General features: G+C 39.5%; 1 protein-coding gene across 4 annotated transcripts; it reads right to left on the bottom strand.

The window, feature by feature from the left end:
- Positions 1-48,477: 48,477 nt before the first annotated feature.
- Positions 48,478-125,223, bottom strand: exoc6 (exocyst complex component 6). Of its 4 annotated transcripts, none has more exons than XM_061967135.2 (24): positions 125,023-125,223; positions 110,806-110,977; positions 102,284-102,331; positions 100,432-100,522; positions 99,936-99,981; positions 98,170-98,223; positions 95,759-95,909; positions 95,520-95,675; positions 95,248-95,316; positions 95,082-95,165; positions 91,562-91,608; positions 91,320-91,440; positions 90,155-90,226; positions 89,976-90,073; positions 87,861-87,966; positions 87,233-87,342; positions 86,968-87,079; positions 86,747-86,881; positions 84,535-84,714; positions 83,923-83,952; positions 77,288-77,429; positions 71,564-71,637; positions 63,007-63,119; positions 48,478-48,903 (listed from the first exon to the last, which is right to left on the bottom strand). In XM_061967135.2, the coding sequence occupies exons 1-24, from the start codon at positions 125,118-125,120 to the stop codon at positions 48,663-48,665; spliced, it is 2,550 nt and encodes an 849-aa protein (XP_061823119.1). In that variant the 5' UTR covers positions 125,121-125,223; the 3' UTR covers positions 48,478-48,662. The 4 variants fall into 4 exon arrangements, with proteins under 4 accessions (XP_061823119.1, XP_061823120.1, XP_061823122.1 ...); XM_061967138.1 differs by lacking the exon at positions 48,478-48,903 and adding an exon at positions 60,295-61,022 and having other exon boundaries at positions 125,023-125,183; XM_061967136.2 differs by lacking the exon at positions 83,923-83,952 and having other exon boundaries at positions 48,479-48,903; positions 125,023-125,219.
- Positions 125,224-144,179: the final 18,956 nt, after the last annotated feature.

The raw sequence follows: 144,179 nt of genomic DNA, 5'->3' as shown, positions 1-144,179 counted from the left end.
CGATTAATTTGATGATCGATTAATCTGTCGATTATTACTTCGATTAATTGATTAATAATTGGATAAAAGAGACAAACTACATTTCTATCCTTTCCAGTATTTTATTGAAAAAAAACCCCAGCATACTGGCACCATACTCATTTTGATTGTTTCTCAGCTGTTTGTACATGTTGCAGTTTATAAATAAAGGTTTACAAAAAAAAATAAAAAAATTGCCCATGTGCATAGCATAGATCCAACGAATTGATGACTAAATTAATCGCCAACTATTTTTATAATCGATTTTAATCGATTTAATCGATTAGTTGTTGCAGCCCTAATATATATATATATATATATATATATATATATATATATATATATATATATATATATATATATATATATATATATATATATATATATATTAGTGTGTGTGTGTGTGTGTGTGTGTGTGTGTATATATATATATATATACACACATATATACATATATACACACACACACACACACACGCACACACACACACTAATATATATAAAGATAATATATATATATAAATATATATATATATATATATATACTAGAGATGCGCGGTTTGCGGACACAACCGCGGAGTCCGCGGATTATCCGCGGATCGGGCGGATGAAATTAAAAAAAATAAGATTTTATCCGCGCGCGGGTCAGGTCGGGCGGATTAATTAGATTTTTATTTTTTATTTTTTTTATTTTATTTTTTTTGCGGGTGGCAGTTAAACCAATTCGGAAATATATATACATAGTTAAATGTTGTTACCCACATACGAAAAACGAGCAGGCACCTGCTGCATATGCCACAACAGAAGAAAAAAAAAGAAAAGAGATGGACACTTTTACGGAGCGGAGAAGGGACGCCTCGCCGGGGTCCGGGACCGAGGCCCCTTCCCCCGAGAGGGCCCAACCGGGAGCCGTAGCTGAGGTGATCCGCGAGAAGGGCCCGACGCACGTCCAGGGTCACTACCGCGCCCACCGCACCGACACCCCGCCTCGTCCGCCTTCGCCGCGGCCGGCGTCACGCGCAGCAGGTAAGCAGCTTACCTGCCCGCCACCCCCGTGGCCGGGGGCTCGTAACATGGGTCACTCCGCGCGCTCCGCCCGCGCAGCTTACCTGCCCGCCACCCCTGTTGCCGGGGGCGCGTAACAGGGGTCACTCCGCTCGCTGTGCGCTCACGAAAGGGGTGGGGCTCACCCTGGTTGATATAGATGAAAAATCTTGTCTGCACAAGGTGCAATTCGCGTAGTTTTCACCAAAATGATTCCCGGGCGCAGCCACCGCTGCTCCCCACTGCTCCCCTCACCTCCCAGGGGGTGATCAAGGGTGATGGGTCAAATGCAGAGAATAATTTCGCCACACCTAGTGTGTGTGTGACAATCATTGGTACTTTAACTTTAACTTTAACTTTAACTTTATAGAGAGCAGGACGGTGGCCATGGAAGTCGGAACCCGCTAAGGAGTGTGTAACAACTCACCTGCCGAATCAACTAGCCCTGAAAATGGATGGCGCTGGAGCGTGGGCCCATACCTGGCCGTCGCCGGCAGCGAGACGCACTTGGAGGTGCGCTCAGCGCGGCTCCCATATGATTGCGTACTGGTGTGCGTCTGGGTCGTGACAGCGTGGCACGCGCAAGTCTGTACTGCATTGGATCAGTCTCCTTTCTTTAACAGGCAAAAGCTTTATAACCTCACCATACCTGCCAACTTTTAAATCAGAAAAACCTAGTAGCCAGGGTCCAAGGGCCGCAGGCCCCGGTAGGTCCAGGACAAAGTCCTGGTGGAGGGTTCAGGGCTTCGCCCCCGACGCAAAATGATTATTAGCATTCAGACAGGTTAAAATGTTGCTAAAACCATCACTTTTCTATCAGTCACAGTGACTTTTCAAAACAAAAATATTACAGCAAAAATCATATGGGTTGATTGACATGTTTATTCTGTAAGCTAACTTCAATAGTTTGAAATTATTTTGACAGTTAATGCCAGTTATCCTGTCAACCTTTCACAAGACTTCAATTTGTTAATTGAAAGTATAAACAGCATAAACACTTTTTACAGTAAACAAATGGTAAAACAGTACTAAACAATTCCATAAAAAAAAAAATTGGTGTCATTATTAACTTTCTGTCCAAGCTTGTATAATCTACTGCCTTGTTCAATTGTAAAAAATATTCTGTGCCTAAAATTGACATTTCTATCACAATTATCATACTGTAAACATGGTAAGCTTGTAACATGGGTCGGGACGGCGTGGGGCAGTGGAAGAATGGCCGTGCGCGACCCGAGGGTCCCTGGTTCAAGCCCCACCTAGTACCAACCTTGTCCTGTCCGTTGTGTCCTGAGCAAGACACTTCACCCTTGCTCCTGATGGGTGCTGGTTAGCGCCTTGCATGGCAGCTCCCTCCGTGAATGTGTGTGTGAATGAGTAAATGTGGAAGTAGTGTCAAAGCGCTTTGAGTACCTTGAAGGTAGAAAAGCGCTATACAAGTACAACCCATTTATCATTTATAAGCTAACTTCATTAAAATTAATAGTCCTGTCAATAGCATGGAATTACAATTCAAATGTAGTTTTTTTGTAAGCCTTTCAAAATAATTCAAAATATGAAAAATTAATGAAAATTAATTTAATCCATCAGACACTTGAAAAGTGGCACATCACATCTCTAATGTAATCATTTGAACTTTTCAACAGAAATAGCACTGCAAAAATATTAAGGACATACTTCTGTATTTTGGTAGTTATGCTGTCAACATTTAACAAGATTTCTTCAACTTGGACTTGAAAGCATAAATAGTATAAACACTTTTAACAGTATGTCGTGCTGTGAAATACAGCCGACAGGATTGCGCACCAAACACGAAGCAAGGCCATGGTGCAGGAGAACAAAGGACTTCTTTCATTTAAGGTTTGTGATAAACCATCAAACTCATTTGTTAAAAGGACTCTATAGTAATATAAAGCAAATTTTTCTGGACATTATCATGCAAGAAAAGTTTATTTTTGGGATCGCGATCACCGCGTAATGATTTTTAAAGGTTGCATTACATTATTAACTGTCCCATGTGATCAGCCAGTGCGATTGGAAGTCCATGCTCAATTATTGCCTCCGTAAATAAAACTTCGGCATTTATCACATCCAAAGAATCTTTTTGGGCGACGAAAAACGTTGAAAGTTTTCCACTTGTATCGCTAGCAACGGCATTAGACTTGTGTTTTTTTGTCCCAACGTGGTCTTTTACATCGCTAATTCCTCCGTGTCCGATCGAAAAATCTTGTCTGCACAAGGTGCAATTCGCGTAGTTTTCACCCTTTTTTTTTTTTTTAATTAATATTAGATATTTAACAACGGGCGGATGGCGGGCGGGTGCAGTTCTGATCAAACGTTACATCGGGTGGATGGCGGATGGTTGACGACTTTCTGACGCGGTTGCGGATGAAATAAATTGCCTATCCGCGCATCTCTAATATATACACACACTTGTGGTCAAAAGTTGACATACACTTGTAAAGAACATAATGTCGTGGCTGTCTTGAGTTTCCAATAATTTCTACAACTCTTATTTGTTTGTGATAGAGTGATTGGAGCACATACTTGTTGGTCACAAAAAACATACAGCAATGTTAATATTTGGTTACATGTCCCTTAGCAAGTTTCGCTGCAATAAGGTGCTTTTGGTAGCCATCCACAAGCTTCTGGCAAGCTTCTGGTTGAATTTTTGAACACTCCTCTTGACAAAATTGGTGCAGTTCAGCTAAATTTGTTGGTTTTCTGACTTGGACTTGTTTCTTCAGCATTGTCCACATGTTTAAGTCAGGACTTTGGGAATGCCTTTCTAAAAACCTTAATTGTAGCCTGATTTAGCCATTCCTTTACCACTTTTGACTTGTGTTTGGGGTCATTATCCTGTTGGAACACCCAACTGCGCCCAAGACCCAACCTACAGGCTGGTGATTTTAGGTTGTCCTGAAGAATTTGGAGGTCATTTTCATTTTTCATTGTCCTATTTACTCTCTGTAAAGCATCAGTTCCATTGGCAGCAAAACAGGCCCAGAGCATAATACTACCACTATCATGCTTGACGGTAGGCATGGTGTTTCTGGGATTAAAGGCCTCACCTTTTCTCCTCCAAACATCCATCCATCCATTTTCTACCGCTTGTCCCTTATTGGGGGCGGTATAGCTCGGTTGGTAGAGTGGCCGTGCCAGCAACTTGAGGGTTCCAGGTTCGATCCCAGCTTCTGCCATCCTAGTCACTGCCGTTGTGTCCTTGGGCAAGACACTTTACCCACCTGCTCCCAGTGCCACCCACATTGGTTTAAATGTAACTTAGATATTGGGTTTCACTATATAAAGCGCTTTGAGTCACTAGAGAAAAGCGCTATATAAATATAATTCACTTCACTTATTGCTGGGTATTGTGGCCAAACAGCTCAATTTTTGTTTCTTCTGACCACAGAAATTTCTTCCAGAAGGTCTTATCTTTGTCCATGTCATGTCAGATGTAACAAAAAATGAGCTGTTTGGCCACAATACCCAGCAATATGTTTGGAGGAGAAAAGGTGAGGCCTTTAATCTCAGGAACACCATATCTACCGTCAAGCATGGTGTGTATATATATATGCTGATGTAGATGAATGTAGTTAATCATGGAACTGGCACTCAATGTTATTTTAAAAAAAAGTATTCATTTTGAATTGAGAATCATTTTGAATCGAGAATCATTTTGAATCGAAAATCGATTCCGAATCAAATCATTAGATCCCAAAATTCGAATTGAATCGAATCGTGTGGTGCCTAAAGATTTACAAACCCTAATGTTTTGTACTACAATGGGAAAAATAGCTAAAACATTTATGTTTTAGTGGAAAATATTAAATTGTAAATAATGTTCCTGGCACAAACCTGAGCAGGATTGCATCCCTTTACGTTCAGCACTTACAACCCTCTGAACAGCCCGTGTTTTGCCTACAGGGAGGGGGGGCCCTATGTGTTGCAATTAGAGGTTGGTAGTAAAGCACTGCATTTACTCTGTTACATCCATTTAACTTTTGGGATACATTGTACTTGTCAGGGGTAGTTTTTATACAACATACTGTTGACTTTTACTTGAGTATTTTTGTGAGGAAAAAATGCTACTTTTACTCTGTTGCATTGAGTTTTATTACAATCGCTCAGTTCATTTCTATCATTATTATATTTATTCATAATCTATAGATTACTGCTTGCAAAGACCTACTTTTGGCCCATTAGAGAGACTTCGTATAGTCACATTTCTGTTCCGTAAGCAGGAGTGACGTTCGATTCCATTTCACCAATCAAATGGAGCCTGGAAGTCACATGACTGCACTCACACTGCAAAAAAGTGACATGACATTTGATGAGGCAGCACAACTCTTTGTTTACTTACAAAGTCGGAAAAAAAACATTTCTATAATGTTTTGTGTCCGTAGAAATATTCACATTTCAGCCTACCAGAATTCCACTTCCAACTCCTGTAGTTAAAAAAAAAAAGAAAAAGTTTTAGCTAATGTTATGCAAACATTAGTCCAGTTTTAATGTCATTAGTGAGTGGAAAATGTGCAACTTTTGTGGTACAGCAGATGCTGTAGCAGTGTATCCCTCGCTCTCACATGCACACACACACACACACACACACACGCCTAAACACTCACCGGATACGGTTGTAGCAAGTTAAAAAATAGTTACTCAATAATTCAGAAGTTAGTCACTAGTTACGCAGTACTTGAGTACTTTTTTTCCCATTAAATACTTACTCTTACTCAAGGAATTATTTGGATGACTACTTTTTAGTCATATTATTCTAAAGTAACAGTATATTATTCCTAAGTAATGGTACTCTTACTTATGTACACATTTTGGCTACTATAGCCTACCCACCTCTGGATGCAATAGAAGTCAACATCCTGTCGTTTTGCACGTTGAATTACATTTCAGATGGGATTGCAATTGAAATAAATGACCTGTTGATATATTATGTTGATATTCGAGGGAGGAGTGGGGTAGCTCGCTACCAATATCGATCATATCGATACCAAGGGTATTATCAATATCGGATCAATTCTGGCATGATAACATCAATATTTATTTGTATTTTATGTCCATTTTCACAATTATCTCTTTTTTTGTTGTGTTGTTCATTTTGTCACATGATTGATATTATACTATATAATATTATACATGTTATGCAATAAGTCATTGGACACAGGATGGCTTGGAGGGCAAAAAGTCAAAGGATTTAAAGCAGACACAGTAGTAGTTTTTTATTTTTATTTTTTTTGCTTCTGATGACTTATATTGCATTATTGACTTTGCTTTGCTCAAAATGTTGTATTTATTAAAATCATATGAATTGTATTATATTGCTAATATTTTAAAACAGTATTTATATACTGTATTAAAGTACTGTATTCATAGGGGGTGTCAAAAAATAGTTTTTTGAATGGATTGCAATTCTTATTTGTAACGATTCTTAATCAATTAAAAATATATTTATTTATTTGTAATTTTTTTTAAATTATATTTATTTATTTTATTTTAATCTCTCCAGTGCCGACACATAGACACATCATATTGTTGATGTGGCTGATCATATCTACAGATTCAGTTTACAAAAGAGTGGGATACTTGTTGCTTTATTTGTATTTGACTTTATTAAATGTCTGTGTAGAATTTCATTAAACAAAACAAGTTGTCTTTACCAGAGCTGTTTATCTGTTTTATGGAAGAATGTAGTTAATCACAAAACGGGAACCCAATGTTATTTAAAAAAAAGTACAGATTTTGAATCGAAAATTGTTTTGAATCAAGATTTGATTCTGAATCGAATCGTTACCCCCAAGAATTGAATCGAATCGGGTGGTGCCCAAAGATTCACAGCCCTTGTATCCATGAATCAGTTTGTTGATTTGTTGTTGAAAAATATCTGTTTTGTTTTCCTACTACTACTCTACTGCTCGCTAGTGTTACCATATCTGAGTTGTTGTGCAGAAATACGGGGAAACAACAACAAATATGTGCTTCATTCACTAACTGTGTTGCAAAAGAGGTCAGTTAGAATAATGCATAACATTGGATATAGAGAACATTCAAACTATTTATTTATTGAATCTAAAATATGGGAATTCAACGACTTAGTGCATTTACAAACAGCTAAAATTATGTACAAAGCAAAGTATAATCTGCTACCCAAGAACGTACAACAATTCTTCTCAACATAAGAGGAGAAATATAACCTAAGAGAAACATTTAATTTAAAACATTTGTACGCACGTACAACACTTAAAACCTTTAGTATATCAGTATGTGGAATTAAATTATGGAATGGATAAAGTAAATACATCAAACAAAGTTCTAATATGATTCAGTGAAAAGACTGTTCAAACTTAAAGTGTTCACAAAGTACGAAGAAGAAGAATTGTAATAAACGTCAAGAATATATTGACAATTAAATGTTATCCATCTGATCAAGCGAATCATAACTGATTTACCTACTTATGAGAAGAGCTGGTGTATTTAGAACACAATGTAAATTGAGAACAGGAAGTATGTGTTAGTAATTGCTATGAAGATAAAAAGGGGGAGGATTAAATAAGCCTTGCTTCTTCCTACTCTTTTTTTGGTCATGTTGTAAAGAAAATATGTAAAATATGTGATATTGGTTCAAAATACATTTCAACCAACCAACCAAAATCATTGTCTTGTGTTTTGATCAAAATCACAAAGTCATTGAATAACCCTGAAAAGTAAATATCACAAAGTACATTAAAAGGTATCGGCGACCTGTATTTACTTGGTTTGCGATGGACACCATAATTTGCCGTATCGCCCACTCCTAAAGACAAGTGTTCTTCAAATGCCTGAGCTCCCTCGAGGATAAATACTATTTGAACCACAGGAGGGTGCTGAAATAGCATCTTTATCAAAGAGTTTTAACAACCTGATTGCGAGCGCACTAACTCCCAGAGTCAGATATCCATCCAACACCAACGTCTTGCAGATGCCTGGCGGGTCAATGTGGCCCACATGCCTTGCTTTGCCCACCACTATCGTAATCCTTTTATCGGAAGTGGCGCCCACAGTTAAAATGACTTTGCTCTGCAGCTGGTGGCTGATGCACACTGCTCAAGGTGGCATTGAAGAGGATGGGGTAGATTCAGAAATTAATGTCACTCTACTTTGTATTGTACATAAATCATCTTAAAAACATGCATTTGTAATGTTTAAACTCCACTTTGCCCTTTCTCTTTTGAAAATAAAATGTGTGCAAAGTGTGACGCTTGAACTTCTACTTCCTCCTTATCTGCAAGAAGACTTTAACCCGCTCTCTCTCTCTGTCTGCGTGCGTACTCGCTGTAAAAATGTGTGGGTTCAACAGTGGGTCACCGGCGGCAGGCACATGCCGGCGCACGCGTGCAGAGGAGGGCTTTAACACCACCGGCAAACAAGGGCGCAGAAAACCAGCACTTCCTCAAACTGTATGTGGAGTCACTTTGTATGATAACTTGTGTGTCAAGTGCGTGTGTGTGTGTGTGTGTGTGTGTGCAGAGGTCAATTTGTGTCTTTGAAATGTAGGCCTTGGATTGGTTGAACATTGGCATTTTATGAATATTCATTTTTACATTTGGTGAGAGTCAGCGCTCACATTTATATGTCGATTGAACATTTAGGTTTAGATTCAAAGGGGAACTGCACATAACGACAAATGGAATTTTTTTCATGCATTCTGACTTGTAAATAAATGTAAAAAAAAGGCTCGCTTACAACAGAGCCAATGGTAGCTCCACTATCCCGCCCATAAAATCCAATAAATAACCATTCAAAAAGCGGCAACAACACTACATTTACATTTCGTGACTTGAATATTGACCAAGTATTAGTGATATTATTATTATAAACGCTAACACAGAGGAACTATTTATAGCGGCGACGTGATCACTTCCTGTGTGCCTATGTTTACATCATCGAGTGGTCTGCTGCTTCCTCGCTCCCTGTAAGTTTATTATAGATCATAAATCATGCCTCTCACCTGGACAGAAGAAGTGTGAGTAGGTATTCCGACATGTTGGTACACTTTGACAGGCATTTAGAACCCGAAACTGGCGAGGACGACACGAAGATGCTTGCATTTAAGATTTAGATTCAGATTTAACGTTAATATTTAGATTTCACATTAGGTTTAGATTGATCATTTAGCCCTCACATTTTGATGTAACATCTAGGTTAAGATTTAACATTTCGATGTAGATTTAAGATTCAGATTTAACATTTATATTTAACAATGAACTTTAGATTTAAATGTATTATTTATATTTGAATATAACATTTAAAGTTAACATTTAATTTAAACTCAAATGTGATGAAAATGAGATAAATGTTAGATAAGTGTGTTAAATGTGAGAAATAAAGGCATCCGGAAAGTATTCACTGCTTTTATTCACTTTTTCTACATTTTGTTTTGTTACAGCCTTATTTCAAAATAGAATAAATTCATTTTGTCCTCGTAATTCCACACACAATTCCCCATAATGACAAAGTGAACACGTTTTTTTTGTGATTTTATTTAAAGTAAAAAACTAAAAAAATCACATGTACATAAGTATTCATAGCTTCAAGTCTTTTTGAATACGATGCCACAAGCTTGGCACACTTATCTTTGCGCAATTTTCCCCATTCCTTTTTGCAGCACCTGTCAAGCTCCATCAGGTTGGATGGGAAGCGTCTCTGTAAATTGCTGCCCATATATTATTATTTCCAAGTAGTAGACGTACCAAAACACAGGCACATCAATGTAGATAGTAGTGTGTGTGTGTGCTTAATCAAATGTAGTGTGTGTGTGCGCTTAATCAAATAAAGTTCAAGACAAATGTATGAATTTAAGTGAATTTAAGTGTACATATGCTCTAATATTCTAACACATGTTTGGAATGTGACCACTTTGATACCCTTTGCATTTTAATTCATTAAACACGGGAAAAGCGGTAGAAAATGGATGGATGGATGTTCTAGACTCAATTAGATCAGTGTGGTATGACAGGAGATCTTAATAGCTTGGAAAACTTTCCATGCTGGCAAAAAACACAAGACATTGTTGACTGCATGGAAATGTACATATATCTACATAAAACAATAACAACAATCCAATCTTAACATTAACATTGATTTGAAAATGTGTATTCTTCCTATTTTGTTTAAATCATCAGAACATGTTGCCTGCTAATTGATGACAATGACTGAATTATGAGTAGTACTGTATTAGTTAATACAAGCATAGATATATAATGGTTTCTGTATTTATATACTCTATATTGTTTGGAGAATATTTGTGTATATTCAACATTTTACTGCATATTGCATAATATGGCTAATCAGCTCCTCTTAATTAGCTACAGTCACAAGTGCAGTACAAGTCGTCTAGTTAACCAGAGAATTTAAACAATATTCAGTTAAACGCTCCATAATGTTAGCCTGCAGCAATTTTCCGAACACTTAAATAAACAACAAATTTGTTCCGTGGAATATTACAATGAAGTATACGTCAAACTCAAACTCTGAGCTGATCTGCCACAGAATTGCAATTGTATGTCTTTGATATTTTAACAAAATAAAGGTAAATGCACTTGTATACCCGACAAATGCTTACATGCAAAGTTTTACTTTAAAATGCTTACCTCAAATAGTTAAATATAATAGTACCCATGTAGTCGCTTCAAGCCAGGTACTGCACACAAGTGACTTAAACCGTTCAGTTCAAAAGTTTTCCCAAGTCGTGCATTGACAAGGTAATACTGCTACTTGCTTTTGAGAATACTTGTTAGTTTTACAGGAGATTTATGATTCTTTCTCTAAAATATGTACTTAATTAGATTTTTTGCTCAAAAGACATAATTTTTTTCATGATTATTTTTCAAATTTTGTTTCAGTTGTGTGTTAGCATTGTTGGTCTGGACCCCAGGAAGCAGAGCCAGCGGGTAAAAACCTTTTTACTGGAGGAAAACACAGGAAAAACATTGTGGTAGGGAAGTGCACAAAAAACAAAAACAAGGCACAGGAAACATAGGGGAAGCTTTGCGGCGCGTCGAGGTACAAAGCAAAATGATCCAGCCCCGTTCAGCCAAATGGGCTGACTAAAAAACATCCTGATTGCCAATCAGGGACAGACGAGGGAGCCAGCGCTCAGACTAAAGAAGTGGTGGAGGCAAACCGGAAGTAGAAACACTAATAAGAGTGCTAGACAGGAAATAATCAGGGCGGTGTGGCTCGGATGGTAGAGTGGCTGTGCCTGCAACTTGAGGATTCCAGGTTCGATTCCAACATTCTCTATTCTAATCACAGGGCAAGACACTTCATCGACCTTGCTCCTAATGCACGACTCCCTTGAGGAAGAGAGGGACTTTCCTGGAAATATTTTTTTTTTTAAATATGGAAACTAAGGGAACTAATAATGAAGTCCAAACTTTAATGTGAGATCATGACACATTTGTTAAAAATAATAAAAATAGGAAACCACATATAGCTTAAATAGAGTCAAAGAAATTGTCTGTAGACTTGTGAAACTGGATTGTTTGTCCACATACGTGTCCTGTGATGTGCTGCGTTTACACCACATAGGCCCCAGCTCACCCGGGACCTTCATGAGTACGAGCTGCATAGAAAATGCATGGATATATATATATATTTTATTTTACAATAAATGACTCACAAACAGTTTAACTGAAATTTACAGTCAAGCCCACGGCCTGCTTCTACTTGTTGACAATCCGACTGTGGAAACTTTCCTTACTCACATTCTGTACGGGAAGAATTCCGTTCAACACCTGTAACATTCCCATCCTTCTTGTCTCACACTTTGGCTTCTCTCCAGGAGAGTGTGAAACACAGCGAACACAAATCATCCCTGGAGGGTGATCTGTCTTTAAAATACCTTGTTGTTTTCCCCTTTATTGACTCTTTTCATTGGTACTCTGGCACACTGTCAAGATATCATTGTAAATGTAACAACCCCAATCTGATGCAGAAAAAGGTGTCAGTGCCATAAAAACTTGTATCAAGGACTACATCATGAAAGTGACTGACCATTGAAGGTGAAACCTGCTTTGGACCTTCTTTAGTTCGCCCACCAGTTCCATCCTTATTTTATTCTCATTACCTCCAAAAGTAAACATTTTACAAATGTGAATAATTCACAGTTGTCCCTGACTTGTCCACTCTTACAGGATTCTAAGGCCCACTGCATACCAAATATGATGTTTTTGCCCTCAAGTGACACAGATCGGATAGTTTTTTTTTTTAGTCTAAACCACGGATGTGAAACATGCGGAGATGAGTTTGCTGAGTGTAAAATAGAGCTGCTGTTCTAAATATGTCCACTTGATGTCGCAATAGCAATTCTGTTAGGCAAGTAAATAATTTATACCGGGGTGAGCAAGTAATCCAAGGTAGAGGTACACGATAAAGCGGGGCTGCGACTCCTCACCCTCAACCCAACATAAAACAAACAGGAGTAAAATAAACAGTTGGTACCCCCACTTAAAATGCTGCATGAGACACTGCACATTGATATAGTTCTGTGGAAATGATTGTCTTATTTGCAAATTTTAAGAAAGTGAACAGTGTAAATGACAAATGAGGTAATTGATACGTCGAAGCGTTTTTATTTATACTTTATTTTGTTTTGTGTTCAATCCTAGATGGGCTGTGACTTAAAGTTTAATTGCTTTGTAGATACACTGAGATTAGGTCTAAATTCATTGTGTTCTTCATTATGTTTTTGAAGCTGCACCCTTTTTTCCCTCAAATTTTCAACTAACTTGAAGTGTTTTGTCAAGAGGATTATTTGTAATATGTACATTTTCAGAATGTGCTTGTTCTACTATTGGCCGGAGTAAAACATAGAAAACAATCTGAAGTAGTCGTAGTTGTATTTTTAAGTTACCATGCCATGATTTTATCTGTCCGGCCCACGTGGGAATAGATTTTCCTCCAAGGGGCCCCTGACCTAAAATTAATTTGACACCCCTGATCTAAATGCTTCAAAGGGTTTCAAACCTGATCTTTTCGCATCAGATTTGGGCCACTACAGGAGGTCGTTTAAATCCGATTGGAATGTGATCTTTTCAACTGTGACTTCAGTCGGACATGCGACCTGAATGCGACTTCTATGTCATCATTCGCATACGCAGCACGATCACTTTCCTTTCTGCAATTCTCTTCATCCTCCCCCTGCAGTTGTTTTCTATCATCTGCATACTTCCTCTACACCAGGGGTCCCCAACCTTTTTTGCACCACGGACCGGTTTGATGTAGTCATTATTTTAAGGGACCGGCTTTCCACTTGTGCCAGATAAATACAGCAAAAATAAGTGCATGAAAAATACAACTCAGTATAACGCTGAATTAATGGGAGCCCTGGGCTTGTTTCTTTGCAATGAGATATTTACTACCATCAACCTGCTGGGGACTGAAGATGGAAATCAGCCTTTGGCTACAATCTGTCACATTTATATTTGATATGTTCATTAATGTAGACTGTATCATGTCACAAAGTTATAACAAATATAACAAATGGCGACTTCCTATGAGGAGTTTTATTGTACATCTATTTAAAAATGTTTTGATGTTTCTCTGCGGCCTGGTAGCAAATGCGTCACGGACCGGTAGTTGGGGACCACTGCTTACACAACAGCCACGACACAAACCCACAACACACTAATCTGTGGCGTCCATGTCTTCTCCCACAGTAGCAACTTTTGTGTTCCGTTACAAAATCCGGATTTCTGTCAAAATGAGCTGACTTACGCTGCTGCCGCATAAAAACAAACGATACCGCCAATTTAGATATCAAGTCATATATATGGTAAAATAATTTCTTACTTGTAGCGTTAGTGTCAAGTCAACTCTTCATCTACAAGAACATTTCGACTGATCAACTTCTGGTCAACTTTGATTGTTTACACTTTAGCGAACTGCACATGCAAGTGACGTCTGGGCCACATTGGGGTCTGTGCACCCTTGTACTGGAGTCTGTTAAAGATCACCTTTTAAGTATGTAAACCAGTGATTCTCAAACTGCGGTACATGAAATACTAGTGCTACACAGGCGCCATCTTGTGGTACACCAAGTAATCACTTGATTCAAGGACAGTGTTTTATATTCTTATATTCAAACACATTACACCACACTGTGTGTAACCTTATAGTGGCCAAATATACATGTTAAGCAAAACCTCTGCCTTGTTTTTAATGATTAATTAGGCCTACTACGTTACATTATCTGACTGTTCGTTATTATGGTGGTAATTGGAGAGCCAAGTCTTTTCTGAGGTGGTACTTGGTGAAAAAAGTTTGAGAACCACTGATCTAAACATCCAGCTGGAAAAGATAACATTTTGTAAATATCTGATTCGGGCCACTTTGTCCTCCAGTGTAAACGTAGCGTAAGTCTAACATGGTGCCCTGGAGTCAACCACCGGTCTATGTTCGTACTTGATGTGAACATTGAGTTTTCAGGAAAAAGGATGTACTTATCTTCTCCCCTAATTGCCCACCGGTGGGCATCAAACAGCTACAATGTGCAGTAGCATAGGGGGTTTTCAGAATTAAGGCAAAAAAAAAAAAAAAGTTTTTCTGTCAAATTGTATTAACCAAAAGACCATCTTGCGCCTTACCCTGAAGTGCTCTGGCATCCCTAAGGGAGACTCAAAAACAGGAGTGTCCGAACTTTCTGGCCGAAATGTAAATAATAAAGTTCCTTTTAATTAGTGCAAATAACAATGATAGCTGGCAACTAGTTACCCTTGCTGAATCATCAAAAATTATTGCGTGAGCTTTAGGAGTGTCCTTCTTCACTTTAGATACGATCAATAGGGTCTTGAGTATAGGCCGTATGAAGCAGAGATGCTAACAGTCCATTTCACAGACAATATATTGTTGTGCTTTCCTTTACCACTGCTGACGTTCTGGTGTTGTCACATGAAAACATACATATTCTATATAACGTGATTGTGTTATGGACCCCCAATTTTTCAGTGTGGTCCCCAGTAGACTGGGATGTAAGACGAGCTAACAAGCTAAATCTGTATGCGTCTTAGCCGGTTCACAGTAGCTTGTAGACGGTTCAGGGCTGCTACAAACTGGGCAAGTTAGCTCAATACGGCTAACGCTAGCAAGCGTGTCCACGGCATCTTAAGTTAGGAAGTTACTCTGCTACTGGCAGACACGTGCCTTGAGCAGGGACAACCTCTCCATGAGAAGTGTGCAAGAAAAACATTACATTCTTTCCTTCACTGAGTCGAGTTATTCGACGGTGGGCATTGGACTGGGTGGGGCTAGCTTAGCTACGCTAGCTTAGCAGCTAGCTAGCTGAAGGTGAAGCGGTGAAACAAAATGAGCAAGTGTTTTGTAAATTCGATAAGACTATAAAATGTGTTGAAGAAGGGTTAAAGAAGGCTATCAAAGATTTTGAAGCGCACAAAATAGAAAACTGTGACAACAACGAAGGAGCACGGTCGAACCAACAGCAACAATTTGTTTTTCTTTCTCAGAAAAAAATAAGGATTTAAAGCAGCACTAAGTAATTTTTCAACCTTCACAAAATATTTTCATAACTTTTGGGAGGTTACATGGACTTACAACTAGTTGAATGACACCTCTGTCGTAGCCTGAGGTGGTCTGTATCGCTTTCACTGGCACTTAGCAATTTTGAGGAGGGTGGTTACACAAACAAGCTCAAGTTGATGGGAACACCGACATGCCGCCAGAAAACTAAAAGAAGAAGAAAGAATAAACATTACCGCTTTGGTCCACTGGCGCTGCCAAAATCAACCAAAACTGAGAGTTCTTAAGTAAGGCGTTAAAGCTATCTCGGGAATAACGTGATCAGTATTTTATGGACCCCAATGACCACGTAATATCAAACTTTGAGTGTGTTATTTAGTAGTGTGCAATGATAGAAAAGGTTTCAAGTCAAATTAGTCAAATAGAGAACAATGCTACGCATGAAAAACACTAAGCTATTTATTATTAACATTCAGGAATGGACTTATGCTTTATTTAAATTGGAGTGGTGCATAGTAGGGATGTCCCGATCCGATATTGATATCGGAAATCAGTCCGATATTAGCCAAAAAAGTGAATATCGGATTTTATCGGACTGAATCTAAAAACTCCGATATAAGCGCTCCGATATAAGCTGTCCATTTACCGCTGCAGCACGTCTATAATAGGTGACTCTGGTTTGATCACACTCCAACACAGTAGATGGCGGCAATGCCCCTTAATTAACGTTGGTGCCGGCCGCGGAAGAAGAGCGTCTCTGATCCAGCATGCACAGCCCACGTGATCACAACAACGACAGCGCGTGTGCTTGCAGCAAAGTGTAGTGATGTCGGCTGTGTGGAAGTATTTTAACCTAAACTCGGACAAAGACGTTGCCGCTAAATGCAACATTTGTCAGGCGCAAGTGTCCCGTGGAGGGACAGAACCGGGAAGGTTCAATACAAGCAACCTCATTGCACATTTGAAAAAACACCACAAAAAAAGAACATGAGGATTTTCGTGAGAGCAGCAAGGCGAAGCAACAAACCTCTGGCTCGCTTCAGCAACCCACGCTGGCCGAAAGCTTTGCAAGACGAGACAAACTACCACGGGCCAGCAAAAAGGCAATGGCCATAACAGAAAAGATAGCCCAGTTTATTGTGCTTGATGACCAGCCCCTGTCGGTGGTGAGTAATGTCGGGTTTAAACGCTTAATGGAGCACCTCGAACCTCTGACTGATTATTATTTGTTTTATGCTCTTGTTATTAGAGTGATATGTTTTTTGTGTTTACACTATTCTTCAGTGAAGACTAAGAGTAATTACTACATTGTTTTGGGCACAGTTAGTCAGTGAAACTGGAGCTGTGAACTCTTAACTTAGAGCAGTTGGACGGTGGACAATATTGTGTTGTTTTTGTTGTTTTTGTCCCTGCCCACAGTTGTTTCCAACATATTCTGACAGTAAAAAAATAACTGAAGTGAACTTGAATTGTTTGCACTTTAAAACGTTTTTTTTTTTTTTTAATAGGATTTATTTAGGTTATTTTTCAGGGTCTTCTAATTTATTTTTAATTTATTCTATTCAATTGTATAATTATGTTGGTATTAGTGGTTATTTTGCACTTTAAATATAACATTTTGTTTTTATTGGATTTGTTGAGGTAATACTCTTATGTTGAAGGTTAAAATTTATGTAACCAATTGGTTAATAATAAATGGGTCAGTTTTTCCTATACCTACTCTTGCCGACTATTGTTTTCTGTTTTAACACTACAACATCAGTAACAGTAACATCACTTTATCAAGCCTTTTCTAACATTCCACACAAAAAAATAAGGAATAAATATATGTATGATTCGTGCCTATATCGTATCGTATTGATATCGGTATCGGCCAATACTCAAGGCTACAATATCGGTATCGTATCGGAAGTGAAAAAGTTGTATCGGGACATCCCTAGTGCATAGTGGTCACAATAATTGCTGAAGTGAAAGTTATGAGTTTTGACGCCATAAGTTGAATAATGCTGACACATTTGTTACTGAATAATTTCGAAGACTTTATCTGTAATATGCAACTATAATTATTTAATAATTGTTTGTATTTCAAAATGTGCTGTTTTAGACTGCAACATAGTTCAATGAAGGACACTTATTACGTATCTATGTCTTGTGTGCTATTGTGTGCTTAGCTGTTGTGTCGCTGCTAGCTCCTAGTGGCCTATAGCCTACCATGTTTACCTTTTGAAAATAACGACTAAAATACAGGAAAAGAGCAACCTTGTGTGCTTATTGGAGGACATTTGGATGTTAACTATCTGTCCAACTTTGCACAAGACAACACGCTGCAAGATTGCTTGTATCGGACATTTTACATGCAAGCCAATGTAATTCAATGCCGATATCGGACTGATATCCGATCGGTGTGCCCCTAGTGAGCTTGAAAGAGGTCAGTGTGAATGTGTATCATATTTGGGAAGCCACTCTTTGGCAGGCCAAACCAAACAACTTCAACCCCCGGGCTCCACTTTGGGCACTCCTGTTCTAAAATAAAGACTTTAAACACCTGTAGTAGCCATTTTGTCCCCTGACATTATTCAATGGCATTGTTGAAAGTAGACCAAACATCAGCAACAACTTGCTTAGTGGGTTTCCAGCGAGTTATGTTGCTGCCGCGGTCTTTTTCTCATTACAATGTGAACATGTAAAACAGGATTCTGCAGTTCAGGTGTGATAAAGCAGAAGAGCGGGAGGGATGAACTGGAGTTCAAGTGTAGAGGATAAATTCTGGTGTTTACAACACCATAATTCAACATAGCACTTTGCAGACTCACGCTAACCCAGAGGAGACCCGCTGTGACACCTGCGGAAATCATTTACTGTCGTTATGGCCATAAAAGCAACATTTTACTGCATGCGAAAAGTCACGATTCACCTTGTTTTTGAAAATATTTATAACCTACTCTGCCTGTTAGTCACTGGTGTCATGGTCTGGCAGCTCGGCTGTTGCCTGTCTGCTTTTTGTTGCAGTGCCAGGTTTTTGGACTACGGCGCAGAGCCACCTGTGCGCATACCTGAGACCTAGTTCCTCCTGACTATTAAAGGTCTCCAGTCCATTCACTCGGCGCCTGTAAATTCCTGATGGTTCACCCTTCCAGTCGTGTACACCTCCTCTGCCCTGGCTCCAGTCACGCTTCTGTTCTGCTTCCGGCGCTGCCGTGTAATGTTAACTGTTTCCTCGCCACACCTTTTGTGTGCATCCTTAGGTTTTTTTTCCCTCACTTCGCTTTTTGTTTATATTCACATTATTTCTTCTCTGCGTTGGGGTCCTACTCCGACGTAAGCCGATCGTGACAATTTGTACTGTATTTTTCGGACTTTAAGTCACATTGTTTTTCAAAGTTTGGCGACTTATACTTCAGTGCGACTTATATATGTTTTTTTCCTTCTTTATTATGCATTTTCGGCCGGTGCGACTTATACTCCGGATCGACTTATAGTCCGAAAAATACGGTAGATGAAATCTCACCAGCCAGTTTTGAATAATAATGGAGGATAATGATGTGAAAGCATGACATATTAGTGTAGTAGCAAAAACAAGTTACACGAATAAACTCAACCCAAGTTCAAATCAGAACAGTATTTAGTAAATTTAATTGATTTAATCTTAAGGAGCCACATGGGGTCTATTCACATTCTCGAGGACAGGTGTGCTCAGATACCCCGCCTTCCCTTGGTCGTCATGGTAACTAAACAGAAACAATGATCAGAAAACAGGAAACAACTACTAGGAGAAACACAATGTGGAAAAGAAAAACTGATATATAACACAAGTGCAAACCTTCACAAAGAATAATGACATGTTCATATTTTTTGTAATGAATATACAAATATTCAACAACAAAAACATACAAAATTATCTTACCAACATCCATCCATCTTCTTCTGTTTATCCGAAGTTGGGTTGCGGGGGCAGCAGCCTAAGCAGAGAAGCCCAGACTTCTCTCTCCCCAGACTTCTCTCTCCCCAGACACTTCGTCCAGCTCTTCGCGGCGGATCCTGAGGCATTCCCAGGCCAGCATAGTCTCTCCACCGTGTCCTGGGTCTTTCCCATGGTCTCCTGCCGGTCGGACACATCCTAAACACCTCCCCAAGGAGGCGTTCGGGGGGCATCCTGACCAGATGCCCGAACCACCTCATCTGGCTCTTCTCGATGTGGAGGTGGCTTTACTTTGAGCTCCTCCCGCATGGCAGAGCTTCTCACCCTATCTCTAAGGGAGAGCCCCGCCACCCGACGGAAGAAACTCATTTCGGCAGCTTGTACCCGTGATCTTGTCCTTTCGGTCATAACCCAAAGCTCATGACCATAGGTGGGGATAGGAATGTAGATCGACCAGTAAATTGAGAGCTTTCTTTCTTACCAACATTACAAACAAAAACACTTTGACTAGAAAACATTTTGAAAATAGGCTTTATTGAGCCACAATTACCACCTGTATTCCTAAAGGAAAATAATGGCGACTAACACCATTATTTTAGCCTTCACATGAGAAAAACGTCATCACTCAATACACCAACACTAAAACTCCCAGTTGCATACCCAAAACCTCACCAATTATAACTTTGTTAAAAATTACTAAATCATCATACTATAGAAATTACAATTTTATCAAAGCTATTGAGTGACTGCTCTAAAGAAAACAATCCTAGAGGGTTAGTGGGTTAGGTTTACTGACAAGTACTCGCTTTCAAAAGAGAACTACTGTAATTGTAGAGCGCACCAGTTTTTAAGCCACACCGACCTTATTTTTGTGGATTTACATTCTGTGCTGTGGCCCTTTCCTTTTTCGATGGCCGGGGCGATCCCTTTGGGTGTGTTGTGAGCATTTCGTCGCATCTTTTCCAAGATGAGGGCGAGTGCATCGTTGCCCATTGGGCAATTTCATTGGTCTGATGTGACAAGGCAAAATTTCTTGGTGGCATGTGACGGGAGGCTCCTTAACCTGGACAAATCTATAAATTAGGTGCAGCATTACATAAAGCGCAGAGTTCAAAGGCTGGGGAAAAAGTAGCAGCAGCTTATAGACCGGACATTACGGTAGTTCTATGCACACAGCGGAAGGATATGTCTGATTTTATTAAGATTGAAATACCATGTGCTAAACCGTGTGTGCAAAAATAAAAAAAAGCGTGTATTATGAGTCGTGTGCTGCGTGTGATCTACTAACACTGCATGTGCAATTGAAAAGTGGTGCAGACCGCCTTATTTAAATTAGAATTTAGCGTGCATAAAGTGCTTTGACAGTGGAGACACTTGATCCTTTTTCTGCACATTCATGTTATAATGCTCCTACCTGTGTGTGATGTGTTGAATCCAGCAGCACACATCTATAAACTGTAACACCTTTTCTGAATCACAATCTAGACAACAGAAACATGCACACTGACACTTAGTTCTGTGTGGAAGGTTGTGTATTGCATCACCAGCGCATTTGTGCGGAATGACTCCATTTCAACAAAATGCACATTGAAAGATGCCTTTTTATGTAGGAAATATATTACAATACTATATTTCCTAACTGACATAAATAAAAAATGCCAGCAGACACCAAAATGCATCAATTGAATTGGTTTTAATCAGCCATATGCAATACTTTCATGTTACGTCATCATTAAATGGCCCTGATATGTCAAAAAGTATTAATAAATCATATTCTTTTTGAATACCTCTATAACTGAAAACAGTAGTTCAGCCAGGATATGCTCATTTCAAAATTAGATTTGCAGCCCCAAAATCTTGTTATTGTTTTCATTTCGATGTCCCGCCCTCCACCGTTTGACCAATGAGAAAGTCCATGAGTGTGTCACATCCAGGTTGCCAGTTACGCACCGCTTGGTCAAGCTACTACCACTGGTAAAGTTACTAAACATGTCAGACCTTAGTAAATGTAAAAGGCTTCGTTACGATTCTCAACTTATTCATGACAAAGCCAGTAACAAAATGAGGATTTGTATTGGGGATGCCTTTGAAAGATGGTGACGATTGAAGGCGGAGAAGATTTTTTTATCTGACGCCAAACTTGCTAATTTCCTCCTTGATAAGGCATTTACGTTTTCTTATTACTTTTAATAAATGGAAATGGACATTTCGTATGTAAACTATATTGTCTAATACAGTCTATGATCTAACAAAGCTAGTATGTTCGTGCTACGGTACGCTTAGCGTGATGGTAATTAGCTCCCAGTGTAATGCTTAGCATGCTAGCCCGTTCAATGACACCTCAACATATAGGCTAACGGGGGAAATATATGCCCGTTAGCCTGTATGTCGATGTGTATTCCAACTGACAGGGCAAAATCTATTTTCGACAAATAAAACCTATGTGCATATGGGTAGTGTCAGTGCCTATTTCATTCTCAATATGCTGAGGAATTGTGTTCCAACATTAGCACGGCTGTGATAGCAATGTAAAACGTATGGAGACAGCCAAATCACATGATGAAATAATTCCTCATTCGTGTAGCCTATAAGCATACCTTGGTAAAATGTCTCCTTTTTAGTTTTGGGCCTACATTAGGCTGCTCAGCATGCTCTACTTATTTTCACCAGTACAACCATTACTAGCGTTGGTTGTAGTTCGTTTTAGTCTTTGTTTTCTAATAGTACTGACAATCATACTTGCCTAACCCTCCCGGATTTTCCGGGAGACTCCCGAAATTCAGCGCCACTCCCGGAAACCTCCCCGGACAAATTTTCTCCCGAAAATCTCCCGAAATTCAGGCGGAGTTGGAGGCCACGCCCCCTTCAGCTCCATGCGGACCTGAGTGAGGACAGCCTGTTTTCACGGTCGCTTTCCCACAATATAAACAGCGTGCCTGCCCAATCACGTTATAACTGTAGAATGATCGAGGGCGAGTTCTTGGTTTCTTATGTGGGTTTATTGTTAGGCAGTTTCATTAACGTCCTCCCAGCGTGGCAACAACGCACAACAGCAGTCACGTTTTCGTCTACCGTAAAGCAGTTTGTCTGCCGTAAACAGCAATGTTGTGACACTCTTAAACAGGACAATACTGCCATCTACTGTATATGCATATGTGACAATAACATCTACGGCTTTTAGAGAGTGTAGTGCACAACTGCGCACACAACAAGGAGACGAAGCAGAAGAACGAGGAAGATACAGCCGTGGCGACGCCGACAACGAGCAAGATGAAGAAATACCCTTGTAAGTTCCAAGCCGCAGCTGCGATTGGACCTGGATAGCCTCCGGGAAGAAGTAGTGGACTACCAAGTGCTTGGCAGTGAAGATCTTCCTCAGGAAGCAAAGATTGACCGGTTTTGGGCCATGCTAGGGAGAGATGGAAGATTCCAGACTCTAGTGCATTGGATGAAAGCACTTTTGTGGGTGCCACACAGCAATGCATCATCAGAGAGGGTGTTCAGCATGGTTAGAAAAATAGTGACAGAGAATAGAACAAGGATGGACAATTCAACCCTTAACTCAACAATGGGTAGATGAGTGTTTTATGTGTGTATATGTGTAAATAAATGAACACTGAAATTCAAGTATTTATTTTATTTATATATATATATATATATATATATATATATATATATATATATATATATATATATATATATATATATATATATATGTATAAGAAATACTTGACTTTCAGTGAATTTTAGCTATATATATATATTTATTTTAATATATATATTCTAGCTGTAAATATACTCCTCCCCTCTTAACCACGCCCCCGCCCCAACCACGCCAACCATGAAAAAGTATTGGACTGTTATTGTTTTGCATCCCCTGTCATCCGAGTACCCTCCCTCCCACCCAGAGAGGAGTTGTACAGTCTAATGACGTGTGGGCAAAGTAGTTTTTGAGTCTATTAGTCCTGCACTTGGGATGAAGCAGTCTAGCACTGAACAGGCTCCTCTGGCTACTGACAACGGTATGCAGAGGGTGACTGGCATCATCCAGGATGCTCACTAGTTTTTCCAGAGTCCTCTTCTCTGCCACCGTCACCAGTGAGTCCAGTTTTATTGGCAGCATCCTCGAGTACGTGTTTCCTTTTCAGATGCTATTTTAAACTTGATGTGCGTCGATAAGAACGTTTGTCGCTGCAATATCAACATGTTACCTCAGTTTTATCTAAAGTTCTGTTTTAAAGCGAAGCTGGCCGCCCTCTCATCGTGATCATAGACTGTGTAACAATGCGCACCTTTTCTGGGTTAAGTCTTAACTTCACTCAAATATGATAACGGAGTTTTTATTTTTATTAATCACAAACGTTTGAACTCTGGGACTATATGAACATTTAAAGACTGACTAATTTTGTATTTGTATTTTGCAGTGGCGGGCTGTGCGTTTCCCACCTAGGCCTTCAGTGATCTCTGACTTCAATGATTACCTCTTACAATACCGTAATTGATGTCACCACATGATCATTGCTGGAGAAATATTATACAGGAACACATTTACACCCTACTGCGCATTGAAGCACATCAACAGTATACAAAACGGGTTATTTTCTGGCGCATTTAAAAATCAATTAAAACGCTCCAGCAATTAAAACATATACCGTAAATTTCTCTGCTTGGCTTATGCAACTTCCGGTCAATGTGCCCTGACCACATGATGGCTACAAATACACATGTAACAATGTTCATTAAATTGCAAGAAACTTTAAAAACAAGAGTTTACAACTTCTAGTTGTAACAGAACAGCTACTGTCAACAACTTGTGATCTGATTGGTTATCGCAACTGTCTCTCAACTCTGTGTTCTCAAATTCATCCACTAACGGTCAAGATGAGTATCCAATCACAAGACGCGCAAATGTCACGTTCAACGTGAGGCCATCTAGAAGGCCTTACTGACAACAACTTGTGATCTGATTAGCTATCGCAACTGTCTATCACCTGTATGTGCCCGTTCACTTGCAGTGCACGGATGCCCGCATTGCTGAATCTGAAGGCATCTGGCAGATTTCTTACAGCATGGCAACATAAGCTAGCTGAATTCTGATTGGATACAAACTAAAAGCACTGGAACGAGCATAATATGACATGAAGAGAATATGAATACTTTTAAGATATTTAGGGAAAGTATATAAAAAATAATTGTATCTTTAATTATGATCATGATTTCTGGTTACGTTAGGCCAGCAGAGAAGGCCTTGCTGGCACATCACCTGTATTGTATTTATCTCAAAAGCCCTTTATTTGTTATATTGTTGTGCACAGCCCTAATTAAAATATATGAACAGGCCAACGTTCACAGTAAACAGGCTCCTGCTGCGGTTGTACAAGAACAGAAGGAGTTTTTACCAGCAATCTGCATGACACATAAGAAGTGAGTGGACTGGCCAGGTAATAATTCAACCAGAAAAACATCAAGGTCTGGATAGGTTCACAGGTTCATGCCTAATGAAGCCACTCACACAAGCAGGCACGCATCAACACACAGAGAAATGTTTAAAGTTTTTACTGACATCAGCAAACCAACAACCACTTACTCATGCACAAACTGTCAGTACAAGAATCAACGGCTGTGTGTGTGCATGCTTGTAGTTACCATCTCCGCCCTCCCAGCTCATGAGCTGCTGACCTGCTAGTGACCCTGACATTTAAATGAACTCTCAAACAAGTTCACTGTCTGTCTGTCTGTCTGTCTCCCTCCCTCCCTCACACACACACACACACACACACACACACACACACACACACGTCTTTTAATCTGTTTTTAATGTTTCTACTGTAGTTTGTAAATTTGTCAAATTTCTTTCAACACGCTTATTTTCAGCAAAAAAAAATCAGAAAGTTTAAAACTAACACACGTTGTTCATTGCCTTTTACTCAATAATACTTCCTACCACAGCATTTTACACAATTGACCATATCCAGGCTTTGTACACCTTTTCCATGGCCAAATTCAAGCACTTTTTAAGGACGTTCAAGATCAATTTTCCAGTTTTTCCAGTACCCTTCAAAAGGCGAAAACCAGTGTGAATCAATCCATAGCCTTGTTGTTTGAGGTCACCAAATGCTGTCTGTCGGAACAATACGGAATATCTGCTAAAACCTAAGCCTAACATTGAACCAGCAGTTATTGTATGGGGCATAGAAAATGAAGCAGAGTTTTTGTAGACTATTCAATGTCATTGGTGTTTGCAAACGTTGTTTACTTGTTTGTTTGTATTCATGTATTCATTCATGTATACATCATTCCGTACAAGAAATAACATTAATTATTATTGTTTACTTGTTTGTTTGTATCATAATTCATGCATACATCATGTTCATTAAAACGACAACCTGCCGACATGATAGACCGATGCATCACTGTCCTCTTGGGGGCGACACAGAGCCGTATGGCATGACAACAACCTAATGTAAGGGCTCGTGCAAAGCCAACAGATCAAGCGTGTAGCTTTCATTTTTAAGGAAACTTTTTTTTTTTTTTCTACTTTATAATTAGCCTATTGAGTCAGACTGCCGAGAAATATAATGAACATTTCCAAGCAGGCCCGGCCCTAACCAATCTGGCGCCCTAGGCAAGATTTTAGGTGGCGCCCCCCCACATCGGCAGTGAAGTGTATATACTCACAAGAACCCGAATAGCTTTGTCTTTGACCTTTTTTTTTTACTTACAACTATACCTAATATATAAAGGGGTGGAAAAGTGACTATTACCTGCAGGGCAAACATTAGCTAACCAGAAGGCAATAATGTAAACAAAAAACACCTGCTTAAAAGATCTAATACAAATGTCCCTGAGGAATGTAAGGTGGGAGTACTGTAATTACCTAACGTTACATTATTATTTTCCATAACAATTTAGCCCCCTCCACAATATTAACCCGACGTTAAAAGAGAACTAGCTATTTATTGATTAGCAATTGCCGAATCATGTAACATTAGCTTAATGCTAAAAAGCCAGGTTACTATCACATTCTGTAACAGACAAATAATTTAATGTAGGCTAACGTTACCTACCTGCTACCTCTGTCTTTTCTCGTTTCTCCTCTTCTTTTCTCTTTTTTCTTCCCTGGGCACCTGACAGTTTTGGCCGTTTTGACATCTTGTGTTGATTTTTTGATGTGGTGACGTCCAAAAAGAGTCATGATACGGGAAGGGAGGGGGCGCACCGTGCGGGGGGGGGGGGGGAGGGGGGGGCGTAATGTTGTAACAAATAATATTTCTATTAAATAGGCTTTACTTTGCATTTTAATTAAGGTGAGATTATTTTTTGTATTTAGAAATAATAGTAACAACTTTTTTTCTTCTTTTTTTTTGTCCAACATTTGTGGCACTGGCATGGCGCCCCCTGATGGACGGCGCCCTTAGCATTTGCCTATACGGCCTATGCCACGGGCCGGCCCTGTTTCCAAGCATTTCCAAGCACTTAACCCAAAATTCAAGCATTTTTTAAACCTTTAAAACACAACATTAAAATCCAAGCATTTTCAAGGTTTGTAAGCACCCGTACGAACCCTGCATATCATAATGCAGAGATCACAACATGGCCTTCCACAGAGAAGCGCGCTTAGACCAGTACTGTTCTGACTTTACAAAAAAGAAACTATTATTAACATTTATCATTGAAACCAGTTTAAACTAAGAGACCATCATGCTATTTAGTCATCATTGTCCATTTCGTAATACAAGATCCTTTCAAATATACAGAGACACCGTCGTCATCCTTGATGATGGTTCCAGCATTTGAGCAGCTGGGACAGGGCATGCAATTTTTTTTATTTTATCCAATCTTCCACTGAGCATTTTAGGATGTCAAATATCACCTGACTTTCAATTTCCCTTTGTTTGGGATGCTGCTGCTGTAAGAGTCAGCCTCACACGTAGGAAACATACTTATGTGCAGAAATGTAACTAATAAGTAACATTATCCCTCCTAAGTGTAGCAACATCGCAATTTGAGCCATATACTGTTTTCTTCTGCTGCGCACGCTTTATTAAGTTCTCAAGTGAACCCAGCGTTAACCGACCAAGTTTTCCAACCATTTATAGTGGCACATTCGCAACAAAGAAACGTTGCGGTACAAAACTTGTCGAATATGTAAAGTGGAGTTACCCCGCAGTGACACAGAGGCAGCAGGAGCAGGACATCTTTGCTATATACAAAAACTACCAAGCGATGTAAAGCACAATGATAACATCATATTTTACGATTTTGAGACGTTTGTTGGTGCCAACAGTACACACATTCCCTTTCTAGTCTGTACAAAGACGTTGCAAGGAGAAGAGTGGTGTGCTTTTGGTACGGACTGCGTTACAGTTTTCCTAACACATTTTAGGAAAGCTTGTTATCGTCAATCTACATTTATCGCCCACAATTCGAGAGGATTTGACGGTTACTTGATTCTGAGTGGTATGGTACATTTGGGCATAGCACCCACTATCATTATGCAGGGGAGTAAAGTTCTCTGTTTTGAAGACCATGATTTTAGGCTAAAATACATTGACTCGGTTTCCTTTCTTGCCATGCCACTCAGTGCCATGCCTAAAGCGTTGGGACTCAATGATTGCTGGTCCAAGGGGTATTTTCCTCACAAATTTAGTTCGGAGGAACATTTAAACTATGTAGGAAAATACCCCCCAATCAGCAATTACGGAGTAGAACGCATGACGGCCGACGAGCGGGACAAGTTTGAGACGTGGTATCGTAAAAAGAGCCGAGAGGTCTTTGATTTTCAAAAACAAGCGGTACATTACTGCAAAAACGACGTCGACGTTCTTCGTGCAGGATGCCTCAAATTTAGAGCTGAGTTTATGCATGAGACGCATGTTGATCCTTTTAGCCGTATCACCATAGCGTCAGCCTGCATGAAGGTGTTTGTGACTAATTTCCTCGAACCAGACTCTCTAGCCATACCTTCCCCGGATAACTACCAAGGGACGTGTAAAAAATACTCGCACGCCAGCATCCAATGGTTAGAATGGGAGGCGCATCGTCGTGGAATTTTTATACAGCATGCTTTAAACAAAGGAGAAAAACAGATGGGGTCATACTTTGTAGACGGATTTGCTGTAATCGGCGACAAACCGTTTGTCTGGGAATTTCAGGGATGTTTTTATCACGGATGCCCGACGTGTTTTGAACCCAGTGCCGTATGTCCTTTGACAAACACTCGTTATGAAGAGTTGCACAGGGTTGCCGAGGAAAAAATGGAGGCGTTAAAGCGCGACCACAAGGCCAACATCATTATCATCAGAGAGCACGAGTGGAATGAGATGAAAAAATCACAACCCAGGGTGATAAACTTTCTCAAAATTCACAATTTCCCCGAACCTCTCATCCCACGAGATGCTCTTTTTGGTGGTAGGACGAGTGCCTTCAGCTTGAGGCACACGGCAGGTGAGAAGCAGCGTGTATTGTATGAGGATGTCACCTCTCTCTTCCCGTACGTCAACAGCGCATTTCCTTACCCATTGGGTCATCCCGTCATCATCCACACGGATTTTGAGGACGTTCAAAACTATTTTGGTCTGGTCAGAGCTATCGTTCACCCTCCTCGAGGTCTCTATTTTCCAGTGCTACCCTACAGAACGGCCAAAGGCAAACTAGTGTTTACACTTTGTCGCACATGCGCCGAAAACAATAACCAACAGGGACCTTGTGAGCATAATGAGGAAGGTAGGGCGCTGACGGGAGTCTGGGTCACGGTTGAATTCAACAAAGCTCTGCAGTTGAGGTACAGAGTCGATAAGATTACGGAGGTATGGCACTTTGAAAAGCAGAGCGGTAGCGTCTTTACGGGTTACGTTCAAACTTTTCTAAAGGGGAAGCAAGAAGCTTCGGGGTATCCTAAAGAAGCCGTCGATGCAGAAAGCAGGGAAAAGTACATTCGCGAATATCGTGAAAATCAGGGAATACTGTTGGATGCTGCAAAAATCGAGGTCAACCCCGCCAAGAGACAAATGTCAAAACTCTTTTTAAACAGTCTTTGGGGAAAGTTTGCGGAGAGGCACAATAGAACTCAGACCACCTTGGTGAAAAAAAGTGAAGAATTTTACAACTTTGTACTTTCAGGAAAATATACGGTTGAATATTTCTCCTTTCTCAGCGATAAGATTGCTATGGTACAGTGGAGATACGGCAAAAACAGCGTGGTGCTTCCCGGTAACACAAACAATGTATTTATCGCCGCTTTTACCACCGCTTACGCACGCTTGAAAATGTATGGTTACCTAGAGAAGCTGCAAGAGAGAGTTCTTTACACAGACAACGATAGTTTAATCTACACGGTAAACGAGGGGGAAGCTTCTCTGGAGACGGGCTACTATCTAGGGGATTTGACGGATGAGTTGGGGGGCGACAGCATTCAAGAATTTGCCTCTGCCGGTCCAAAGAGTTATGCCTACCAAACCCTACGGGGTAAAAAAAACTGTGCTGCGTGCCAAGGGAATTACTCAAAACAGAGAGTGTTGCGAGAGGGTCAACTTTGACAGCGTCAAAGATTTGGTAGAGGGATATCTACAGGGAGAGAAAACGGGTGAGATATACACGCCTCATCATCAAATTGCTCGTGATAAAAGGGGCTTCCTTTTAAAAAACACTTCATTCGAAAAGAAGTTTAGAGTAGTGTATGACAAAAGACGTCTCTTTCCTCACGGGAAAACTTTACCATTTGGGTATTAGAGAAGGAAAAAAAAATGGACAAAATGGAACAAGTAGACTTTGATCCTAGATTGTATACACCTTTTTCATGCTTGGTTGTAGGGCTTAGCGGTTGTGGAAAGACTTTTTTTGTAAAATGTATATTGGAAAATTGTGAACACGTCATGAACTCTGTACCCGATAATATTGTGTGGATTTATACTTCTTTTCAACCCATCTATGCAGAAATAAAAAAGATGAATAAAAAAATAAAATTTGTGAAAGGACTGCCTGATTCTTTTGAAGATGAAAACTTGTTTCCGGACGATCAAACTCATCTGGTCATTTTGGATGATGTTATTTTCCAAGCCTCCAATCATCCAGAAGTGGTGAAAATTTTCACTCAGTATAGACATCATAGAAATATGAGCGTTATGATGCTGACCCAGAATGTTTTTCATCAAGGTAAATTTTCACGCACAATTAGCTTAAACTGTAATTATATGATACTGTTTAAGAACCCGAGGGACAGATTGCAGATTAACGTGTTGGCTCAACAAATGTTCCCCTCGCAAAAAAGTTTTTTCTTGGAAAGTTTTGCGGATGCAACTTTGGACGCTCATGGATATTTAGTGGTTGACCTGACACATTTTTGTCCAGAACAATACAGACTGAGGTCGGGTTTGCTTCCGCATCAGTGGCCCGTTGTGTACGTGCCTAAAACATAATTTGAAAATGTCAAAGCGTGTAAAAAGGAACGGACCTATGTTAAAAGCTCTGTACCATGCCTCGCCTCAAAAACGTCGAGACATTCTGAGTTATGGCTCTCCAGACTTTATCCAGACGCTGTGTGAAATTGCTTTAAACATTTTGAAGGGTAATGTGCCCTTATCTCAGTCTCAATTTGCTAAACTTAAAAAACAAAAGAAAATCATCAGACTGCTGGCCGATAAAAGGACCGGACTGAAACGCAAACGCCAGACGGATGAAACAGTCGGGCGGTTTTCTTTTACCTTTGCTCTCTACAATCGTAGTACCTTTTATAGGGAGTCTTATCGGAGGATTGACCGGAAAAGGTTGAAGATGAAAAAGGCTCAAAAAATGTTTCTCCTACCTCCCCAACAATTAAATCGTCTGAATCGATCTGAGCAGACCATCAGACACTCGGCGGAGGATGATCTGGACGCTAAAATGAGAGACGTCTTAAACGAACCGGGAATGAATCCTCATGAAAGAATAAAAATATACGACACCCTGATGCAGAGATACCTTAGTTTGGTGAAGCAGGGGCAACGTGAGGAAAAAAAGATGACTGTGACTTTACACAAGGATTCGACAGACGACCCGTGGAATGTCCCTGAAAAGATGGATAAACCAAGGAACACAGCCGGGGAGTCGGAGGATGTCACGATGATCCAAGTTATAAAAAACCTCCCCCAACGCGATCGTAACAACGCCGAGTACATTATGAAAAAATTATCCGAGAATGGCATGGGGTGGACCATCAAAGGAGAGTTTGTTCAAAACGGAATGCCGTTACTAGGAACTCATATGATCGATTTGCTAAAACATCTGATGCAGCGGATCAAAAGACCGCAGAACCGCCCGCCCGAGGGATGGAGAAATTTTTTAACAGTGCTGACGGAGCTAAACGTCCCCGCATCAACCATTCATAACCCCGTAGCACGAGATCAATACAGACGTCTAAAAGCAGGGGTAGAGTTTGAACCGGCATGGAATGAAGAGGAGAAACGGGTTGCTGTGAAAAAAGAAACATTTCTATCCCCTGAGAGGAAAAGAAGAAGTAAAAAAGTGACATTTTCCCCGCATTGGCTAAACCTTGAATGATGTGACAAAACTTTTGTTTCAATAAAATGTTTTTTATTCATCAAACGCATTGTGTACAGCATTTTCATTTCATTTCAACGATTCAAAAACGTTTCTAAACAACAGACAGCTTGTGCGTTGCAACTACTACTATTATTCTTATTCCAACTTGTACAACGTTGCAATTTTTTAACCAGGGTATATGCTTCTAGATCATTTTTTACTACATCATCGTCGTATAAAGACAAAACTTGTTCAAAAGACAGTCCGCAAAATCGATGGTACAGATAATAAACACAGTGTTGACCACACACTACGGACAAAGGGTGTTGAAGCTGAAGGTTGTGGTACAATATCCGCTCAGAACGATTTTCCAAAAAGCTCAAAATGCTCCGAGGATAGTAGTCAAAATCGGGAGAAAATCCATAAGAATCAAAAAAAGTAGCGGTCCCATCTTCCTCCAGAGTCATCAATAACCAGTGCTCCCCCGGCCAATGTGCTTCGTGGGTGTTGACGATAAAGTAGGAGGGTGGGGTGAAGGAGCGAGTCAGCGAGACGAGTTGATCAGAGGCCCATACACCGCAGAAAACATCCCCCAACACATGTTGCAGAAGCTTCTCCAATTGATGGTTATTCATTTCCGTCATCAATAATAATCCACCAGCACTTGTCGTTTGGAATCAATTTCCAAAATAGAGTCGTAGCACGCATAAACCACAAAAGTGACCGTGTTGGGTAAGGGCACTCTGAATCTCATTTCCAGTCTTAAAGTTCCGTTAGAAACCCTGGACAGTGCGTCGCTGTCCTCCCCCGGATTGAGATTGAACACAAACAACGAATACCCTCGTTCAAAATCTTGTCTGTTGATGCATAGAGGTAAATCCTTCAGATGCCTCCCTGTAGCGGTAAACATGTTATAAAACTCTCTGACCGAAGCCCCCTGGTTAAATTGAGGTTGGAAAGCTTTGGAGGGAATTTGTTTTCCCGCTTGACAGAGAGTCACGTATTCTGCATTAAAATGCTGGAAATTAAAGGGGCAGAGATCTCTTCTTCCGGTGAAAGCTTCGTGGTTCACCATGCCCAGAACAATGTATTTAGGCATCGTCCCCAAAAACAAATTTTCTTGGGTGCATACTCTGGAATTTTCGGGGATAGAGTACGTTTTCACGCTGACCCGTGACAAAGGGTAGAGGGCGTTTCCTTTGAGCAGGGCGGAGGCATGACCCAATCGTACGGCCGGAGAAACGGTGACCTTTTTTGTGAAGAGAGAGGTGCCCAGCACTTTCAGACGAAAAGTACCGTCCGCAGCCCCCATGAGACAAAAGGCGTCGCTGGCACGCGTGAGTTTGATTCTCACATCCACCGAGTTGAGAAGGAGTCTCTCACTGAAAAGAATGTCGGCGTGAAGCGGACCCAGTAGATGAACCTCATTAGATTCGGCCGTGAAAGCGCTTCTGATGTTAAGTCCTTTGTTGGGCCCATTCACGCCTACTATAGAGTCTATAGAGCCGGCGGTGTCTTTGTAAAATAACCCGGCTGAAAATTGACTTTTGAGGGTGGCTTCAGAATAGTTTAGTAGTGTTTCAATTATTGCTCTGTAGGGGTGAGTGGCACTGGATTGAGAAATCAGTCTATCCCAGGGGTGCTCAATACGTCGATCGCGATCTACCAGTCGATCGCAAAGGTAGTATTGGTAGATCGCATTACAGCAAAAAAAATAAATAAAAATAAAATTTTTTTTTTTTTTTTTAATGTAATGCAAATTTACGCCAGCCTATCATCCACCCCATCTTTTGATTGATAAACAGGGCAGCCAGTCAGATGACATCTTCGTTTTTCTGACACTTAGGTCACTGCGCATGCGCAAACAACGGCGCTCAGTGCAGCAAAGCTAACAAGCTTGTCAGCGAGTTACTGCCAATTTTCAGCCTTCGGTTTTTTCTCTTAAGTGTATAAAAATGAGTGGGGGAGCTGGACCAAGTAAGAAGACAAAAACGTATCACTTTCATACGGAATGGGAGGAGGACTTTTTTTTCACGATGACATTTTCGAAGTGCGTTTGCCTCATCTGCCAATCTGCCATCGCAATACCAAAGAAGGGAAATGTAGAGCGGCATTTTCGGACTATTCATGGAAAATACGACACTGACTTCCCGCTGAAAAGCGAGCTGAGAAAGAGAAAGGTGAAGGAACTGAAATCCCAGTTGTCCGGACAGCAGTCATTTTTCACACAACAAACTTCAAAAGCGAAAGTCGGCACCGAAGCATCATTCCGGGTGAGTCACATCATCGTTAATAACAAGAAGTCCTTCCAAGACGGAGAGATGGTAAAGGAGGCATTCGTTGACGCAGCTGACTCATTGTTCCGAGACTTTAAAAATAAGGCAGAAATATCATCTTCGATCAAAGCTCTCCAGCTGTCAAGATGTACAGTTACACGGCGCTGTGAAGCCATGGCTGAGGATTTAACCCAGCAACTTTGGACGGACATCGGAGATTGCGAGTGTTTCTCACTGCAGTTGGACGAATCTACGGACGTGAGTGACACAGCCCAGATGTGCATTTTCATCCGTATGGTGTTTAGTGATATCACTACAAAAGAAGAGCTATTAACATTACTGCCCATGAAAGAACAGACGCGAGGAGAGGACATATTTCAGTCGTTTAAAAACTTTGTGGAGAAAACTCAGCTCCCAGTGTACAAACTGATGTCTATCACCACGGATGGAGCTCCCGCAATGGTTGGCCGCTTGAATGGATTTATTGCCAAGTGCAGGCAGGACGATGATTTCCCGGACTTCCTAAATTACCATTTCATAATCCACCAACAAGCGTTATGCGCTAAAATGCTCAACATGGAGATCATGGATGTTGCAATGAAGATCGCCTGTTCTATTCGCACCAGATCTCTTCAAATACGGTTATTTCGTGCACATCTGGAGAAGGCTGACTGCGATCACTCTGAGATGGTTTAGTCGATGGAAATTCCTGCAAAGATTTCGAGAGCTCTGTCCAGAGATTAAGGAGTTTTTCCGTGTAGCAGCTGGACATGCAGAATACACGCAACTAAATGACGGTCAGTGACTGTTAGACTTGGCATTTTTAACCGATCTGACCAACATGTTGAATGATCTTAATCTAGAGCTGCAAGGAAAAGACAAAACAGTGATCAATATGATCAGCTCAGTTAATGCTTTCAAACAAAAGATGAAACATCTCTCCTCAAAGCTGCAGTGCCATGATTTGGCAAACTTCCAGAACCTGGCGTCAGAGCTGGAGATGCAAGGGAAGGCCTGTGTGCAACTTGACAGTGCACGCTACACAGAGCAGATTGACAATTGTCCGTCAGAGTTTGACAAACGCTTTCAAGACTTTTCTTTGCTCGAGCCAGTCGCTACATTCATGTGCTATCCTTTTCGGGAAGATGCTGAGGTTGATTCCCTCGCATCACAAATTGCAACACTATTTCACCTGAACTCTTCTGGAGTGGAAGATGAGATTTTGACACTGCAAGCCGACATTGAGCTGAAGTCCAGAGCTCATGGACAGTTCTGGAACTTACTCACAGAGGTAAAGTACCCCAACATTAGGAAATGAGCTACCTCCTTGACTGCATTATTCGGCTCCACTTATTTATGTGAGTCAGCCTTTTCCCACATGAAGATCATTAAGTCCAAGTACCGTTCCACCATGACTGATGAACATTTGGAAGTGTGCTTGAGGCTGGCTGTCAGCAGCTACTGTCCGGACTATGCATCCCTGACTGATTCAATTCAGTGCAAGTCATCAGAGTAAACTCGGGTAATGACAAAAAATGTACATAGTTAATTGTGTTGTGTTGTGCAATATTGGCTCATGCGGTTATGCATGTACATCAACATACATTGTTGATATAAAGAATCCTCAATATATTTAGAAATAAATATATGTTTTGCATTTTTGTAGTAGGTACATCATTTTGACTTGATCATTTTATAAGTAGCTTGAATGCTGAAAAAGTGTGAGCACCCCTGATTCTTGTATTATCATTAAACACCTTTAATTTATTAACAATATTAACTATATGTGTTAAACATGCTTGCATTATCATTAAACACCTTTAACTTGTTAACAAAAACATATATTTCATAAATAAGTAAATATAAATTATATATATGAATGAGGTAGATCACCACGACTTGATCAATTGAAAAGTAGCTCGCCTGCAGAAAAAGTGTGAGCACCCCTGGTCTATCCCCTAGCATAATATCGCATTGGCTAAAGATGGTGTTTAGAGGATAATTGATGAGACCCACGTTTGCATCGAGGGGGATATTTGTTCCATCGGCGCGGGTGATTTTAACCCGCAGGTAAAGTAATGTGTCGTTCAGATCCAAGTACTTTTCACCTTCTCCCGGGATGAAAAATTCAATAGGGCCCCCGTCGGTGATGGCGGACAGAGGCAGGACTTCTGTGTAGGTTTTATCGTCGATGGACATTTGAGTCATAGGAGCTGAAAATAAATCCAGCTCGGCCATCGTGCATTCGGACAAATTTTGATGTAAAAGAGCCATCTTTTTTTTAAATATATCGCTCGAGACGTCGTTGGTCCTTCTCTTTGTAAACCTTTTGCCGACTGATTTTTTTTCCCCTAGGCGTCTGCATTTTTTATCAATCCTGGAGACACGTCGCCCCGGCGGTCTCTTTCTGGGTTGTCTAGCCAGGACCATTATTCCTCCTGATCCGTCTTGTACTCCTCGACCCATTTTTCCAACGGTATGGCTGAACACGTCGGAAGCGATATTTTTCGCCGCTGTTTTAAGATGATGTTTGGCCAGGGCAAAACCTCTTTTCACAAGAGGGGATACAAAACGAAACAGCCTCGAAAATACGGAGCCTATCCCACGCCCGTACATCACAGGTGAACCTGCGAAACCGGGGAGGGAACCCCCCACTTGGCTTTCATAATATCCCACTAAACGTAGAGGGTTGTGCAGGGGTTGACTCATTCTCGATGTTGGTGGTTTTTTACTTTCTGACGGGTCTAAAGTGGAGCTTCACGATAGTCTTGCCAAAGGTGAAGTCGACGTATTTGTTTTGATCGGATTTAATCTCCACCCTGATGTTTTCAATGTGATTTTTGGAGACGGGTAAATAGTAGGCAGGGTTAAAATACTTGGTGACAATGTCCCCGTAAGCTCCTTGTACACTCACGATTCTCAAGAGAGGTGCATAAGCGTCGCCTACTATCTGAGGACGCACCACGTCACTGTAACAGTAAAGGTGGTAGAAACCGGCATTTATATCCAATGGATAGGGGGCCCATCCATGGTCAAACTTGATCCACTTTCCAGGTCGCACTCCCATGATGTAAGCCAGGGGAGGAGGAAAACGAAAATGAGTTTGACCCCCTGATAGATAGGAGATTCGCTTTTTAACGTCATCAAAGGCTATCCTCACACCAGGGTCAATTTTTTGTAAAGAATCATTCAGCTCATTTATGAATCGTGTAACATTCTCATAACATCCTCCTCTCATTTCTTGACGGAAAACTATCCCCTCTTGAGGGTTGCTTACAGGACCCTTGTTAGAACCCTCATCCGCTTCCGTGTTTAAGGTAGAAGAATGAAAAACTTGCGAGTTGTCCTGTGATGAGGCGTCAACTTGTCCAGGGTGTACCCCGGTTTCCGGCCGTTTGAAGGTGAGATAGGTTCCAGCGTTCCCGCGTTCCCGAGGGGGATAAAGCTTATCCCCTTCGTCAACTTGTCCAGGGTGTACCCCGCCTTCCGGCCGTTTGAAGGTGAGATAGGTTCCAGCGTTCCCACGTTCCCGAAGGGAATAAGCTTTCTCCTCTTGGGGATTGCTTACAGGACCCTTGTTAGAATCCTTATCCGTTTCCGTGTATAAGGTAAAAGAATGAAAAACTTGCGAGCTCACCGCAGGCTGGGGGTTCTTTTTCCATTCATAAAATACTCCGCTACAAACATTATACCATGAGCGAGGGTATGAAATCTCTGTTAAGGCCACCTCCCATGAGCCTGCTAAATCTATATGTTGAGTCAAATCTATCTGGTAATGGGAACTTTTGTTTTTTTAAACACGTTGAGGCTGGCGTTGGAGGGTAGGGTAAGGTAAAAACCCTCGTAGGAATGATCCATAATGCTCGTTGATCTTTTGTCCTCGAGACTGGGAGGCTCGTCACGGCATTAGATTGTTTTATACATTTGTAAGGAGGTCGTCGTCCACCCAACTGTTGAATTTTTCGGGCCAGTTTTTCCAGCGCACTAGAACTTGTTTTTTTCCGCCAACCGTCCGTCGTTTTAAAATTTCCTCCACGTGATAGAGCTTGTTCTCACTCTCTTTTACTTTTTGCAACTCAGCTTCGTAAAAAGAACCTTCTATTATTTCTCCGTCAAAATCTTTCAGTTTGTATGCGGGGGGAGAGCGAGGGAGACGTCGGGTTATTGTAAACACCTCGTTTGTAAAACTCTGTTCATATTTTTTATCAAACACTCCTCTCACTTTGGATATTCTCACCGTATCTCCCGCGGCAAATTTGTATTTGTGTTTGGACGCTGTGGTTGAGCCGTAGAGATTCTCAAACACTTGAGGGGTATTTTCCAAAGTCACATCATCCGGTTTCATTTTAATACTGCTGTGATATCCCTGGTTGTAGCTTTTTAACAAGTCTTGTAAGACGTCTAGGTAGCGCCTAGTATTGTTGGCTGTAAAATATCTCCACATTCGTCCTTTCAAAGTACGATTAAATCTTTCAACCACCGAGGCTTTGAGATCGCTGGCTGTAGAAAAATGTACAATATTGTGTTTCTTCATCAGAGCTTGAAAACTTTTGTTGAAAAATTATTTTCCCGCGTCAGTTTGTAGTTTACGAGGGATCTGGCTTTCCTCCAACACTGATTGAAACGCTTTAACCACGTCATCGGCGGTCTTTCTCTTCAAAACCCTCGCATAGGCCTTCTTGGAAAATACATCAATGACCGTTATTAAATAATGAAAAAACCGTCGTTATATTCAGCCAAGGCTTGCATGTCGCAGAGGTCGGCTTGAAATTGGTCTAAAGGTCGAGGTACAAAGACTCTGTTTCTTGGAAATTTGATGCGAGCCGGTTGATGGAGTGTATAGGCATCCTGCCCCATTAAATATTCTTGAACTTTTTCTCTTTTGACACATTGCCCCGTTTCATCCTGTACAGCTCTACGGAGTCGATCTACCCCTCCAAAACTACCCGGGTTTGCGGGTGTATAGTACGCTTTTTCTATAGCTTTCTTCATTGTGAAAAGACACAGAGAAATGACCCCGGTTTGCTTGGTACTCATTTCTTTTATTCATTCATGAGAAACAATACAGTGTATCTAAAACAATTTGTTTTTATTCATGAGAAACAATACAAAAAAACAACACAGTGTATCTAAAACATTTTGTTTTTATTCATGAAAAACAACACATAAAAACAACACAGTGTATCTAAAACATTTTGTTTTTATTCATGAAAAACAACACGATGTATCTAAAACATTTTTCTATAAACTATAAACTATAATCAAGGTTTGATGTAAAACAGGTATACCGTAGGTAAATTTAATCGCATTGTGTAGTTTTTGTAGTTCAAACAAAACGTGCCTAGTGGCCTAGTGGTTAGAGTGTCCGTCCTGAGATCGGTAGGTTGGGAGTTCAAATCCCGGCCGAGTCATACCAAAGACTATAAAAATGGGACCCATTACCTCCCTGCTTGGCACTCAGCATCAAGGGTTGGAATTGGGGGTTAAATCACCAAAATGATTCCCGGGCGCAGCCACCGCTGCTGCCCACTGCTCCCCTCACCTCCCAGGGGGTGATCAAGGGTGATGGGTCAAATGCAGAGAATAATTTCGCCACACCTAGTGTGTGTGTGACAATCATTGGTACTTTAACTTTAACTTTTAACTTTAACGGGGTTATCACATCGCAGACGATACATTGTCATATCAACAAACAGAGCATATAAAACAAACACATGACAAGGTGAGGGTTGAAAAGACTTTTCTTTAGACCATTCAGCCAAAATGATTTCAAAAATGTCAAAGTCCAAAGTATGAGAGACAACGGCTTTCCTGATAGTTTCCCATGCGGGCTGAGAGCGGGCATGGTCAAGAATGATTTGTAGTTTTTGAGGTCTGTCTCGTTTTAGAATAAATGCTTCTATCACATCCGTCAATGGGTAAATAACAGCGTGGTTCTCGACAAAGTATACAAGTTTTCCCCAATAATTACCCATCTTTTTTTTTTAATTCTTCCAACACTCTGTCACCATATCCAAATGTCCCAAAATCGTTTCATCATCCGTTACCATCTCGTTGTACATGTCATCTATGGACCCCCAGATATCTTTCTCGGATTCCAGTTGAGACAGCAGAGAGTCGGCGTAGGCTTCAACCCTTGAATCCTCGGCCTTAATACGACGAAGCATCAGCAAGCGTTGAATGGCCTGAATGAATTTAGGCGTACGCAGACTCTTGACGATTTCGGAGTAGTTGTACAGCAGAAAGTCCTGTTCGTAGGGTTCCAGGCATGGATGTTGTCTCTGGCTCGGATGGTTCACCCAGCAGCCGTAGCACTCGTTCTGCCTGAACCTGCAAATGGCCTGGCTGAGGAGATGAAACACGGCCGTTTTCACTGTGCTGGCGAAAAACAACAACAGACCCCCATCGGTTTCATCGCCGATGTGCAATGTGGGCTCCAAGAGTGACGGGGATGGTGGCTGGGATGTTGGCGGAGTTATGTTTACGAAACAATTCTCCTTTTCCTCCTCCTCCGCATCATTGTCTGGCAAAGACTGTGTAGCGTCGCTGGTTTTCATCCCCCGTTTGCCGAGGCATCTGCTGAAGCGACACGGCGGGACTGAAGGCGTCTCTTCGTCGTACGCATCCTCCGTCGTCTCAGGAGGGTTACAAATCTCAGCCATGGCTGCATCCATGGTTGCTTCATCAGTCTGTTTTAATTGGTCCTGTGGTATAAAACAGGTCTTTACGCGTATAATTGTCTTGTTTGCCATTTTCTTGTTTGAGAGGTCCTTGCGTTCAGAAAGGGAACCGATGTGTCTTAGTCAAAAATTGCAGGAATGGTTTGTTTTTAAAGGGTACAAAAAAAAAAGGAACCGATGTGGATTGGTCCAAAAAATTGTTGGGGTGGGTTGTTTTCAAAGGGGGTGGAGTCCGATAAAAAAAAAAAGTTTCGACCAATCAGACTATCGGAAGGGTTGTTTTCAAATGGTATTGGTTGAGGTTTCGGCGGGAGTATTCCCTTGAAGGTTATTGGTTGAAACTGAAGCGGGGGAGGTCCTTTCGTACTCCGTCGGGGGTGTGGTCTCAAAGCCCAACCTTCTTCTCGTTGTCACCATACATTTCCAATTCCGACTGCTTCGAAACAAGACGTCTATCTTCTCCTTCATTTCCCCCATACACTCTCGCCATGCCGCTATGGGCACGACCACCACCGGTGTAAACACCCCGCATTCGGAGTTGAAAGACTCCAGGGAAAAGACGTCTGGCTCGGTCAACTGGGGCGTATAGGAACCGCTGATTTTAGGAGCACGGAGACTGGCGCAGAAAAACCAACGACCTGAGGCCGAAGATTTCGCTAAACAGAATTCTTCTCTCACTCAACTCATCCATCGTCGGGTAAGTAAACAAGCTTCCTTTTACCCGTTTTTCCATCGGAGAAGGATCATGCCAAAGGACATCGGGCATTGTCAGACTTAATACATCCCAATCCATGGTTGATAGCGAAGAAGCAATCGAAAAAGGGCTTTCGTCTCTTCTCTCTTTCAGCTGAAACAAGCAAATATCTCCTGTCTGATATTTGAAAACATATCCAAAAGATCCAACCATTCCGTAAGCATCCAAGCACCATTTCTCACGCAAAGACTCTGTTGGAGGAATTTGAGTGCGTTTCAAAAAAACTCTACTTTTGCGAGGAGCGGCCAGGTAAGTTTTATTATTTTTATAAATGGAAACTGGCGTTTCACTAATCACGGCTGCTGAAACAAAGGGCTTCTCCATATTTTCCATTTCCTCTTGGCGCTCGTACTAACAAATACTTTGTTATAACCAAACCCATTCACATATATATGTGTGTGTGTGAAAATGAGAGCATCTGGTGTTTATTACGCGTGTGATTTTTGAACATTTTGAGGACTTTTGACCACTTTTACAACTTTTCTCCCCCACTCCTCCCATGACTTTGTCGGGGTTCACAAGGCAGGCTGCGGGACTCGTGGGACTCCTCATACCCCCCTCCCTCTGACCTTTCCATAACCCCACCTCCTCTTCTAGGGTCATCAATCATTTCTGACATAAGGTGTATCCCGGTCATTAATCATTTCTGACACAAGGTGTATACCCCCTCCCCCCCCTCCCTCTGACCTTTCCATAACCCCACCCCCCTTTGACCTTTGACCCCAAGGTCATTAATCATTTTTGACAGCTAGGTCATTAATCATTTTTGACAGCTAGGTCGTAAATCATTTTTGACATAAGGTAGGGACTTGTTCTCTCTCACCTACAATATAATTAGGAAATAATTACAAAATGTTGTTGTGACGTATACGTCATTTTGGACTTTAAACCTAAAATTGCTATAAGAAGCCTGACATGATGCATTTGTCACTCAAGCAAAAATGCTAATGCAACATTACATTTTACTGTTTAATAATTTGGAATTTTAATATATGTCATACTTGCCAACCTTGAGACCTTGGGGACATGGTCAGGGGTGGGGCGGGGGCGGGGGCGTGGTTGGGGGTGGGGGGCGTGGTTAAGAGGGGAGGAGTATATTTACAGCTAGAATTCACCAAGTCAAGTATATATATATATATATATATATATATATATATATATATATATATATATATATATATATATATATATATATAAAATAAATACTTGAATTTCAGTGTTCATTTATTTACACGTATACACACACATAACACTCATCTACTCATTTTTCTAACCGTGCTGAACACCCTCTCTGATGATGCATTGCTGTGTGGCACGCACAAAAGTGCTTTCATCAAATGCACTAGAGTCTGGAATCTTCCATCTCTCCCTAGCATGGCCCAAAACCGGTCAATCTTTGCTTCCTGAGGAAGATCTTCACTGCCAAGCACTTGGTAGTCCACTACTTCTTCCCGGAGGCTATCCAGGTCCAATCGCAGCTGCGGCTTGGAACTTAAAAGCGTATTTCTTCATCTTACTCGTCGTCGGCGTCGCCACGGCTGTATCTTCCTCGTTCTTCTGCTTCGTCTCCTTGTTGTGTGCGCAGTTGTGCACTGCACTCTCTAAAAGCCCTAGATGTTATTGTCACATATGCATGTACAGTAGATGGAAGTATTGTCCTGTTTAAGAGTGTCACAACATTGCTGTTTACGGCAGACAAACTGCTTTATGGTAGACGAAAACGTGACTGCTGTTGTGTGTTGTTGCCGCGCTGGGACGACGGTAATGAAACTGCCTAACAATAAACCCACATAAGAAACCAAAAACTCGCCCTCGATCATTCTACAGTTATAACGTGATTGGGCAGGCACGCTGTTTATATTGTGGGAAAGCGGACGTGAAAACAGGCTGTCCTCACTCAGGTCTGCATGGAGCTGGAGGGGGCGTGGCCTCCAGCTCCGGCTGAAAATCGGGAGATTTTCGGGAGAAGCTGGAGGGGGCGTGGCCTCCAGCTCAGGCTAAAAATCGGGAGATTTTCGGGAGAATATTTGACCCGGGAGGTTTTCGGGAGAGGCACTGAATTTCGGGAGTCTCCCGGAAAATTCGGGAGGGTTGGCAAGTATGATAAATGTTCTTTCTGTACATATGCACAAAAAACCCCTATTAAATGTACTTTTCTTCAAATAGGAATATATTTATCATGTACAGTTCAACAATATTAGTTCCAAGTTCCAAGACAGAAAGGTTATGACAGAAAAGCTAGAATTTAGGGACAGGTGTCAAACTCAGGGCCATTTTATGTGGCGTGCCAAAGCTTGGAAATAATGTGCGTCAATAAAGCCCTTCATCATTCTTACTAAAGGCGGTTGTGTAATAATATGATGCAATTAAACATAAATACTCATTTATACATTGCCAGTTACAAGCGGCCCACAAAGGGCAGCCATAACTGTGATGCGGCCCTCAATGAAAACAAGTTTGACACCCCTTTTAAGCTATGGTCTTCAACCTTTAAACGGCTGATAGACATTATGTTTTAGTTGAAATGCTTGTGTTAAAATGTGATTGAATATGGATGCCACTATGGTTAAACGTACCAATTTCTTGAGGGGAATACATATTGGTAAAAAGTATTTAAATAAGAGTTCATTAATATACTTTTAAATGAGAGTAATGATGTTGTACATTACGATACCTTTGACCCCGCCCCTTCCCCAACTCTTTTAAAAACATAATATATCATTGAGGAAGTAATTGTGTTGACCCACTGAGCAGCCAATGTTGTCATAACATTGGGATCAGTGTAAGCCAATAAGGTCAAGCGTCCTCTCCCATGTCTGGGTGTGGCCTGTGTATGTTGCTTCAGATCGTCAAAAGACGCAGGCAGACAGGGAAACTTGTGTCTGTGTTTATGGTGTCTTTGCAGTGGAAACATACACAGAGGTTGGTACTGCAATTCCAAAGGCTGTAAACCCACTCAAGCTGAGAGGCCCTGTGGTGCGTCTGGGCCTGCTGCATGGTCAGGTTTTTGTTTTGTGATTCGATTCGAGACAAGCAAGGCTTTACAGATCTGGATGAGTTTACACAAATAGCAGTCACTGAGACTAAGCGAACATTTAAAGACTGACTATGTTTGTGTGGTTTTATTTTATTTATTTCAAAAGCGCTCTATTTGTTGTATTGTTGTGCACAGTTCAACAATCGCATGATGCAAGTCAATGCAAATTGTTCTGCAAATTGTGTGTGCGTGTCCTATGTGGCTGTACACCCAAAGCTCCTAAAATCTGTCTGATATGGCCAAATTGTCCCTTCTGTCCAAGTATCGCAGTTGAAGGTAACCACACTGCTTTACATAAATACAAAACGGGTACAAGACAGCACTATAAGTGTTACACTTTGTTAATGTTTTCAATAGAATAGAATAAACTATATTTTTGTCTGTTGCACCTGTTTGTCTTTTGATGCTTTACTTACAATCTGGTTCAAATCTTCCAGTGCAAAATGCTGTTAGTTTAATTATTTCACACTATGCAGTCCATGGCTTCCTAGAGAGAAGTCTAGTTTGAAATGTTGATAATGTATCTGAAATAAAACAGTATAATGCTCAATCAGATGTGCTGGTTCATCATTTCTCATCAGTGATTAATTGAATAATGAAGGTGGTGCAAGAAATTGGGCCCTACGGTTTGTTTGGACTAACGTTAACAATCCTTCGCTTAATTAAGTGTGTTTGTTAAATTTTTAGTAGGGAGCAGTGATAATTGGCAAACCTGCCTGTTCGGTTTGTTTGATAAGCGTCAAAGCTTCATCATGCTTCTGATGGTTTTCATCTACATCCGCATTCAAGAAGCTACAAGACGTTTAGCTAGAACCCTGCTGAGAAAGAGACCACAGAGATTAAAAAATACAAGACAAGAAGCAATTGCCTTCGCTCCGGAGCTTTGTGCAAGATTTTGCCTCATGACGTGAGGATGATTCTGAGAATGGAGTGGGGATCATCCCAGAATTACCCAGGAGTTTGTTGATGATCTCAAGGCAGCTGGGCCCACCGTCACCAAGAACAATATTGGTAAGATTCCCTTAAGAGTGCATCAGTGTGTTGCCACTGCACCTCTATCATTACATTCACTCAAGCGTCAATATTTGAACCAGCTGAGGTACCTGTAATGGATAAGACCCAATCCAATCCTAATTAACCCAAGCCAAGTGAGTAGTTACAGACATCCCAGAGGTCCTCCAAGGATAACCCTCCAAACTCAAGCCCTCATTTATTTTGGGAGCTGCCGCAATGTCCTGTTTTGCAAAGAGGTGCCATATGTCAACAGTCAGAACCAAGGAAAGGTATGAGCTGTGAAAGTGAACCACACTGTGGTTTGGAGGCTGGGCAAGAAAATGTGGTGGCTTGTTACATTCCTTCCAAGAGGAGGACTATAGGTGAGACGATGCGGAGTCCCACCAGTTTTTGTTCAGAAACACACTTGTTTGTGTGAGTTCTAGTGAATGCTCAGTCTGTGCATCTTTAAACCTAGGAGTACGGCCGCAACCACGAAGAGGGAGACCATTGCGTGGGACCTCCAGCTTCCAGCCACCAATACTGTCACAGTTGGGCTGAAAGAGGCTATTGACCAGGGGTCCCCAAACTTTTTGACTCGGGGGCCGCATTGGGTTAAAACAATTTGGCCGGGGGTAGAATAAGGCGTGCAATTAATTTTGCGTCTCTGTCTTCATCAAAATGCAAAATATATGCTGATCCTCAAAACGCCCACAATACCGAGAGAGTTAAATGTTAATATAATTATTTAGCACGCGCATTGTGATTTATCAACACTAACGTTGGACATACCTTCTCATTTCAATGTGTTTTCTTTATTTTCATGACTATTTACATTGTAGATTGTCACTGAAGGCACCAAAACTATGACACCTGTGAAGTGAAAACCATTTCAGGTGACTACCTCTTGAAGCTAATCGAGAGAATGCCAAGAATGTGCCAAACAGTAATCCGAGCAAAGGGTGGCTATTTTGAAGAAACTAGAATATAATACATGTTTTCAGTTATTTCACCTTTTTTTGTTAAGTACATAACTCCACGTGTTCATTCATAGTGACAATCTACAATGTAAATAGACGTGAAAATAAAGAAAACGCATTGAATGAGGAGACGGTGTGTCCAAACTTTTGGCCTGTACTGTCTTCGCGCACTAATTGACTGAAAGAGTGCACACTTGCTGCTGATGATGTCACGTTATTGATGGATAAATGCATTTTTAGACAATATGATTTGCCTGAGTGGCTAGGAGACACCGAGAGTAACAAGCGGTAGAAAATGGACAAGAAAGGACATATTTAAAAAAATAATAATACATTTTTTATTTTTTATTGGGATTTGGGATTTTGGACGCTGGCACTGCCGCATCGCAGGTGCTATACCTATCATCTCGCATCCAAAACTTGCCTGCCAAGTGAATCAGCATACTTGACCTCGACTATGGATTGTGACAAGTTGATCCAACCACCACGGCACAAAAAATGGCAGCATACTGCACCATGAAGTTTATTTTTTGACCATGTCTGGAAAAAAACAAAAAAACTTTGTCTTCAAGATAGATATTTAACAGTGTACATTTTCAAAAGATAAATTATGATAATTTTGGAGATAGTGGGGCGTGGTTTCATTTATAATCCGGGACTGCCTCCACAAACATATGTAAAAAGTACGTAATAAACGTGACGGTGGAGCAAAATTTACACCAAAGCATAACTAATATATATTATCGAGACCACAAGGAAGTGTTTTGAATGTACAAACCCCGTTTCCATCTGAGTTGGGAAATTGTGTTAGATGTAAATATAAACAGAATACAATGATTTGCAAATCATTTTCAACCCATATTCAGTTGAATGTGCTACAAAGACAACATATTTGATGTTCAAACTGATAAACATTTTTTTTTTGCAAATAATCATTAACTTTAGAATTTGATGCCAGCAACACGTGACAAAGTAGTTGGGAAAGGGCATGTTCACCACTGGGTTACATGGCCTTTCCTTTTAACAACACTCAGTAGACGTTTGGGAACAGAGGAGACACATTTTTTAAGCTTCTCAGGTGGAATTCTTTCCCATTCTTGCTTGATGTACAGCTTAAGTTGTTCAACAGTCCGGGGTCTCTGTTGTGGTATTTTAGGCTTGATAATGCGCCACACATTTTCAATGGGAGACAGGTCTGCACTACAGGCAGGCCAGTCTAGTACCCGCACTCTTTTACTATGAAGCCACGTTGATGTAAAACGTGGCTTGGCATTGTCTTGCTGAAATAAGCAGGGGCGTCCATGGTTACGTTGCTTGGATGGCAACATATGTTGCTCCAAAACCTGTATGTACCTTTCAGCATTAATGTCGCCTTCACAGATGTGAAGTGCTTTAACTTCTTCTGGTTGGCTTTATAACTTGATGTTTTGCAGTCGGTGGTCCAGACGTTTTCCCTGGCTTCCTTGAGATGTATCCACTCTCAGATCCTATTACGTAGACGAAGGGTGTCCAAACTTTTTCTACTGAGGGTCGCAAGGTGAAAAATTACCGTATTTTCCACACCATAAGCCGCCCTGGGTTATAAGCCGCGCCTTCAATGAACGGCATATTTCAAAACTTTGTCCACCTATAAGCCGCCCCGTGTTATAAGCCGCATCTAACTGCGCTAAAGGGAATGTCAAAAAAACAGTCAGATAGGTCAGTCAAACTTTAATAATATATTAATAACCAGCGTTCTAACAACTCTGTTCACTCCCAAAATGTACGGTAATGTGCAAATGTGCAATCAATAAGCATCAATAACTTAATGTTGCTCGGACGTTAATGTCACAACACACAAAATAAACATAACGCTCACTTTCTGAAGTTATTCTTCATTCATAAATCCCTCTAATTCTTCTCTTTCGGTGTCCGAATTAAAAAGTTGGGCGAATACGGGATCCAAAATGGCCGGCTCCGTCTCGTCGCAGTTCTGTGAATCCTGCCTTCCGGAAAGCTCGGACCACAGTTGTGACCGAAATATCCGCCCAGGCATTTACGATCCACTGGCAGATGTTGGCGTATGTCGTCCGGCGCTGTCTCCCTGTCTTAGTGAAGGTGTGTTCGCCTTCGGTCATCCATTGTTCCCACGCCGTTCGCAGTCGTGCTTTAAATGCCCTGTTGACACCAATATCGAGCGGTTGGAGTTCTTTGGTTAAATATTGCCTTAAGTTTAAATTCTGCGTTATACGCGTGTCGCTTAGTAGGAGCCATTTTGTGGTCTTTACAGATGTAAACACACAAATGAAATGAAACGCAATATCCGGGGGCTTCTTCTTCTATGGGGGCGGGTGGTTGCTTACAGTAGAAGAAGGAGCGCTTCCTCTTCTATGGGGGCGGGTGCTTACCTTGGCGGTTGCTTACCATAGAAGAAGAAGCGCTTCCTCTTCTACGGGGAAAAAAGATGGCGGCTGTTTACCGTAGTTGCGAGACCGAAACTTTATGAAAATAAATATTTATATTAATCCATATATAAGGCGCACCGGGTTATAAGCCGCACTGTCAGCTTTTGTGAAAATTTGTGGTTTTTAGGTGCGGCTTATAGTGCGGAAAATACGGTAAGTAAAGGATGCGGGGGACAATTTTGAAAATACATTTTCAAAGCCATACAATATATAGATTTAGCAAAAGACAAAAAAAGCAGCCTGCGTATCAGCTTTGTGTTATTAGTAGGGGTGTATAATAAATATAAATGGATAATAATCATGCACATATAATGAAATGTGTGACATCACCCTAATTATTCCGATAACATTAAAAAAAATGTATCCAATAACTGATTAAAAAAAGCTCCAATTAGGTAAGATTACCTTTAATGTGTTGTAGGTGGGTTAAGGTGAGCAAATCCGGTGCTCCTTTTTTCCTACTCGTTTTGTAAACTTTATTGTAAACAAACATTGCCTTTATTGTTTCGGACATTTTGCATGCTGATCACACCAAATATTCTGCAATTATACCGCAAGAAGGAATACTCATTGCGCCTCAACACATCAAACCTAATTGGCCACCTGAAACATCCGCATCGTTTCGACAGTGTTTTGACTTTATTTTTAAAACAGGGACACTACATATTGATGTGTGCAAGACTTTAAGCACTGGCTAATTTCCATCTTCCGTCTCAGCGGCAATTAGAGCCTAACACTTTGGAACAGGACCGCACCAAACTACAGGACAACACGCCATGAACAACAATAAAACCACAATAAAAGAAAGTACAGTAGGACAAAAAGAAACAATAAACCAAAGAGCTGCTTAAAGCTAGCCACAAAGAAAGGTGTGCACAACTAAATCTACATGTAAAGAAGTCATAGATATAAATAAGTTAATTGGTTATCAGTATCAATCTTTAGAAGGAGGAAGTTATCTGAATTGGCTTAAAAAAAATACATTGCAAATCCTTGGCTTTTAGCGTCAACATTGCAACTGTTTCTTGTTACTTTACACCTATTTTTTTGTAGTAGTATTTTTAGAATGTGCAGCGTAGGGCTGGGCGATATATCGAATATACTCGATATATCTCGGGTGTGTCTCTGTGCAATATAGAAAATGACTATATGGTGATATTCGAGTATACGTCCTCAGGCAGTTGCTTTTAGCTGCGGGCATTACACTTCAGGCTCTTCTCACTCTTTCTTGTCTCTCCTTCTCACTGAGACGTAAAACAAGCGCACCTTCTTACATACGTCACATACTGTCACGTGTGCAACGTCACACGCCCTCGCGGAGCAGAGAGGTAGCAGAGAGGAATGTGGCAGATAACTTCTGTGGCAGGTGCTAGCGGAGTGGTGTGAGTGGTAATACGAGAGAAAGAAGGTGCAAATCTGGTAACGAATGAAGGAAGAATTCATTCCCAAGAAAAACAGCACAGGGTCCATCGTCTGGTGGTGGTTTGGCTTCAATCGGAAAGATGTCGAACAGACAACTGTATTATGTCAAGTATGCGGCAAAAGCGTTGCTACAAAAAGTAGCATTAGTGCTAATTTGTAGCCTAATTTGAAAAGTCACCCGCTAGAGAATGAAGAGTGCTTGAAACTCTGCATGTCAACATCTCCGGCCGGTGCCACACCCACAAAATGCCCAAGCAACCATTTCCACATCAACACCGTATGAAACAAATAGTCAACACCAGAAGGAGATAACGTTCGCAGTAACCTACCACATAGCGAAGGACATACACTATTTGATTTCCTATTATGCAGCTCATTTTTATTTGAGTTATTGAAATATCTTGTGTGACATCATGCACAAAAGTGCACTTTATTTGTTTTAAACTATTGTAGTGGCGTTCTGTACAAAAAGTGCACTTTAATTTAGTGTTGTTTTGATATGTCATCTTAGTGACATCATGCACAAAAGTGCACTAATAGCCTGTTTTAAAATGTCTCTGATAATCTTGCACTTTCTGTTTTGAAATGATATGAATGTTTGTGCCACTGCTTAATAACTGTTTAATAAATACAGTTTTGGTAAATTTACTTAGTTGTGGTTTCCCTCTCTGCATGAACGTTTAAAATGAGCATATATTAATGCAGTATGAACAAGAATGTTTTAATGTAGACACATAGAATCATCATACTGTTGTGATTATATGCATCAAGTGTTTATTCAAGGCTATGGCAAAATATTGAGATATATATCGTGTATCGTGACAAGGCCTAAAAATATTGAGATATTAATAAAAGGCCATATTGCCCAGCCCTTGTGCGGGGGTTAAAATATTAGCTATAATGTCCGCACTTTGGACACCTTTGTTGTAGAACTTTATTCCTTTCCACTTCCCTGCTTTACAAAGTTGTAATGTATTTCTTATTGACAAACTGCACCGTTATTTCTTCTGTAAAGAGGATAGTTTCGATGTTTCTCCATCCATTTCCACCTCCTGTGATTGCAGAAAGTTGTCCAGTTAAGCGGTTCTCCCCTTCTGTTCTTGGCATGACCTGGCGTAAAACCTGGGTTTATGGCTCGCAATATTGTTCTGCCTTAATCGTCTCAAGCGGCCATTATTCATGGGACTCTTCAGTGTCCTGGAACCCTTCCTCCTGGACGGGAGATTGTCTTCTCTTGTGAAGCATTCCATTGCTAGGTGATGCCTTTCATTCACCTGTTGCCTGGCTTGCTGGCGGTAGCCATGAATCTTTATCTTTTTAACGAAACAGTATCTCACTCTAGCCAGTTTTCAAGCTGAGTGTGTCAGCAAGGTAGCCTTTCAATATCCATCCATCCATTTTCTACCGCTTGTCCCTTTCGGGGTCGCGGGGGGTGCTGGAGCCTATCTCAGCTGCATTCGGGCGGAAGGCGGGGTACACCCTGAACAAGTCGCCACCTCATCACAGGGCCAACACAGACAGACAACATTCACGCTCGGTTTAAAACCAACACAAATGCAACTGGCATTTGCCGTTTAAAGACAGACATAATACTAAATATACGCAAAGTGAAAGGAAGTCCCTTCAACATTAGGGTGTCAAACTCTTAATTAATTGCAGGCCACATCGCAGTCACGGTGGCCTTCAGACGGCCAGTTCTAATAACTGTGAAAGATGAACGCCTCGCTACATTACTGTTATTACATTCACATTATTACAAGTGCTCCTGCATTCGGTAGGACATATACAGAAGTCATTTTGAAATCAGTCAAGTTTATGAGTTAATGAACATAGTGTTGAGCAGTAGGGGTGTGGGAACAAATCGATTCGAATTCAAATCGCGATTCTCACATTGTACGATTCAGTATCAATACTCATTTTTCAAAAATCGATTAAAAAAAAAAAAAAAATTAATTAATCAATCCAACAAAACAATACACAGCAATACCCTAACAATGCAATCCAATTCCAAAACCAAACCCGACCCAGCAACACTCAGAACTGCAATAAACAGAGCAATTGAGAGGAGACACAAACACGACACAGAACAAACCAAAAGTAGTGAAACAAAAATGAATATTATCAACAACAGTATCAATATTAGTAACAATTTCAACATAGCAGTGATTAAAAATCCCTCATTGACATTATTATTAGACATTTATAAAAAAATTAAAAAAAAGAACAATAGTGTCACAGTGGCTTACACTTGCATCGCATCTCATAAGCTTGACAACACACTGTGTCCAATATTTTCACAAAGATAAAATAAGTCATATTTTTGGTTCAATTAAAGGGGAACATTATCACAATTTCAGAAGGGTTAAAACCATTAAAAATCAGTTCCCAGTGGCTTATTTTATTTTTCGAAGTTGTTTTCAAAATTTTACCCATCACGCAATATCCCTAAAAAAAGCTTCAAAGTGCCTGATTTTAACCATCGTTATATACACCCGTCCATTTTCCTGTGACGTCACATAGTGATGCCAACACAAACAAACATGGCGCGTAGAACAGCAAGGGAAAGCAACATTAGCTCGGATTCAGACTCAGATTTCAGCGGCTTAAGCGATTCAACAGATTACACATGTATTAAAACGGATGGTTGTAGTGTGGAGGCTGGTAGCGAAAACGAAATTGAAGAAGAAACTGAAGCTATTGAGCCATATAGGTTTGAACCGTATGCAAGCGAAACCGACGAAAACGACACGACAGCCAGCGACACAGGAGAAAGCGAGGACGAATTCGGCGATTGCCTTCTAACCAACGATTGGTATGTGTTTGTTTGGCATTAAAGGAAACTAACAACTATGAACTAGGTTTACAGCATATGAAATACATTTGGCAACAACATGCACTTTGAGAGTGCAGACAGCCCAGTTTTCATCAATTAATATATTCTGTAGACATACCCTCATCCGCTCTCTTTTCCTGAAAGCTGTTCTGTCCAGTCCAGTTGGAAATGCATATGCTTTAAGTGTCGCAGGATATCCACACATTCTTGCCATCTCTGTCGTAGCATAGCTTTCGTCGGTAAAGTGTGCGGAACAAACGTCCAATTTCTTGCCACTTTCGCATCTTTGGGCCACTGGTGCAACTTGAATCCGTCCCTGTTCGTGTTGTTACACCCTCCGACAACACACCGACGAGGCATGATGTCTCCAAGGTACGGAAAACAGTCGAAAAAACGGAAAATAACAGAGCTGATTTGACTCGGTGTTTGAGAAAATGGCGGATTGCTTCCCGATGTGACGCCACGTTGTGACGTCATCGCTCCGAGAGCGAATAATAGAAAGGCGTTTAATTCGCCAAAATTCACCCATTTAGAGTTCGGAAATCGGTTAAAAAAATATATGGTCTTTTTTCTGCAACATCAAGGTGTATATTGACGCTTACATAGGTCTGGTGATAATGTTCCCCTTTAATAGTTAAAACAAATTTACATTATTGCAATCAGTTGATAAAACATTGTCCTTTACAGTTATAAAAGCTTTTTACAAAAATCTACTACTCTGCCTGCATGTCAGCAGACTGGAATAGATCCTGCTGAAATCCTATGTATTGAATGAATAGAGAATCGTTTTGAATCGGGAAAATATCGTTTTTGAATCGAGAATCGCGTTGAATCGAAAAAAATCGATTTATAATCGAATCGTGACCCCCAAGAATAGATATCGAATCGTGGGACACCCAAAGATTCGCAGCCCTATTGAGCAGATACAAATAAAGGTACATGTCTTTTCAAAAAGGGTAACAAACGTATTTAATTATGCTGTTGTGTTGCATGAATTAATCAAATTGAAAGTGCACATTCCCTGCTTGGCACTCAGCATCAAGGGTTGGAATTGGGGGTTGAATCACCAAAAATGATTCCCGGGCGCAGCCACCGCTGCTGCCCACTGCTCCCCTCACCTCCCAGGGGATGATAAAGGGTGATGGGTCAAATGCAGAGAATCATTTCGCCACACCTAGTGTGTGTGTGACTATCATGGGTACTTTAACTTTAATATTAGGACATTTAGCAAGAAAGATGAACAACCAACTGTTGTCATCCATGCATGGTTGGCATTAATAAGTCTGCTCATCGTTTCTAAACGTAGCAAGTTGTTAGTTACTGTCACTTCAGGTGGAGCTCAGTGTTTGTATGAGATTAAAAAGGCTGATTGCATCCTTTACACGGGTGTGTTCCAAGGATTATACCCCGCCCTTTTCTGGGTATTTTGAAAAGGCTACATCAAAATTAAATAATAGTTCAAAAATAGAAGTAGAATTTTTTTTAAATTTTTTTTTATAAATGTCTAATGATAATGTCAATGAGGGATTTTTAATCACTGCTATGTTGAAATTGTTACTAATATTGATACTGTTGTTGATAATCATCATTTTTGTTTCACTACTTTTAGTTTGTTCTGTGTCGTGTTTGTGTCTCCTCTCAATTGCTCTGTTTATTGCAGTTCTGAGTGTTGCTGGTTTTGGAATTGGATTGCATTATTATGGTATTGCTGTGTATTGTTTTGTTGGATTGATTAATAAAAAAAAGAAGTAGAATCATTTAAGTCCCATCTTAAAACTCATTTGTATACTCGAGCCTTTAAATAGACCCCCCTTTTAGACCATTTGATCTGCCGTTTCTTTTCTGCTCTACCCCCCTCTCCACGAAGGAGAGGGGGTGCACAGATTAGGTGACCACAGATCATATGCTAGCTGTCCAAAGTCGGGACCCAGGGTGGACCACTCATCTGTGCATCAGTTAGGGACGTCTCTGCGCTGCTGACCTGTCTCCACTCAAGATGGTCTCCTGCTGGCCCCACTATGGACTGGACTCTCACTATTATGTTGGATCTACTATGGACTGGACTCTCACTATTATGTTAGATCCACTATGGACTGGACTCTCACTATTATGTTGGATCCACTATGGACTGGACTCTCACAATTTTATGCTAGATGCACTCGACGTCCATCCCACATCTGCGGCCCCCTCCATGGTTTCTCATTGTAGCCCATTGGGTTGAGTTTTTTCTTGCCTCGATGTGGGATCTGAGCCGAGGATGTCATTGTGGTTTGTGCAGCCCTTTCAGACACTCGTGATTTAGGGTTGTATAAATAAACTTTGATTGAAAAATTGTGCCCACTCGGCATCCATTGCAGCTGGTCACAGGACACGTTGGGAAGACTATATCTCTCGGCTGGCTTGGGAACGCCTCAGGATCCCCCGGGAAGAGCTGGACGAAGTGGCTGGGGAGAGGGAAGTCTGGGCTTCCCTGCTTAGGCTGCTGCCCCCGTGACCCGACCATGGAGAAGCGGAAGAAGATAGATGGATGGAGGGATTCTTTAAAAAATATTTGGCTTTATGCAGACGGACTCAACGAGTTTTTGTCTCGATCATGCTCCAAAACTCAAGAAATACCTGATAAAAAACGAGTGTTATAATGTAATGTAATCATAAAATATAATAATAATGGAAGTTAATATTTAAAAAACATCTACTTTTATATCTCATTACTGTAGAATTGTACTGTAATTGGAAGATAAAAAATACTTTTATCCATCATAAATAAATAAACAAACAAAAAAAAGAATACATGGACTCATCTCTTTAAGCAAAAATTTTACTTAAGTAAATATTGAACGTCTTTAAGTGCATTTTTTTCCTAGCTGGACAATCTAGGTCGGGTTGTCTTTTTTTTTCATGACGACATTCTCGCTCGTTTGTCCGTGTTGATGGGCTCATTTTGCCCATTCGGGTTGAAGCTGAAACATTGCCACAGGGGGACATTTGGCTTTGTAATCATATTGTTTTCCTCGTCATTTTTGTTACTTTGCGGAACTTCCAAATAGCAAGTCGCATGAATCTTGTGTGTGTAAAGTAGCGGACCCACTCTCCGTCCACTGAGACAAAGATTGTGAAGGATTGAAAAAGACAGCTCACTGCGTTCAGTTAATTCTACTGTTAAGTTTAAAAATGTATCTTTTGATTGATTGACCTATTAACTATCGGCCCAGGCCTAGTCACCATTAAAACTTTTTCCAAAAGGCAAGTATAGTCTTTGTTATTAGTGTGCACAGTGCCTCCACTGCAGCGCACACAAACATGCTGTTTCCTTAAACACTTTTGATTGGTCAGTAGGCAAAGAACGTGAGGCTCAACAATTGGCGAAGATGTCTGTAACTCAAATGCCGGTGACAGCGGAGAAAAAAAAAAATACAATTTGCCACTTGAGGTTTCGTAATTGCACAATTTAAAACCCTCTATGTCGATTAATCTAAGCCCTACTGTGGAGACTAGGGGTGTAATGGTACACGAAAATTTCAGTTCGGTACGTACCTCGGTTTAGAGGTCACGGTTCGGTTCATTTTCGGTACAGTAAGAAAACAACAAAATATACATTTTTTGGTTATTTATTTACCAAATTTGCAAAATCTTCCACCAAAAATATTTTTCTTAGTGGAATATTTGATGTGAAGTAATCAGATCCTTGGATAGGTCAATAATTCATACTAACATTGATTTTGATTCAATATTATGTTTTGAGCAATGACAGTTTGAAAGAAAAAAAACTGCTTTGTTTTATTAGTCAACATTGCAACTTTTTCTAAATTACATTTAACCTTTAAGTTTTTTTATTTCACTTTTGTTATGTTTTTGTTTATTTTAATAGTATTTTTAGAATGTGCCGTGGGCCTTTAAAACATTAGCTGTGGGCCGCAAATGGCACACTTTTGACACCCCTGCTATAGATAATAAAAAATTAAATCTGATAAATCTATGGATAAAAAGCAGAGCCTGGCGACACATGCGCGTTTATCATAACTCTCTCGCTCTCTCTGTCTCTGCCCCTCCCTCACCAATGCTGCTGCACACCTTCACAATTTGTTTTGTTTTTAACCTTCTTAACACTGAACGTACATTGTTAATACACGCAACCATAACTCGAGGTGCCGGACATTTGAGGCGTTTGGGGGGCCCCGCGGTAGAGGACATGTGGTCAGGACCTGGCCCGGTTTCACCGGACATGTCCTCTTTTGCGGGCATGCTAGCTGCTAACGGGCTACAATAGACTGGCCGTGCGTCCTCTTTTCGCCGGGCGTGTCCTCTTTTGTGGAGCTGTCAGGGCGGAGTTTCTTGGGTGCCTCAAATGTCCGGCATTTTGAGTATTGTTTACACAACGTGCAGTACGCTACTTAATATGTCCGTGTGGAAACTCGTTCGGTACACCTCCGTACCGAAACGGTTCGATAAAATACCCGTACCGTTACACCCCTAGTGGAGACACATCGCAGATGTACTCCATGTGCAGTATCACTTCAAGAAGCGAAAACCTCCTTTCTTTACATCAAATAAATTCAAGATGTTCACAACCTTTTCTGGGTCTGGCCCACAGACCTTGAGTTTGATTTAATGCATCCGTCATTTATTTAAAACAGTTTTACTGGAAATGACACACAACCACTGTTTTTGTCTGTCAGGATGTCGTCTTCTGTATTCAGACCCCAATGGTGACTTTTTTTCCTCAGCTAAAAGACTAAAAAATGTTTTCTAGAGTCAGCACCCAGTGAGCAAACAAAACGTTTGCTGACTTGTTAGCTTCCTTTATCACAAACTATGGAAATTAAAGGCGGACAGGAAGTGTTTTTGGACCAGGAGCTAAACAATGCGTAAGAAGTTACTTTTATTGCAAATGTTGATCTGAAATTGGAAAAGACCTTTGCCAAGGCAGGCTGTATGCTCTAAGATAGGGGTGTCAAACGTACGGCCCGAGGGCCGGATCAGGCCCGCGAACAGGTTTTATCCGGCCCGCGGGATGAGTTTGCAAAGTATGATGCTACATATATACAAAGTAAACCACATGATGTTTGCACATCAGTCGAGGAAAATGAGCAAACTACATAAATAACATCCTGTAATTTGATTTTGATATGTATTTTTTTATCTTGATAGATTGAAAATGAACACCAATGAGTTGACTGATGAACATTATCACATAATGTATTCAGAAAAAAAAAAAAAATATATATATATATATATATATATATATATATATATATATATAAAAATATATATACACACACACATTTTTTTTTTTTTATTATTATTTTTTTTTACAATTACCTGTTGCGGTTAATAGTATATATTAGGGATGTCCGATAATGGCTTTTTGCCGATATCCGATATTCCAATATTGTCCAACTCTTTAATTACCGATACCGATATCAACCGATATATGCAGTCGTGGAATTAGCACATTATTATGCCTAATTTGGACAACCAGATATGGTGAAGATAAGGTACTTTTTAAAAAAAAATTATAAAATAAGATAAATAAATTAAAAACATTTTCTTGAGTAAAAAAGAAAGTAAAACAATATAAAAACAGTTACATAGAAACTAGTAATTAATGAAAATGAGTAAAATTAGCTGTTAAAGGTTAGTACTATTAGTGGACCAGCAGCACGCACAATCATGTGTGCTTATGGACTGTATCCCTTGCAGACTGTATTGATATATATTGATATATAATGTAGGAACCAGAATATTAACAACAGAAAGAAACAACCCTTTTGTGTGAATGAGTGTAAATGGGGGAGGGAGGTATTTTGGGTTGGTGCACTAATTGTAAATGTATATTGTGTTTTTTATGTTGATTTAATAATAATTTAAAAAAAACCTAAAAAAAAAAACGATACCGATAATAAAAAAAATACCGATAATTTCCGATATTACATTTTAACACATTTATCGGCCGATAATATCGGCAATCCGATATTATCAAACATCTCTAGTATATATACTTTATTTGTCGTTATTTATATTTTATTCAGAAAATATAAATAACGACAAATAACAAATACACTATTACACTATTAACTGTCAATACACTATTAACCGCAACAGGTAATTGTAAAAAAACAAAAAAAAACAACAACATTATGATTTGTACAATTTCAGAATGTGCGTGTCCTATTTTTAAACAAAGAAAACCATCTGAAGTCGTCTTTATTTTTAAGTTATCGTGCCGTGATTTTACCACGTGGTCCCCGATCTAAAATGAGTTTGACACCCCTGTTCTAAAGGAATTGGAAAATTATGCAAATGAGACTATGCCGTGCGTTAGCTACTTCGAGGACTGAATTGCTTCTTTCCTGACTGAGGAGTTGGCCCACATACACAAAGACAGACTCTACTGACATATTAGGTACTGACACAATGAGAATGTTCTGAATTTATAATTGGATATTTAAATACAGACAATAACAATAATTTTTCAAAAAAATCAAAACGTTTGCATCTTCAAAGTGCTTTAGTATGGCCATTTGTTTGCATGAATACATTTATGCATTTACAGCTTCTGAGATGTCGTAAAAGTATAAAGCACACTTGTAAACAATAGTAAGTCTTAATGAGATAAGGATGTTTGCCTGATTTCTTTCAGCAACAGTTAAAAACCAATCAAAACAAAGTTGGCTGTATTTTGTTTACTTCTTGATCTGATGCATTTAATAGATGAATAACATTCCAATTGATGGCTTGTTTTGCTGAAAACCCTCTAAAAACCAAATAATCCACGTTCAGTGGCTTTAAAAATAACAATGGCAAACAGTGACATCACTGTCCCACTGTCCCAATGGGTGCCGCCATTCACAAATGTACAAAAAAACTCATTTGTCTTATCATCATAGCCATTAAAATGGTTTGCAATATGTGACTGTTACAATAAAACTGTCATATTTTTAGTATAACACCAACTGGTGTTGTGTACTGTATGTTGTATTAGAAGTATGTTCCCTGCACACCTTGTAATGTGTATTGCTGTTCTTGGTGCGTCGTATGTACACGTATACCCTCATCCTCTGGGTCCAAATAATGTACAGTAAGATACAGAAGTATTTGGGGATTTTATCATTCTAATGACTGATAGCAAATAATCCAAATGATTTCATTCAAATATAAAAATTATGGTGTATATACAAATATTTAAATTTTCCAAATACTATTTATACCTTCAAAATGGACATATTAAACAGAAGTAATTAGATGTAAGATATCATATTTGGTGAAATTTGAAAGTCTGCACTACAATCCTATCCTGACATTATTTGAAATATTTGATTTCAAATCCATTCTGGAAGTGTACAAGTCAATCACTACCCAAATAGCTCTGGATTCAACTGGAAGTGTGACATCGCCTGGTTCATTGGCCCGTATGGTCCGGTCAGTGGCACTTTCACTGACACTCAGGACTTTAGGAAGACATGCCACTGACCAGACTCCTCAGTTGTTTGACAACAGTCTCTATCAGCTTCTGTTTGTCTCTGTCATTCTTCCTGAACTGGGAGAAAATGTTGTTCTTCTTATTGGTGTCCTTCATCCTTGAGAGAGCAAGATGCAGAAGCAGTTAATCAAGTGTGTAATGATCTTGGTATTACTGATTTCATGATTTGAGTAGCAAGTTTAGTTGGAGTCTGCAATGTAATCTGTCCTATTTACGAATTATTATACCTAATTTAACTTGAGGTATATAGAGTGGTGATAAATGAGACTAAACACAAGTGAAAAGTGGTTTACAATGCATGCTTAACACATCACTTTGTAACATATAGAAAGATAATTAAAAAGCTGAACCTACCCTCTGTATACTCTGCAGCACAACAATAAGAGAGAAAATATACAATATAAAAGATGATTTCATACACAAAGATTCTACAGATACTCGAGGGGATGGTGAGATTGTGAAAACTCACTTTTATATGTCTGAATAATAAAAGTAAACAAAAAAAACTATAGAATCAAAAGGTCATGTCAATGTGCGGTATCTCACAAAGATGGGTACACTCTTCATAGTTCAGCAACCATTTAATTATCTACCTCTATACCTTCTTTAGGGCCAATAGTAGAAAGGAAACTTGGATATACTGTAATTTAGAGTAGTTTGTGTGCAGCTTGTAAAGCAGTATAGATTTATAATCCCCAGAAGACAACACCGTTATTGTCTAAATCGTTTGCAACGTGTCACTATGCCTATGTCAATATTACAAAAGTAGCTTTTTGCACATTGTCTATGTTCTGTATTATGGCAATAAAATTATGAAAATTTGTTGTGGATTTCATTATTTATTTGTCAATGTATTACTTTTATATATTTTAATTTATACAATTGAAGTATTTCAAGTACTAGTTAGTAAAACTTGAATGTGTGGGTTTTTTCTTTTAATATGCATGTCTTCCACCTTTAGGTACCGGTTCAGGCACAGTTTAAGCACCGCTACCATTTTCAAAGTACCAATTTGGTAATAGTATCACTTCATTATCATTAAAATGTAAAAAATACCCACCTCTGTGCCTTGCAGTGAACATGTATTAATAATGAAGTGTGTTGATTATTTAATTTTTTTTTTTTTTAGTAATTGCTATACAAATAAAACACTGTTTTTCTTACCGTCCAGTCCTTTATTTTTGAACTCAATATGGATATTTACAATCCATAAAGGCAAAACTTGGAAATAGTTCCAGACAGCAGGCATACGACCGTAAATTCCGGACTAAAGCCGCTACTTTTTTTTTTACACTTTGAACCCTGTGGCTTATAAAATGGTGCGGCTAATTTATGGATTTTTCTCCAACAACAGCCACAATAAAAGAGTTAAAAACAAACAAACAATCAAATACACCTACAACATGTTTTGTTTGTGCTATGAGGCCATCTTATGGACGAGTTTGCTCACTGCAAGTGTCTTTCCATTTACAGGACGTTTTTTTCCTTCTATTGCAGTGCCGTGTTTGTCCTCCAGCCGTGCATAGTGTTTCGAATCGTATGGATTCTTCATTCATTACTCCAAGCAATGTTTGTAAGTGTAACAATATAACTAAAACAGTTTATACTTACTAAACTGTGCCATGTGTGATGTCTGTGGGAGTGTTTTTATGCATCGTTAGCATGAGCTAATATGCTAACCCGTTTACGAGTGTGTGTTAGTATTATTAACTTACAATGTCTTTATTTTTATATTGTTTCACTTTCACAAATTTTTCTGTAAATTCACCAAAACGTCACCATGGAGTTATTAAGTTTGTTGGGCTGATTGGAGAGCTAGCTTTCGCAGCTAAAGAGTCCATGACGATGACTTCTGTTTTGTTTGATCAACCGTTTTACTGCCATCTATACTTTATTTGATATTCTGATCAGTAGAAAAAACAATATCAGCCAGCCCATATTATCGAACATACCTACTGGTAATTTTAAAGTATAGAATCATTTGATTTTTATCATACCAGCCTTAGAGAAGATCTGCTTTATAAAATGTTTTTTGAAATGTAAGAGGTGTCCTCAATTTTGTGTCTGATGCACTCACTCACTTCTCAAGTAAAGCCAACGCTGTGGCTGGGTTCACTCTGAGGTACTTGGAGGTCGGCTGGCCATAGTCCGCAAGATATGTTGACCAGTCCCATACCATGAACAGGTCCAGGAGCTACAAGTCCCAAACATAGACACACAGACAAAACAGAACAGAACAGAACAAACTGTAAATAACAAACTTCTCCTAAAAGAACTATGAAAAAGGAAAATGGGACACTAGGTCGAGATAAAGTTACTAGTATGTGTAAATGTAAATGGCTTAAGTTTAAATTTATTTCAAAGACGTATAAAGTTTCAATATGATACATCGCATATTGTACATATTTTCACTTGTTTTTTTTCCTTACAACATGTCCGAAAAGGACTCGGAAGAAGCAAAGCTTAATCAATACTACCCTCTTTCTACTTCACAGAAATTACTAACACATATGTTGACTTCCTAGTTCTCAGTTTATACACAATTTACATCAATGATGCAATAAAACAGACACATTGTTTGTTACTATGTGCCCTGTGATTGTCTGGAAAACATGCAAAGCAAACCTATGACAGTTTGATGGTCAACATCAATGAGCACTGTCTGCTGCCTAACTCCACCCACCACGTGTAGTGAAAACTCCTCATTGTTTAATAAACAATTTGTAAAAGTGATACGATAAGTTACTTCTGACTCGTGGGCTTAGGAATGCCATCAAATTTTAGGGTGCTTCCTGTCGCCGAAAGGGGGCACAAAAATTAGCTGATTTATTCAAAGTTTTTATTTGAGATTTGTGTGTGTTTCAAAGACTCCTTCCAGAATCAGAATCAGAAGAGTTTTATTGCCATTGTTTGAGAACGGGTTCACAAACTAGGAATTTTACTTGGCGCAATCGTGCAACATAAAACACAGAATAAGAGAACTGAATATAACACTAAGGCACCGACATCTGTCTAGCATCTCTGATTCTGAGTTGGGATCATTTAAGTAGATTCTGTAGGAGGACTTCCTTAAAGTACAAACCCTGGAATTCTCCCAAAATAACAGGCTTCCTGTTCCGTTTCAGGGATCTTCACATAGTGGCCATGGACACCGCATTTCACAGTGATCAGTGAAACTGGTGGGAAGTATTTATTTATGATGTTTTAAAGGAGCGCTAGCAATTCTATTTGGGTTCTCAAAAGTGTATTTTGTTAGGTGTGTTTTGTTAATACTATTAATAATAATGGAGTGGATTATAACAATGTGGTGCCTTTCAAAATAGAAAAAGTGGTTGACTGTAAACTTCACAGTCCAATATATGCTTTTATGTCACCAAAAAGTCTCCAATAAGACAAAAAAGTTGCAAGATTTGTCGCTTATTGCTTTTTTTAAGATCACCACTCAGTTCATTTCCAGTAAACAAATAAAAACAATACAATTCTTGAATAAAAATAAATATGATACACTATATCATGATTTAGAAGGTTTCCATTTAGTGACGTGAAACAATGCACACAAGTACAGGTTGTTATGCCGTATTAATTTGTGGCATATTAAATATAAGCCTGGTTGTGTTGTGGCTAATAGAATATATGTCTTGTGTTTATTTACTGTTTTAGTCATTCCCAGCTGAATATCAGGTCCCACCCGCCTCTCACAGCATCTTCCCTATCTGAATCGCTCCCACTGCCCTCTAGTCCTTCACTCTCACTTTCCTCATCCACAAATCTTTCATCCTCGCTCAAATTAATGGGGAAATCGTCACTTTCTCGGTCCGAATCGCTCTTGCTGCTGGTGGCCATGATTGTAAACAATGTGCAGATGTGAGGAGCTCCACAACCTGTGACGTCACGCTACTCGTCTGCTACTTCCGGTACAGGCAAGGCTTTTTTATCAGTGACCAAAAGTTGCGAACTTTATCGTCGATGTTCTCTAATAAATCCTTTCAGCAAAAATATGGCAATATCGCGAAATGATCAAGTATGACACATAGAATAGACCTGCTATCCCTGTTTAAATAAGAAAATCGCATTTCAGTAGGCCTTTAACATTATTGCTAATCATGACTTCAGCTAAGTGTTAGCTAAGGTTCTGCGTGTGAGTGACATGAGTTGTGGCTCTTGGAAAAATGTGGTCACCGTGTGTTGTTGCTGCATGTTACTAAATTGATCGTGAGCGCATCGGCGGTGGTTTCTCTTCTTCACCACGCGCGGCGGCATTACAGTACATAACATCGCACATCCACACAAGCTGGTATCCGTTAGACACATACAGCTGACTTGGCCACACTTTAGAATGCATCTGTTCTTCAATATAGTAGTATATTGAAAATACAATGATGTGCATATTACCTTTTAAATCAGCTCCCACTTATATTCACGAAATGAAACCAACAGTCACACTTCATGTTCTGTTGTTGAATAAGGTTTAGAATTATGAGATAATGTCACATATCTCATGAACCCAACCAAAAGCTTAGTATTACCCATCCACAAAGTTTTGCATATCGGCTTACTTATGCAAACTAAACAATGCTACTCTGCTAGGGATGCAGGAAGACTTCACCCCACTGAGGGTACGATGAACGGGCTCATGTACTGTACAATCTTGAAGAAGATGAAGCTGAAACTTCAAGATGCCTCGTGACAGTCTCGAAACCAAAAGGTACTTCGAGATTATTTGAAGAAAGAGAATCACAAACAGTACTTAGTTCAGTCAATCAAAACCGATTCATTTATAACGGGTGTTTATTTTTGTGAATATATTCATATTCTGTATCCCTCTGGTAAAATAAACCTGCCATAACGGCGACGGGACGGCGTGGCGCAGTGGGAGAGTGGCCGTGCGCAACCCGAGGGTCCCTGGTTCAATCCCCACCTAGTACCAACCTCGTCATGTCCCTTGTGTCCTGAGCAAGACACTTCACCCTTGCTCCTGATGGGTGCTGGTTAGCGCCTTGCATGGCAGCTCCCTCCATCAGTGTGTGAATGTGTGTGTGAATGGGTAAATGTGGAAGTAGTGTCAAAGCGCTTTGAGTACCTTGAAGGTAGAAAAGCGCTATACAAGTACAACCCATTTATCATTTATTTATCATAAAAATGATGGACTGTTAATGCTTTTTTCAGGCTGTAAACCCCAAAACAAGGTCAGCAGGGGTTCAAATTATTATTTCCCCCACTGTATGAGCAAATGATTTAGAGAAACAAGAAGGAACTCGGAGGTTGGGAATTCTGCTTCTACATAAGTTTGAACGACATTTGAAATGACACCCCCCAATGACCCCTGGTTAACCTGGATTTCACCCCCCCAGCGTGCACCCACACACAGTGTATGCAAATGTCATTGGGTGAAACAGCTGGGTGTTTTGCTCACGTTGAAAGAGCAGTGAAAGAACAGCTTAGTGATAATAGCATTATTCAGCTGACTAAGTGAGGCTCTGCAACAATTGCTATTATTCTCACCTGGAGCTAAATGATGAGCCACAAGCACACGTGTAGAGGATGCCACATATTTACAGCAAAGCTCTCGGTAAGCTCCACATTCTGACAACAACTCCTTATGACTGATATATAACAACATGACCTTGTGGGAGAAATTGTAAATGTTTTAATATACCTGCAATAAAAAGTCGTAAAAACAGTGGTGTGAACAGAGTAAAGTTAAAGTTAAAGTACCAATGATTGTCACACACACACTATGTGTGGTGAAATTTGTCCTCTGCATTTGACCCATCCCCTTGATCACCCCCTGGGAGGTGAGGGGAGCAGTGGGCAGCAGCGGTGGCTGCACCCGGGAATCATTTTTGGTGATTTAACCCCCAATTCCAACCCTTGATGCTGAGTGCCAAGCAGGGAGGTAATGGCTCCCATTTTTATAGTCTTTGGTATGACTCGGCCGGGGATTGAACTCACAACCTACCGATCTCAGGGCGGACACTCTAACCACTAGGCCACTGAGTAGCTACGTCAGCCCGCACACAACGCCATGTACAGTAGACCCTTGGATAAGAACAACCTGGCATCGGCCATACCACTGTCGATGTGTTGCGGATAGGTCTTCCACCATGAATATGACCAAAATGACACGGACAAACAACGGGGTCGTGTGTCAAGATAAGATTCTGGAGTAGACCAGTCAGTTGCCATAACTTAATCCTATTGATAAGTATCTGTGAAGTGCAGCAGAATTATTCCTGAGAAGTAAGCAACTCTGGTGACCAATTACAAGAAAAATCTTACCTCTGCCTCTCAAGGGTATCGCCAGGCACCAAGTAGTAAATCATGCTACTGGCATAAACACTACTTCAAGGAATAGTAAAGGTTATTTTATTGAGCAGAAAATCTATATTAGGGTATATAGCTAAATAATACAACTCTGATCAACGATATTAACAGTTCACAGGTATAGGCATACAAAAAAACTCTTTAACATGCAGTATCTCCATATACTGTACATGTGGGCTTGTTTCTTTCAACATAATTCAAAAAAGAAAAAGTGTCAAAAAGCTATCTATTTCTTATCCAAAACAATAAGAAACATGCCCTATCAACCACTGTTTTTCAGCCAATACCATGAACCCTGCGACTAACATTCCCTCTTGTCAATTTGTCTGACAAGCAGCCCCAAAAGCAATGAGTTCAAAGTAATTTTGAGGGATTTTGTTGGGCAGGCTGAGTCATGAATTTGTAAACACTCTCTTGGATGAGATTGTGAGCATTAGGTTGATGTAGTTGCCAGCTGTCACTGAAGGCCAATGAATTTGTGTGCACCCTACAAAAGATCTGGAGTTGTCAAAACTAGCTCTAACTGGCAAAACACCTCTTTCTTGAAAAAGATGGGGTAAAGATTGAAAGAGTGGTATTGTGGATGGAAGTGTTTTCAAAGAATCCCTTTTGACAGAGGTCACCAAAAGGTACATTTAAGTTCAAATTGTAGTGGCAAGTTGTGATATAAACCCTTATCTGGATTGCTTTTAAAATACAATTACAACTTTGCAATTGATCCATTCAAGAGGAGTAAACACACATAGACCCACAAATAGACGATGGAGAAACAGACTCAAAAGACTAAGAAGAATGGGTTCACCTTGGTATATTTAAAAATTGATAACTATACAATACAACCGGTACAGGCCTCCAAAACCTTAGCTTACATTCTATTTTGATACACAGGTACGTATACTTGTAGAGCTATTAATTGTATCAATAAAGACAGTGTTGTATTAAAAAGTCAGCAAATAGAGTGACAGTTTTAGGATGACCGATGTATAACCTCAGCCTCAGCCGGGTGCTCAACATTTTTACCTTAGGCTAAGATTAACATGCGAGGTAAAGGACAAAAGGGTGCATTGGCACTTTTTGTATAATAAGCTCTATCAGAGGACACTATGCTGCAGTAGAGGACTAAACAGATTTAGTTAGGCCCACAGCTATTATGTATGACTGTAATGTAAAGAGGGGAGCCAATGGCTCAGAGTGTACAACTGCTTGTCCAATAACTGGATGGTTAAGGGAACCCCACTGCCTTCAGCCATCCTAGTCATGCTGCCTTTGTGTCCTTGGGCACTTGACCCACCTTGGTCAACAGTGTGTGACTATGGAGTGAATGACTAATGCATTAAACGTAAAGAGCTTTGGGTTGAGCACTATATACCGTATTTTTCGGACTATAAGTCGCAGTTTTTTTCATAGTTTGGCCGGGGGTGCGACTTATACTCAGGAGCGACTTATGTGTGAAATTATTAACATATTACCGTAAAATATAAAATAATATTATTTAGCTCATTCACGTAAGAGACTAGACGTTTCAGATTTCATCGGATTTAGCGATTAGGAGTGACAGATTGTTTGGTAAACGTATAGCATGTTTTATATGTTATAGTTATTTGAATGACTCTTACCATAACATGTTACGTTAACATACCAGGCACGTTCTCAGTTGGTTATTTATGCGTCATATAACGTACACTTATTCAGCCTGTTGTTCACTATTCTTTATTTATTTTAAATTGCCTTTCAAATGTCTATTCTTGGTGTTGGGTTTTATCAAATACATTTCCCCAAAAAATGCGACTTATATATATTTTTTTCCTTCTTTATTATGCATTTTCGGCAGGTGCGACTTATACTCCGGTGTGACTTATACTCCGAAAAATACGGTAACTACAATCTGTAAATTGGCCCTAGTGTGTGAATGTGAGTGTGAATGTTGTCTGTCTATCTGAGTTGGCCCTGTGATGAGGTGGCGACTTGTCCAGGGTGTACCCCGCCTTCCGCCCGAATGCAGCTGAGATAGGCTCCAGCACCCCCCGCGACCCCAACAGGGACAAGCGGTAGAAAATTGGATGGATGGATGGATGTTTATTATTATTATTATTATTATTATTAGCAGCAGCATAGAATCAAACATTTATCTGGTCTTTAATGTGTGTTTTAGTTTTGAGATTTTTGGAGGAATAATGTAATTTGAGATACAATTTTAATTATATATATATATATATATATATATATATATATATATATATATATATATATATATATATATATATATATATATATATATATATAAATATATATATATATATATACATTAAAAAATAAGGATTTTCCACAGTATATTCACTCTGGCCCTGAGAGGTTGTGACCTGGACTGAATGAACAGCCAAGCCTCCACCCCAGGCCTAGATTAACAGGTCAACCCAGATAGAAGTTAATGAGACCCAGCAACACTTTACATACCACTAGTGTTTACAAAAAAAGCAAGCCGGAGAGATGATGTCTGTAAGTGGGGGAATCAGTGTTTTCTTGAGCAGGTGAAAGCTAGGCCAGGGAAAAGTTGAAAAGGTCATAAAAAAGCAATACACTGAAGAAGGGTCCCAAAAAGCTAACCAAACTAGAATAAAGCCAGAAAATACAATAAATCTGCCGAAGTGAATATATAATTCATTCACAAATTATTTATATATATAAATATATATATAATCACTTTAGTTACCCATCATTATATATAATGATGTAATGATGGGTAACTAAAGTGATATGTGTAGTATGCAAGATAAATACAACAAAAAAACACAAATGCCTTTTACTTGGGGTGCTATGTGATCTCGCAAGATCAAAATGTGACGATATTTCTCGTTGAAGAGAAAAGCTGTCTCGCGTGTAACAGGACAGCCGCCTCTCAAGCAGCCGCCAGTGACCGATAGCCCAAAAGACCAAACCACACTGCTGGGACTGATGATGCATGCAACATGGAAGAGGTCGTGCATGAGGCAGGGCCAGAACCGCACACTAAGTGCTCTGTGCATAAAAAAACCTGGCGTCGACAAGTCCCCGCGCCACCCGCTCAAGCGGTCCAACAGTCTAACAGCAACCGCGGTGTTCATTTCCAGGCAAATGCTGTCACAATTGCCAACACACAAGTCAATCATGGACATCAAGACGGAATGGAAAAGCATTTTGGATAGGCTGGCTTGTTACCTCAAACATCCATCGTGACTCGTGATAGTGCTAAGAATAAGCCTAAATCTGGAGACCCTCTCTGTGGTGTAACTCTTCTGTTTGATCACACTTTTCCTTTCAGTGAAATATGTACAGGGATAAAATCAATCACACGGTTCAAACTGTTACTGTTGTTCTTTGCATTGTTGTATTTTCCTAAAAAAATTGCTGTAAACAAGAAGGGTTCAAAGTTTGGCCCGCAGGCCGCGTCTTAATTTTTATTGACCAGGGACATAACATAAAAATGAAATTCATTTATTATTAATGAGTTAGACTTCTATATATTACACTAATTTGCTTCAGGACAGCACGGTAGAAAAGGCTTAGTTCATGTGCCTCACAATAAGAAGGTCCTGGGTTTGATCCCCGGGCTCAGAGTCTTTCTGTGAAGAGTTTGCATGTTCTCCCCGGGTTCACCTGCTTCCTCCCACCTTTAAAGACATGCACCGAGGGATAGGATGATTGGCAACACTAAATTGGCCCTCGTGCTTGAATGTGAATGTGAATGTTGTCTGTCTGCGATGAGGTGGTGACTTGTCCAGGGTGTACCCCGCCTTACGCCCGAATGCAGCTGAGATAGGCTCCAGTCACCCCCGCGACCCCGAGCGGGACAAGCAGTAGAAAATTGATGGACTAATTTGCTTCATTGCATCTAAAGTAAAGCTTAAATAGCTTGTAATGCAGTACTATTTTTACCCATCTGTATTGCACAAAATGAATGTTAAGTGGTTCTGTTCTTTATTTAAGAATTGTATTTATTGGAGAATTAGCTGCCATAAAAATATTTTAGCTCAAAAGTTAAGCTGTTTTATTTTGCATTTTGTTCTTTTATTGCACTAAATATAAAACAAACCAATAAATTAAACCTTATTACCGAGTTGCGTACTGAACTGTGATGATGCCATACTGTTACACCCCTAGAATACATGCAAGAGCAGTGAGTTTCCAATTGAATAGACTTCCTTACGATAACAACAAACCAAATCAGATTAGGATGTTTACATGCTTTAAAAAAAAAAAATGGTTTGAATTGATTTAATGCAATAGTTAAGTTTTCTTTGCAGTGCATGTAAACATACTAAGAGAAGGACACCTTACCTGTCTTAAGTCGATAAAAGCCAATTGGAGTGTGTCTCCTTGGAAACCTGGGACCGGCTCTGAGCTGGCAAACACTGAGAAAAACAAACAAACATTAAAAATAACCATACCATTACCCTATCATATCATATCATATCATCATCTTCACCATCATAAGACTGTTACTATTTCAATTGAACAAAGACTTTGTTGTCTATTCATGGATCACACGCTTGTTGTACATTTTGCAATTCAGCTCCTTGTACATGAACAAAAAGTTGTCCAAAAAGTAGTGAAATATTGAACACGTAATTCAAAAATTAAAACATTAAGTTCAACTGTAGAGTTTCAGGTTCGTCCTGAAATTTCGACCCAAAATAAATATCCTAGACCAGTGGTCCCCAACCACTGGGCCGCGGCCCGTTACCGGTCCGCAGAAAAATTGAATAAATAAATACATATATTTTTTTGTATTTATTAAATCAACATAAAAAACACAATATATACATTATATATCAATACAGTCTGCAGGGATACAGTCTGTAAGCACACATGATTGTATTTCTTTATGAAAAAAAAAAATGAAACAATCCCCCCCCGGTCTGTGGGACAAATTTTCAAGCGTTGACCGGTCCGCAGCTACAAAAAGGTTGGGGACCACTGTCCTAGACGTTTTGTGAGTTGTCTATGTACTGAGTAGGTACACCTCAACAAAAAAACACACAAAAAAAACAAAAACTCATGAGTTCACTCAACAGAACAGCAACAGTGCAAAAATATCACCCATTTTAAAAATAATTTTGTTTATGAATACATCTCCTTTGTGACGGGCGCATGTCTGTGCGTGTGTAATAGACGCCAGTCAACTTCACGTAAAGGGCTGGCGATCCGGGACACCGCCTGTGTTTTAGCTCAACAGTAGTACACTGGTCTCTCAAGCAGGCGATGTGGGTTCAAGTATTGCACGTAGCAATATGAAAAAGAGAGAGTACATAATCGCTAGATGAAGCTGACAGCTATGAACACCAATTATTGCATTCTGCCGTCATGCTATGTTATGCTTTAAGGTGCGAGCATATACATTTGAGTTATTGGTTGCTGTTTTTTTTCCCCCAAACCTTGCCCGTGCAAAGGAGATGATTGGTAACTAAAATGATAGCGGACGACACCCACCGAATCGGAGAAACAAACCATTAAAAACATGTCCTCCTTTGTAGCAGCCCACTGCTCAGAAGCCAGCCTTTGCTCTATGCAGCCAAAAATGTCCAAATGACAAGACATTTATCCATAAAAATGTGGAGAAGTTGCTAATGGTCTGTTTGACGTGTTTCAATTCGTTAAGTCTTCTGATTCTACAAACTGGACGATCGAGCATTACCCTTCGTACATAAAAATATTATTCAGTATATGGCCAAAGCATATCACTTGCTGACAACTCTGACCTTCCGGTCCGTCACTTACAATAAGAATTCCTATTGTTACACGGCAGAGAAGAAGCTCGTAAGAAACACCTGCAGAAGTCTGCTCCCCAAGGTAAATGCTAAGAAAAACATTGCATTGTTTCATAAAACGACTTTAGTTGTTTGTAGTACATAGCATTTTATTGCTTTTTAAAACAATATTTAAATGGTAAATGGTCAGTAATTATATAGCGCTTTACTTTACTTGAAACGATACCCAAAGCACTTTATATTATACAAAACCCAAAACCAGTGAAGTTGGCACGTTGTGTAAATTTTAAATAAAAACAGAATACAATGATTCGCAAATCCTTTTTAACATACACTGCAAAGACAAGATAACTTTCGAACTGGTAAACTTTGTTATTTTTTGCAAATATTAGCTCATTTGGAATTTGATGCCTGCAACATGTTTCAAAAAAGCTGGCACACGTGGCAAAAAAGAAAGTTGAGGAATGCTCACCAAACACTTATTTAAAACATCCCACAGGTGAACAAGCTAATTGGGAACAGGTGGGTGCCATGATTATGTATAAAAGCAGCTTCCATGAAATGTAAAGTCATTCACAAACAAGGATGGGGCGAGGGTCATGAACAAATGCATGCGCATATTGTCGAACAGTTTAAGAACAACATTTATCTACGGAATTTAGGGATTTTACTATTTACGGTCCGTAATATCGTCAAAAGGTTCAGAGAATCTGGAGAAATCACTGCGCATTGAATGCCCGTGACCCTCTATCCCTCAGGCAGTACTGCATCAAAAACCGACATCCGTGTTTAAAGGATATCACCTACATGGGCTCAGGAACACTCCAGAAAACCACTGTCAGTAACTACAGTTTGTCGCTACATCTGTAAGTACAAGTTAAAACTCTACTATGCAAAGCAAAAGCCAATTATCAACAACACCCAGAAACGCCGCCGGCTTCGTTGGGATGGACTGATGCAAAGTGGAAAAGTGTTCTGTGGTCTGACGAGTCCACATTTCAAATTGTTTTTGGAAACTGTGGACGTTGTGTCCTCCGGACCAAAGAGGAAAAGAACCATCCGGACTGTTATAGGCGCAAAATTCAAAAGCCAGCATCTGTGATGGTATTGTTGTGTATTAGTGCACAAGGCATGGGTAACTTACACATCTGTGAAGGCACCATCAATGCTATAAAATACACACAGGTTTTGGAGCAACATATGTGCCATCCAAGCAACGTCTTTTTCAGGAACGCCCCTGCTTATTTCAGCAAGACAATGCCAAACCACATTCTGCACGTGTTACAACAGTGTGGCTTTGTGGCAAATGAGTGCGGGTACTAGACTGGCCTGCCGGTAGTCCACACCTGTCTCCCATTGAAAATATGTGACGCATTATGAAGCGTAAAATACGACAAAGGAGACCCCGGACTGTTGAACAACTTAAGCTGTACATCAAGCAAGAATGGGAAAGAATTCTACCTGAAACATTTCAGAAATTGGTCTCCTCAGTTCCCAAATGTTTACTGAGTGTTGTTAAAAGGAAAGGCTATGTAACACAGTGGTAAAAATGCCCCTGTGCCAACTTTTTTGTAATGTGTTGCTGCCATTAAATTCTAAGTTAATGATTATTTGCAAAAAAATATATAAGTTTCTTAGTTTGAACATTAAATATCTCGTCTTTGCAGTCTATTCAATTGAATAAAAGTTGAAAAGATTCATTGTCAATCATTGTATTCTGTTTTTATTTATAATTTACACAACATGCCAACTTCACTGGTTTTGGGTTTGTACATCACATTCACCCGTTCACACACACATTCACACACTGATGGCGGATGCTGCAATGCAAGACGCTAACCATGACCCAACGAGATTAAGGTGGGTGAAGTGTCTTGCCCAAGGACAACGACTGTGACGAGGATGGCAGAAGCTGGATACGAACCAGGAAACCTCAAGTTGCTGGCACAGCCGCTCAACCATCTCAGCCACGCCTCCTTTTATCATGTAGAACAGGGGTGTCCAAACATTTTGACTAGGGGTCCGCACTGGCCGACTGCATGTAAAGTAACAATATATATAATATACAATACACACGTATGTGTATAAATAATGGCTGTCAGACGATTAAAATATTTATTGCAATAATCGCAGATAGATATAATTTTTCGTCATTAATAAGTGTACCCTAGCCAGATCATTTTTAAAGTTTTTAATACCATGACTGGACAATTCATTTTCTTTATGAAATGTTTTTTTAAACATTATGCTTTTTGAAATCGCTCAACACGAAAAAGGATATGAACCCATTTTTAAAGAGAATCAAAAAAATACTTGCAGTGTGTTGGTGTCTTGCCAGATTTTCTATTTTTTAGGAATACAACATTTGTATTCCTGCTTTAGGAGCACTTACAATTAGAGGAGAGGGGCTACACTTCCATGTTAAGATAGCAGTTTCACGCATTAATAACGCAAAATGTGAATGGTTACGATCATGCTTTGATTGTCAAAGATGTAAGGTGATATTTTTTTCTACATGATTAAATGTTTATGATATTCTGTACTTTACATATTGTACAAGTTAGTAAGTTGTAGAAGTAGTTTATTTTGGACATGTTAGAAACAAAGCAAAATAAAAAAATAATGGGAAAAAAGGAAATTATATTGATAATATTACAGTAATGTACAGAAATATAAACACATTTCACAATGAAAAAAACATAAAAAATGAAAACAATACATACTGTATGTCTTTTTTCATATCCAAAAAGGAGTGGGAAGAAGTGACTAATTAATTACTTAATTACTCTGACCTCTTTTTTAAATAAATAAATAACTAGCTTTCCTATCATCATTATTATTATATACAATTATAAATTTAGCGGTCTTAATAAAATATATTATCAATAATCTTTTACCCACATTACTCACTTTACTATTTTTTTTGCTTTATATGTAATTTGTACTGTTTGTAGTTCCACACAAACTTTAAATTTCAATACTTTTAAAAGTATGAAACATGTATTTGTATATCCTGCCTTATAAATGACCCTTATGGCTTTCTTCTGCACGGTGATGAGTGGATATGGTGTGCTTATGTAATTATTGCCCAAAATTTCTGCACTGCAGGGCAAGTTAATGGAATTAATTTCTCTGCATGACAATGGTTTAACCTTATCTACCTATTTATTAATTAAAATGTAATATTCAGCCTGTTAAACGTTCTGTAATTGCGGACTCTTAATCAGAACAGGTTATAAAAGAATATACCATAGTGATGGTAATATTGTGTAGCAAACGGTAATTACCAGCTGTGGGCTGCAGAGTCATGCCTGCAATATTAAACCTAGTCTCAGTGGTAGCGAAGAAGAAGACGAGAATGTTCAAAGAGTCTTGACGGTAGGATGGTGTTCTTGGGATTAAAGGCCTCACCTTTTCTCCTCCAAACATATTGCTGGGTATTGTAGCCAAACAGCTCAATTTATGTTTGATCTGACCTTTCCTCCAGAAGGTCTTATCTTTGTCCATGTGATGTCAGATGAAACAAAAATTGAGCTGTTTGGCCACAATACCCAGCAATATATTTGGGGGGGAAAAGGTGAGGCCTATAATCTCAGGAACACCATACCTACCGTCAAGCATGGTGGTGGTAGTATTATGCTGCCAATGTAACTTGTGCTTTACAGAGAGTAAATGGGACAATGAAAAAGGAGGATTACCTACAAATTCTTCAGGACAACCTAAAATCATCAACCCGGATATTGGGTCTTGGGCGCAGTTGGGTGTTCTATCAGGACAATGACCCCAAACACATGTCAAAAGTGGTAAAGGAATGGCTAAATCAGGCTATAATTAAACTTTTAGAATGGCCTTCCCAAAGTCCTGATTTAAATGTGTGGACAATGCTGAAGAAACAAGTCCATGTCAGAAAACAAAGACATTTAGCTGAACTGCACCAATTTAGTCAAAAATTCAACCAGTAGCTTGCCAGAAGCTTGGATGGCTACCAAAAGCGCCTTATTGCAGTGAAACTTGCCAAGGGACATGTAAGCAAATATTAACATTGCTGTATGTATACTTTTGACCCAGCAGATTTGGTCACATTTTCAGTAGACCCATAATAAATTCATAAAAGAACCAAACTTCCTGAATGTTTTTTGTGACCAACAAGTATGTGCTTCAATCACTCTATCACAAAAAAATAAGAGTTGTAGAAATTATTGGAAACTCAAGACAGCCATGACATTATGTTCTTTACAAGTGTATGTAAACTTTTGACCAAGACTGTATAAACTGTACATTTCTTTTTACTCACATTCACATTGAATGACATCTAAGTTGAATTGCTGGATGGCCCCCATGCTGATCTGTTTCAGTTCGGTGTCCAGCAGCATCTGCATTAGTGATGTGGACAGATGCTTACAGGCTGACATACAAGCTGTCTGGGCCACTTTACCCTGCAGAGACAACAGTGGAAGGGAGAGAGAAGACCAAGCAGTGACAGAAAAAATAAGGATTGTGTAAGACAAGTGGACATGTGGTTTGGAGGGACAGTAAATTAGGACAGAAGGGCAGGATGAAAGTCCGTATGACGTCAAAGAGGTGAACATGAATAGCGAGAATAAATGACGTAGCATATTATTATGTTAGGAATTGGGATAGTTGCATGAAATAAAGGGAGTGAGGGTAAAAATTAAAAATAAATTAAAAGAAGAAAGAAACCATTGGTAAGAAGGGTCAATAGGTAAAGACAAAGAATAGAGAGAGACAGAAAAAAGGCAAAAGATGATTAAGAATTGTGACAATTGTCAATGATGCAAGTATTTTAAAACTTTCAAGAGATTAAAACATTTTACTGTCACATGCTCAGTAGGGAAACATGTTTCCCTATCAATAAAATTATTGAATGAATGCCAAACATAAGTCTAAGGATAACAATAAGTAAAACATTTATACAAAATAATACACAAATAAAAAGGCAATTTAAAGCAGAATGCTACAAAACAGTAGAATACAAACTGCAAAATATAACCACGCAGATAAATGCAACTGCAATGCAAATAAACAACTGCAAATGCTCTAACTGTAGCTGGACCACAGAGGATGGGTATTTAATTGGAAGAAGGCAATTACTGAAGAGAGGATAATATTTCAAAACGTACATGCATTGATTAACAATTTTAACTTTGATAATGATTTGCCTTGATATGACTGCTCGCTGTTGCCGCAAAAAAAGCTAAATATTATCTTTCTATCTGTGTGCTTTTAATTGTTTTACAGCTTTCTCTATTCCTTCCCAAACATATTAAGTAGTCTTATCAAACTTGCAAACCACGTGCTCTCTATCTCACCGCCCCTTTCTCAGCTAGCTAGCTGCTAAGCTAACAAAGCTAAGCGCGGCGAAGGTGGCTACGTGCTAGGGAATCTGCTGCCACACGTTGCGGCCACTTCTCCAAAGACAGCAAGAACTCGACTTCAGTATGGCTCCCTGCTCTTCGTGCACAGTTCTCATGGATAGGTTGGCCCTACTAGAGGACCGTGTCCGCCAACTAGAGCAGAGTAATCTCGTAACTTTAGACGCTGCGGACACATTTGCTAGAGTTAGCTGTAGCGAGCTGACTAGCCAAGCTTGTAGCATCCCTAAGCGACCTACAAGCCACAGTGAACCGGTTGAGACGCATAATAGATTTAGCCCTTTAGCTAGTCCTACACCCCAGTCTAAAGGGCACCACACCTTAGTCATAGGGGACCCCATTACCCGAAACATACAGCTTAGCAAATCAGTCATAATTAAGTGTATTCCCGGGGCCAGAGCACCTGACATTGAAGCTAATCTTAGGAAGCTAACTCGCAACAGGCCTAGTAAACACATACGACAGGCTAATCGCACCACTAGCTACTCAAACATAGTTGTACACGTTGGCTCCAATGACACTAGGATGAGACAGTCAGAAATAACCCAGAGGAACATAGCTAGGACTTGTAAAAAAAGATGTCCAGGCATCGAGTACATGTCTCTGGCCCCCTGCCTGCAAGAGGCAATGATGAGAGGTTTAGCAGATTAGTCTCGCTTAACAAGTAACTGGCTAGTTTTTGTAGATAACAGGGACTACCGTTTATTGATAATTGGGGCAAACCGGGCCTGCTGATGAGGGCGCCATGACTCCACCTAGGAACATAGATTACTGGCTGAGTCACACTTGACTAATTACACAAGAGCAAGCTCGGACACAGGCAATTACAGTGTCTGTTAGTCCGGGTGAAGAGTCAGGTCAGCTGGAACTAACCAGCGCCAGGCTGGAAAATTCCTGCACACATAGCATTTCTCGTAGAATAATACACAATAATACAGTTTTTTCTGTAGTCACTGTGCCAGTGGGGAGTGATTGTGACTGTGCCCCACATCTGCGGTCCCCTCCAAGGTTTCTCATTACGCTCATTGGATTTAGTTTTTTCTTGCCCTGATGTGAAAACTGAGCCGAGGATGTTGTCGTGGCTTGTGCAGCCCTTTGAGACACTTGTGATTAAGGGCAATATAAATAAACTTTGATTGATTGATTGTGTGAGAAAATGGAAATGATATTGTAGCCCTCTATGACCACAAATACATGTACTTGCACAACACAGCAGAAACAAAACCACTGTTGTAATACCAATAAGGATTATACTGTAATTGAGATGTAATAATGTTACAGCTAACCAACATTTTAAAGCACTCGCAGAAGTAGCTATGGCTGCTGGATGCTAACCAGCCATCATGATACGCGAACGCAGCTACTGCAATCTTGTGGAGTTACTCAAAAATGGCGTTGCCTACAACCACAGTTGTTACTGGTAAAAAAAAAATGTCTCACTTGGTCGTAATAAGAACAGCAGTTATTTATTTTCTTGGTAGATGAAGCACCCAGCAGAGACTGTGGTTGATTGAATAGAGGCGTTCATTGGATAATTTACAGTATGTGATTAATAGGAATGTTGCAAAACATTCCACGCATACATATTCCTTTAAGGTGGTGAAACTCATTTGTGTATCAGGTTGCAGAGTGAGTGAAGGAGACAATCAGGATTTTAATGGGAGCCAGCTCGGCAAGGCAAGAGGGGGATTACAGTTTGTGTCGTAGAGATTGACTAGATGGTTGAGGAATGCATTTTGGCTGAGAGAAGCGTCAAAGATGACATTAAAGCGTGTGGTGGAGTAAGAGAATTGTTCGATATCCTGCCCACCTTCCCCTGTTGAAAGCCATGGACATATTATCATCTGATGGCAGGAAGCCGAATTACCAAGTGAACGCAGACCAATTGCCTGGATTCGCAGTATAAAAGAGGTCTTCTATCTATGTAATATTTATTGAACTTACATTACTTTAAAAATGTCTCTGCTTAATCCAAGAGTAGCCAGTACATCGGTGGGATTTCCCCTCCCTTTCCCTGGCCAACACTCACGCTGAGTACTCGAGCCAAAGTTCATTGGTTGTCCCATAACTTTTTCTTTAGCTGTTTAACTGCCAGTTCTCTGATTTTGTGAATTTTTCTTCTTTTTGGACTCATTCTGAATATTTATTTTGTGCAAAGTTACTGTTGTGATTAATTTTCACGAGGACACTAACCAATTGAACGAAATAAATGACACGTCATTTGTAGAAACACAAATGTGCCCGGTAAGCGGGCTTACTGTGGGTTTGACTGCTGGATTAGTTTGCCATTTTGTTTTTATCAAGAATTGTATCAGTTATTGTTATAAAATCTGTATGGCGGTCGCATTACTTTCTCTCATAATAGTCAGACGTACCGTGGCCCAGACATGGCACGATTGGCCTAGTGTGAGTATGCCCCAAATCACCCTGCATATGCACTGACACCCAATGCGAACGTGTTGTAAATTCATTGAAATTCTTATTCTCGTCAATAATTAACGGTAACAGCCACTTTGCAAAACATAAATAAAGAGAACCCTAAATAGCCCACAAAGTCAAAGCACACAAGCACAAGTACAGGTGCACAACATAATGTGTAGTAGGGTTGTACAATATACCGGTACTAGTAAAGTACCACGATACTAATGAATCATAACCGGTACTATACCATCTCTGAAAAGTAACGGTTCCCCTTTTTTTTTTTAATTAAAGGGAATGATGACGCGCTGTGGTCAATGTTGTGACATTGACGGTTTTACGAGCAGAGGAGCATGTTCGGCAGCGCATAATCACGGAGTACTTACAAGCAGACACAGTGTGTAGACAGAAAAGGGAGAATGGACGCATTTTGGCTTAAAAACTAACAATAAAGGTGAAGCTATAACACTAAAACACAGCTCTACAAGAGGTGTTTTAAACCTGGCTCACTAGCTAGCGAGCGGCTTATGTCCATCCGCAGTCTGCAGTGTTTTAGCTACTTCTAAATCACTAATCCTCGCTTCCATGGCAACACATAAAGTATGTTTCTTACAAGTACCATCCCTGCAGGACTAGGAATAGCTAAACATGCTTCACTACACACCGTAGGAGGATACAACAGCTCACTGGCATCACCGCAAATTGCGCTTCTCAATGTAAACAAGACCATGGGTGGATCAACACCTGACACTGTAATGATACCAAGTACAAGAGCGTATCTAGTCGATACTACAATGATTACATCTATATTTTTTCCTTTTTAAAAAAAATTAATATCATGTTTCTAAACTCAGGAAATATGTCCCTGGACCCATGGGAACTTTAAATATGACCAATGTATGATCCTGTAACCACTTGGTATCAGATTGATACCCAAACTTGTGGTATCATCCAAAAGTAATGTAAAGCATTCAAACAACAGAAGAGTAAGTGTTTATAACATTTTAGCAGAAGTGCAGATAGAACATGATAAACAGAATGTAAGCAAATATTAACAGTAAATGAACAAGTAGATATATAATAAATTTTCTACTGCTTGTCCATCACAATTTTGACACAATAAATGAATAAGAAATGAGACAATATGTTACTACATACGTCAGCAACCAAATTAGGAGCCTTTGTTTGCTTACTACTAAAAGACAAATTAAAATAGAATAGAATAGAATATATCTTTATTGTCATTGTACATTGTACAACAAAATTGTAAGCAAAACTAATTTGATAATAGATTAAAATTGTCTAGTATGTTCACCATTTTATTGAAGGACAAAATTGTTCTTCGATTGCAATAAGAAACATGTATATTGGACAGTAAGATTGTTGGTTAAAATAAAGCCAATAATGCCTTTTTTTTGTGATCCCTTTTATTTAGAAAAGTATCTAAATACATTTTACCAAAATATTGGTATCGGGACAACCCTGATGTGTAGCTTAGTTAATGTGATTGTTCCATCGATCAATTAAAAATAACTGCCACATTTTACAATATCAACAAACAGAACAAAAAATTGTTTTGTACTATGAAGAATGTCAAACTGAAGCAAAGACGACTGCAGTGCAATGCTTGTGCAAAACAGTGGGGCACAAGGAAGGGAGGCTGCACACTTGGGCTGCATGATTTAAAAAAAAAAAAACCTAATTGCGATTTTTCTCACCAAACTTGTGATTGGATTTGTGATTTTTATATTTTATACATATAAATGCATAAACGTACGAATGAAGAAGTCTAATATTACTTTTAGACTGTCAATCAACATATTCTTGTCTCAAGGTGCCACACAGAACAATATGCAAAATGTTCGGTCAAAAATAATTGGCTATATGCAGACAGACTTAGACCTTTTGTCTACATCATGCTCCTAAACTGAAATAAATAATCAATAAAAACTATACACTGTTTATAATCTAATGTAATCATAATATACATTAATAATGCAAGTAACCATTTAAAAGACTATTAACTTTTATTTTTTTAAACTGTATAATTGTTTACCATTGTATTGTAATTGGAAGGTAAATACCTTTGTTAGCCTAAATAAATTAACAATCAAAAATAAAATGGGCTCACTTCTGAAAGCAACAATTTAACTTAAATACAAATATTGTTGATTGTGTTGATGGGCTCATATTGCCCATCCAATTTGAAGCTGAACTATTTCCACAACAGGACATTTGGCTTTGTAATCATGTTTCCTCTTAATTTGTCTTACTTTGCAGTGAGTCGCAAGAAGGGAGGCTGTCTGTACATGCTTCCTGTGTGTAAAGCTGGTTCCTGCAAAGAGGGCTCATTGGATTCAGGTAATCCTACTGTTAAATGAAGGCGCACAAGTGCTGAGAGCGATGCATAGACTGCGACATATTTCTCCCTGTTTGAAATAAGAGATAAACACTTCTGTTTGGCAAACACGTCTGTCACTCAAATGGCTATGACAGCGGAGAGAAAAATCACTCCGTCTCTAACGGTTACGTTATCGCACTAATTAAAACCTCAATGTCAATTTGATGTCCAATAATCATGCAATCATGCAAAAGGCTGCAGTGTAAAGTTAAACACCAGTGGATTAAGTTTTGCAAAACATGCATTGCAAAGCCTCAAACTAACAAGCAGTGAGCATTGAAATGTTTGAAAGCATTTTTGAAGATAAACATATGACAAATGATTTGTGAAGGATCATTGATATTTTGCAAAATGCAGTCGCACGTCTCGCCTATTAAAAGCATATTATTAGTTATTTAAACAAAGTTAAAACTATTATTTAGTTTTATAATATTTTAATCATACACACCTACATGTATATATTACACATTGAATGAAAAATATTTTATAGTAGCTTTGGGTAGCTCCTAGTGAATGGTTGGTGAGTGACAACACTATTGCAAGATTTTACTGAGATGGAACACACTATTATGAGGGCAACATACACTTTTATGTTGCAGGTTGCAACACGTGCAAAAAGAAACCAATTATTTTCACTATCCAAACACAAACACGCCTTTATTCTCTCTACGGTTTGTGAGAGGGCAGTTCAGTGCAACAGCCAGACATGGTACTCACCGACATTGATGGATGTTCATTGTTGTTATTCTGAGCAGACCCCAAACCAAACCAAAACGGACGAGGAGTGGGGAAAAGGGAAAGAAATGTGGCAAGAATAAATGGACAGGAGGAGGTAAATTTTAAGTAGCGACCGCATGCTTAAAAGAATGCAGATTATGAGGGAAAAAAAGCAGGAGGGAAAACAATCATAGTGCTGTTCATTAATAGAGATGTTATTGTGGAAGCAGGGGATATTTTCTTAAATAATACAAAAACCACAAACAAAACTAGGCACAAAAGTGAATATTTGGGAGTAAAGCGCTCAATAATTAGGAAACCAAATGGGCTGGAATTGCAAAAGCATAACTACAGCAAGTCATTCTCACGATGTCAAAAAAACAACAAAGAATGGCCTCATTTGGTGCAGATGACATGCCAAATAAGAGCATGGTTACTGCTATGAGTATTGACCAATCTTAAACATGTTGTACCCAGTATTTTCCCTTTACAAACATTCAACAATTGAAAAAAAAAGTTCAAACAACGTAACAAAAAATGCCTTCACATTTCCAAAAAAGTCATGCAGTCAAGATAACGATGTGCCCAGGTTAACAGATGGGGCCAACTCACCGGGAGGTGTGTGAAGACTTGAAACGTGGATCGCAGGAAATTTATCAGGTCCATGAGATAGCCAGATGCCCGGCCATCTGACTCCGCCATGCCCCATTCATAATCTGCCAGCTGAATAAACTCATCTATTTTCTGGTTCAATTTGGTGTAAATTTCTCCTTCTGCTGCATGTCGGGCATCCTGGAAAACATCTTCCATAAGTATTCATAGGGCTACATATTCAATATCTTAATTTAACTAGTCTGTGCCGTGAAATTTGAATGTGAATAAAATGTTGACAAAAATGCCCCTAAGATTAAACTGCAGCCATATGTGACTTTAGCATATCACGAGAGCACCTCGGTAGGATTGAATTCTGTTTAGACATTTTGTCCCTGTGACATATTTAATGAAAGGTGGTCAGGAGAGAAGAACATGAAGACAGAAGATAGAAAAGTGAAAAGAGAAGATGAAGAGAATATTAATTTCTACTAAAAGTTGCTGTTAAACTAAGCGGACTCACATTCTCAACAGAAAGGACAAATGGTGCTTTTGTACTGGAAAAACAAAACAAAAAGCAGCGTCTTATAGAGTGGATAAACCTCAGAACAGTCTCGGAGAATCTTTATGTGGACAATAAAGATGCTACGTTGGTGAATCGATGCCACAATCCCCACCTCACTACTCTCGGGAATTTGTGTGGATATTACAAAACAATAAAACTGCTGATTCCCACATAAATCCATGATTGTGTTGGGACTTCTACAGTATTCTTCTGCTACTTTATAGCTATTGTATACAGTGTGGCAAAGGCTCTTGGACAATGACTTCCACAAAATGATCCAAGATCCCACACGGAATGCAACTAGAACTTGCCTAACCAGGCTCATGGCATGTTGCATCAGGCCGTGTCCATCGACGCAAGGCAGAAATGCCAAATGATCACCATCCAGCTGGCTCCCAAATACATAAGCAAGTATTTTCTATACTCCCCCTGCACTGCATTAAGATGGTTGTGCTCTATAAATACACTAATTGTAATACCAACTTTTACTTGTATTTCTTACATCATACAATAGGCAGTATTCATTCTGTAGAATGCTGTTAAATATGTATTGCATATGCCTAAAACTTGTACATTATCTAAAACATGTACATACATTACACCAAGCATTTAGATTGGCCTTATTACTATATACTTGTAGTCTAAAAACCTTTAAAGGGGTCCTACTTTGCAAAGCCAACTTTTCTTACCTGTTGGCACCTGTTTTTGTGTATTTGGGAAAATGTGATATCCAACCATAGAAGCATGTCAGCGATATTTATAAAACAATGTAGCCTTATTTCAAACTTGGTTCAAATGAGACTTTAATGACGTATTTTGCCCTAGTTACGTCAGCAGATATCTCCATATGGTAGAGGTTTACCCAAAGAGCTTTGCACAAGTCTGCCATTTTTATCCAGTTGTACTCCAATGTTGTAGTCAATAAGCTCTTTATTTTTATTCTCTTGTGGGGGATACTGGCTTGTACATGCACATGCATGCTAAAATCCTGCGCTGTTGCCATTTGTAGCATACGTACATGTAGCATACTTAATATCTGTTGGTAGACAAGATATCAAAGCACTAAAAACTACAACATGGCTGACGGAGTGGAGACGCAGTCGAAGAATGCTTGGCCTGGAGGAGGGCTTTGGCACGTAAATAAGACCTTCCACAAGATGAGACAGTCAGAACGCAGCTTGAAGATGGTTTTTAAAACCAAATCTATGCAAAATTTTGACCAAAAGCACCACCATTAATTACACCATTATGTATAGACCACAAGGAAGTGTTTTAAATGTAGGAAAATAACATAATACGGCCACTTTAGTAATTGTATAAGAAGAGTTTGAATCAATATTTTAATAACAGGTCCAAGATTCAAATCCAGAACTTCCAAACTATAAGGCAGACATAATTACTTCACTGCCACAGTGCTGCCGGACTTTGGAACAAATTATTCCAAATATTGAAGTTCGACGAGCATCTCGGAGTGGACTGTGGTCCATTTGTAATATATCTCTATAATTATAGATGGATGGGAACAGCATGGAAGGACGCAGGACTAATAATTAAAAAAAAAAAAAATTCTAGACACGTTAATATATAATTTACAGATTAAAAAAATATATATGTCGTGGGACTAAAACTTTTCTATTGAATAAAGGAAATGATGACCAAGTGTCTTACCTTGAAGGTAGACAAGCCGTAAAGTCTTGTAGTGTGTACTGTTTCAGGGGACACATTGGTAATGTTTGTTATAAACTCCTCAAGATACCTGCAGGCTTGCTCCAGGTGGGTGGTGTTGATGATGATTTGAACCAGCTTCAGAGAGAACATACAATTTTCACTTTGAATAAATCAACCAAAATAAATCGGGGTGAACTTCATCGGTAATGTTTTGTTAATACCTCAGTAAGTCCTATGTGTGGCTTCTTAATGAGGTTTTGCAAACAACAGCTAAGTGTTCTTGTCAGCAGCAGGTTGGTTGACTTTCGCAACATATCATCAATCTCTGTTGAACTGGATGAAAAATAAAGAACTTGTCCATCACAATAAAAAAAATGAAAGGCATTGTCTAGATGAAATGCTACTTGGATGTGTCGTTAAGATACACTGTGAATTACTGAAGTAATTACAGTACACATTAATTGACCTTTATTGAGAGAGACATACCTGCGGTGTAGCGACTCAGAGAACTTGAGACTGGCATAAATGAACTCTTTCACTTGCATATATATCTGTGGGACCGACTGAGACATCGGCAGCTTCTTGGGAAAGTCCTGCTACTCACACACACACACACACACACACACACACACACACACACACACACACACACACACACACACACACACACACACACACACACACACACACACACACACACACACACACACACACACACACACACACACACACACACACACACACACACACACACACACACACACACACACACACACACACACACACACACACACACACACACACACACACACACACACACACACACACAAAATAGGGTCTTTATTGAAAATTTATTTCAATTGAACTTTGCATGCATTTTTGAAGGGCTTTCTTTTACATTCATAAGAAAATGACAACACGGAATTATAATTCCACTAGTTTCCTGGTTCTATAGGAGATGGTTAGAGAGGAATTTTTATTGGAAATTATAATTGACTCTATACTTATAATATATATTATAATTAAGATGTTTTATCAAATTAGATGTATGAATCAATGCTGTATCTATGGTTTAATCCACTTGTGTTCATGCACAATTGGTTTATTTTAATACCTTTTCTACCTCAGCATCATGGAAGGGAAAACGGCTGACTACCAGTTTATACTCCTCTTCTGTTTCGACAGGTATGGGACTGTAGTTATCCATTTCGAAGATCTCCCTGCAGAAATATATAGTTCATTGCTTAAACGATACTCATGATACATTACAATCTTGCATTCTGTGTATTACAATTTGACAAAAGCACATTTTGCACATTTCAAATTTAAGAAGCCCACGATGGGTAGTTAGTAAAAGTAGTAACTGTACAGACACAAATAGAAAAAAAAGAAGCAGCTTATGTTAGGCACTCAAGGATAGAGACGTGCATTTGTGTTCTGAGAGTCATAATAATACTCCCAAAATGTGCCAGTTTTAGCAGATTTCCTCCAATGTGAACACCTTGTAGAAAGTGTGGCAAACTCATTGTGAACAAGCTTTGACTCTAATTCCACACTGCACGATAATGTTTTACCTTTGCTCATAAAATAAAATGACCCGACTAAAATAACAAGTAGAAATACAGTTACAGACAACAGTATTGTATTTGACTCGGCATTCTCCAATTATGGAATCACCAGACTTGGAGAGTGTTCATTCAGTTGTTTGATTTAGTAGAAAAAAAAACAGAGAACAGACATGACACAAAACTATAATCCATTTCAAATAGCAAATTTCAATGAAGACTATAAATAGTGGTAGTCAGTATCACCCTATACATTTTCATTTCCAAAGCTAACACCTCCATCAGATTTATTTTGTTCATTGGTCTGCAGTTAAAAATAAGTGTTAATATCTTAAAGAGCCTTTGCACCAGGTGGATTGACATGAATACCAGAGATGTCAGTTGAAACAAAAGGAGAAGATTATCAACCCTCTTCAAGAAGGTAAATCATCACGCAATGTTGTAATATAAAACTGTTTCTAGAATCTGGACCAATGACAGTACAAAGAGTACAGTTGGTCACTCAATATGTTAAAACCTCAGAGACTGCAAGCTGTTATATAAGCCAGAGGTGGTGCAACAAAGTACTAGTGGTGTGTTGTAGTGTTTTTTTTGTTTTACATAATTCTATAATTAATTGTGTTGAAAATATAAATGCATTGATCCCTCAGGGATTAATAAAGTATTTCTGATTCTGATTCTGATCAATTTTTACTCGGAATTGAGGAATTACATATCTTTTTTACTCTGGTTGATCTAAAAATGTAACTGTTACTATCACAATTTATATTTTTGATTTCTTTTAGCATTTCCTAAAGCTAGAAAGTTGCTGTTTGAAACGACTGTAGTTTTGTGTCATATCTGTTACCTGTTTTCTTTCTACAAAATTAAGCAACTAAATGAACATCCTCCAAGGCTGGTCATTCCATACTTTAAATACAACTGTAATTAATGAATCGCAAATAACGCAATCATTTCACATCCCTATGTAAATATAAGTTGGCAATGAATACCTGAATGACTTCGACTTGGAAGAACATGATATGGTCAGATGAGACTAAAGACATGCACCTGGGGATAGGTTGATTGGCAACAGTAAAATTGGCCCTAATGTGTGAATGTTGTCTGTCTATCTGTGTTGGCCCTGTGATGAAGTGGCGACTTGTCCAGGGTGTACCCCGCCTACCGCCCGAATGCAGCTGAGATAGGCTCCAGCACCCCCGCGAACCCGAAAGGGATAAGCGGTAGAAAAAGGATGAATGGATGGATGGAGACTAAAATTAAGCTTGACATTATTCTTGACTTAATGTTTTTTGAGGCAGATAAATGCAGAGACTATGACTCTAAAACATAATTCCTACTGCCAAAAAAAAAATTGGGAAAATTCTGCTTTGCGACAGTTTCTCTAAACAAAGTATCTTCTGTGACCAACCGCAAAAATATCTGACTTCTTTTTGCCAACAAGGTTTTCTTCACCAGGTCACATTTGGCATAGGGCTATTTTCCTTGATAAAATACAAGTTAGTTTTTTTAAACATTGTGTCGCACTCTGTTGCAAAGATGATGCGCTTTTACATTTTAATGTAAGTTGGGAACTTGAAATAAGTACTTTCTTCCAGGTATGTCTTGCACTTAAAGGGGACAAAAAAAAAAGTATAGATAAACAGAACATTGTTCAATCCCACCTGAATACCAGTGCCCATTTCTTCAGCAGAGTTTCATTGTACTGGTCTCTGACCTCAAACAGCAAGTCAAAGAGCCGATTCACAGGGAAGCCAAAACCCTTCATATACAAATATAGAAACACAGAAATAAGTCACATAATGTTTAGTAATGAACCTTAGTCATGATAAAAATTGACAACCTGTAGTGTGTCAGCAAAGATAACAATAAGGTTCTTCAGCTCTAGGACCAAGTCTGGATCCTCGCAGTATGACTGAAAGAAGAAACAAATCAGTAGCTGTATTATTAAACCATTCTTGTTGCATTGCTTATTGTTGGCACAATACTAAAAATGTTCGCTGGAGTACCGTGAAACAAATAGCAAAGAAGATTTTGGAAAGGGTCAAGTTAGAGAGAGTCCCTCCAATTGTCTATAGTGCAGAATGATTTATGAGCTTTGAGGTACCACTACTAAGTTTGGTAACCCCTGATTCAAGGATCCTGTCAAACACTGGAGTGTGTAAATCAATGAGTAGAATGGACAAGGCCTGAGATTTGACATGAAGCAGCACTGGCCCGCCTCTGTTTATTTAGACACAAACGGGGACAAAAACTAACCAGCTGGGGAGTACAATTACCAGCAGCAAATCAAAGCACTGGTATACATCTTAAAGTATAGCAAGAATTGTAGTGTAGTGTACATATTTTGCTCCGTCTAGCCCATGTGTACAGAAGAAAAAGATAAGGTCCTCCAAAATCAAGCTATAATTAATACTACAAAATAGAAGAAAATCAATAGTATTTTATAATTGTAATCTATAGATATGGTGGTTAAAATACTCCAACTCATCTACAGTACAAGGAAAGACCCTCCCTGTTGGTTTACCATGTAATAATTGTAAATGTGGAGCTGCCTGCGTCATAGCCCAAAAAAGGGGCTCCTGGCTCCCCTAGCTGGGGGGGGAGACCTGCGCTCTTTGTCAGTCTAACCCCACACTGTGCGTCCCATTCTCTGGCCTGTTAGCATAATCCTCTCGCCCATTTACAAGTGACTGGAGCCCAGCAGTCAGGAATATGCCATCTTAATCTGCTGTTATTGTGGCAATCTGTCTCTCATTAAGGCCCCAATGACCTCTTCTTTGGCTGCAAGTGCATGTGTGTTTTGACCCCTTCTCATCATTAGTGTTGGTGGGTGTGCTGACCTCTGCAGTGTTTTGTGTGTGCGTGTGAATGCTAGTGAAAGAAGCCTCTTCTAGGATGAAAAGAAACCTCTATTATCTCAATTAACTCTCAACAGTCTTATCTGCATTCACATACAACTCCCTGCTGGTGTGTGTGCATTAATGCAAGTGTGTGTGGAAGCCTACAGAGTGCGTGCGTAGCACAGCGATGATCTTTGAGAGAGCCATATTCCATAGCTCATCAGTGTAAGCTCTCGTCACCAGGCCCTGGGTGGCATGGAGGATATGGTCCTCCACAACAAAGAACCTAATGAACAAAGAAGTCATCCTAACTAATTTTACCATGATCACAAAGCCATTCCGTTTAAAAAACTCAGAGTTACAGTAAATTAGATCCAATATGCTGTGATTTTGGAAAAGCACCTTACCCAACAATCTGATTGAAGTATCGTCTATATCCCTCAACTGTTTCATGCTGCAAACACAAAACAAGCACACACTGTCAACAAAAATAGCTGCAAGCACATGTGAAATTCAAAGTAACTAGCTTATACAATTTTTGTAGCATTGAGAAAATTGCTAGCTGACTTTCATAGAGTGTGTGGGGTACATTTTCACTATGTGCCTGCGATGCCTGGTGCCCAGTGTACGATGCTTCTTGTGTGAAGATGGCACCCCTTGTTATTGCAAATATTGAAATGCCACTGCCGTTGGTTTGTACACCGTTTGTGCTGTAAAAATTTCCATTTGTGCTGATAACGTTTTTAAAGGCCTACTGAAACCCACTACTACCGACCACGCAGTCTGATAGTTTATACATCAATGATGAAATCTTAACATTGCAACACATGCCAATACGGCCGGGTTAGTTTACTAAAGTGCAATTTTAAATTTCGCGTGACATATCCTGCTGAAAACGTCTCGGTATGATGACGTCAGCGCGTGACGTCGCGGACATTTTGAGACAGCATGGCGGCCAGCTATTAAGTCGTCTGTTTCATCGCAAAATTCCACAGTATTCTGGACATCTGTGTTGGTGAATCTTTTGCAATTTGTTCAATGAACAATGGAGACAGCAAAGAAGAAAGCTGTAGGAGGGAAGTGGTGTATTGCTGCCGACTTCAGCAACACAAACACGGCCGGTGTTTCATTGTTTACATTCCCGAAAGATGACAGTCAATCTTTACCATTAGCCTGTGGAGAACTGGGACAACAGAGACTCTTACCAGGAGGACTTTGAGTTGGATACGCAGACACGGTACCGTGAGTACGCTTCCAAACATTTGATCGCTTGCCCGTACGTGCGTGCCGCTATGTGCATGTCACGTAAGTAATTCAATGTATACACCCTGATGATTATCTTGTGTGATGACTGTATTATGATGATAGTATATATGATAGTATATCTCTGTATCATGAATCAATTTAAGTGGACCTCGACTTAAACAAGTTGAAAAACTTATTCGGGTGTTACCATTTAGTGGTCAGTTGTACGGAATATGTACTTCACTGTGCAACCTACTAATAAAAGTCTCAAAAAGTCTCACGTACGTAACTTTGGGGACTTTGGGGAAATATATGTGCTGTATGAACTTTGGGGAGGTGAACGGTACTTTGGGCTGTGGGATTGAGTGTGTTGTGCAGGTGTTTGAGTTATATTGGCGGGTTATATGGACGGGAGGGGGGAGGTGTTTGTTATGCGGTATTAATATGTGGCATATTAAATATAAGCCTGGTTGTGTTGTGACTAATAGAGTATATATATGTGTAGTGTTTATTTACTGTTTTAGTCATTCCCAGCTGAATATCAGGTCCCACCCGCCTCTCACAGCATCTTCCCTATCTGAATCGCTCCCACTGCCCTCTAGTCCTTCACTCTCACTTTCTTCATCCACAAATCTTTCATCCTTGCTCAAATTAATGGGGAAATCGTCCCTTTCTCGGTCCAAATCGCTCTCGCTGCTGGTGGCCATGATTGTAAACAATGTGCAGATGTGAGGAGCTCCACAACCTGTGACGTCACGCTACTCGTCTGCTACTTCCGATAGAGGCAAGGCTTTTTTATCAGCGACCAAAAGTTGCAAACTTTATCGTCGATGTTCTCTACTAAATCCTTTCAGCAAAAATATGGCAATATCGCGAAATGATCAAGTATGACACATAGAATGGACCTGCTATCCCCGTTTGAATAAGAAAATCGCATTTCAGTAGGCCTTTAAGTAATGCTAAAGTACATATTCTGACCAGTAAGGTCACCCACATGATTGTCCACATTTCACCAAACTTGTTCCACACATATGTGCTGGTTTGAGCTGTCAAAAAAAATTGTGCTATTATAGTTTTAATGCAATTACTTTTTTGTTGTTTAAACGTAGCCCGAAATATTAATACCACAATTGTTTTTTGACAGGACAAACCAGCACAAATGTAACAACGTTTGGGATGGGGGAGGGGAGAGGGGTGTATGTGTGTGTGTTTGTGTGTGAATTATAAAACAATACCATCAAGTTGGGAGATGACTAATTTACTACTAAGCAAAGTGACCCGACTTTTGAACTGGGGTGTACATCCATACACATCTTTATACCGCCTGTACTCATTAGGGTCACTGGAGAGCAGGAGACAATCCCGCCACCATGCTGGTCTACAGCCTAATAAGGACATTATAAATGCACACATGGGTTTATTGTACTTGATTGTAGGTGTGTGTTGTGTCTAAATGTCTGGCACAAAAGTGATAGTGTTGTTTTTATATGTCATTTGAATATTATTGGTTGTGCCGCTTATCCTAGGACAGGGGTCGGCAACTCAAAATGTTGAAGGAGCCATATTGAACCAAAAATACAAACAACAAATCTGTCTGGAGTCGCAAACAATTAAATGCCTTATATACGTGTTATAATGAAGGCAACACATGATTTAAATGTCTATATTAGCTATTTTAGCCTACTATCAAAATGTGGTGCAGGCTGACGCAAATCTTTGTTGACAGAAATGTTTAAATTTACCCTAATATTTAGTGTACACATTTTTACAACATTGGAAAACTTTAGTAAAATGGAAGCTTCTCAGAGGGTGAGATAACTCCTGAAAATTACTGGCTTAGAATGTCCAAAAGTATAGATATGTGTGTTTAAGTTAAAGGAAACGGCAGGCTGTCTTTGCAAGCTAGTTTGCTGTGGTCTGGAACAACATGGCACACAGACTATCATAAATGCAGCCAATATTACATACAGATAAGGTGTCATGAGACATGCAAATATGAATTAAATACACAGAGGACATAAGTAAAGGAAATTAAATAAGCTCAAATATACCTACAAATGAGGCATAATGATGCAATGTGTACATACAACTAGCCTAATGGCATGTTAGCATCGATTAACAAAAATATGCTTGATTAGGCACTCCAACAAGTCAATAACATTAACAAAGCTCACCGTTGTGCATTCACACACAGCATAAAACATTTGGTAGACAAAATTAGACAAAGAAGGAGTGGCATAAGTTACGTCTTTCTGTGGCAGCGTCGGAAAAAGTTATACATGCAAACAAACTGCTGCGTCACAGTCCACACAACTACAGCAAGTTCAAGGACCGCCGAAATTAGTAGGACAAATAGGCGCTTGCCAAAAACTCTCACTAGTGAGGCATAAACACAAACATATTAAACAGTGGGCTTTCTAACAATTAGGAAGGTTTGTGTCATGTTTTTCTTCCTACAGAAACAATATTAAAACAAAAAATGTATTTCCCCCCATCTTTTTCCATTTTCATACATTTTTGAAAATGCCACAGGGAGCCACAAGGGCGGCACTAAAGAGCCGCATGCGGCTCTCGAGCCGCGGGTTGCCGACCCCCGTCTTAGGGGAACAGGTGGGGTACATCTTCACAATTTCACCATGGAGATCACAGGTTTTTCCTTCTGCCTCATTTGCTCTTACTTACCATATTCGCCTGTGGTTGTAGAACAAGCCTGGCCTGCTTTTTCCTCTGCTTCCTGTAATAATTTTCAAATGTTTCTCGGTCTCCCTGCAGACCAACAAATATAAGGTATGTTGATACTCTGAAACAAATCTTAAACTAAAATTGAATTTGTTGGTGGTAAACCTACCAGCACAGTATAGATGTGTAAACACCTGTAAACAGGTGAGAAGTCTACAAGGTCTTGAGCTGTAAGAATCTGTTAAAGGTAAAAATACATGATTTTTTTTTTTATTCAACTGTGTTGCTCCTTAAGTAGGCAGTCAATAATAAATAAAAAAAAGTAAGTGAACAATTATATAATGCTTGTTTATGAATAATAATCATAACAGTAAAAGTGTAGCTTTGTTTGAATAAGAGTCATAATTATGTAATTCATGCAACAAATTACACAAAAAGCACCTCATCATCGGCATAGTCGTCATATTCTGCATCATCATCCATCGTGTGACTGTTGTGCGTGTGTGTTTGTCCGTTGAGGGAGTACAAAGGCTTAGTGTAGTGGCCTACACCGGCCTGCCTCACTACGGCACTGTTAAAGGTCCTGTGTTGTTGTGCCTGGAGGGACACACACCATCACCTCTATGACCCAACATTTCTACAGTACAGTGTTGTGGGCAAAAAAAGTACAATCCACGCACCTGTCTCATAGCAGTCTCTCCAACTTTGTCTGAATGTTTTCTTATGCTCTCCAAGAAGTCCTTCAGGTCAGACATTGAGATCTCCTTTATCTCCTCTCTCAGAATGGGCAGGTTTTCAGCCATGATCTGACAGAACCTGTACTGGCTAACTCTGTATAAGACAAAATGAAGCAACAATGATTAAAAACAATGCAACATATAAATGCAGCCTATATCAAGAGATCATAAAAATGATCAGTGCTGGCTGCCCCGTTCGGCTCGCATGGTAGCGAAGGTTGTGTTCCGCAGGATGCGGAAAGAACAGGCAGAAGAGCAGTATGCAGGTAAGAAAATGTTAATCCTCAACGAGAAGGCAAAAATACAAAAAGAGCCATGCCGCTCAGAGGCGCACGAAAGCTCCAGGCAAAACTTAGCATAGCATAAAACGAACTCGAACGAAGGTCGCAGTGAGTGGTTAGCAAAATACACTTAACCGTAGTACAGACAAAGGGTGACAAACGAACATAACTGTCGCCAGTGGCAAAAAACAAGTGTAGGTGTAGCAAGGAAGACGCGTAACTGTCGCGTGGAGCGAACAAAAACCCTCCAATGACTGGCAGGGTGACAGACATATACCGTATTTTTCGGATTATAAATCGCAGTTTTTTTCATAGTTTGGCCGGGGGTGCGATTTACACTCTAGAGCGATTTATGTGTGAAATTATTAACACATTACCGTAAAATATCAAATAATATTAGTTATCTAATTCACGTAAGAGACGAGGCGTATATCAGCAATCGTCACACACACGGCAACCAATAAAAATTTGGCGGGGGCGGGTCATGGCAGAAGTGCATTGTGAAAAAAAAGATGCTCCCTGCTACTACTTCTGTACCTATGAAAATGGATCATTTCAACATTGGCGGTAACTTATAAAAACTGAGAAGGGCTGAACAAAAATGGCACCGAAAAGGAAATCATATACTGCAGGTTACAAGCTGGACGTAGTGAAATCTGCAGCAGAAAACGACAAGAGGAAGCGGCGCATTGTCTACCATGGGAGTAGGCAGAGTTGTTTAGAAGCGACACCGAGGAAGAAGATTTAATCGGATTCAGCGATTAGGAGTGACAGATTGTTTGGTAAACGTATAGCATGTTCTATATGTTATAGTTATTTGACTGACTCTTACCATAATATGTTACATTAACATACCAGGCACGTTCTCAGTTCGTTATTTATGCGTCATATAACATACACTTATTCAGCCTGTTGTTCACTATTCTTTATTTATTTTAAATTGCCTTTCAAAAGTCTAATCTTGGTGTTGGATTTTATCAAATAAATTTCCCCCAAAAATGTGACTTATACTCGAGTGCGACTTATATATGTTTTTTTCCTTCTTTATTATGCATTTTCAGCCGGTGCGACTTATACTCCGGAGCGACTTATACTCCGAAACATACGGTACTGTGAAGCGGAGTGATTAGTGGCGGTGGCAGGTGGAGACACTAATCGACAAAACCGGTGCGTTAGATCAAACGCCCCCTTCAACAAAAATTGCATGGCAAAGAGCGCTAGAAACAGAAGTAAACACAAAACCTTGGAGAATAACAACAAATCCAACATAGGACACTGGCCATAGCATTAATAAATATGAATGAATAGCCATAACTAACTCAAACACGTGCTTTATCCTTTGGCTGATTGGTTCTGTGTTGGAGCTGCAATTGACAGATTATGGCATTAAACATTGAATATTAACTTTACATAGGACACATTCTAGCTGTGTCCCACGTCGAACAGCAACAAGGGAATGGGCCGTCCTCATTAGCTGCTAACAACCCTCCACAGTGCAAAATTCCTTTTAAATCAGTAACCCTCACCTCCATTGCGGCATGTACTGGTAAACTAAGTTTCTTAAAAGTATCATCCTGTGAGGACGAGGAATGCTACACTACACACCGTAGGAGGATATGCTAAATGCAAGCTAGAGCTCTTAAATGTAAACAAAGGTGGACGGATTGATACAAATAGACAGAAACGATACCAAGTAGTATAGTATTGGGTCTGTACCACCGCTACCATCAAAAACGTTTTTGTCTTTTTTGTTATTGTAAACAAACTTAGGAAACAAGTCCCTAGACACAGGATGGCTTTAAGGTCAAAAACCGCCATCCTGTGTTTTTGTCTAATTATAACCGTGATCAAAAATCATTTAATAATCTTGAAAATTGTAGGTATTGGTATGGCCAATACTGCCCCTGTAACTATTACTACTACTATCTATTACTATTGATACCAAATTTGCTCTTGGCTAGTAGACTGTTAAAATAATCAGCTTTTCAGCTTCCTATCCTGCAGACAATGTTCCAAAGTGCAGTAGAGTATTCCAACAAGACTCATACGAATACTGTATATTAAAAATCCTACCGGGGGATGTAGACCTTCTCCAGTTGCTCCATGGTTTTCAGTGCAGCGTAGTATCTGTGGGGGCAAATGGTATTGCTTCAGAACTTAACACGAGATCTGTTTTAAAACTAAAACCATTTATACAAACCCACAATAATGCCTGTAACACTATATGCATGCACACACGCCTTACTTAAATTGCGTCTTTGAGTGTTTAATTTAAAACCAAAAAATGTCCACTTTTAAGATACAATTTAAATTGTGTTTTACTCACACAAACATTGTTTAAACAAGTACACAAATAGATGAAGCGTTTCTAGAGGCATGTGGACTTGAAATCTGTTCAGAGCAGGGGTCTTCAACATATTACAGGCCAAAGACCGTCAAACTAATGGATAAAGAGAGCGGGGAACCCATTATCTGTACTGTATATCTTATATTAAATTGTATTTTAAATTGAACTTGTCCTTAAGGTACCTTGTTAACATTCTGAGGTGACGGATGGGCTTACCTCTCTTCTGCCTATGTTTTAATGTCGTGTTACAAAAACGATCCATTTTTCTGATCAAAACACTTGAACATCCAGTAAATGAGCTGCTTGCTAAGAATGGCCTCTTGGCCAATGACAAGAAACCTGACATAGCTTTGTTAAGGACACAAAAGTGATCGGGGAAAGTCCTCCTTGTTGGAAGGTCAGGTGAATACACCAGTGCCCTGATTGAAAGAACGTTTGTGTTTCGCTGAATGTGCGCATTTCTGACTGAAAGACGTCATCAGTCTCCATTAATCGGTTCACTACAGTACGCTGGATCAATGGCAGTGTGTTCTAAAGACAAAATTGTGGGTAAAAAATGAAAAGCGTTTCACAACCCCCCTGCACTACTTACGCCGACCCCGTGTTGAAGTACTTTGGTTGTTGAGATTAAACTTTAACAACTCAAACTTTAACACTTAAATCTCTGGTTTTTAGTGTGTTTTCAGTTTTAGATTAATCTGTTACAAAATGTGGTCTTTGGTAGTGTGCAAAAAATCTAAGGGGTTCAGGCTCAGGTCAGTGTGCTGAGCTCCCATCATTAGGCTGATAGGCAGGCTGTGAAGGATCTAATTGGTCGGTCAGTGAGTGTAAAATGTGTTGTACACACATAAACAGAAGACAGCCTCATAAACTCTTCAGTGAAAAGGTCTGTTAGAATGCAGTGCACCAGGAAATAAATAACAAAGACAACAAATGGCAGGACTGTGACCTGGCCAGCAATGACATCCAGTATAGATAATAACAATGATACACATTTGATCCATACAAGACCCTACCAATTCCAAAAGTAACAGAGTGGAATTCCCTCCCCAAACACATACAGTACAGTATGTAAACATATGTCCTCCATTGCAGCCAACAGGGTCTAATTGCCTAATATTGACAGCGGGTCTTGGCAGGACAGTGTCGAGGGGGCCTTGTTAAAAACAACTGCACACTGAGGGTCAATTGTCTTGCCAGTGACGGCCTTTGATACACAGAACATAACAAAAAAGGGTCATTATTTTCTGACCAAGAAGTTCATGGGGTAAAAATGAAGTTCAAAGAAAACAAACATAGCAGAGATTACTTGAAAACACTACTTGGTTGTGGATGACCACAATCTATTGCACCATTCTTCTGGATTTTCCCACACATTGCAATAAAATAAAATAAAATAAATAAAATATTTGTGAGCTATACATACAAAGACATCTTTCAAACGGTAGTACACACACAAAAAATTATTTAAAAAGGAAGGAAAATTGAATACCTTCTTGATTCCAGCTGTTCCTTTAGTTTGCTATACATTTCTAGAACTGCATAAGGCAAAAATAACAAAAAGAAAGAGGTTTTTGGTTAAGAAGCAAAAATTATAACACAGACAATATCCTGCTGTTTTAACATGTATGCCGTGTCAAAAATGTATGAGGTTCATAACAAATGTCCGTCTCTGACCATCTTAAGTGAATTACTTACAGTCTGTCTTACATAAAAAATACAGGTCCATTCAATTCAAAGAATCATGAAAACCTGGAAACATAACTATCTCTTAAATTAACCACTGTTTCTGATTATATTACAGCGGTACCAACAAGCGCCTGGGTCGGTCAATCTGTAAGGTAGGTAATACAGAATGGGCCATGTAAATGACAACAATGCAATTTTGTGTAAAAAAAAAAAAAAAAGGCTGTCTATCATTCAAATGATTCTGTTAGGTGTGTTTTGTGTTAAGGTAAAATGACTACACACTAATTTTAATGTGCTACCTGGTATACAGAGCTGGAGTTTCTCCACAGTGGTGGTCATGTTCCGCTGTTGTATCCGACAGCGAATCACCTCCTCTGTCTGGGCTGTTACCTGACAGCAAGAACACGAGAAGAATAACGAGAAATACATCAACTGTAATTGTACTCTGAACGATAAACTGACCTTTACCTGCATTTAAGATAATTCAGCTGTAATACCTGCTCTATTTAAACATATACTGTAACAACACATTTGAGACAGTATTTGTCACTACCAATGTAACTTTAATTAAAGGCATCATATGGCTGACTAGTTTTAGGTGTAGTCATGTCCCATTCTTCCTTCTAACATGTTGAAGAAGAAGAAGAAGAAGAAGCAAGAGTCTTCAATCAAAGTGCAAGTCTTGTATATTGCAAAGTACAGTACACTGACTCAACCCCGTAGCCATGCTATTGACTCTTCTAAGGTGTAGCTAAGCCCTTTGACGTGTTTTCAGTCCAAAAAGCTCCTGAATGACAGTCTGAATATAAATCAAGTATATGACATTAATAGTAACTATTCCTAATTGGTCTGAGCCCAGAAACAATTGTGACACATTGTTAGAAGCCTTTAGGGACAATTTAACATGCATATGTAGATATGGTATACACTTAAAGGGGATGTAAGGTGGAGTAGGTGACGAACCCCAAGATGCAGAGATGACGGCAGGCATTGAGCGAGAAAACATGATTTAATGTCCATCAAATAAAGGAAAAAACACAAACCAGAAACTAGGAATAGCCAAAACTGAAAACAGGAACCAGCAAACAGAAAAAACTGGAAACAGCTAATGGCTAACAAGAAAACACGAAACAAAAGAGCTAGGAGAAAGCAAACTACAAATAGCTAACAGGAACAGCTTACCGCAAACAACGACAAGTAGTAGACACGACAGGTAGTAGCTATAACGACAGGTAGTGATGACATCGACAATGACAATAATCCAGCAGTGACTGGAGGGCAGGGCAGGTATAAATAGCAGCTGGCTGATTGACACCAGGTGTGGCCAGGTGCCAATCAGCCACAGCTGAGGGGACAGCACTCAGAGACACAAACAGGAAACTGAACCAAAATAAGAGTGCTGACAGGAAATAAAACAAACACAGAGGAAAAACTAAAACTTAACCAAACTGTCAGGGACAAGCCTGACAGGCGAAGTGCATTTTTATTTTATTTTGCCTATCGTTCACAATCATTATAAGACACAAGAACACACGTGTAGGATTTTAAAGATGATAAAAACGCTTGGAAGATACGGCTAATAGGAGTCAGTGTTGTAGCCTTCAAAACCCTTTAAAACAACTTCAAAACTCTCCATCAACGTTTTATATACACACTGCAAGTATATATTCAATGTAGTAACAGACACGTTTATAACAATATGTAATATGTTCGATATTTACCGTATTTTCATCATTTTGATTAGTCATTGCCTGAAGTTACTTCTTCCGCGCATTGATTTCCATTTCCATAGCAGCGCAATGTCACTTCCAGCAAAAACTTGCGTTCCTACTTACGGATTCAAACACAAGTGTGTTCTAATCATGGCAGACTTGGTAATAGACAACTGTGACGACTATTTTTGGACAAATGAGGATTCACAACCTTATCTTTTTGAAGCGGAATGAACGGAGGATGAACTACTGTTTATAGAAGCGAGCACGGTGAAGAGGGTGAAATGTTGGAGCAGACGGAAGCAGAGAGAGAAAGGTCTGCATGACACAAAGCTGCAAATGTAGAATTTGGAGACAAGCTTTTTCGACATCTTTCTAAGCAACAACAAGCATATGGTACGATGAGCAAAAGATTACAGTACGACATACGAGCGCTTACCTCTCTCCCAGCTTCTTGCAGTCTTCGATTAGTGTCCGTCACTTGGCTCTTAAAAAATAAACACACACAGAGTGTTTCAATAAATAGTTTGTGTTCCCTTCTATTCAAAACACCCATTACGTGTGAGTAAGTTTGGTGATATTTGTATTGCTCTCGTTAATTTTTATTCAGGTCCTGCTGATGTATGTATGCATTATATGTCTGTCTGTATTCATTACTTTCTACCGCTTATGATGTTCAGGGTCAAGTTTGAACTGGAGCCACTACAAGCATAGACACATGTAGACAAATGGTGACAAGTAGACTAGGGTTGGGACAATACATCAAAATCAAATTAATATTGCATTGTTTGCTCCTAAAGGGGCGTTGCACCAGTGTAGATGACCAACATCGTTGGGACACGGTTCACGGCGGTATTAAGAAAAGCCATTAACCGTGTCCCAACAATGATGGAAAGCTTTACTCAACACATTTTCAACACAGCCCCAATACAGATTACCGCGATAATAACAAAGATGATTTTTTTGAATGAAGCGCAAAGACTCAAAACAACGCAATTTTGACCAATATTACTTTTTTAAATAAAACAAGAGCCAACAACCTTGTAAAATGAAGGCTGAATGTTTTAAACAGACAAATGAACTGATTTTATCGAACTGTATATAGATTGTAACATAACCACTGACATCATGAAATTATCCCTATTTTTGGCTAATATTGTATTGCAAATAATCCTGTGATTTGTATCCCTGGTATAAATGTTAGAATCTCTAATAAACAACCTTGCATTTATTGGACTAAGAACAAACCCAAACACACACAGGAGAAAAAATGCAAACACAACACTAGCGTGAGGTACACACAAAAAGACCAGGTGGTGTTGATTACTGTCTGACCAAAGACAGCGAATGCCTGATTATCTTATGTTGGGGTTGCGAATCGAACACTTCCCAGTGTATTAATTCCTTGGAATCACTTGCCATTTTGTCAAGAAATTCTCTTAATAGTTCTTCCGGGTGGGGATGACGTCATTACACAACATGCGTAGTGACGTCAGATTGCCCAAATGGCAGTGCCTGGTCAGGACAAACAATAACATTTTACAAGAAAAGATTGCAAAAGCACAACTTGTTATAATTAATAAGGCTGCTATTTCATCATGAGGAGGACATACGAGCAATATGCTGAAACATTTGAACACGCAACATAAAATAATTATAAATAAAAGTCACGTTTTTGAACTGCTCCGATTGCATCCCTGAAGCAGTAACGCTAGCACGTCATCTGAATACAACAGGTACTAACTCACCGCCTATCATGTTACCACTATTACATGTTAAATTGAAATGAATGCTTTCACATTTAGATGAGCATGATGAGAAACGGATTCTGACTGGCTCCGAGGCAGGCTGCCGCAGTTCATGTCTGCCGCTAGACGGATGTCACCGAGCAGCGACTAAATTTGTGGTCAAAAGCTTGCACACTTTTGCCACAGTGACACTCCTAACTTTTGGTAGGTGAATGGTCAATTGTAGTCAGAGAAAAGTTGCATGTTTTTCTACCACCAGATTCTCTTAGTCATTATATTATACAGGTGAAATTCAAAAAATGTTAATATCGTGTACAAGTCCATTCATGTCAACAATTAATTTCAAATGTGCAACTAATATGTGATATTAACTCATTACATGCAAAGTGAGGTATCTCAAGCCTTTATTATCATGTTGATGATCTTGACTTACCCCACATTTTCTGAGATTGAACTGTTAGCCACAATTATCAAAATTATAACCAATAAAGGCTGGACATATCTAGCTTTGTATGTAATAAATTAATATCACATGTTACTAAATGTTACATTCTTGTGTAATTTCCACATTATTTGTTTTCTTAAATTCTACAGAAGAATATTTATTTAGTAATTTTTTTTTTATTTATTTTTTTTTAAGTACCTTTTTTTCTTCTATGCTACGTATGTGACCTCACTGTAAGCTTTGTAAGGTCATGTTACCTCTAAACTCAACAAAATTGAGGCTAATCCACCATTTTTTCTCTGTTTTTCCCAAATAAGAATTGGCAAGAGAACCGTTAAGGAACCGAATCGTTAAGCAGAATCGAAAGTAGAATCGGAACAGGAGAAATCTTATCAATTACCATCCCTAATCTTATGTCTAATAAAATTGTCAAATAAGATTGTATTGTGGGGTCTGAGGTGTGTTAAAAGTGAATTTGTCCAGATTGTTGGCCCCAAAACACGTTGGAAATATTTATGACCAAAGCTCTTCATGTCGGTTGGGAAAGCCGACAGCGCCCGAGTCATCGCTCCGTGAATTGCGACATAGTATGTTAAGTAGCCAATCAAGAAGCTAAAAAAGCATTGGGGCTCCTTCGTTGAGAACATATTCACCTCTATCTCACTTAGTAGATTATCGTTTTAAAGCCATCTTCATAATTTTCTCCACATTTTTATTTTACTTATTTTTAATTTGACTTTGGGATTTTTCTGACAAAATTAGACCACCACCTCTCGTATGTCCTCTTCTGTATTGCTGCTTGCTATAGTGGTTGCTATATTATGTTTTTTATTTTGTTTTGTTTTTTGAGTATTAGAGTCTAGAATCGTTACGTGTGTGTTGTGCTGTGTTGTTATTATCGCAGCACACCACACACATAACAATCAAAACTGCTCAATGCCTGTATTTATCTTTACGCAAGGGGTCTGTTTCAGACAAAGAATAATTTCAGATTAAATTTTTTTTTTTAGATGTGTAGTATGTAGCAGCCTTAAGAGATTTAAGACAAGATAATTCTCAGAACCTCTTTGCTGTAAAACTGAAATGCTTAACCACATGTGCTGTTGACTGACAGATGTAATCATGTCTAATCTAAACAATATTTAAAAACACTGATTCTTTAATTAATGATATATTCAATAGGTTCATACAGACAAGAAATCACTGTCTGTCAGCATGTCCTCTATGCATCTGCCCCTCCTCTACATGCCCTCGCTTTTCCCTCTCTACTACCCTTCCTGCAGCTGCTCAACCTTGTAATCAGCTCATTGTCCATGAAGGGGCAAGGACAAAGGCAGGCAAATTCAGATTAACCAGGCAGCAGGGACCTGAACCCATCAGCAGTCCACTGGGCCTTTCATGGAGTTTAATGGCTTGTGACAGGCTCTTTCTCACAGATTCAGTGACAAACTTCTCGATTCTGGATGGGGATTTTTGAACTATCTGCTCCTGTCACACGGCTGAGAGCGATGACCCAATTGACCAGTCGGCTTTTTATGCAATTCTTTCAACAAGGAAACATCCAAACCAGCGGGACAAACTGCATAATCACTTTTTCTACACTCCACCGTGGCACAGCAAGTTATGGTTGGAGCACAGGTATAAATTACATTTCTAGTAACGGCCGCCACAAACCAGCAGGAAACGGGTGTCCTCATTCTGACCTACAACATTTTTGGTTTCCATATTTCAGTTTTCACGAAGGAAATTTTAAATTTAAAACACATTTAATGGCCAGAATTACGGTAGATGCAGTCGTATCTGCTAGAACTGAAACAGATAAACTCTACTAACAACTACAGTATAAACTGTTCAGGTGTTACCTTGAGACGGAATAGAATGGGGGTCCTTAATTTAAAGATTAGATTAAATATAAAATTAAGATTAAGAAATCCAGTTAGGGAAAATGTCCATAAACCAAGGTAAGAAACAACAAAACATTCATTATAAGGGCATAGATTAGATCCTGCCAATTAATAGCTCAGCATTTGCTTCCCTGCATATTCACAAATTGTATTTGTCTGCTTTAAATTAAATTATTTTTTTTTAATGCTGAATTTAATCAAAAGTGGTTGGGTGGCGCTATCTGCAGGCGAAAACAAGTGTTGCATCTAATGTTCCTACAGAGGGTGCTGTCACATAAATACATTATTGATTATGCTCAATATTTTCCAGCATTGGAAGATGTTTTGACAAGAAAAATTGTGTAACCAAATGTTTTGTAAGTAAACTGCTGTATACTGTAAGCTTTGTGTATTTTGTAAAGTGTAAAACAACATTTAAATTATGTTTAATAACTGTGAAAGGCATATTATAAAAGTATAAAAATAGGCATGTTCACCCTCCCTCTCCTGTGGCCCCCACTTGCCTGCACTACACTATTGATTCAAGCCCATGGCCTGTTTACTTGTCCCATCAGTTCTATTCTGCTGTATTACTTTCTGCAATTTCACTGATTTAGCAGACTATTTCCACTCTTGCCTGGAGTCGTTCTTTTTTTATATTTTGTGCAACATTGCCGTTGTCATTAATTTAAACGACACGCCGTTGCCATTAGTTTAAACGACCCGCCTTTGTGATACATATAATTGTAAGTGAGCCGGCGGAGGCTTTGACATTAGCATATTGTAAGTATTTGTATTCTATTTTCATTTTGAATTGTGTTGGTTATGGAGTGGTGACATTAGGGTCATTTTGTGACACCCCTAGTTTGTGCGTGTACAGTGGCATGCAGTGACACCGGGCCCTAGACCACCTCTTCAAAGCGTGCCAAAAGAGCGGAAGTGGACGCCTGGGTGCGATTCAGAGCACTGACACTGCTTTAGGTGTTTTATCTGATAAATAATGCACAAAGACATTTATTTTATTTTAAAAATCACATTGGGGTCAAAGTTGGGCTCTTGTGATCACTACTGGCAGTTGTGAAATTAAATAAGTCAACAAGCTTTCTTACTGGGGATGCTGAAAAAACTTGACCGGTTACTACTACTCAGTTGGGGTGCAACAATTTGTCGACATTGTCGACAAATGTCAATAAAATTTGTCGCTGACAAATTTGTCGAATTAGTCGTGACATCATCACTCGTGTTTTTCCGAAAGGGACGCGAGTCAGCACCGCCACTCGCATCAACATCGCGGTTGAAAACATGTAAAGTGTGGGAATATTTCCTTTTATTCTTGTTAAAAATATTAATACCTTGCTCAATTTGCAAAGCAGATCTTGCTTTCATGACAGTATACCTCTGATAGAGGAGTATTGAAAGTGGAGGATTGTCAGACATCTGGAGGATGCGTTCTCAACTCGATAAGAGTGTTAGTGTTAGTGCTAGAGATGAAGTTGTGTGAAAAATTAATTTAAGTATCATTTTAGCCAAAGTGCGGCAGGTAAAGTTTCAAGTACTTCACTTTTTAAAGCAGCCTCAATTTGCAATGAAATAAAGAAAGGCACAATAACAAACGTCAATCACATGTGCGTACACACACACACACACGTAGGCATGCACAAGCACACAGGTATACAGGCACACACGCACACCAACTAAACCAGTGGTTCTTAACCTGGATTCGATCGAACCCTAGGGGTTCGGTGAGTCGGCCTCAGGGGTTCGGCAGAGCCTACGCCGCTGAGGTCAAGACACACCCGACTCATCGTGTAAATAAAAACTTCTCCCTATCAGCGTAATACCCCCAAACAATGTACCTTTGCGTCGGATGAAAAGAGCACAGCTCCCTCCCCCCATTCTCACCACATTCTACAGAGGCACTATAGAGAGCCTACTGACCAACTGCATCTCTGTCTGGACTGGGGCCTGCAGTGCCTCAGACTGGAAGTCTCTGCAGAGAGTGGTGAGGACGGCAGAAAAGATCATCAGGACTCTTCTTCCTCCTATCCAGGAGATCACAAAAAGCCGCTGCCTGACCAGGGCTAAAAAAATCTACAGAGATTCCTCCCACCCCCACCAAGGACTGTTTTCACTGCTGGACTCTAGAAAGAGGTTCCGCAGCCTCCGTAGCCGAACCTCCAGGTTCTGTAACAGCTTCTTCCCTCAGGCCGTAAGACTCTTGAACGCATCATATTAATCCCCTCAATTCCCCCCAAAAACGAATTAACTCGCTGGAATACAAAGACAATATAACATACATCCATAAACGTTGATGCATATGCAAAAGTGCAATATATTTATCTGTACAGTAATCTATTAATTTATATCTGCACCTTATTGCTCTTTTATCCTGCACTACAATGAGCTAATGCAACAAAATTTTGTTCTTATCTGTACTGCAAAGTTCAAATTTGAGTGACAATAAAAAGAAGTCTAATCTAACTAACTAATTTTCCATCTGATTTGCAGGTGTGTAATTTGTTGTGAGTTCATGCACTGTGTTAGTTTTGTTCTTTGAACAAGGTGATGTTCATGCACGGTTCATTTTGTGCACCAGTAAAAAAACATTTAACTTTGTCTTGAATTTGAAAAAAAAACCAACATTTTATTTTTCACTAAAGAAGGGTTTGGTGTATGCGCATATGAAACTGCTGGGGTTCGGTACCTTCAACAAGGTTAAGAACCACTGCACTAAACTATAGGCACCAACCAATGCATTGGTATCATAAGATTAAACATACAATTTATTAGATAGCTAAAAAGTTAGGAATTATTCAATGATACAATTATGTGCATTGAGTCTATGAGAGTGCTAAAAATAGTAAGGAGTTAATCAATAATCAATAATATACCAGTATGCAGCTTTTTAAACGCATCATCACAAAATGTTTGTTTCCTTAAGAGAGTGAGTTTTGTTGTTTTATTGTTTTTTGTCAACGCTGCTATTTTACCTGTCTTTTTTACTTACATAAAAAACATTTCTGTTTTATTTTGCATTTTTCCTGTCCTCACTTTTAAATAGACAAAAGTTTAACAGTTATTTACATTTTTGTAACAGCCCAATGAGCAGCAAAGTTACAGAATAAATAAATAATAATGAATTAATTAGTCATCTTTGTTGTTAGTAAGAACATGCCTAAAAATATTTCAAACTGAATTTAAAAGTTGATGGCCAAATTAAGAGCCACAAAAATCGACAGTGCACCTTATAACCTGGTGTGTATGTAATGTACGGAATAATTCTGGTTGTGCTTACCGACCTAGAAGCTATTTTATTTGGTACATGGTGTAATGATAAGTGTGACCAGTAGATGGCAGTCACACATAAGAAATATGTGTAGACTGCAAGATGACGCCAGTAAACAACACCAAAACATTACACATGGCGCTCAAAAATCTGTCAAAATGTTTTAGTACAACTTTGGTAAATTATAAAGCCGCACTGCTTGATGAATTGAATTGTCGGAGCATTATGGCTGCTGTAGTCAGACGTACTGTGCTTCAACATATTAGCAGACATATTATCTGGCGTTTTGTTTCTTTAATATTATGCAAAATCAACTTTTCCTACCTTCTGGTTCCTACTGATGTGTATTTGGGATTTGCATAAATCCTGAAAATGTGCGTGCGTTCGCCATTGTAGTCTGTGCCGACACCGTAGTCGATAAGCTCCTTCTTTTTCTCTATCTTTTTGTTATGGGGCATTCATCCTCCGCTGTAACCATTTCAAATATAAAGTAGCGTAAAGTTCTAACTTATATCTGTCACGAGACCTGCTATAGAAGCCCTAAAAACTACCGGTGTAATGGGTTTATATAATTCACCAGCAGAACTTTAGTTATTAGAGAGTTCCGGAGAGATGGATTTTCACGGGACACATTTCCGGCGTTGCTGTTGCACTAGTGAGCCACGGATAAGGAGATGCTGCTCCGTTAGATTTAAGTAAAGCCCGAAGGTCATTACAACAGTTAGCTCCATCTTTTGACACTTCTACAACTCCCGTCCTTGCACGCTACACCGGTACAACAAAGATGACGAGGAAAAGACACTGTCGAAGTGGAGCCACGTAAATAAGACCACCCACAAAACGGCGCATCTTGAAGCGACTGTCAGAAAGCGACTTGAAGATGGTCTGTAAAACATAATCTATGCAACATTTTGACCAAAGACATACCATGACATAATGTAGACCACAAAGAAGTGTTTTAAATTTAGAAAGAAAATCATATGACCTTTTTTTTGCGCCTTGTATCCGGTGCACCTTTTGTATGAAAATAGACCTCAATAGACCCGCTCATCGGCATTGCGCCTTATAATACAGTGCGCACTATGGTCCAAAGAATATGGTAATGCTTTATATTCCAACTAGTCGTTAAGATAGTCGATTACTAGTCGACTATCAAAGCAGTTCTAAGTTGCAGCCCTACTACTTAGGAAAATTAGCAGCCAAAAAAAAAACTGAAGTGGTGACAACAGTTACTTAAAATATGGTTTTGTTGCTTCAATGCTAATGAGTGCCTGTTTTGTTTTGATATTTTTGGATTAAAGTTAAAAGGAATTATCCAGCACTTTTGCATTGATGACAGTGTTTTTTTCCAATCAAGGACTAAGTGTTGGGCGACTACCAAACAATGGACGGTAAAAACACTTTTCCTGTCAACCTCATACATCAAACAAACATGTTATAATCTTCTTCCTGGAAAACAAACTCACGACGTGTAGAGATACTGTTTTGCTTGTCTGTGTTTTACACACAATACATAGTAAATAAACACATTCGATTATTATATAGTCCTTGTGTTTGTGAAGTATGGCCTGTTAAGACTTTTCAAAAGTTGTTGCTTACCATAAGTTTCTCTGCATCTGTGCGGACTTTGAGCAGCTCTGTAATTGCATCCACAAAGCCTTGGTGGTGAAAATTGCACATCTTCTCGATCTCACGGTCATGGTTCCTTATCCTGGCATCCAGCTTCTCCATAAAGCGCTTGTGTGCATTTGGCTGGTCATTGTAGATTGATCTAGCATAGAAATGTACAGTCAGGAACAGAGAAGTGCTAAATGTCAGTGGTTCTCAACTGGTCACATACTGAAACTCACAATTTTCCAAGGAAATTAAGTCACAACCCCACTTCCATAGTCAAAGTAGCGGTGTAAAAAAAAAAATCGCTTTTCAGATTAATCATGATTTCTTTTTGTAACGATTATCAAACGATTACAAAAAAATCTAAAAATTGATTAAAAAAATAATAAATCTTGATTCATTTTTTAGGGGCTGCAATTCTATTCCAAAGCGCTAGGGAACCGTGTTTTCTTGGTGACCAACCACAACGCTTGTTGACCTCCTATTAGCTTCCTGTGTGTAGGAATGTAGCTGTAGTAAACAAAGACAACTCAACATTCCACAGTGTTGTTGGAGCAGGAACTAATAATTTAGAAAAAACGGGCACTTTTTTGTGCATATTGCTTCAAAACCTTGGTTGAAGACATTCGCGAAGGTGTGCTGTGCAACCCCTGAACGAGTTGAGGCATAGGACATATAGGAAGAAAAAAATGATGTACTAACAAGCCAACCAATCACAGCTCTTTGGTCTATGTCACGGCTGACGCAAAGCCATACTTTTTTGAAGGTGCACGAAAAGGTCCGCCGCCGGCTTCAGATTGGGAGGAGTCACCCTTCGTCAGTCACGCAAGCTACAGTATGTGACGCAAGAGCCTATTTCAGCCTTTAGTAGGTGTACAAAACATGTTTGATTGTTGCGAGAGCCACTTAGGGCCTGATTTACTAAGATGTAATAACCTCGCACTAAACAGCGTGTGCTATCTAAATAATAGCGTGTACTATTAGTGGGCCTGTTGCGTGCGATTTACTAACACTGCGTGTGCAATTAAAAAGTGGCGCAAACCGCCTTTTTAAGGGCATTTTAGGAGTCATGCAGGGCATCTATGTTGACACCACTTCATTTTTTTAACCGCTGAAGGTGCATGCGAGGTAAGCTGCACTACTCTGCTCAACATGCAAGAAATGCAGACTTCAAGAAAGTTTTTTTCATATAGGAGATATATTAATAATATATAGGCCTATTCTATGTGAAAAAAACGACCGTCATTAAAAAATTAAAAAAATTAAAAAAAACAAGTGGTAGAAAATGGATGGATGGAAAAAAATGTAATGACAAAACGCATCAATTGAATTCGTCTTAATCAGCCCCTTAAAGCCCCACTTAAGAACGTTCAATTTGGTGGCGCGAGTGGATCAAAGCGGTTGTGTTTTGCCAGAAGAAGCCCGCATTTCCCATCAGGACTCGCACGTATAACGTCAAACTGACATTATGTCCGCTGTAACATTGGCACAATTATTACGTCTCTAATAGCTATGCTGATGTTAAATAGCAGACACTATCAACAAATGATCTTGGATTGCGCTACAAACATGACGCTACCACCAAGAATGTATCAGAGCGGATGCAGGTCGGAAGCAAAGAAAAACCGGCAGGAGACTTTTTTCGAAGGAAGTAGTGTGAAACTATCACGCTGGTGGTTATTCATTTCTATCATGCAATCATCATAGCATTATCATTTTGATTTGAGCATTGAAAGTCCCTTACTAGTTTAGCAAGAACAGAGCCAAAGCAGCATTGGTGTGAAATCCTGTGTCTTTGAGCTCACGTCAGCGAGTGACAGCCGGGGTAATGTTGATCCTGACTGTACTTTTATCTAGGTGAACTCTGTTTTTCTTTTTTTGTCTCCTCAGAAAAAACTTTTCGTTTCTTTGGTTGTTTTGGAACTTCTGTCATGATGGCAGTAGTTGCACATAGGAGTACGCATCGACTTCCATCTTTGTAACGAATAGGGAAAGGAGAAGTGACGTATGCCGTAAGGCAAGTCAGCACATTTGTAGTATTTTGTGTGGCAGAGTTCCTGCCACTCTCCTTAAAGTTGCTTAGTGCCAGTGAGAGTGATACAGATCCCCTCAGGCCATGACAGAGATGTCATTCAACTCGTTGTAAGTCGATGCTATGAAAAAGTTATGAAAATATTTTATGAAGGTTGAAAAGTTACTTGGTACTGTTATAAGTAATCGAGCAGGTATGAAATTATAAAAGGATGTTGCTGAATAGACAATGTGTCTAATGTTTTTTATTTCCGACTGTCTAAATATGTTGAAACCTCAACGTAGGACAGTCTGTCCGTCTTCTGTCTTTGCAGCGCGAGCACTGCACACTCACAGCCATGTGTGTAACTGTGTTAGTTTGTACGCCTTATTCTGCTCAATTAAGAGGCGCAATCCCCTTTGCACATTTTAGTAGAATAGCTTTGCATGTACTATCTTTAATAAATCAGGCCCTTTGTGTAATTAGCAGCATGTTGAAAAGGTTTGATGAACACTACAAGTTTGTATTTTTCTTAAAAAAAACCCCAACCCATCAGATTCTAACATTAGGTGCTGCAGGAGGCCCCAACTGTGCTCTACCTGTATGTCTGCATAACAGTAAAATTACAGATAAATGTGCTCTTATGTTGTCAAGTGCTCACATTCAGCCATATTTTATTGATGATGATTGCTGCATTTCTGTGTGTGTGCCTGCACAGTTGAACCTCTATAATTGGTAAGACCCCCACAAAGCTCAGATTATAACTTAAACCGTGTGCTGTGGGTCATGTTTTGATTAGCATTAGTAAGCAAGTTAAGTTAATTCAGCAAATGCAGTTTTTATTGTATTTTGGTGTAGCTCCAGATAATATTGGATGTTCTAGAGCAGTGGTTCTCAACCTTTTTTCAGTGATGTACCCCCTGTGAATTTTTTTTTAATTCAAGTACCCCCTAATCAGAGCAAAGCATTTTTGGTTGAAAAAAAGAGATGAAGAAGTAAAATACAGCACTATGTCATCAGTTTCTGATTTATTAAATTGTATAACAGTGCAAAATATTGCTCATTTGTAGTGGTCTTTCTTGAACTATTTGGAAAAAAAGATAGGTTTTTATTTATATTTATAAAGGATTTTTGAATTGTTGCTATTTTTAGAATATTTAAAAAAAATCTCACGTACCCCTTGGCATACCTTCAAGTACCCCCAGGGGTACGCGTACCCCCATTTGAGAACCATTGTTCTAGAGAAACGTACTCCTAGGCCACATCTGTGCTAAGAGACAGTGCCAGGGAGAAGCCGGAGCACGTCATGAAATGTCAACAAAATATGTTGACATTTCCTTTCCTTTTCTCCTGGTTCATATTTACCATTAGTCACAAAAATATCAATAATTATTGATATCGACCAACATAAAAAACTTGTGATACATCTTTCAGCCATATCGATTATCGCCCAGCCCTAAGGACAGCCATTAATATCTTATTTTCTTTGACTTTATTTAATCTCAGTCGAATGGAATAATTTAATCATTTTGTTACTATGCCTAATATTATTTTGTATAAGTTATTAAAACTGTTCACAAATAAGTTGGTGGATTTTTAGTGTGCATGCCTGAAATCATTGTCCTGTGTTTTATTTTAATTCTGAATTGAAATGCCAACACATGTTTAAGTAAGAAAAGCATCGGAATGAATATTGACAATAAATTGATACCAGAATTGGCAATGTAAAGTTAAAGTTAAAGTTCCAGCGATTGTCACACACACACTGGGTGTGGTGAAATTTGTCCTCTGCATTTGACCCATATCCATGTTCACCCCCTGGGAGGTGAGGGGAGCAGTGAGCAGCGGCGTGTGCTGCGCTCGGGAAACATTTGGTGATTCAACCCCCAATTCCAACCCTTGATGCTGAGTGCCAAGCAAGGAGGCAATGGTTTCCATTTTTTGTATAATATCATATAGTCGAAAACAATATTTGTCTGGTTTTCTTTTTTATGTTTACAAACTCAGGAAATAAGTCCCTAGACACAGAAGGGCTTTAAGGGCAAAAATCTAAAGATTTAAATCACAGCCAATAGTAGGAAATCATTTCGATATTTAATTGATATTATTACACCATCATCCAGTGTTTTTGTTTGAAGCGATTACCCTTTTCGCAATTTGAATGGTTCGTACAGCTGAAAACAGCGCAAGCGTGGGGCATTTTTTTGGAGAAAGGCTAAATGGCGCCCAGTACCCATCGAGAACCAATACTGGCTTGACCACCACCACCATATTCAATGAGCCAGACGTGAGCCAAACAGGACGTCGTGTAAATCCAAGCGCAAAAAAAAGGACAATGTTGTCATTAATTAGTACATTAGTACAACATTTCAGTTTTTTATGTTGTATTATTCCTTTTGCTCTATTTTTCCATTTGTACTGTACTGTTTCATTTCTACAATGTGCCATAGGCCAATAAAAAAGGGGCAAATGACCCAAAGTCACACTTTGGACACTCCTGATTGACATATTGTTTTAACGGAAAGGAAAAGTGTTCTCAAACGACGGATGAGAGCCTCTGTGCTCCGGCTTCTCCCTGGCACTGTCACTAGCCATGATCTAAACTAATATAAACTCCTTTCTGATTCCAATGTACACATTGAACGTACTACAGGCTGTCTCTTAGCACAGAAGGATCTAACTATACTCAGAGGAATATGACACAGAGGTGTCTACAACAGGAAGTGAATCCGTGTGACATCACATAAACCAGACGGGCAACAATCATTTTGCCTTTACCAGTAAAACACAATCCTCAAACCTTTACAAACAGTAGAAGGTAAAGATACTTAAACATTGAAATACAAATAATATGGCTCTTAAGTCAAAACAATATTTAATGTTTCTTCTGCCATGAAATTACATGATGTCTATTTGTTTTATTATTTAAATAAAATGTGGTTAAATTATTTCAGTGTGTGTACTTTTTGAGCACATTTAATAATACCATGGTAATAAAAATAACAGTGATAATGTTGGTCACAAAAACCGTGACATAAAATGTTCATGTTACAGCCCTAATACATACCATCAAACCCCAGAATAGTACAATAATAACATATTACACTTTTAAAAAATGCTAGGAAACAACATATGGGTGGGTTAATATGAAAAATGAAAATGTAGGCAGATTCAGGAATCTTAAGTTCAAGTTTAGAGGAAGTTGACAAAAAGGATGAAAATGAGGAGAAAATGCAGCTCGTTTACTATATACTTGATATCTAAAACAACAGCTCCATCTAGTGGCGGTAAAATTACAGGCAACAGTGGCACATTTTGAAAGGTTTTCGTGAACACTTCTCAAATTATATGACAAGCTGGAAGAACTCAGAACCAAACAATGTGTTATATACTGAAACTATTAAACTAGCTTAACACCTTATATTACAGGGAAACACTATGGGCGTATTGCTGTGACACCACTACAACATACATAATTAAAACCAGAAAATAAATGAAATAGACACACGCACAACAACATTCAAAAGCACATAACATCCATCCATCCATCCATCTTCTTCCGCTTATCCGAGGTCGGGTCGCGGGGTCAGCAGCTTAAGCAGGGAAGCCCAGACTTCCCTCTCCCCAGCCACTTCGTCCAGCTCCTCCCGGGGGATCCCGAGGCGTTCCCAGGCCAGCCGGGAGAGATAGTCTTCCCAGCGTGTCCTGGGTCTTCCCCGTGGCCTCCTACCGGTCGGACGTGCCCGAAACACCTTCCTAGGGAGGCGTTCGGGTGGCATCCTGACCAGATGCCCGAACCACCTCATCTGGCTCCTCTCGATGTGGAGGAGCAGCGGCTTTACTTTGAGCTCCCCCCGAATGACAGAGCTTCTCACCCTATCTCTAAGGGAGAGCCCCGCCACTCGGCGGAGGAAACTCATTTCGGCCGCTTGTACCCGTGATCTTGTCCTTTCGGTCATGACCCAAAGCTCATGACCATAGGTGAGGATGGGAACGTAGATCGACCGGTAAATCGAGAGCTTTGCCTTCCGGCTCAGCTCCTTCTTCACTACAACGGATCGATACAGTGTCCGCATTACTGAAGACGCCGCACCGATCCGCCTGTCGATCTCACGATCCACTCTTCCCCCACTCGTAAACAAGACTCCGAGGTACTTGAACTCCTCCACTTGGGGCAAGATCTCCTCCCCAACCCGGAGATGGCACTCCACCCTTTTCCGGGAGAGAACCATGGACTCGGACTTGGAGGTGCTGATTCCCATCCCAGTCGCTTCACACTCGGCTGCGAACCGATCCAGTGAGAGCTGAAGATCTTGGCCGGAGGAAGCCATCAGGACCACATCATCTGCAAATAGCAGAGACCTAATTCTGCAGCCACCAAACCAGATACCCTCAACGCCCTGACTGCGCCTAGAAATTCTGTCCATAAAGGTTATGAACAGAATCGGTGACAAAGGGCAGCCTTGGCGGAGTACAACCCTCACTGGAAACGTGTCCGACTTACTGCCGGCAATGCGGACCAAGCTCTGACACTGATTATACAGGGAGCGAACTGCCACAATAAGACAGTCCGTTACCCCATACTCTCTGAGCACTCCCTACAGGACTTCCCGGGGTACACGGTCGAATGCCTTCTCCAAGTCCACAAAGCACATGTAGACTGGTTGGCACATAACATAGTTTGATAAATGTTGTTTTGATTGGTTATTACTGGACCAAAACAACTTACAAAAGAATTTACACAACATTTCAGCCAGCCAGAAAAAAACATTGTCCCCTCACACCTCACCCGCCCTAATATTTCTAAACTGATGAATAACATTACAAAACATCTCTGACAAAGCATGATTGCAATGTAAGACATTTTTATTTTGTTAATGTCAGGGTTTCCCCTAAATTGCAAAAATACATGTGGCGGTGGAGGCGTGGTTATTGTACAATGCTGCTTATTGTACAATGTACTTTGTTGAGAATTTTTTTGTTTGTTTGTTTTCGAGAGATTTCCCCAATCTTTTTAGTCACTTTTTCGTTAATAAAAAAAACTGCCAACAAATCTAGCATCTATTTCTGGTGTTATTAGAGACTGTACTAGTGCTTACAGACTCTGTTTGGATATTATTGCGCCACATCTGTGACGAAAAGCACACTTGCTTCGCGTTGCTGGGATCCTTTCTCTCATTAAAAGCCGTCAGTAGCACGCAAATAATAAACTATATATAGCATTCACACTGTAACTACCTGCTGGTGTTAATGTGTATGTTAGTGTGTTATGTCGGTCATTTCTCCCCTGGTCTGTGAACCACACCATCTCGGCGGAGAATAAACAAGTGTTGTGTGTCTAGGAGTAAAGCACAGAGGCAGACGTGTGTGCAGAGAGGAAATACTTGCTGGAATTGGGCCCATTGTTATCATAAAATTGGCAATAAAAGCTAAAAAGAAAGTCAGACTTTGTTTGTATTCTTCTGGACGCTATAATACATTATATGACTTTATTTTGTTAGGTGGGACGGTTAATATGAAGCCGTACATTAAGGAGAAACCCTAAATGTAGTTAAACCTGATGTATAGTGTAGCGCTTTTATTTTGAAGCCAATGTTTTGAGAAAGTGTCTTGACATGTTTTAATGTCGGATCAACTGCAATAAAAAAAGGCTCCTTTCAACATCCTGACGACCGTCTTTTATTCCTGTTGAACTTTTATGTCATCTTACCGACTAAAGCAGTCACAGTAACAATCTAAATGTTATGTTTTCACTGCACCTTAACCGTAATCTGCACACGGAAGTGAAGCACCACCCACCTCTAAAACGACGCACGCAGCAAGCGTTTGCTGCAGGGATGTTGTCCCTTCTCACAGCGAAAAATAGTCCTTTTTTGTCGGGAGAAAAACTTGCCATGGCTTAGAACCTGAAATTTCCATGAGGTAGACTTTCTTTTGTCCATTTCTGCTCGCTTGTAGCTCATGAGTAGCAAGTGAACAGCAGCCAAGTGAATGAAACAGGAAAAGTCACCTCGACTGTATGGCAGTTTTTTGGACTTTTTTTTTTTAAACAGACCATAGTCCTTCGCACATCTTTTCTTTTCAACCCTTGTCCCTTCACTATTTGAATGTAAGGAAACAACAACAGGTAGGAACTATAGTGCAGGACTATGTAAATAAAATAAATAACAAAATATAACAAATGTGCTAATAACTTGGTCCAACAATATTTAGATAATTACTGCGTAAAATAAATCATTTCCATCCTTAAATAAGAATAACCCACCAAATTAAATGTTACACAGTCGTAACTTCCTTGCAGTAAACCCTGCAAAAAATGGTTCTTCTCAGGTATCTCTATGTTTACATTTTCACACTTTGCACTAATTTGTTACACTTTCGTAAGCATTTCTTAAATACATTTTAATTTCTAAATTTAACGAGGTCATTGTTAAGTTTTTATTGTGATTTTAGAATTTTGTTTACACTGATTGAGTGTTGTCCATGCTTATGTTGACATTTCCTTTCCTTTTCTCATGGTCCATATTTACAACTAGTCATAAAAATATCAATAATTATTGATATCGACCAACATAAAATACTTGTGATACATCTTTCAGCCACATCAATTATCGCCCAGCCCTAAGGAGAGCCAATAATATCTTATTTTCTTTGACTTTATTTAATCTCAGTCGAATGGAATAATTTAATCATTTTGCTACTATGCCTAATATTATTTTGTATAAGTTATTAAAACTGTTCACAAATAAGTTGGTGGATTTTTAGTGTGCATGCCTGAAATCATTGTCCTGTGTTTTATTTTAATTCTGAATTGAAATGCCAACACATGTTTAAGTAAGAAAAACATCGGAATAAATATTGACAATAAATTGATACCAGAATTGGCAATATAAAGTTAAAGTTAAAGTTCCAGCGATTGTCACACACACACTGGGTATAGTGAAATTTGTCCTCTGCATTTGACCCATATCCATGTTCACCCCCTGGGAGGTGAGGGGAGCAGTGAGCAGCAGCGTGCGCCGCGCTAGGGAATCATTTGGTGATTTAACCCCCAATTCCAACCCTTGATGCTGAGTGCCAAGCAAGGAGGCAATGGTTCCCATTTTTCGTAGTCTTTGGTATGACTCGGCCGGGATTTGAACTCACAACCTCCCAGTCTCAGTGCTGACACTCTAACCCAGGGGTGTCAACGTACGGCCCTAGTTTTATACGGCCCACAGGATGAGTTTGCTATGTATAAAAATTACCCAAAATGTTTGAATGAAACAGCTGTTCTAAATGTGTCCACTAGATGTCGCAATAGCAATTCTTTGTATCTTTGTAGATGATGCTACATATGTATACAAAAAATAAATCACATGATGTTAGAGGAAAATGAGCAAACTACATAAATAACATCCTGTAATATGATTTTGATATTATTTTTTTATCTTGATAGATTGAAAATGAACACCAATGAGTTGACCGATGAACATTATCACATAATTTATTCAGAAAGTTTAAATAACAACAAATAAAGTTAGAATACTATTAACCGCAACATCCATCCATCCATTTACTACCGCTTGTCCCTTTCCGGGTCGCGGGGTGCGCTGGAGCCTATCTCAGCTGCATTCGGGCGGAAGGCGGTGTACACCCTGGACAAGTCGCCACCTCATCACAGGGCCAACACAGATAGACAACATTCACACGCATATTCACACACTAGGGCCAATTTATAAATAGTAAATGGGTTATACTTGTATAGCGTTTTCTACCTTCAAGGTACTCAAAGCGCTTTGACACTATTTCCACATTCACAAACACATTCACACACTGATGGCGGGAGCTGCCATGCAAGGCCCTAACCACGACCCATCAGGAGCAAGGGTGAAGTGTCTTGCTCAAGGACACAACAGACGTGACGAGGTTGGTAGAAGGTGGGTATTGAACCAAGAACCCTCAGGTTGCTGGCACGGTCACTCTCCCAACTGCACAATTTAGTGTTGCCAATCAACCTATCCCCAGGTGCATGTCTTTGGAGGTGGGAAGAAGCCGGAGTACCCGGAGGAAACCCACACAGTCACGGGGAGAACATGCAAACTCCACACAGAAAGATCCCGAGCCCGGGATTGAACTCAGGACCTTCGTATTGTGAGGCACATGCACAAACCCCATGTATCACCGTGCTGCCCTAACATGTAAGTGTAAAAAAACCAACAACATTATGATTTGTACATTTTTCGAATGTGCTTGTTCTATTTTTAAACAAAGAAAATAATCTGAAGTTGTCTTTATTTTTAAGTTATCTTGCCGTGATTTTACCAGTCCGGCCCACTTGAGAGTAGATTTTTCTCCATGTGGCCTCCGATCTAAAATGAGTTTGACACATTAGAACAGTCCTGGGCAATTATTTTGACTTGGGGGGCCAAATTTAGAGAAAAAAATGTGTCTGGGGGCCGGTATATCTATTTTTAGGAAAACTAATACACAACCTCACAATTATGTCTTAATGCTAAAAACGTTATGACAGACCGTCTTAAAAACCGAATGGAATTTTACATGTTCACCCAGAATGTACATGAAAATAAAGAATGTGTGATTTACAATATTAACTATGAAGGATAATACACTGAATATTGACAACATATGAACGTCACACCCCCTCTCAATCGACAAAGTTTACAATCAAGCGAAACACAACAAAATGCAACAAACATAGCAAAATATGAACGTGAAGGGGTAAAAAAAAACAAAAAACACCTACGATATCACTAAGCTTTAGAACTTTGTTGTAAAAAATCTCCTTCCGCGTCTGTCCCTGACACCCGCATTTCAGGCTGGTCGCTCTGGAAACACTCTGTGGAAACGCTCCCCACCCACACTGCTTGGTCTGAGCTGCTGTAACTTAGATTACCATAGTAATTAATTAGATTACCATAGTAACTAGTATATCATGCAAAAGCGCAGATTCCAACCATTGAAACATCACTGCACATCATAATGGCGGCTACAGTTTCGATATTAAAGATCTAAAAAAAATTAAAGCTGCAAGCAGCGATGGACGGGACCGACTTTGACGGCACATAAAATCCAAACTGGAGCAGTAATTAAAACTCTTAGGTCAACTTTTAATCAGAAGGGTTCAATCTCTCTCCTGTGCTAGTTTGAAGCAGACACGACAAACGCGCTCAGAGGAGATAATGTTTGAAAAAAGGTGCCCGGTTTTTACAAAAGTTTTGTTTTGAAGGGGGAATTGCAAACTTCCTGTTGATTTTTGCTGGGGGTTGTCAATCTGTGAAATGTAGGTCTAAGTGAGACCTACATAGAGGTTTTCGTTTCATGTCTCTAAGACAGGGGTCACCAACATTTTTGAAACCAAGAGCTACATCTTGGGTACTGATTAATGCGAAGGGCTACCAGTTTCCATCGATCCATTTTCTACCGCTTATTCCCTTTGGGGTCGCGGGGGACGCTGGAGCCTATCTCAGCTACAATCGGGCGGAAGGCGGGGTACAACCTGGACAAGTCGCCACCTCATCGCAGGGGCTACCAGTTTGATACACACTTAAATAAATTGCCAGGATTAGCCAATTTGCTCAATTTACCTTTAACTCTATGTTATTATTAATAATTAATGATATTTATCTTTGTGGAAACACTGATCATCTTAACGATTTCTCACAATAAATATATATAGAAACAGATAAATATCAATATGCAACACTTTATTTTTATATTTTCTCTAAGTGCACATTTTTCAAACTGAACATTTTCAAATGATCACTTCTAAGACAGTCTTGTGAAATCCCAATATCCCATTTTAACTAGCTAGCCACTAACACTTTTTAACAAATCATGAATTACTTTGCACCATGTTTGTACGAATAATAAGTCATGTAAAATACAAAAGTCTCAAATTTTTAAATAAATCATGTCACACTTTGAACTGGACACCAAATCTGTTATCTGTTTCTTTATCAGTTAGTGAAGACCAAGTCTTTAAAATATTTTTTGGGATTTTCAAATTCTCTTTGAGTTTTGTCTCACTTAGAATTAAAAATGTCGAGCAAAGCGAGGCCAGCTTGCTAGTAAATAAATACAATTTAAAAATTAGAGGCAGCTCACTGGTAAGTGCTGCTATTTGAGCTATTTTTAGAACAGGCCAGCGGGCTACTCATCTGGTCCTTACGGGGTACCTGGTGCCCGCGGGCACCGCGTTGGTGACCGCTGCTCTAAGACATTCCTACTGGAAGTTACAGGCAGTTTTGTCTGAGTTTTCTTTCTAGGAGCAGTTGTGTCTGTGTTTTCTTCCTAGGGGGCACTAGAGCGCAATTTTGAGTTTTGGGGTTGGATTTTTTTATTAGATCGCAATTTTTGCCAGTGCTGATGTGTGTGTCCAGTTTGGTGAGTTTTGAAGCATGTTAAGGGGGTCAAAGAGACAAAAGTGACTGTTTTTACAAAACTTTTGTTTTGAAGGAGGAATTGCCAACTTCCTGTTGATTTTGGCTGAAGGGTGTCAATGTATGAAATCTAGATCTAAGTCAGACCTACATAGAGGTTTTTGTTTCATGTCTCTAAGGCATTCCTACTGGAAGTTACAGGCAGTTTTGTCTGTGTTTTTTCCTAGGGGGCGCTAGAGCACAATTTAGAGTTTTTTTTTTTTTTTTTTTAATTAGATGGCAATTTTCGCTAGTCCTGATGTGTGTGTCAAGTATGGTGAGTTTTGAAGCATGTTAAAGGGGGTCAATTTACAGCTCAAAGAGGCAAAAGTGACTGTTTTTACAAAACTTTTTGTTTTAAAGGAGGAATTGCCAACTTCCTGTTGATTTTTGCTGAAGGACGTCAATGTATGAAATCTAGGTCTAAGTCAGACCTACATAGAGGTTTTTGTTTCATGTCTCTACAACATTCCTACCGGAAGTTACAAGCAGTTTTGTCTGTTTTTTCCTAGGGGGCGCTAGAGCGCAATTTTGAGTTTTGGGGTTTGGTTTTTTTTATTAGATGGCAATTTTCGCCAGTCCTGATGTGTGTGTCAAATATGGTGAGTTTTGAAGCATGTTAAAGGGGGTCAAATTACAGCTCAAAGAGGCAAAAGTGACTGTTTTTACAAAACTTTTGTTTTGAAGGAGGAATTGCCAACTTCCTGTTGATTTTTGCTGAAGGACGTCAATGTATGAAATCTAGGTCTAAGTCAGACCTACATAGAGGTGTTTGTTTCATGTCTCTACGACATTCCTACCGGAAGTTACAAGCAGTTTTGTCTGTGTTTTTTCCTAGGGGGCGCTAGAGCGCAATTTTGAGTTTTGGGGTTTTGTTTTTTTAATAGATGCCAATTTTTGCCAGTCCTGATGTGTGTGTCAAATATGGTGAGTTTTGAAGCATGTTAAGGGGGTCAAATTACAGCTCAAAGAGGCGGCGGAATAATAATAATATAACCTTACAATTACAATAGGGTTGTCCCAAAGGGACATTGCGGTCCCTAATTATTTGGGAATGTCCGGCGGGCCAGATTGAAAAGCTTAACGGGCCGAATGTAGCCCCCGGGCCTTAATTTGCACACGTCTGCATTAGAATCTAACCACAAGGCCACTGAGCTGGCCGACCCCTACGTTATACTTTTACTTTTTTGGGCCTGCGGGCTTGTCAATGTGACTGGGAAGTGGAAGTAGTCAACTGAGGGTAGAGTACGCTTGTCTAACCACTGCCGTCAATTGAGAAGGCAGTGGAAGACTGGCACAAGCAATTAAACAACATTTATATTATATTACTCTTCTATTCACACTGTTGCTTGGCAAGAAGACAAACCCCCACATTACCAGGGTGCTGATTATTGTTAGCACCGTTAGCTGAGAACAGAATGACAAGGTGTAAAGACCACACCCACAAATGTAAATGTTTACATTTTGACGGTTCACCGGTCAACTGTGAATGCACCGATTCAGCAAATGTACGTATAGGTCCACTTTGGTCAGATACGCACCTATTAGGTCAACGTTGATTCAATGTAACCCTGCTAACTAACACGCCAACGATGCTTATTTCCAACACCGTGTAGAGGTCGGGCTAAACCTGCTAGTACTAGCTGGCAGGTTGCTAGGGCAGCTAACGGGAAACTAGCTCACGAATACAATATCCAGTGAATGAAAGCTCACATAACGCACTAAGCACTGCGAACTGCATTGGCTTCCTCAGAAGTGATGTATTCTTACCGAAGCGTGGGGCCGACGCAAGCCGTGTCGGTACTCTCAATTTCCTGTAAAATCCGTTCGTGCTCCGTTATAGACTCCATGGTTGCATTTTCCGCCATGATTGTTTTGTGTGTATTGTGCTTGTAGGGCTTTACAAGGAAGTGTAGGGCCTTTCCTGTAGGTGGCGCAAGGCAGCCACGAATAAACCATTCATTTAGGGACCGAGCTTTTTGTGGTTGAATCCCACGTCTTTATTTGCGACCTTCCTCGTTATTTATTCATACATATGTCGAGGGCTCGCTCCCACGCCTCCATGTGGTCAAGGATCACAAATCTACGATTTGGGAATCGAGGAGTGTCCAACTCCACTAATGGACATTGGAGTGTTACTTTCAAAAGCAAAATTAAAGTATTGCTAGAAACATAATTTTATATGGGACTTTATTGTATTATATGTATAGTACATGTTCCAAAAAGAAAAAAGCATAAAACACCACCAGAATTAGAGATACTACAAGTCAAAGGGATGAAGCTTAGTGTTACGCTCATGACTTGGTGTAACTCAGTGGTTCTCAAACTTTTTTTGTCATCCCCCACTTTGGACAAGGGGGAGTTTTCAAGCCCCACCTGCCCCCATTGCCCCAACAGAGCGCTAATGCCAAGCTTTAACATTTTAAAATTTATTGAACATCAAGTTGTATACATTCAAACTCAATACCATAAAATAACATTAAGTTCAATAATAAATAAAATAACTGTGCAGCTGTGGTATAACTTGCATCAAGTTCAATAATAAATAAAATAACTGTGCAGCTGTGGTATAACTTGCATCAAGTTCAATAATAAATAAAATAACTTCCATCAAGTTCAATAATAAATAAAACAAAAGTATTATAACTTGCATCAAGTTCAATAATAAATCAAAAAAAGTGTTATAACTTGCATCACGTTCAATAATAAATCAAAAAAAGTGTTATAACTTGCATCAAGTTTAATAATAAATAAAAAAAAGTGTTATAACTTGCATCACGTTCAATAATAAATCAAAAAAAGTGTTATAACTTGCATCAAGTTCAATAATAAATCAAATAAAAGTGTTATAACTTGCATCAAGTTCAATAATAAATCAAAAAAAGTGTTATAACTTGCATCAAGTTCAATAATGAATCAAAAAGTGTTATAACTTGCATCAAGTTCAATAATAAATCAAAAAGTGTTATAACTTGCATCAAGTTCAATAATAAATCAAATAACTTGCATCAAGTTCAATAATAAATCAAAAAAAGTGTTATAACTTGCATCAAGTTCAATAATAAATAAAACAAAAGTGTTATAACTTGCATCAAGTTCAATAATAAATCACATAAAAATGTTATAACTTGCATCAAGTTCAATAATACATCAAATAACTTGCATCAAGTTCAATAATAAGTCAAAAAAAGTGTTATAACTTGCATCAAGTTCAATAATAAATAAAACAAAAGTGTTATAACTTGCATCAAGTTCAATAATAAATCAAAAAAAGTGTTATAACTTGCATCAAGTCCAATAATAAATCAAAAAAAGTGTTATAACTTGCATCAAGTTCAATAATAAATAAAACAAAAGTGTTATAACTTGTGGCGACTTGTCCAGGGTGTACCACGCCTTCCGCCCGATTGTAGCTGAGATAGGCTCCAGCGCCCCCCGCGACCCCAAAGGGAATAAGCGGTAGAAAATGGATGGATGGATGGATGTTATAACTTGCATCAAGTTCAATAATAAATCAAAAAAAGTGTTATAACTTGCATCAAGTTCAATAATAAATCAAATAACTTGCATCAAGTTCAATAATAAATACAATAAAAGTGCCACTTTGCAATCTTTGCAAAAAAAAAAAGGAGGAGCTATGCATTTGGCAAGACAGGGCAAGTGACAGCACTTTCCCCCAGGAGAGCCACCTTGCTTCACTGTGAAACAGCACGGCTGTATGATCAGCTCCCATTTCCTCACACAGTGCAGAGAACAGTCGCGCTTTCAGTGGTCGTGTTTTGATCAAATTTACCGCGCTCACAACATCTGTTAAAACCTCATTGAGTTCGGGGCTGAGCTGCCTTGACGCGAGTGCTTCCCGGTGAATGACACACTGTGTGCCCGTCAGATTTTTGTTTCTCTGCAGGCGCTTGCTCTGGTTCGACGACATTTGAGGTGCGAGTCACAAATGTATATATTTGTGTAATTGTGATCCACACATTAGCCTGCTACCCATCCGCGCGAAAGTTTGTTCCGCTTAGCCCCGCCCCCATTAGTTACTGTTGCTATGTCTGTCAAACTTTCGCTCGTACCGAGAAATATAAAGCCTACGGTAAAAATATGTACCGGTAATTTCCATTTATTTATATAGCGGATTTCACAGACAGAATCACAAAGTGATTTACAGTGTGTATAGAAAATGAAAGCATAGTAAAAAAATAATCTAAGAATATAATAATTAAAAAAAAAAATTTAAAGTGAAATTTCCTCCCGTTCCTCGCGCCCCACCTGTCATGTCTCTATTCCCCACCAGTGGGGCGCGCCCCACACTTTGAGAAACACTGGTGTAACTAAACATTACCCTATAACAGGGGTCGGCAACCCGCGGCTCTAGAGCCGCATGCGGCTCTTTAGTGCCGCCCTACTGGCTCTCTGGAGCTTTTTCAAAAATGTATGAAAAATGGAAAAAGATGAGGGGGAAAAATATATTTTTTGTTTTAATATGGTTCCTGTGGGAGGACAAACATGACACAAACATCCCTAATTGTTACTGTTATTGTTTATATTAAACATGCTTCACTGATTCGAGTATTTGGCAAGCGCCGTTTTGTCGTACTAATTTTGGCGCTCCTTGAACTCACCGTAGTTTGTTTACATGTATAACTTTCTAGGACATGTTTTATGCCACCTCTTTTTCTGTCTCATTTTGTCCACCAAACTTTTAAGGTTGTGCATGAAAGGTGAGTTTTGTTGATGTTATTGACTTGTGTGGAGTGCTAATCAGACATATTTGGTCACTGCATGACTGCAAGCTAATCAATGCTAACATGCTATTTAGGCTAGCTATATGTACATATTGCATCATTATGCCTCATTTGTAGCTATATTTGAGGTCATTTAGTTTCCTTTAAGTCCTCTTAATTCAATTTATATCTCATGACACACTATCTGTATGTAATATGGCTTTTATTTTTTTGCGGCTCCAGACAGATTTGTTTTTGTATTTTTGGTTCAATATGGCTCTTTCAACATTTTGGGTTGCCGACCCCTGCCCTATAAGATGAAGGCAATTGCATTTTATTGATATTTGAAATGTATTCAATGTTTATAAATGAATATTTAAATACTCAATGTAAAAAAGGGAATAAATATTCAAAACAAGATCATTAAATTAAATCTAGTTTGGTTATGCCATCATGAGCGCAACACAAGGTTGTAAACGTTTCAACTACAATTCTAAATAAGATGTCAAAAGCAAACTGAAATCAAATACACACAGCTTAAAGATTGATCAATACTCATTTAAATTTAGTAATACATAAATATGATGATTTATCAAAATATAAAAGAAATATACCTGAACAGAACGCTCATGATGGTTACACCAAAAAGTAATGCTATGAATCAAGTTTTTCCAAGTTTTGGGGGCATTTTTATGCTATTTCCAAGCATCTCCTTTTCATTATCGTTGATTTTAAATGGTCAAACTAATGCATATTATATATGCATGCCCTAGTAAACAAAAAAAAAGTCATATTTATTTTGATTGTTACATTTTGAAGTACATTTGTGCAGGTGGGTGCGAATGTACCCATTACCAGAGCTGAGTGTGTATCCTTTGCGGAAGTCTTTATAAGGCCTTGTCAGTGACGTGTGCAAGGTGTATGCCAGCTGCGTCTTATCATAAATAAAATTGTAATAACTTTTATTTGGTCATTTTTGCATTTATTTTTCTTTTCGGATGTTTCCCTCTGTTAGAATCATAATTTTAAAGTGTGTTTATAGTCACAACCACGTTTACAAAAAAAACAATTTTATCGTACATTATTAGTAGAGATGTAATAATAAATAAATAAATGCTTTAAAATGTAATATCGGAAATGATCGGTATCTGTTTTTTTATTATTGGTACGTTTTATTTTTTATTTTATTTTTTTTTATATTAAATCAACATAAAAAACACAAGATACACTTACAATTAGTGCACCAACCCAAAAAACCTCCCTCCCCCATTTACACTCATTCACACTCATTCACACAAAAGGGTTGTTTCTTTCTGTTATTAATATTTCTGGTTCGTACATTATATATCAATATATATCAATACAGTCTGCAGGGATACAGTCCGTAAACACACATGATTGTGCGTGCTGCTGGTCCACTAATAGTACTAACCTTTAACAGTTAATTTTACTAATTTTCATTAATTACTAGTTTCTATGTTACTGTGTTTATATTGTTTTACTTTATTTTTTATTCAAGAAAATGTTTTTAATTTATTTATCTTATTTTATTTTTTTAATTTTTAAAAAAAGGACCTTATCTTCACCATACCTGGTTGTCCAAATTAAGCATAATAATGTGTTAATTCCACGACTGGATATATCGGTATCGGTTGATATCGGTATCAGCAATTAAGAGTTGGACAATATCGGAATATCGGATATCAGCAAAAAAGCCATTATCGGACATCCCTAATTATTAGATTTGTTGCTCTGTGTTATTTATACTGTTGTGTTTACTGAGAGAGGTGACGGCTCAGACACCAGGGGGCAGTATATACAATAATTTATTATATATAATAAATATATATAATAATAAACATTTACAACTAAACTATAGAAATAGAGTGTGTGACTAAAATACAAGAGTGTGTGTGTAGTGTAAGACTATGTGTGTAGATATCTGAAGTGTGTTACCAAGTGTTGATGAGAAAAGGCAGACAAGTCCAAAGAGGGCAAGGCAAAAGGGGTCCAAGTTCAGCGAGGGGTCCGTGGGGCAGAGAGAGACGTCAGAGTCCAGGGGCGAGTGAGGAGTCGGGAAACGAAGAAGGCAGTCCAAAACACCGGGGAAACAACGGGAGATCTCGAGGAGGGATGACTCGGGAAGGCAGGTACACCATGAGAAAAACTAAGTTCCCGCGACGATCCTTGGGTCCACTGGTCCTTTATTGATCTCGCTCTGATCAGTCGCAGGTGTGCAGATTGCCAGCGAGTGATTGCAGCTGGTGGCTGCAGCAGGGCGGAGACGCGCGCGGCGCGTCCCTGGATGTGCGCACCCGTGGGCGTGTCCCGAGGTGCGCACAGACGGATGAGCGGCGTTGGCAGGAGCCTGAGCCGTAACAGTATCCCCCCCCTATGGACAGATTCCAGATGTCCAACATACTCACGAAACAAGGGAGGGTGGAGGGGAGAACTGGTGGTGGGTCGCCGGCCCCAGTGTCCCCGAATCCACCGAGGACGAGTCTGATGGCGGCGGCGAGAAGAACGCCGCTGAAGCCGGCGAGGCGGGCGACCAAGGGACGGCCACCATCTTGGCCGTCGGGAAGGCGGACGTGATTGGCGCCATGGTGCGTCTCGCCGGAAACGAGGATATGACGTCGGCGGCGGCGTGGAGGAAGACGTCATCGGCGAGGCAGGCGTGGAGGAAGACGTCATCGGCGAGGCAGGCGTGGAGGAAGACGTCATCGGCGGCGTGGAAGCGGCAGACGTCATCGGCGGCGTGGAAGCGGCAGACGTCATCGGCGGCGTGGAAGCGGCAGACGTCATCGGCGGCGTGGAAGCGGCAGACGTCATCGGCGCCGTGGAAGCGGCAGACGTCATCGGCGCCGTGGAAGCGGCAGACGTCATCGGCGCCGAGGAGGGCAGCTGAGGAGCAGGCCGAGGTGCTGGAGTCGGCGGAGCAGGCCGAGGTGCTGGAGTCGGCGGAGCAGGCCGAGGTGCTGGAGTCGGCGGAGCAGGCCGAGGTGTTGGAGTCGGCGGAGCAGGCCGAGGTGCCGGAGTCGGGGCCAGCCTGGGAGCTGGTGGAGACGTGGGGGCCAGCCTGGGAGCTGGTGGAGACGTGGGGGCCAGCCTGGGAGCTGGTGGAGACGTGGGGGCCAGCCTGGGAGCTGGTGGAGACGTGGGGGCCAGCCTGGGAGCTGGTGCTAGCTCAGAGGCTAGCCTGGGGACTGGTGCTAGCTCGGAGACTAGCCGAGGGGCTGGTGCTAGCTCGGACGCTAGCCGAGGGGCTGGTGCTAGCTCGGACGCTAGCCGAGGGGCTGGTGCTAGCTCGGACGCTAGCCGAGGGGCTGGTGCTAGCTCGGACGCTAGCCGAGGGGCTGGTGCTAGCTCGGACGCTAGCCGAGGGACTGGTGCTAGCTCGGACGCTAGCCGAGGGACTGGTGCTAGCTCGGACGCTAGCCGAGGGACTGGTGCTAGCTCGGGCGCTAGCCGAGGGGCTGGTGCTAGCTCGGGCGCTAGCCGAGGGGCTGGTGCTAGCTGGGACGCTAGCCGAGGGGCTGGTGCTAGCTGGGACGCTAGCCGAGGGGCTGGTGCTAGCTCGGACGCTAGCCGAGGGACTGGTGCTAGCTCGGGCGCTAGCCGAGGGACTGGTGCTAGCTCGGACGCTAGCCGAGGGACTGGTGCTAGCTCGGACGCTAGCCGAGGGACAGGTGCTAGCTCGGACGCTAGCCGAGGGACAGGTGCTAGCTCGGACGCTAGCCGAGGGACAGGTGCTAGCTCGGACGCTAGCCGAGGGACAGGTGCTAGCTCGGACGCTAGCCGAGGGACAGGTGCTAGCTCGGACGCTAGCCGAGGGACAGGTGCTAGCTCGGACGCTAGCCGAGGGACAGGTGCTAGCTCGGACGCTAGCCGAGGGACAGGTGCTAGCTCGGACGCTAGCCGAGGGACAGGTGCTAGCTCGGACGCTAGCCGAGGGACAGGTGCTAGCTCAGACGCTAGCCAGGGGACAGGTGGTTGCGGCTGGGAAAAGCGGAAGACAGGTGGAATTAGTCTGGCAGAGGGTAGCCTGTCTTGGTGCAGCTGCGCCACCCCATCAGCACAGCCACCAGTACTACCCCCCCTCTCCGAAAGCGGATGCCAGACGCTTCTTTCTGGCTGAGGAACAGTCACTATGGGTGGGAGGAGGGTGTCCAGGCGACGGGTAAATTCCTCCTTGCTTATCTTGCTACTGAACATGCCTTTCCAAGACTGCTCGGCAGGACAAGACAAATCCTCTGGTTTGAAGCGAAAAAAAGAAAAACACATGGTGAATGGGGCAAGAGGCAGAAAAAAAAAAAAAATTCACAGGGGCGGAACTAAAGTCACTGGGGAGGGGCTAAGGAACTGTGCCGTCAGGTCCTTTAATAATTTTGGCGGGAACTTACTGTTGTGTTTACTGAGAGAGGTGACGGCTCAGACACCAGGGGGCAGTATATACAATAATTTATTATATATAATAAATATATATAATTATAAACATTTACAACTAAACTATAGAAATAGAGTGTGTGACTAAAATACAAGAGTGTGTGTGTAGTAGTGATGGGTCCGGCAACACCGATGCATCGGCGCATGCGTCGAGCTCATAGAGCGAAACCCTGTGTCGGTGCGCGTATCGCTTTTAGAAAGTCACGTGACCGATCATGAGCTGTTTTGGTCACGTGACCGATACGCGAACTGTGTCGCACTGACGCCTCCTCTGTGCCCTGTGAGCGGGTCTTTTCTACAGCCGGAGAAATAATAACTAAGAAGAGAAAGCGTCTAAAATTGAATACGTTGGAAAAACTTTTTTTTTTTTTTTTTTTATATAAAAATGTGTAAAAAAATAATAATAATAATTTCCAGGTCCACAAGCATCCTCATTCACAACACGTTCTCTTAGATTTCCATGTTATGATACATGTTCACATTATTTATTGACTGTATCTAAAAAAGACAAAAAATATATTTTTATTTAAATGAAGTTATGAAATAATCCTAAATGAAATACAATGACTTGCTTTATATTATTGTATATACTAGGTCAATGGTTCTCAACCTTTTTTCAGCAATGCACCCCCTGTGAATTTTTTTAAAATTCAAGTACCCCCTAATCAGAGCAAAGCATTTTTGGTTGAAAAAAAAAAGATGAAGTAAAATACAGCACTATGTCATCAGTTTCTGATTTATTAAATTGTATAACAGTGCAAAATATTGCTCATTTGTAGTGGTCTTTCTTGAACTATTTGGAAAAAAAGATATAAAAATAGCTAAAAACTTGTTGAAAAATAAATAAGGGATTCAATTATAAATAAAGATTTCTACACCTAGAAGTAATAATCAACTTAAAGTGCCCTCTTTGGGGATTGTACTAGACTAGAGCTCCATCTGGATTCATGAACTTAATTCTAAACATTTCTTCACAAAAAAAAAAAATCTTTAACATCAATATTTATGGAACATGTCCACAAAAAATCTAGCTGTCAACACTGAATATTGCATTGTTGCATTTCTTTTCACAGTTCTTTTTGACAGACATTTTAGTGACAACCCTGAGCTTGTGTTTCACGGAGTTTATGAACTTACATTCATATTTTGTTGAAGTATTATTCAATAAATATATTTATAAAGGATTTTTGAATTGTGGCTATTTTTAGAATATTTTTAAAAAATCTCACGTACCCCTGGCATACCTTCAAATACCCCCAGGGGTACGCGTACCCCCATTTGAGAACCACTGTACTAGGTCATAAAATCAGTGTCAGTTGAGTCGGTCCATAGGTTGCCTGTAGGGATTTTTAATGTCCAGCAGATGTCAGTATTTAGTGACACGGTATCGACACAGTATCAATACAGTTTTGCAATGTGTCGAAACGCTTCATGAGGCTTCATCAACCCATCACTAGTGTGTAGTGTAAGACTATGTGTGTAGATATCTGAAGTGTGTTACCAAGTGTTGATGAGAAAAGGCAGACAAGTCCAAAGAGGGCAAGGCAAAAGGGGTCCAAGTTCAGCGAGGGGTCCGTGGGGCAGAGAGAGACGTCAGAGTCCAGGGGCGAGTGAGGAGTCGGGAAACGAAGAAGGCAGTCCAAAACACCGGGGAAACAACGGGAGATCTCGAGGAGGGATGACTCGGGAAGGCAGGTACACCATGAGAAAAACTAAGTTCCCGCGACGATCCTTGGGTCCACTGGTCCTTTATTGATCTCGCTCTGATCAGTCGCAGGTGTGCAGATTGCCAGCGAGTGATTGCAGCTGGTGGCTGCAGCAGGGCGGAGACGCGCGCGGCGCGTCCCTGGATGTGCGCACCCGTGGGCGTGTCCCGAGGTGCGCACAGACGGATGAGCGGCGTTGGCAGGAGCCTGAGCCGTAACATATACACTGTAAACCAGTGGTGTCCAAAGTGTTGCCTGGGGGCCATTTGCGGCCTGCAGATATATTTTTTTTAAGTCACACATACTCAAAAGGATATTCAAAAAGAAAATAAAACTATAAAAAGTGGAATAAAGAAGAAAACAGGTGAAATGTAACGAGAAAAAGCTGAAATTTTTGACTCTAATAACACAAAGCTGCCATCCTGGCTGTTTTTTTTAACACTGTCATTGCTCAAAAAATAATAAAAAATCAAACTCAATGTTGTTAAAAATGGGACCCATTACCTCCCTGCTTGGCACTCAGCATCAGGGGTTGGAATTGGGGGTTAAATCACCAAAAATTATTCTCGGGCGCGGCCACTGCTGCTGCTCACTGCTCCCCTCACCTCCCAGTGGGTGATCAAGGGTGATGGGTCAAATGCAGATAATAATTTCGCCACACCTAGTGTGTGTGTGTGACAATCATTGGTACTTTAACTTTAACTTTATGAAGTATTGACATATTCAAGGCTTCAATTACTTCACATCAAAAATTACACTTTGAAATATGTTTTTGGAAAATAATTGCACATTTTCTGTTTTCCATATAAAAACAAAGTTTTCTTTGAGAAAAATGGCAAAAAAACAAACACATGAAAATGTAAAAACTTTTAATCAATGGATAGATCTAAAGTTGTTTTAGAAACATAAGCGTTAAAGGTAAAAAAAAATAAAAATACAATATACTGTATATATATATATATATATATATATATATATATATATATATATAACACTTTTTGGGGAGGGGCACTTTTGGATCCTTAAGAATTTCAATTGGATTGATTTTAAACTATCATTGCTCAAAAAATAATAATAAATTAATATTATGAATTAATTATTTAAGATTTCAATTACTTCACATCAAATATTCTACTTCGAAAAATTATTTGGGAGAAAATATTGCATATTTTGCGTTTTTGCCATAAAAATCTGGGTTTTGACAAAAAGAGCATAAAACGTAATAATAATAATATTAACTTTATCCTGACAGATAGACCCTGAAGTTTAACTAGAGATTTAAGAGTTTGATAAAAAAAAAATAAAAAAAAAAAGATTATAATAATATAATGTATGACTTTTAACATTTCATTGACTGAGACCCTTGCAGGTCCCCAGAACCAAACTTCAGGGGAGTCGTGAAGGTTAAAAAAAAAAATCTATATTTTGTATTGGTTTTGAAAATGTAAAGTATCAAAGTGGCGTCCGCATGCTTTGATTTTAAGTGTGCGGCCCTCAGTGGAAAAAGTTTGTAGACCCCTGCTGTAAATAATGTACTTGAATTAGCAGAGTACTACATACATACTTGCTTGTTTATTTTTTGTGTGTTATTTCTAAAAATGGCATACTTTTTTGTGTATAATACATACGACGTATCAGTTGGGGTCTCTGCTGGAGCTGTTGTCCCCGCGACCCAATTCCGGATAAGCGGATGAAGATGGATGGATATCAGTTGGCTACTGTATGTATTAAATGAGTCATTTAGCACAATCACATATCTATCTAGCTATGTATTATTATTCTATACATAGTTTATATATAATTTATTGCTTCATATTCTACTATACAAATACAAATAAACCTATTTTAATTGGATTACATTTTTTGTTCTTTGCATTTTTTTATCAAATAGAAAATAGTTCACATTTTAGTTTCAGTTTTGAGTAAAACGTACAATTGCAAATTGTGTGCTCATATTGCATTTCCATACCTTAAGGTGGTTCCTAGAGGAAGAGTCACAGATTCTAGTTCTGCAAAAATATTCCCAAAGACCTTCTCCTCCGCTTCATTGTCATCTTGTCTTTGACAAGGGGGGTCAGGCAAAGCAGCATGGACCCTCTTACTGGCCATGTCTTGATTTAAGCTCTTTTAGTGTGTGGGACTAAAAAAATCAGCATACATTTAACCTAGACAGCAACACAAAGTGTGTGTGCTTTCTGAGTGTGTGTCACCTGCTACAGTCAGCAGAAAATGCAGCAACAGGAAAAAGAGACCTTGTGATTCACTTGAACTTTGAGTCCGACAAAACTGCAATATATGTTTTCAGCCACACTTTCACACGCAGTCAGCATTTAGTGATCCTATATAACATCAGGAATGTTTTATTCTGGGATTGGGTACTTCACATGTGTGGACTTCTTTCCACAAATCAAAAACATGCAAGTTTGAACTCTATGCACAATGGAATTACGCAGTGAAAATATAAATATTCTGCCATATTTGTAAAAAACAAACAACATACTCTTGTTTACCCTGGCCTCTTTTTGTTACTGCTTTCTTTATCTGCTTATTATTCATGTTTTTCCATCCCAATTTTTAAAATGTGTATTCCTATGCTTTCCTCAACACTGCACAATCCATACAATGCCATTTTGTTTACTCCTATTTGCCTATCAGTATTTATATTTTGCCAATATTTTGTTTTCTTTACAGAGATAGTGTAAGTGTCACATGTAAAAGCTGTAGAGTGACGGAATTATCAGTAATAAATATAGAAAAGTATAGTAGGGTTAGTTCTGCTTCTTCTATTTCTTTTGTACGTGTTAAATTGTGCGAATGCAACCATGAGATGTTTCCTAAATGTAAATTATTAAAGTAAATCGAACACACTCACATTCGTATGATTAAACCATGCTGCCTGCACGAAGGTCAAGGCCCTCAATCACAATCCTGAACTGAACATAAAAATCCTTTACTGCCAAAACTGACATTGGATCAATTCTGTATTTTAACAGTCTAACTACACAAATTGTGACAGTAACTTACACCACCGGCCACAAAATGTCCATTGGAGTCTTAATGAATGTGAATTTATTTTGCACATGAATTAGTATTATGTATCACTTCTTTAACTTGGGGTAGGAATACAAACGATTGACCACAGACTTACGACAACAAGCCGAACGTTAGGAGGTTACGTAATTGTTGCCATTGGTTTGTCTGACTAGTGCCTGTCTATTATTTAGCTATATAACTTATTGGGAAACCTTCATAAAACCTTCAGGAAATGTCCAAAATGGCATGACGTACAGATCATTTAAGTTTTGGGGCTGATACGGAACATTTCTACGTTATGTTATGTTATGTTATGAGCTTCTGCGTGTGTGTATGCCAGTGACCCCGCCTCCACCCACAGAGACAAAGACAGTGGATGACTGACAGAAGGCTTCACTTTGTTTCTTTCATTCCGGCATTGATGGACTTAGACTTAGACTTAGACTTAGACAAACTTTAATGATCTACAAGGGAAATTGATAGCTCAGAAAGTTATGGTCACATTTTCATCTACCTGTCAGGAAATGTAAAAAATGGGATAAGTAACCACTGATCACAACTTAGAGCCTTGGCGGGGTCTGCGTTCTCCAAGTGCATTTCTAGTTCTGTGTTTTGTCATTTTGTCCAGAATCATATTACCTCTCGATCAGTGATTCTCAAACTGTGGTAGTGGTACGCAGGCTCCATCTAGTGGATCACCAAAGAATCACTTGATTTAAATACAGTGTTTTATTTTTCTATAGTCATACACAGTGTTACTGTTCAAACTATGTGTAATGTTATATGGCCAAACATATATATATATATATATATATATATATATATATACATATATATATATATATATATATATATATATATATATATATATATATATATATATATATATATATATATACATATATATATTATTAATATATATATATATATGAAAACAGACTGGAGGAGCTTTCTTATTTATTAAAACAATGTGTAGTTCAATGTATTACAAGTTTAAAAATAAATCTCAAATACAAAATTCCACAAACTCTCCTTGTATAATAAGCGGTGTGCAATTAAGGCCCCTTAAATGCTTTGTTCAGTGGTTAGTGCCATAGTGTTGTTAAAACTTTATTAATGTATATATTTTTCTTATTATCATATTTATTATTTAATTTTGCAATGTTTCTGTTGTTGCATAATGCTGTATTCTTGTTTTGATTGATTGGTATTTTAACCATGTGAAGCACTTTGTGAGCTCAGTATGTGAGAAGTGCTATATAAATACATTTTACTGACTTACAACTACTGGAGTGTGGCAGTGTCTTAAAGCATACTTTTAATACTGTACTATTGTGGTATGTTTTGGTCAGGAATTTGAGTTATGGGCCCTTTTCAAAGTTCGAGAAAAAAGTACTAAAAAACTAAGAAAATTCAAATAACTCCCCCAAAGTTAAGGCTTGAGTTTCACAAAATTATGTTGAGGTCTTGCGTGATGGATGCTTACGTCTTTAATGACATCGCACTTGATGGTGTTTTTAAAGTAAACACTTTGTGCAATTTAAGTGACAAACAGTATAATCCCTATATTTCAGTCATATTCTGAATGGGCAATATTCCTTCTAGAGATGACTGTTAACTGCTTGCAAGTGATTAGAAATCTACGATGGCCTGGAAGTGCTAAACACTTTAACATTTCATGAAACAAATGACAATTTCAGAAAACACAAAAGACGTTTCGCTTTACAATTTCAGAAACACAAAAACAATAAACCGGAAAATTAATGTCCCAAATCACAAATTGACAGCTAAGTCAGCCAATGATTTTGTCCACATCCACTGAGTCATGACTTCCTTATTAGAGATTAGAGGGTCAATCAGGCTCTGTGGACATGAACAAAATGATTGGCTGATTTTGCTGTTAATCTGTGAATTTGGAACATTTCTTTTCAGGTTTATGAAATTGTAAGTTGCTTCGGCTTTTGTTTTTGTGTTCTCTGAAACTGTAAATTGTTTCGACTTTTGTTCATTTGTTTTCTGAAATTGTAGGTTTTTGTGTATTTTGAAATTGTAAATTGTTTCGGCTTTTGTTTGTGTGTTTTCTGTAATTGTAATTTGTTTCATTAACGGGTAAAGTTTTTTTGCACTTCAAGTCCATTGTAGAAAACAATCAAATAATGCATTGCTATGGACAAGGGCAAATATATTATCAGCACTAGTTGTTAGCATATAAATAGAACCACTCGTGTATATTAGATTGCATGTATAAGAGATGTATGGCAGTGCCAAGAAACAGTAGAACAAAATCACAATCAATAGTTTGGATAGTGCACATTTACACCAGTACACCAGCAATAATTTCAATTTCCAGGGTTGCTGCTATTTCTTAATGACTTTATTGTCAGCAGATTTCACATATTAAAATATTTTAATGGAAAATTATCTCAATAACATTTTAGCATCTTTCTACGTTTTTAGGTAAACTACATTAGGTGTGTGGATAAAAACTGCTACAAAAGCTGAATTGTTGTTAAAGAACTGTTTTAAAGTGCGAGTGAAGTAGCAGGCCCTGAGCAGCTTACATAGCCACTTTCTACTTCCTGCCATTCTTTTCAAAACGTATTGGCCAATTGGGAGTGTAGATAGAGTGTGTCTTCACAAAACTAAGACTATGACTTTCCTTATTACCTCACCAAAAACAAGAAGTGGATCTACACACACACACACACACACACACACACACACACACACACACACACACACACACACACACACACACACACACGCATGCACACACACTTAAGCAAAAGCATCGGAAATGTGGCAGAGCGGAACCGGCACTGCTACACAATGGAGGGGATGGTTGAAGAACGGGATGTAGGTAAAGCAGATGACAGACAAAGAGAAACACTGGTACCTTAAGGGGTATATATTAACAATGCCATGTATGCAGAGTAGACATTAAAGTAAAAAACGGAAACAATTCCATCTGAGTCGTACTACGGTACATGTGCTCAAGAAGAGAGGATTTGTGTACTTTGTCCTCAATGTTAAAGCAAGTTTAAACCGTGCTTCTTTGAATGTTGATAAGTGTCCGATCGTACGTAGTATCCAATCAGTCAGTGTCAAGAGTTTCATTGAGTTTTATAGTTCTCTCAGCTATATACTGAAACATAGTATGCATGTGTTGCTATGTAAAGTGTTTTTTTTTTTTGGCATTACCTACTTACATACTACATAATAGGGGTGCATAAAAAAATGGATTTACATCCAAAGCACAATTGTTATTCATCCCGATTCTAAATCGAGGCATAATTTTTTTAAATCGATTAAAAAATATGTACATAAATGTATTATAAAAACAATACATTTTTATAAATATATTTTTAGGCCATCTCCATGCAGCCTGAAAGAGCTTTTCTAAAGTGTAATCTGTTTTGAAAAAGTTCCATTATAATTATAATACCAAATAACACATTGCGAGAATCGGTTTGATTCGAGTATCGTGTTGAATGAAGAATCTATTCTGAATCGAATCGACACCCTAGAAATCGGAATCGGATTGAATCGTTAGGTGCCCAAAAATTCACACCCCTATTTTTTTTAAATGTAATACACAGTGATGCGTGTGAAACAATTATCTAGTAGTCTGACCTCTGCAAAAAACGGGCTAATTGGAGACCGTTATTTGTTAGTTTAAATCAATCGAAGAATGGTTGAAGCCTTGATTAATTTCTTCACCTAATTTCTGTGGTACATTTTGTGGTGTTTTTGGCTCATCTGAGAATCAGTTTATTCCCTCAGTGTGGGATTAAAAAAATCCAACATTTCAATCATTTACATGATTCAATTTAGTTTAGAGGGTTTGAAAACAAGTATTTTTCTCCAGCCGCAACTCATACAAAGTCTTGTGGCACCTCCCAAATCCATGGTCTATACTTTATGTGCTCTGTGATCAGTGATGGGCAAGCCACTTAGAAAATTGTGGAAGCTAAACTACTAGTTGCTCTCCATTAAATGTAGCTAAGCTCCAGGGGAAGCTATCCCCAGAGAATTGTGGCAGGCTACACGACAGGCTACATGGCAAAAGTAGCTTGCTACATTAAAGTTAAAGTTAATGTCCCGACGATAGGTGTGGTGAAATTATCCCCTGCATTTGACCCATCCCCATGTTCACACCCTGGGAGGTGAAGGGAGCAGTGAGCAGCAGCGGTGGCTGCGCTCGGGAATCATTTTGGGGATTTAACCCCCAATTCCAACCCTTGATGCTGAGTGCCAAGCAGGGAGGCATGGGTCCCATTTTTATAGTCTTTGGTATGAATCAGCCGGGGTTTGAACTCACGACCCTCCAAAAGCTACATTATGTAATTACAGTATATAAGGTAATGTACAAATTCCCACCAAATAAGAGAACATATGCTCAGATAGATTGTTTATTGTAACAAACACAAACTAGAAACATGTCCTCTGTCTGTCTTTTTTAAATTTTAACATTACTTTTAAATTGTGTACCATGTACAAAATGAAGGGGAAAACACAGGAAACAAATTAAATAAAAGGCAGTGAAACAATAGTAATGATAAATGAACACCATAATATAAACTCTAATGGAGAATTTTCAGTACAGGAAAAAAATACTGTTTCAACAGAAACCAGAGTGGCAAAATGAAAATAACCTGGCCAAAGGAAAAGTACAAAACATTAGTCTCACAAGAGACTTTAACAAACTCCGTCTTTACATGAAGAAATCAATACAAGTGAACATATTTAAAGTAAATATTAACAGAGTTAAAAACAATTTTATTCCTCCCCAATATTTCAAGTTCTTTAGATAATAATGAGAGTGTACAATAAGGGTCCATTACTTTTGACTATTTGTCATTTAGCTGGGGAAACCCAACAACTGCCTCTAGGGGTCCCCGCACCCTACTGTATGTATTTATTTAGTTTGCATTTTCTTTGGCTCACCCCTATAATGTTATTCATTTTCTACAGTAAATAAAAACAGCATCCATCTATATCTTGACAAAAAACAAGGACTTGTGTGATGTTTTGGAACAGTTGATAATAATTATCATGTGCAGTAAAACTTTGAACTTAACTCACCTTAATCAACCAATCAATCAATGTTTATTTATATAGCCCTAAATCACAAAAGTCTCAAAGGTGTGTGTTCTTAAATGTGTGTTCCACGTCTTCCATGTCAAGAGTAGTTTTGATTTGGGCTTACAAAGTAAACAACTAAAAATTAATATTTTGGGTGTTGTTTTATCCAAACGCAATAATTTCTCCAAATGTGGCCAAGGAGACGCATTGTGGGTTTACTGGATGTCGTCTACATCGCAAAAAGGAAAATCAGAGGGAGAAAATCCCTCTGCCATCTTCCACTAGGCTTCTTTTTTTTTTTTAATCGTCCGCTTGGATATTCCCGCTTGTCTTCTCCGACTCCCTCGTCGTCATTTGGGATGTGCGTGTCTGTTGTGATTTCCCTTCCTGGTTCGATGACGTACCCTATCTTGCCTCTGATTGGTCTGCCCCTAATGTTTTGTCCTAACCTTAACCAATGTCACTCATCATGGCAAACCAACCAATATTCATGGATTATCTCCGAAGCTAAAGCTAAAGTACCCATGATTGTCACACACACACTAGGTGTGGCGAAATTATTCTCTGCATTTGACCCATCACCCTTGATCACCCCCTGGGAGGTGAGGGGAGCAGTGAGCAGCAGCAGTGGCCGCGCCCGGGAATCATTTTTGGTTATTTAACCCTCAATCTCAACTCGGCCGGGGTTTGAACTCACGATCTAAATAGCTAAACTATGGGAATCGCTACTCGTTCAAAAAGTAGCGAAGCTAATTCCAAGCTACTGGGAAATGTGGTTCAGCTACAAATCTTCGCTAATTGTAGCTCGTTACTGTCCAACACTGCCTGTGATTGACTTGCAACTAGTCCCAGGTTTTTATACTGTATCTAAGGTCTGGAATATTGTTTTTGCTATTGTGGGATGTTGTGTGTTAACATTTGTAAATAATACAAAAACAATCCATCATTTTGATGGGGGGTATAGTTTGTCTGTTAAGAAAATGCAAGCGTTTTGGGAATAAGTTCACTGACTGCATATTGTGTGAAAACGACATGGTGAATGGTATGGCCACAAAAGACCGATGCTGTGCTAATTGTGTTTAGAGTTTTGAAAATGTGACAATTGCGTGGACAAACGCTCATTTGTGACTGAAAAAAACTGTAAGTGGCTACTATAGAGAAACTGAAATGCATTGTGATCACCTAGTTTCTAACACTAAATGTTAAAAAAATGCAACTACCCCATGAAATAAACGCAGCAAAAATAGACTGTGTGGAAGATCGAAGATAGACATGTTATTTTCATTGGTAACATTCATATTTTCCGATGCAGAAGATAATATTTCACCGCTGTTTGATTGACATGTTTCATGTCTTTATGCAACACATGGTGCACACTAACACGTTAAGAGCAAATAATTTCAGCAAATAAATGCAGCGCAATTTGCATCACTTTGGCCTCCATCTCCTGTCGTACATTCCCTTTCTGATTGGTGTAATTATTATTTGTTTGGCCTTTTGTTCATTTGTTAAATTTTTTTAATGCAGTAAAGTGTTTTGGACTTTTGGGCCACTGTAACCTCATACCCAAAATCGGCTCATGTTTGCAGTGACGAGGAGCCTCCTATTCTACTTAAAGAAATTATTGGTATTGGTAGCACACATTATTTTATTGTGCCTTTTAAATGAGCCGATTGACTTTTTCTATAAGTAATTTTTAAGTACTGGTTTAAAGTTAAACATCTGACTCTTACATATGTGAGAGTGTTTTATTAGATATAATGAAAGTGCATGTCAACAAGTCATTGTCAGTTATAAGTTCACGTGTTGTTTTTGAAAATACTATTCCTCTGTGAGCTATCCAGCGACCATGTGTTCTTCCTTTCCATGCCTGCCAGTTTCCTGTCAACTTCCTCTGTCTTTTCAGACCACAGGTTCTGCTCTACAGCTGCTG

Source organism: Nerophis lumbriciformis, linkage group LG11, assembly GCF_033978685.3.
Source record: "Nerophis lumbriciformis linkage group LG11, RoL_Nlum_v2.1, whole genome shotgun sequence".
Lineage (NCBI taxonomy): Eukaryota > Metazoa > Chordata > Actinopteri > Syngnathiformes > Syngnathidae > Nerophis > Nerophis lumbriciformis.
This window is presented reverse-complemented; position numbering and strand designations above follow the sequence as displayed.

Excerpts from the sequence above, each read along its gene's own strand:
- exoc6 (XM_061967135.2), bottom strand. The coding sequence starts at position 125,120 with ATGGCGGAAAATGCAACCATGGAGTCTATAACGGAGCACGAACGGATT. Across the intron at positions 100,523-102,283 it reads TGCAAGAAGCTGGGAGAGAG|GTAACAGCCCAGACAGAGGA; the intron begins GTAAGCGCTCGT and ends TCTTGCTGTCAG. Across the intron at positions 83,953-84,534 it reads AAGTCTTCACACACCTCCCG|AATAACAACAATGAACATCC; the intron begins GTGAGTTGGCCC and ends GGGTCTGCTCAG.